This window comes from Mustelus asterias, chromosome 6 (genome assembly GCF_964213995.1).
Source record: "Mustelus asterias chromosome 6, sMusAst1.hap1.1, whole genome shotgun sequence".
In the NCBI taxonomy this organism is placed as follows: Eukaryota; Metazoa; Chordata; class Chondrichthyes; order Carcharhiniformes; family Triakidae; genus Mustelus; species Mustelus asterias.
The window spans coordinates 82,258,244-82,402,422 of record NC_135806.1 but is presented as its reverse complement, the minus strand read 5'-3'; the positions used below and the strand labels follow the sequence as shown (position 1 = coordinate 82,402,422).

At 42.3% G+C, this 144,179-nt stretch overlaps 1 protein-coding gene across 5 annotated transcripts; it reads right to left on the bottom strand.

Annotated features, from left to right (window-relative positions):
• Positions 1 to 25,294: 25,294 nt before the first annotated feature.
• sema6a (sema domain, transmembrane domain (TM), and cytoplasmic domain, (semaphorin) 6A) lies at positions 25,295 to 123,383 on the bottom strand. Of its 5 annotated transcripts, none has more exons than XM_078214622.1 (20): positions 122,842 to 122,944; positions 83,819 to 83,956; positions 83,366 to 83,483; positions 75,878 to 75,938; positions 74,475 to 74,537; positions 74,055 to 74,156; positions 64,880 to 64,973; positions 62,849 to 62,968; positions 61,851 to 61,939; positions 57,846 to 58,063; positions 56,836 to 56,967; positions 53,718 to 53,873; positions 50,669 to 50,842; positions 46,482 to 46,622; positions 46,203 to 46,280; positions 43,574 to 43,632; positions 42,516 to 42,536; positions 42,272 to 42,322; positions 40,167 to 40,328; positions 25,295 to 29,089 (listed from the first exon to the last, which is right to left on the bottom strand). In XM_078214622.1, exons 2-20 carry the CDS (start codon positions 83,916 to 83,918, stop codon positions 27,930 to 27,932), a joined length of 3,099 nt encoding a protein of 1,032 aa, XP_078070748.1. In that variant the 5' UTR covers positions 83,919 to 83,956; positions 122,842 to 122,944; the 3' UTR covers positions 25,295 to 27,929. The 5 variants fall into 5 exon arrangements, with proteins under 5 accessions (XP_078070748.1, XP_078070749.1, XP_078070750.1 ...); XM_078214623.1 differs by having other exon boundaries at positions 40,167 to 40,286; XM_078214624.1 differs by lacking the exon at positions 40,167 to 40,328.
• Between the last annotated feature and the right edge of the window lie 20,796 nt (positions 123,384 to 144,179).

The following is a 144,179-nucleotide window of genomic DNA, read 5'->3' as shown; positions in this document are numbered from 1 at the left end:
TGTTCTTACGGATTCCTGGCAGCTGTCATAATGTATTCACCCTGACGCAGTCACTGGCTTGTTTGTTTTGTGTATCTTCACACTCTTTTCTCCCTTGAAAAATGGTGTGGAGTGTTGGAAGACTTTTTACTGCAGCTGTTCATTCCGCCACACAAACCTTCATTGATGGTTCCTGGTGGGGCAACCGATAAAGAGGTGGCTGTTGACCTCAGCGTGACACCCCACAGGTGAGGCACAGATGCAATGTAACTGCTTCCATTTCAGCACACGAGCCACTAATGATGTGGTTCCAGTGCTTTGATCAATTGGGAGGCACCCTACAAGGCACCGTCTGACTGGATTCCCACATCGTTGTGGTCTGCTGTGCTCTGCACAACATGACAAGCAGAGAAGAGTGAAACTAGAGAAGGTTCCTGGAGAGGAACACATCACCTTTGTTGGGAGATGAGGATTTGGATGAGGTTCAATCTGGCAACCAGGCAATCTTTTAAAATTGCCTCAATTCTGGAAAGGTCCCAGCAGACTGGAAAACCGCGAATGTAATGCTTCGATTCAAGAAATGAGGGAGACAGAAAGCAGGAAACTATCAGCCAGTTGGTCTAACATCTGTCATTGAGAAATTGCTAGAATCCATTATTAAGGAAGCGATAGCAGAGCATTAAGAAGATTGTAAAACGATCTGGCAGTGTCAACATGGTTGATGAAAAGAAAATCATATTTGTCAAATTATTAAAATTCTTTGAGGGTGTAAAAAGTAGGGTAGATAAAGAGGAACCTAAAAAGCTAAAGTTTTCTAGCTGTTCCCTCTGGTGAAATCCTCCAGTCCCACCGATGGTGGTACCCCAGTAAAGGGCAAGAATAACCCATTGATAGTGGCAGCACAGGAAGATCCTGTCACCGGCCAATGGTGGGCTGCCACCGCAGTACACATTGCGGGGGATGGAAAATCCCACCCATATTGTATTTGCATCTCCAAAAGACATTTGATAAGGGTTCCACATAAATGGTTGCAAAATCAAATAAGAGCCCATGATGTTGGGAGTGTTCTTTCATGTGGACAGAGGATTGGTTAAATAACAGGAATAAATGGATCATTTTCAACTTGAAAAACTGTAACCAGTGGAGTGCCACAGGGATCAGTGCTGGGTCTCAACTATTCATGAACTATATTAATTGATGAAGGGACTGATTGTGATGTCCAAAAAAATTGCTGACAATACAGAAAGGAAAGCAAGTTATGAGGAGGATTCAGAGCCTGTTAAGGGATATAACTAGTTTAAGTGATTGGGCAAAAAATTGGCAGATGGATAATATTGTGGGAAAATATGAGATTGTCCACTTTGGCAGGAACAACAGAAAAGCTAAATACTATTTAACTGGACAGTTACTGCAGAATGCTGTGGTACAGAGTGTACATGGATCTCAAAAGCTTAGCATGAAGTTATAGCAAGTAATTAAGAAGGCAAATTGGAGGTAGGCTTTTATTACAAGGGGATGGAGTATAAAAGTAGGGAAGTCTTGCTTCCCTACTTGTGTACAGTTTTACTGAAGGAGGGACATGCTTGGATTGGAAGCAGTTCAGAGAAGGTTCACTTGGCTGATTCCTGTGATGAAATGATTGCCTTATGAGGAAAAGTTGATCATGTTGGGCTTATACTTATTGGAGTTTAGAAGAATGAGAAGTAAGCTTATTGAAACATACTAAGGTTCTGAGGGGACTTGTTAGGACGGCATGGTGGTTCAATGGCCAGCACTGCTGCCTCACAGCGCCAGGGACCCAGGTTCGATTCTTGGCTTGGGTCACTGTCTGTGTGGAGTTTGCAGCCCTTCCCGTGTTTGAGTGGGTTTGCTCCGTTTTCTTCCAATGGTCCGAATTATGTGCTAGTTAGGTGCATTGGCCATGCTAAGTTCTCCCTCAGTGTACCTGAACAGGCGCCCGAGTGTGACAATTAGGGGATTTTCACAGTAACTTCATTGCAGTGTGACTGTAAGCCTACTTATGACAAATAAATAAATATATATAGGATACATCCAAGAGGATCTAGGATTTTAAGGAATCTAGAATGAGGGGCACAATTTAAAAGTAAGCAGTCTCTCACTTAAGACTGAGATGAGGAGGAATTTCTTCTCTTAGACAGCAGTGGAATAGATTATTGAATATATTCAAGGCTGAGTTAGACACATTTTTGATTTACAAGGGGGTCAAGGATTATGGGGAACAGTAGGAAAGTGGAGTTCAGGCCACAATCAGATCAGCCATGCTTTTATTGAATGGGGCGAAGCAGGTTTGAGAGACCAAATGGCCTACTCTTGCTCTTATTTCTCATGAACTTATGAAGCCAGAGATCAAACTCATGTGACAACACATCGACAATGATAACAGGGAAGCTGGGAAATGAACTGAACCAGGAATGCTTCTCTTGAGCATGCATACCCTCCATTGGAATACAATTGTCAGTTTATCGATGGCTCTCCAGGATACAAAAGTGTAATGTCCGAACTATGTTAGGGGTTGTGGGTTTTAAACATAAAGAAAGGAATGTAGTTTGCACGTGTAGATTCAAACTAACAACAACTGATTTATTCTAGGAGCTCTTGTCTGTACAGAGAACAAACTGAAAGTGAAACAGTAGCCTCTGCAACACCCTAATAACATCATCATCAAAGCATGCAACTGGCTCTTAAAGCAATCCTTTTAAATATATAACAAAGGGTACAGTCACTTCTCATGGAATTTAGGGCTCATGATGGAATGAATGTTCATTAATGAAAGGACGCTTCCATTTTCATCACAAGGGACTGCATTGCCTCAGGAAACTCATACATGTCCCTTTTCTTCTCCACAGTATCTGCTTTGTACATTGCCCCAAGGCTCAGTGTCTGTAGCTGGATAAGGATGGCTGGAGCTATCCCCTGTTCTCTTTTGGGGAATGCCCAAAGCAGTTTCTGCCTCCAATATCTGTTCCTGTTCACAAATGTCATCATACTCACCATGATACTCACCATGATCTTCACCATGATACTCACTATGATACTCACTATGCCAAAAAGCCACCAGAGGCCTCATGCTATCCTCTGTTAGTGGCTAACTTAATTTTCTTGGTTAGTTTATTGGTTCTGATCTGAACTTAAGATGAGCAACTTTTCCCTCATTAAGCCATGCGTCCTTCCCAGAACTGTTGTAGTCGGTGTGTGTTTTTGCTTTGTTTTGTCGAGGAAGTGAGAGGGCTTGACTTTTCCCTTGTACAGATGTTGGCTATTGGAGCTGCTGATTTCATTGCCACCACCCTCCCTGCAGTGGACCTTTGCCAGATGGTGGAGAGTGCACTTGACTGCTGTGCTTGTTGTTCCTCAGGGTACAAGTCACCCTCTGAGATAGTCATGGCCCTTCACAGTTGGCTTCTGCTGATCCTCCGGCAGTGGCTCGATGTAAGAGAGAAAACATTAGTTACTTGGCCTTTTTTGTCTCAGCAGATGAGACATCTGTCAGCTTATCAGGTGGCATCTACTGAAAACAACTCCACAGAGTGGGAAGCCTCTCCCAGGAGCATCCATGGAGCATTCAATAAACTTTCACCCTCCCTCTGCTGCATGCAGATCTCACCTCACCGACTGCACTGTGCTGGCCTTCCAATGCTAATCCCCTCCTCCTCTGTGAGCATCAGTATTGATGTGGAGATGCCGGCATTGGGCTGGGGTAAACACAGTAAGAAGTCTCACAACACCAGGTTAAAGTCCAACAGGTTTATTTGGGAGCAAAAGCCACTAGCTTTCGGAGCGCTGCTCCTTCATCAGGTTAGTGGGAGTTCTGTTCACAAACAGGGCATATAAAGACCCAAACTCAATTTACAAAATAATGGTTGGAATGCCAATCTTTACAGGTAATCAAGTCTTAAAGGTACAGACAATGTGAGTGGAGAGAGGGTTAAGCACAGGTTAAAGAAATGTGTATTGTCTCCAGCCAGGACAGTTAGTGAGATTTTGCAAGCTCAGGCAAGTCATGGGGGTTACAGATAGTGTGACATGAACCCAAGATCCTGGTTTAGGCCGTCCTCATGTGTGCGGAACTTGGCTATCAGTCTCTGCTCGGCGACTCTGCGCTGTCGTGTGTCGTGAAGGCCACCTTCGAGACCGCTTACCCGAAGATCAGAGGCCGAGTGCCCGTGACCGCTGAAGTGCTCCCCCAACAGGAAGAGAACACTCTTGCCTGGTGATTGTCGAGCCGTTGTCGTAGCCTCATCCGTTGTCGTAGCTTCGGCATGGTCTCCCCAATGTACCATGCCTCGGGACATCCTTTCCTGCAGCGTAACAGGTAGACAACGTTGGCCGAGTTGCAAGTGTATGTACCGTGTACCTGGTGGATGGTGTTCTCACGTGAGATGATGGCATCTGTGTCGATGATCTGGCACGTCTTGCAGAGGTTGCTGTGGCAGGGTTGTGTGGTGTCGTGGTCACTGTTCCCCTGAAGGCTGGGTAGTTTGCTGCGGACAATGGTCTATTTGAGGTTGTGCAGTTGTTTGAAGGCAAGAAGTGGGGGTGTGGGGATGGCCTTGGCAAGATGTTTGTCTTCATCAATGACATGTTGAAGGCTCCGGAGAAGATGTCGTAGTTTCTCCATTCCGGGGAAGTACTGGACGACGAAGGGTACTCTGTCCGCCATGTCCTGTGTTTGTCTTCTGAGGAGGTCGGTGCAGTTTTTCGCTGTGGAGCATCGGAACTGTCGATCGATGAGTCGAGCGCCATATCCTGTTCTTATGCGGGCATCTTTCAGCATCTGGAGGTGTCTACAGATCAGAAGCGATGGTCCAGTCATAGCATTTGATTGACATTGTAGTGTTGATGAAATTGAGAAAATTCCAGATCTTTAGAGCAGGTGACCCCAAAAACTTCATCATAACAATAGGTTTTAAGGAGCACCTTAAAGGAAGGAAGCGAATTGGAGAAGATTAGGGAGGAAATTCCATGGCTTAGGGCTTCAACAATTCAGACCATGTTGTAAGATCAGAAAGTGATCACAAACTAATAATGCCACCTAGCCTTATCCAGTATGTACATCGGAAACTTGAAAGCACCTGTTCACCCTTCCCCAGCAATCTGCCAAGCACACTATTCCTAATATGTTCACTGCCGCACTAGCTAACATTAAGAGCAGAATTTTCCCAAAAAATGCAGAAGTGTCACCTTGGGCGAGAAACCCTGTCAGCTCAGGTGGTGCGACCCCAATTGCAATCTTCCAACATTTTGCCATTTATTTGCAGAGGGGCATGTGTGTGCCGTCATTGAGAGGGGCAGTGCCTAAGGAATCCTGCCACGTTCAGCCCCACAGGTAAATGGCACCCCAATATCAAATTAAAGTTAAAGACACCCCCGTTGCTGGCATCATCAATCACCCCACCCCCCACACACACTGTCAGTATCATTGCCCAGCCCAGAACTGAAGAATCAACTATTCGCCAGCAGAAGTCAACTATACTGAGGTCAAATAGTAATGGCCGCATGCTTCATCATCTACTTCTCACAGGTCAAGGACCATTCCATAACTTTTTATTTATATTTACTTCCAGTTGGACTCAATCCATATGAATGTAAATGCATGTATTTTACCATTTCCCCTTACCATTTTAGTTGTTAGTAAACTTAATAAACTCTATCTTAAGAAAACCTAGTTAAGCACTCTTTTCAGATGAAGCAATGCTTCACGTGCACCTCCTTTAATCTGGTCTATTGCATGTGCAGCTCCCAATGCGGTCTACTCTACCTTGGAAACATCAAACGCAGACTGAGTGACCGCTTTGCAGAACACCTCTGGTCTGTCCTCAAGCAGGACCCAGAACTTCCTGTCGCTTGCCATTTCAACACACCACCCCGTTCTCATGTCCATATGTCCATCCTTGGCTTGTTGCAATGTTCCAGTGAAGCCCAATGCAAACTAGTCCCTTTACAACCTTCCGGACTCAACATTGAAATCAACAACTTCAGAGCATGAACTCTCTCCTCCATCTTCACCCAATTTCAATTTATTTTATTTTATTTCATTTCATTTTATCTTATTTGTTTTCAATTTTTCATTTATTCCATCGTTTAAATTTTCCAGTTTTTAAAAAACCTTGCTTTCCATCTTTTTCCCCCACCATGCTCTCCCCTCGCCTAACCCCACTAGGGCTATGTTACATGTTTTCCTTTGACACTCCGCTTAACTTTGATTTGCTTTTTACACATTCTAATCTCTTAATGGCCGCTATCAGCACTCTTTTTAGCCATGATCACCACCATTTACATTCCCTTTGTCTTTTTGTCTATGACATCTTTGTCCATCTGCCCCCGCCACCTTCACCCACAGTATGAATCTCATCCTATTTCCTATTGTCTTCAGCTTTGATAAAGGTTCATCCTGACTTGAAACATTAGCTCTATTCTGTCTCCACAGATGCTGTCAGAGCAGCTGAGGTTTTCCATCATTTTCTGTTCTTGTGTGTTGTCTCCTTTTTAAATAGAACTATTGGGTCCGGAAAAGGTATCCAAGGGAAAGGGAACCTTGTTGTTACCAGTGGGTTGAATGAAGACTAAGAGCCAGTCATCCCTCCTCATTCAGGTTTGTAACAATTTGGGAGTATTCCCCACTGGAAAGTGACAAATCAAGAGGTATCGTCCAGATCAACAACTTTTGCGGAACCTCACCTGTGGCTGGTCATATGATGTGGACACGGTAAGAAGTCTCACAACACCAGGTTAAAGTCCAACAGGTTTATTTGGTAGCAAATACCATAAGTTTTCGAACAGGACTGTACAGTGACTTTATAAAATATATCTATGTATTCTCTTTTCTTAAAAATTGTCCTCAGTATCCTATGTTACAAATTTATAGTCTGTCTTATATCCTCTCCCTGGTCCAATGCCTCGGGTCATACCTTAGCCTCATGTTTACATGTATATCTAAACTCCCCAGTATCTAATTTTATGAACCCTTTTGCAATCTGAACTGGATGTCTTTTGCCCATAACTTTGCATGCACTTTTCCAATTGCTTATCAGGTTGATTGGAAGCAATCCTGTGAGATAATACCAGATATGAAATGAAAAGCGACTTTATTTTACAGACAGCATGTGACTTTTCAGAAGCAGATGTTCAGTTATAATCAACACTCAGTGCTTCATTTGATTTCAATTCCTTTCTAAGGAAAAGTAATAAGTCATGCCACCCTATCCTAATTTAGTGGCTGACTACATTTTCTTGATTAGTTTACTGGTTCTGATCAGCTCTGCGTTTAAGATGCACACCTTTTCCCTCATTAAGCCAAGCTTCCTTCCCAGATCTAATTGAACTGGTTTTGCCCGTCTGTGTTTTGATGGGAGGACTTCTGAATGTTCCCTTGTCTCTGGATGTTGGCGAGTGGAGCTGCTGATTACACCGTCACCACCTCCCCGCAGTGGAACTTTGCCAGACAACCCCTATCATGGTTGCAGCACAGCAAAGATTTTGATGTACCATGCATGGATACAGGCTAGAATCCTCTGAATATGTTAACAGCTAATCTATTTACCTCAATCTGATGGAGATAACTTTCTCAATAGCTAACCCTATTCTTTCCAACAGAACCCAGTCCGGGTCCACATTGTTTAAATGGCTCCAGTTATTTCCTCTTTCAAAAAAATGTAGCACTTTGAACAGTAAAATCTTGGAATATTGGATTTAACTTCTTATGGAGATTGGATCTCACCTTTAAATACCTCGTAGACAGAATATACTGTAATTCAATATACAAAACTTAAGAATCTGGTTTTATTTGAAAAAACATTACAAGTAATTGTTTGTTTTTGTAAAGGCTGACATTTGACATCAGCTGTGAATGTGTTAAGAAATTTCATTGCACCAGGAGCCTCTGTTCTCAAGAGGAACCAGAGTCACCAGACCTGTTTCCGTAATATCCTCACTGAAGCATAGATTTTACAAGCTTCTTCATCTCTGAAGCGTTTAATTTCCATCCATTCTGCTGGTCTGGATAATGTGACGACTGGAATATGATGCCACTGGAGGTAAACTCTGTTCTGTATTTGCTTCAGAAACCTATCAGAACAGAAAAGAGGCCTGTATAAATGGGAACATTCGCTTATGTTTTGGTGACAAAACCCTTGACCTAAGCCAAGTAAATAAGAACCTGGTTAGTAGTGTTCTGGCAGCTGCATTGATACATCAATATAAATTGACACACCTTCAAAAGTATCTTAATAATTGGGGCCACAACATTTGTTTGGGGAGCACCCGTGTTTCGGCGCTATGGATGTTGTTTCAGTATAGGCCATGCAGATGCCATTTTAAGTAGGTCTTCAGCATGGGTGCCAGGATTTTAAAAGTTCTTTCATGGGACTGGGCATCGCTGGCTAGACAGCTCTAATTGCCCGTGAGAAGGTGGTGGTGAGCTGCCTTCTTGAACCACTCCAGAATAGGTCCACCCACAGTGCTGTTCACTTTCCCCTCAGTCACCATTATACTGATGGTGAACTGAGAGATGTTAGAGATGCTGCCTGGGCCAGCTTGGCAGGATTCCAATGAAAAGAAGTTCATGGCTATGTTCACAATCACTTAGGAGAGGAGTTCCAGGATTTTGAATGGGTAACGGTGAAGGAACAGTGATATATTTAAAAGTCAGGAGGGTGTGTGACTTGGAGGAGAATCTCCATGTGATGGTGTTCCCATGCAACTGTTGCCCTTCTAGGTGGTAGATGGCATGGGTTTGGACGTTGCTGTCAAAGGAGCCTTGGTTTGCTGCAGTGCAAATTTTAGATGGTAAACCCTGCTGCTATTGTGTATCAGTGGTGGAGTGAGTGGATGTTGATTAGGTTGGTGGGTGGGTTGCCAATCAAGTCGGCTTCTTTTTCCTGGATGATATCGAGCTTCTTAGGTGCAATTGGAGCTGCACTCATCCAGGCAAGTGGAGAGTATTCCATCATGTTCCTGACTTGTGCCTCATGGATGGTGGACAGGCTTTGGGGAGTAAGGAGATGAGTTACTCTCCACATAGTTCCCAGGCTCTGACCTGCTCTTGTAGCCACAGGATTTATATGGCTGGTTCAGTTCAGTTTGTGGTCAGTGATAACCACCAGCATGATGGTAGAGGGTGATTCAGTGAAAGTAATACCATTTAATGTCAAGGGGAGATGGTTGGATTCTCTTATATTAGAGATGGTAGGGGCAGCACGGTGGCTCAGTGGTTAGCACTGCTGCCTCACAGCGCCAGGGACCCGGGTTCGATTCCCGGCTTGGGTCACTGTCTGTGCAGAATCTGCACAGTCTCCCCATGTCTGCGTGGATTTCCTCCAGGTGCTCTGGTTTCCTCCCATGGCCCAAAGATGTGCAGGTTAGGTTCATTGGCCATGCTAAATTGATCCTAGTTTCAGGAGGATTAACAGAGTAGAAATGTGGGGTTACAGGGATAGGACCTGGGTGGGATTGTTGTCGATGTAGGCTCGATGGGCCAAATGGCCTCCTTCTGTAGTGTAGGGATTCTATGATTCTATGATCAAAGAAGAACAAAGAACAAAGAACAGTACAGCACAGGAAACAGGCCCTTCGGCCCTCCAAGCCTGTGCCGCTCCTTGGTCCAACTAGACCAATTGTTTGTATCCCTCCATTCCCAGGCTGCTCATGTGACTATCCAGGTAAGTCTTAAACGATGTCAGTGTGCCTGCCTCCACCACCCTACTTGGCAGCGCATTCCAGGCCCCCACCACCCTCTGTGTAAAAAACGTCCCTCTGATATCTGAGTTATACTTCGCCCCTCTCACCTTGAGCCCGTGACCCCTTGTGATCGTCATCTCCGACCTGGGAAAAAGCTTCCCACTGTTCACCCTATCTATACCCTTCATAATCTTGTACACCTCTATTAGATCTCCCCTCATTCTCCGTCTTTCCAGGGATCCTATGGTCATTGCCTGGCACTTGTGTATCACAAACATTACTTGCTCTTTGTCAGCCCAAACCAGAATATTGTCCATGTTTTGCTTCATATAAGCATAGACTGCTTCAGAATCTGATGAGCTGCAAATGGTGCAATTATCAATGCACATCCCCACTTCTGATCTTATGATGAAATCAAGATGGATTATGTATGCTCATACTTTATCCTCCAACTCAGACCCCACTTTCCCCTCAGTCACCATTATACTGATGGTGAACTGAGAGATGTTAGAGATGCTGCCTGGGCCAGCTTGGCAGGATTCCAATGAAAAGAAGTTCATGGCTACGTTCACAATCACTGGCAACATTATCCTCACCCTGCCCTGTGATTCAGGCATGCCTGCAACATAGAATCATAGAATCTTGGATTGATGAAGCAGCTGAAGATGGTTGGGCCTAGGACACTACCCTGAGGATCTTCTGCAGTGATGACTTGGAACTGAGTTGATTAATCTTCAACAACAATAACCACCTTCCTTTCTGCCAGGAATGACTCCAACCAGCGAAGGGTTTTCCCCCTGATTCTCATTGACCCCAGTTTTGCTCGGGCTCCTTGATGCTATGCAACCTTAATGTCAAAGACAGTCACACTCACCTCACCTCTTGAGGTCATCTCTTTTGTCCATGTTTGCATCCGAAATAAGCACAGTGACCACATTGTGATGTCAGTCACTGAATTCAGCAACAGGAAGGATCGTCCATTCAGGCTATTGAAAGGAATCATCAATGAATTTTAGTTTAGTTGCTGATTAATTTCTAGTGACTGCTGCTGAGTTAATAGAAGTGTTTGGTGGTTTGTACTGTTACCTAAAGCTGCTGAAGTCTACAGGGTGGCAAGTGAAGGCCTTGGTCCTAATTTCAAGGGTTCTGCTCAGATCACTTGCTCCCTCTGTTGTGTGCAACAGTTTCTATCCTCCTTGGTTTGCAGCATGACAGGGAAAATGAGCAATACAAAGGAGGAGAAGCTGTGGGAAGAGGGGGAATGAGGAAAGGGAGGAAGGCTCTCAGCCAGAGGTCATGTCCCTTCAGGCCAATTCATCTTGGCTTCACTAAGGAGTTGCTCACTAAATCTGCTACCAGGCATAGACTCGATGGGCCGAATGACCTTCTTCTGTGCCATAATCATTCTATGATTCTATGTTGCAGGCATGCCTGAATCACAGGGCAGGGTGAGGATAATGCTGCCAGTGATTGTGAACGTAGCCATGAACTTTTCATTGGGATCCTGCCAAGCTGGCCCAGGGGGCATCTCTAACATCTCTCAGTTCACCATCAGTATAAGGGAGGTGACTGAGGGGAAAATGGAGTGTGAGTTGGAGGATAAAGTATGAGCACACATAATCCATCTTGATTTCAGCCTCAGGAATTGTCACAGCCTCAATCATGGTTGCTTCAATGATGGTGTGATAAGAGAGATTAGCAGAATAAATATGTGCGGTTACGGGGATAGGGCCTAGGTAGGGTTGTTGTCAGTGCAGGCTCGATGGGCCTTCTGCACTGTAGGGTTTTTATGGTGAGCATGATCTCCGTGGGTGAGGACATGCAACCCCGCCTGTCCCCTAGCCTGCTATTTTCTGTTACCTTGTCCTGCAGGAAAGAGAAGAATGTATGTTAGCGAGTGTGGTGAAATGTATTTGGGCAATGTGGCTACTTCGAGTATCTACTGCAGCTCAAACAGAACTTCCCTTTAAGAAGTGCAAGCTGGTTTTAAATGGTGCAAGCCTCACCCGGACTTTAGGGTTCTGCTGAGGTGTGCAAACCACCCAACTGCGTATACAGCACTGATTTCAAGCTACAATTATCTTAGTGAGCAGGCAACATGAAGTTTATATGTTGTCAGAGGAATGGGCACCAGTTAATCTGACAACACCATCTCTGTAAGCTGTTTTTGGGGACTATCTTAATTTTCCCCCCGCATTATTTATAAGAATCAGACATTACATCAATCTCCATGGAGTTAATGTTACTAGAATAGCTTTACCCGATGGCATTTCAGGATTTAGTGATGGCTAATAAATGCGAGTCCTAACAGGTCTGCCTGGCCTCTCATTAGCAACGTAAAATATTTTTACAGCAATGTCTGTGTAATTGTTTCACTGAGCTCCAGAAGCTGCTTTATCATGACGCCTATTGATTTATTTCAACAAACTCCCTGGGGAAGATGTGTGTAATGTTTATTTGTAGCAAATTACTGCACATTTAATTGGGTTTCACAAAAGCTATGCTTTTGAGGACCAGATGCAATCATTAGAGCGCACCGTGTTTCATATGGTTTTATGGTACAACTTTAAATCTGTCGAAAATGCTATGCAGCATGTGGGCCTTTAAAGTGTAACTATTGTATTGATATAAATCCTCTGCACAGCGGGTATTTATGGTTTTAACTCAGGCAGCATGTCCATATGTTTATTAAAATCACCAGGGGAAAGTATTGATGCTTTTAAAATGAAAGCTTAGTGAACAAAGTTCCTTAAGTTTGCTGAAACAGATAGGTTTCCATTCAATTCAGAGTGGGTTCCTATTGCACATTCATGATGTACAAACTCAGGCAGATGTTAAATAACATTTTATTGCATTTAGGAGTTTATGTATATCTGAATGTTATCTCTACCAGAGTAGACAGAGTTTAGCATCAGGTCCTGGAGCTTTGCCACTAGATGTGAATTTGTGCTCATCAGTGTGGAAGGATCAAAAAGAGACCAGTTGATGGCAACCTGTGGCAGCCCATTGATCTCCTCTTCACTGATGAGTGAAGGCTGATTGAGAATGTGGCTAAAGTGCTTCTGTCCATGTTTCTAGAACTTGGGCTTTATCTATGAGCACTGTTGCCCCATCGGCACTGAAGATTAGTGATGAACCAGAAGACTGTAGCCTGTAGACAGATTTCCGAGCATTGTAGAATCTCCTGCAATCTTTGTGGTCTATATATGACTGAAGTTTGTCTGTGTTCTTATTCAGCCAATGGTCATGCATCTCCCTGAGCTTGTTTTGGATAGTCCTGCGGATGTAGGCATCATGCTTGGACAATGATGACTTGTCATTGAGGTAAAGTCTGTAGAGGTGATTTTCCCCCAACAATAGTTTCTGGATCACCTCATTCTTTTCATCAAACCAATCTTGATGTTAATGAGAGGTAGAGCCAAAGGCCTCTGGAATTGTATTCCTGAAGGTCACCCAATCATCCTCAGTGTAGTGAGTGTCCATTTTCATTGTACACTGGCAACTCTTGAGTTTCTCCGAGAGAGATTCCTTCATGATTCTTTAATGACTGCCTGGATCTTTAAGCCCTGGGGCACCTAGGGGAGCAATCATGATGTTTAACTTTGAAATGATAAGATGATGGTCAATCGAGCAGTCAGTATTGACATGGCATTCTTTACAAGCACAGCCTGTTGCCCCGCTGCCTGGTCATGACAATTGATTGGATGCCAATGCACGGAATGGGTCCATCCAAAGCATCTTGTTGTGATTAGGGAGATAGAAAGCAGTGTTGGAGATTAAGAACTCATTCTCAGCACATATCTTCAGTAAGAGACCATTTCTGTTACAATTATAAAATCTCTTTTTTCTGATGACTGGTGATATCCATCAACTCTTGCATTGAAGTAACCAAGATTGATTAGCCTGCCTGATCTTGGTACAGCTGCAGTCAACAAGTGGAGGCCCATCATAGAATTTAGCCTTTAATTTATTTGGGTTGGTTATGATAGCAGTGTATACAACAATGAAAGTTGCCTGTGTGTTGCCCTGCAGAGGGAATTTAAGCAACATTGGATGATCATTAACACCCCTGGGAAGGCAAGTCAACTTACAAGTGAGATGGTTCACGACAGCAAAGCCTATGCCAGCTTCACGCGGTTCTTTTTTTCCACAGTCACTGTAAAAGAATGTTCAACTTGCACCAATTGCCCTATGTTGACTCTCCTCGGGTAGACAAGTCTCACTGAGGGCTGCAATCTGAACATTGTACCCAGATAGCTCTTTACCAACAAGAGCAGTCTTCTTAGGTCTACTGGCTGAGGCATTGCCGAGTGACACCTTTACCTTGTTTGAGATTGACTTACCACTGCATCAATGGGATCCTTGCCTGTGCACAGGTTCAGTGAATCCATACTTCTATAACTCTCAGTGAACCTATACTTCTATAGTTCTCAATGAATCCATACTTTTACAGTACCCAGTGAATTCATACCTCTATAGATGCCAATGAATCCATATTTCGACAGTTCCCACTGAATCTATACATCTGCAGTTCCCAGTGAATCCATACATCTACAGCACCTCATGAATCCATATGTCCACAGCTCCCGGTGAAGCTAAATTCTACAGTTCTCACTAAATCCACAGCTGCTGCCATGTCACTCGCCTGTTGCCATGGGACCTGTGACAATAAATGATGGATGACAGATGATAGAAAGATGGTGAACATGAGGTGCATGCGAATAGACTATAGTGAGGTAGAGCTGCATAGAGTCCATTATTAAAGAGGAAATAACAGAGCACCTGAATAAGAATGGTTCGATCAAGCAGACGCAGCATGGATTCATGAAGGGAAAGTCGTGTTTGACGAATCTACTGGACTTTTATGAAGATGTCACTAGTGCAGTTGACAGAGGGGAACCGGTGGATGTGGTGTTTTTGGATTTCCAGAAGGCGTTCGATAAGGTGCCTCACAAAAGGTTGCCGCAGAAGATTGGGGTACACGGAGTTAGGGGTAAGGTGTTGGTGTGGATTGGGGATTCGCTATCTAACAGGAAGCAGAGAGTTGGGATAAATGGGTGCTTTTCTGGTTGGCAGTTGGTGACCAGTGGCGTGCCGCAGGGATCGGTGCTGGGGCCTCAATTGTTTACCATTTACATAGATGATCTGGAGGAGGGGACTGAATGTAGGGTATTCAAGTTTGCTGATGACACGAAGGTGAGTGGGAAAGCGAATTGCGTGGAGGACGCGGGAAGTCTGCAGAGAGATTTGGATAGGCTGAGCGAGTGGGCGAGGATCTGGCAGATGGAATATAACGTTAGCAAATGTGAGGTTATCCACTTTGGAAGAAATAATAGTAAATTGGAATATTATTTAAATGGAGAAAAATTACATCGTGCGACTGTGCAGAGGGACCTGGGGGTCCTTGTGCACGAATCGCAAAAACTCAGTCTGCAGGTGCAGCAGGTGATCAAGAAGGCGAATGGAATGTTGGCCTTTATCGCGAGGGGGATAGAATATAAAAGCAGGGAGGTCTTGCTGCAACTGTACAAGGCACTGGTGAGGCCGCAACTGGAGTACTGTGTGCAGTTTTGGTCCCCTTATTTGCGAAAGGATATATTGGCCTTGGAGGGAGTGCAGAGAAGGTTCACCAGGTTGATACCGGAGATGAGGGGTGTAGCTTATGAGGAGAGATTAAACAGATTGGGTCTGTACTCGTTGGAGTTTAGGAGGATGAGGGGTGATCTTATAGAGACATATAAGATAATGAAGGGGCTGGATAGGGTAGAGGTGGAGAGATTCTTTCTACTTAGAAGGGAAACCAGAACTAGAGGGCACAGCCTCAAAATAAGGGGGGGCCGGTTCAGAACAGAGTTGAGGGGGAACTTCTTCTCTCAGAGGGTAGTGAATCTCTGGAATTCTCTGCCCATTGAAGTGGTGGAGGCTTCCTCGTTGAATATGTTTAAATCACGGGTAGATAGTTTTCTAATCGATAAGGGAATTAGGAGTTATGGGTAGCAGGCGGGTAAGTGGAACTGATTCGCTTCAGATCAGCCATGATCTTGTTGAATGGCGGGGCAGGCTCGAAGGGCCAGATGGCCTACTCCTGCTCCTATTTCTTATGTTCTTATATCGTCAGCCTCTGTCTCCAATCCTGACCTATCTTGGCAAGACGATTCTAGATGGCAGAGACAGATGGAGTTGCAGTGGGCGAGAAGGATGTCTTCTGTGTCTTCTTGAACAGGGTTCCACAACATGATGCTGACCCTCCTCTTGGATTAGTCTCATCCACCTGTTCCGCCGGAATCAGTTTTAACACATCAGGATAGATAAATCAATTGATCAGCAAGAGTAGGGAACCCAACCAGTGCCCTCACCCAGTTTGGCCAGCCTGTGTAAGCGGTTTACTGGAGTGTGGCCATTGTGGCATACTAAAAATTAAGTGGCGCTACAGGGGATAGCTGGTTAAAGGTGAGGACCAATGCAGGACGAGCTACTCGCAAGAGCCCACCTGTGAGTTTTGCTATACCCCTTATACCCCATCTGATTGCAATCTAAGATCAGAAACCCAATATGTAGAACTGCACACATAGTGCACATGACTACATAAGGAACAGGAAGCTTGCTAGTAGTCTCTGATGATAGGTTGCATGATTTTAAATTCTAGCAGTTTTCCTGAGGCCATTAGGCTAAGGCTGATAGCATCTAACCTGCCTGAAATCAGGTGAAGGGATGAGAATGTGCCCTCGATAGTGCTCAACAGAAAATTCAGTTTTGTGAGTTTCTCAGCAGCTATTGGCTCCATTAACATCTACTGTTTTATCCACTATTAAAGCCCAATACTTTTCCTGACTTTTTATATTATCCTTTGAAGTATAAGTCTACTATCATGCAGTTCTCAATATTGGATTCTAGTTACGAATTTTGGTAGAAAATTAAATGTTATCCCTTTCCTGTGCACACCCTGCAATTCCCAAAAAACCTATTAGAATTGAAAAGTCTACTTCTAATACATCCATCAATGCTACTTGTAAATACTATGAACCCAGGGGTCTTAGGACAGATCCCAAGTTTGCGGTTCAATTAGGTCCACTATCTTGATGACTATTGGTTCCTATTATTGCTTCCAATTTATTTCTTTATTGAGAACATTTGGTTTCCCATGGTTCATTAACAAATTACTTCTGAAAGTCAAAGATACACAACATCGACATTAGTACTAATTATGCTATAGCATCAAAGAATTCCAATTAATTAATTAAGAATGAGCTGCCATTCATAAATCTATATTGATTTAGAATTATTGGCATTGCTCTTGAACTGCTGTTTACTAGTTTACCTATTCCTTTGTAACAGACCAATATCTTTACAACTGCAGATGTTAGGCTAAAAGCCCTACAACTCCCAGGGCAACGCTTCAGATTTTGTAATTGGAATATTTCCAGTTACCTGGTAATGTACCTTTGCTTAACAAGCTTCAAATAGTTTCTCCCCTACATTATGGCTTCACTCAATTTACTCCTGTTACTCTTCATTCCTTTTAACTGACCTTTCACTTAGTAAGCTCAATTTTTCTTATGAATTCTGAGGAATCACCAGCCCTTCTTAATACAGCAAACACAATTCTGTCATTTTGAGATCTTTAAGATGCTTCGCATATTACATATTCTGTTTACCATAAAGACAGCAACAATTTTTTTATGTATTCCTTCATTCTCCATTCTGGATTACATATTTTTTAATAATCTCTTAATTTTATATTTAACATGCCACACAATTCCATTTCCTTTTTACACTTGTATTTTTTATTTGCAATATTTTAATTTCCCTTTTTGGAATATTATGTTTCATTGCTAACCTACTGGCTATTAAATAGGTCACGTAATGTTAACAGTACCCGTTTCAACAAATCTTCAAATATACACTGTAATATTGTACATGCACGCACATCCTGTCCGCAGCCTTCACTTGTTATCAAAATTTTGTCACATTTATGTCAACACTTAACACTGAAAGACTTCCATTAAAGATTTTACTTCAAGGCTGAAGCCTTGATCTAATTTTCTAGCATGCAATATGTACACCAGTGAGCTCGTAAGAAGTGAGAGGAGTAAATCCTGTCAGGATTTCAGAGTTTTCTTCAGACTTTCAAAGCTTGAAATGGCAAAGCTTTATCTCCAAACATTGCACATTCATTTAAATTCACTGGTCAACAGTGAACAGCAGTATATGTGATCATGGTTTCTTGATTGACAGAAAGGAAAGCAAAGAAATTAATTGTGGGGAGCAGATGGTTCTGCATCACATTTGAAAATTCAATTAATAAATCTCTTCTGAACTATTTTTGAGGTTTAAGGATTACAAAATCTATATAAATGTCAGCTTTTTGCGCATTTTATGAGGTCATGTTTCTTTCTGGAAACTTATGTTTATTGTGCATGCAGGCTTTTATATTCTAGCCAATAATTTTAAACAGGAAATGTACGCTGAAATGCTTGAAGGCAGTAACGTGAAAACAGGATTGGGGATACCTTGAGGGTGTAGAAGTGAACGTAGAAGAGCTCAGGGGCCTGGTGGGAAGTTGGAGGCTAACGTTTCAAAAAGGGGCAATGTTAGCTTGAGTCTCCTTCTCCTAAACCACCTCCCCATTCCCACAAGGCTGCTATATTCTGCGTGTTTCTAAAGACAAGCAGAACCCAATACTGCTAAACAGCCCACCTCATGTTCAAAACCCCTCTGTACTCCCGCTGGAACCTTTTGGCAACTCTCCAGAAATAATCCTGATCAGAAGACAGGACCTCAACTCCACACTCATTTCCAGAGCTCCAACAATAACATTAATATTCCGAGACATCAAGACCTCCTTTCTCAATGCCCCATTTATCCCAAATCCCAGGACTAACTCCAGAGTTCCTAGGACCTTCCACTTCAGTATTCTCTCCATGACCTCCTGCAGAACCCGTCAGCCGTGGTTCATCAGTTTTTAACATCAGTGAAAGCTTCCAGAATTATTTGGGACAGAATTAGTAGTCACATGGAAAATGTGGATTGGGAAATCAAAGAAGAACAAAGAAAATTACAGCACAGGAACAGGCCCTTTGGCCCTCCAAGCCTGCACAGGCTATGCTGCCCGACTTAACTAACACTCCCTACCCTTCCGGGGACCATATCCCCCTATTCCCATCCTATTCATGTACTTGTCAAGATGCCCCTTAAAAGTCACTACCGTATCCGCTTCCACGACCTCTCCCGGCAACGAGTTCCAGGCACCCACTACTCTCTGTGTAAAAAATCTGCATCGTACATCAACTTTAAACCTTGCCCCTCGCACCTTAAACCTATGCGCCCTAGTAACTGACTCTTCCATCCTGGGAAAAAGCTTCTGACTATCCACTCTGTCCATGCCTCTCATAATCTTGTAGACTTCTATCAGGTCTCCCCTCAACCTCCGTTGCTCCAGTGAGAACAAACCAAGTTTCTCCAACCTCTCCTCATAGCTAATGCCCTCCATACCAGGCAACATCCTGGTAAATCTTTTCTGTACCCTCTCCAAAGTCTCCACATCCTTTTGGTAGTGTGGCGACCAGAATTGAACACTATATTCCAAGTGCGGCCTAACTAAGATTCTATAAAGCTGCAACATGACTTGCCAAATTTTAAACTCAATACCCCGGCCGATGAAGGCAAGCATGCCGTATGCCTTCTTGACTATCTTCTCCACCTGCATTGCCACTTTCAGTGACCTGTGTACCTGTACACCCAGATCCTTTTGCCTATCTTAAGGTTCTGCCATTTACTGTATATTTCCTATCTGTATTAGACCTTCCAAAATGCATTACCTCACATTTGTCCGGATTAAACTCCATCTGCCATCTCTCCGCCCAAGTCCTCAACTGATCTATATCCTGCTGTATCCTCTGATGGTCCTCATTGCTATCCGCAAATCCACCAACCTTTGTCATCCGCAAACTTACTAATCAATCCAGTTACATTTTCCTCCAAATCATTTATATATATTACAAATAGCAAATATCCCAGCACTGATCCCTGAGGAACACCACCTGTCATTCAGAAACGCACCCTTCCACTGCTATCCTCTGTCTTCTTTGGCCGAGCCAGTTTTGTATCCACCTTGCCAGCTCACCTCTGATCCCATGCTACTTCACCTTCTGCACCAGTCTGCCATGAGGGACCTTGTCAAAGGCCTTACTGAAGTCATGTAGACAACATCCACTGCCCTACCCTCATCAATCATCTTCATCACTTCCTCGAAAAACTCAATCAAGTTCGTGAGACATGAGCTCCCCTTCACAATACCATGTTGCCTCTCACTAATGCATCCACTTATTTCCAAGTGGGAATAACTCGTGTCTCGAAGAATCCTCTCCAATAATTTCCCTACCACTGATATAAGGCTCACCGGCCTGTAATTACCTGGATTATTCTTGCTACCCTTTTTAAACAAAGGAACAACATTGGCTATTCTTCAATTCTCTGGGACCTCCCCTGTAGACAGTGAGGATACAAAGATTTCTCTCAAGGCCCTAGCAATTTCCTCCCTTGCCTCTCTCAGTATTCTGGGGTATATCCCATCAGGAAAGTTAATCGTATTAACTTTCTGGAGTTTTTGAGAAGGTAGCAGAAAGGGTTGATGAGATTAATGCTGTTGATGTGGTGTACATGGACTTTCAGAAGGTATTTGATACAGTGCTACACAGATTTGTGAGAAAAGTTATAGCTCATGGAATAAAATGGACAGTAGCAATATAGATACAAAATTGGCTGAATAATAAGAAGCAGAGAGTAATGGCCTGGAGGAAGGTTTGTAGTGCTGTTCCTTTGGGGTTTGTATTGGGGCCTTTGCTTGTCCTGATCTATTAATGATTTAGATCTTGGCGTTCAGGGACAATTTCAATTTCAAAGTTTGCAGATGATGAAAAGGACACTATAGAATTTCTAAAGGACATAGACAAGTTGGTGGAGTGGGCAGATAGGTGGCAGATGAAATTCAATGTGGAGAAGTGTGAGGTGATGCATTTTGGTAGGAAGAACACAGATAGGCAATACAAAATAAGGGGTAAAATTCTTAGGGATGCAGGAGCACAGGGACCTGCGTGTATATGTGCATAAATCATTGGCGGTGGGGAGAGCAGTTAAAAAGCATATAGTATTCTGGGCTTTATTGATAGGAGCATAGAGCACAAGTGCAAGGAGATCATGCTGAATTTATACGAGACACTAGTTCGACCGCGTTTGGAGTATTGTGTACAGTTTCAGGTGCCACACTATAGGAAGAATCTGAACGCATTGGAGACTGTCGAAGAGTTTTACAAGAACAGTTCCAGGGATGAGGAACTTCAGTTATGAGGACAGATTGGAGAGAGTGGGACTGTTTTCCTAAAAGGGAAGAATGCTGAAAGAAGATTTGATTAGAGTTGTTCAAAATCACGAGGGAGCTGGACACAGTAGATAGGGAGAAACCGTTCCCACTTGTAAAAGGATCAGGAATGACAGGATAGATTTAAAGTGATTTGCAAAAGAAGCTAATGTGATGTGAGAGTAAACTTTTTCACACAGCAAGTGGTTCGGGTCTGCAGTGCGCTGCCTGGAAGTGTGGTGGAGGCAGGTTCAACTAAAACATTCAAGAGAGCATTAGATGGTTATTGAGGAGAAAACAAAGTACAGGATTATGGAGAAAAGGCAGGGGATGGTTGTTTAGAGAGTCGGTGCAGACACGATGGGCCAAAGGGCCTCATTCGGTGCCATAGTAATTCTTTGTCACTCTTACACAAGTCCAACAAGTGTGTGTTATTGTAATTTCGAGAGCTGTGCAGTCATGCTTAACTGTAGATTCAATGGATACAAATTTTGACCCGTCATGAATAACATTGTGTATTTTATTGAATATCCCTCGTCAGTATTTACCGTGGAGAAAGACATGGAAGCTAGGAACTCAGGGAAATAAATAATGATGGCTTGAAAAGCGTCCACATTACAGAAGAGGAGGTGCTGGAGGTCTTAAAACGCATAAAGGTAGATAAATCCCCAGGACCTGATCAAATGAATCCCAGGGCATTGTGAGAAGCTAGGGAAGAAATTACGGGAGCCCCTAGCGGAGATATTTGTATCATCCACAGCCACGGGTGAGGTGTCGTACGATTGGAGGGAGGCAAATGTTGTGCCGTTATTTAAGAAAGGCGGCAGGGAAAAGCCAGGGAACTACAGACCAGTGAGCCTAATGTCAGTGGTGGGTAAATTGTTGGAGGGGATTCTGAGAGACAGGATCTAAATGCATTTGGAAAGGCAAGGGCAGTTTATGGATAGTCAGCACAGCTTTGCGTATGGCAAATCGTGTCTTACAAATTTGATTGAGTTTTTTGAAGGGGTGACCAAGAAAATATATGAGGACAGTGCGGTAGACGTTGCTTACATAGACTTTAGCATGGCCTTCTACAAGGTACCGCATGGTAGTCTGGTCAGTAAGGTTGGATCACATGGGATCCAAGGAGAACTAGCCAACTGGATACAAAATTGGCTTGGCAGTAGGAGATAGAGGAAGGTGGTAGAGGGTTGTTTTTCAGACTGGACCCCTGTGACCAGCAGTGCGTCATAGGGCTCAGTACTGGGTCCACAGTTTTTTGCCATTTATATAAATGATTTGGATGAGAATATAGGAGGCATGGTTAGTAAGTTTGCGGATGACACCAAAATTGGTGGTGTAGTGGACAGTGAAGAAGGTAATCTAAAACTACAACGTGATCTTGATCAACTGGGCCAGTGGGCCGAGGAATGGCAGATGGAGTTTTGCATTTTGATAAGACAAATCAGGGCAGGACTTACACAGTTAATGGTTGGGCCTTGGGGAGTGTTATCAAACAGAGAGATCTAAGGCTACATAGTTCTGGAAAAGTGGCATCACAGGTAGACAGGGTGGCGAAAAAGGCATTTGGCACATTTGCCTTAATCATTCAGAGCACTGAGTACAGGAGTTGGGACGTTATGTTACAACTGTATAAGACATTGTTAAGACCACATTTGGAGTACTGCGTACAATTCTGGTCACCCTGCCAAAGGAAGAATGTTATTAAACTGGAAAAAGTGCAAAAAAGATTTACAAGGATGTTACTGGGACTGGAAGGTTTGAATTATAAAGAGAGGCTAGATAAGCTTAGACATTTTTCCCTGAAGCGTAGGCAAATGAGGGGTGACCCTTATAGAAATTCATAAAATCATATGGGACATAGATAAAATGAATAGCCAAGGTCTTTTCCCTGGGGTAGGGGTGTCCAAAACTAGAGGGCATAGGTTTAAGGTGAAAGGAAAAAGATTTAAAAGGGACCTGAGGGGCAACATTTTCACACAGAAGATGGTGCGTGTAAGGAACGAGCTGCCAGAGAAGGTGGTAGAGGCGGGTACAATTACACATTTAAAAGACATTTGGACAGGTACATGGATAGGAAAGGTTTAGATGGACATGGGCCAAATGCAGGCAAATGGGACTAGTTCATTTTAGGAAACTTGGTCGGCATGGACGAGATGGGTTGAAGGTCCTGTTTCCGGGCTTTGTATTTCTATGACCCTATTCACATTTGTTAATGGAGACTATTCCAGTTCTTTTGGTGGACTAACAGACATGTATGTTTGGGCTGGCCTTGATGAGGTGTCTCTTTTTTCAGCAACATTCAGTTTAGAAACGTTGATAAAAGAAAGTTGTTCCAATTAGCTGATTGTAGAAGGACTAGAAGATACTGATTTAAGGTCTTGAATAAGAGATACGGGGAGAATGCAAAGAAGAACATTTTTATTTAGTGAATGGTAAAGACCTGGAACTGGTTGCCTAGGAAGATAATGGAACAGGAGATGATCAGTGATTTCAAAGGGAAATGTGATCGATGTTTGAGGGAAATAAACCTCAGGGCTACAGGAATGGGGGAGGAATGGGACTGACTGGATTGTAGTACTGAGAACAAGCATGGACTCAAATCGGCCAACTCTGTGCCATAATGACTGTATGGCATTTGACCTTTCAAGTATGTTGTTTATTTCTATGTTAAATTCTCCCCTCACTACCCGAACAGGTACTGGAGTGTGGTGACTAGGAGATTTTCACAGTAACTTCATTGCAATGTTAATGTAAGCCTACTTGTGACATTAATAAATAAACGTTGTCATTTTTTGTCCCCAATGTTGTTTCCTTTCCCTTTTGCAAGGACTGAGCTGCAGCTGTATTAGGTTGTCAGGAACAGTGTCTAAAAATGGACCATTAAACCAATTTAAGAAATAGCTGCTTGCTAGGAGTTGGCACTCTGGACAGTTGAGATCAAAAGGGCCTCCTTCATTCAAATCTTTTTGACCTGATGTGTATTCATACAAACCCTATATTGTATTTCAATGCTACTGCATAACTCACTGGAACTCCAGGACAAAGCAAGTGCTTGATTGGCACCCCATGCATAAACATTCACTCCCTCCACTACCGAAGTACAGTAGCAGCAGTGTGTACTGTCTCCAAATGCACTGCAGGAACTTACCACGGCTCCTGAGACAGCACCTTCTAAAGCCAGAACCACCTAGAGGGCAAGATCAGCAGTTACATGTGGATACCATCACCTGGAAGTTCCCCTCCAAGCCATCCTGACTTGGAAATATATTGCCGTTCCTTCACTGTTCCTGGGTCAAAATCCTGAAACTCCATCCCTACAACACATGAGGTGCAGCAGGTCAAGAAGGCAGCTCATCACCACCTTCACAAGGGCAATAAATGCTGGCCTAGCCAGCAATGCCCACTTCCCATGAATAAATTAAATAAAACTGCAGATAATCTGAAGTGACAAAGCCACAATGATCATGTATGTCACCCACAATGGTCTGGATACACAGGAGCAAGAACAAGTTACTACAGTCTCATCTGCACATCCACATAGTATCCATGTACTATTTGTGTTCTCTACTTTTGATGCCAGAATCACAATATTAATAATTCCACCTTCAACTGACACTTGCCACTCCTTAAGACAGTGCATTTTTCATCAAAGGAAACAAGATGAAATGCATTTTTGTAGACTGCAGTGAATATGTAGTCATGCTAACAATTATACAAACCTGGTATTGAGGTCTCTTGAATGAACCGTGATAATGTTAAAAAATATATTGTTGAAGGAAGAAGGAGCAAAGGACCTTCAGAGAGTGAACATTCTCTCTGTTTATCTTTGCTTGATTCCAGCTCAGGCTCACAGAATGAAAGGGACGTTGCCAGTCCACAATATAAAACTCTGCACATTTCAACAAAAAATTGGTAATTTTACTCAGAAGAAAAATAAAGGAGCAGTTGTAAGAAATTGAAAAAAATCACAGTGATGTGGTTACGTTTGATCTTTAGAAGTTATGTTTAAAATATACCGGCGTTCTTGTGTAAAGGATCTTATTCTGCACCTGGACCAGGGTAGTCAAAGTTGAGAGGCAAAATAGTGCAGAATGGAGCATTGTTCCATCACCCCACACAGTAATTCATAGTAAATGGGATACAGATGTGTTGTAACAGATTAAGTGCACTCTAAAGCATTAAATCGACCAGAAGTTAATGTAACATCCTATTAGGACTCTCGAAGAATCACGACGCTCAAACCAATAAACTACAGCAGAACAGTCTGTTTATTACATTATGTAATAATTAAAGTCTTTTTTTTACAACATACATTGAAGTTGTGAATTGGATGTTAGGGATGTGGAGCTGAGGGAAGGAGATTGTGTCAACATCACAATATTTTACATATTACACAACTGTTGTATCTAAGAGTGTATATCAAGGGTGAGCTTCAAAGGCACGCAAAGGGGCAAAGAGGGGTCCATAAAGAAACTGCCAGAAAAGAAAAGGGACCAAACAGTATACTACTATTCATTTACCTCAGGGCATTACATTTTGAATCAATTCAATTCTTGTGAATACTATATTGGCCTTTCAATGTGAACATATCAGGATTCTTTTTGCATAAAAAATATGGTGAATTTCTCAAGTTAAAATCCTAAAAACATATTAACATTGCACTCTGCGTTAACTTACAAACAATCACACAGCATGAACATAAAAAAAAGGCATGAAAACACCAAACATATCCTTTTCCTGAACCATACACAATTAACTTAAAAAAAACCGTTTTGAAGGAATGCATCAACGCGAGTCACCATAATGAAGTAATGAAATGGAAGACACCGAAGTAGAATGTGTATGCACCCTTGTTACAAACTTTGGTCTAGTTCCTTCTGGAATTATCCAGCTACCATTCTAAAGACTAGCCAACTTTGCAAGTAAGTGTCCAACTGAGGAAAAAGAAAACTGCAAAAACAAGTAAGTAAAAAAAAAATTTAAAAAGAAAATTCATACAGCTCAATAGATAAAAACCTTATTTCTACAATATGTTGACAATTATTTAACAGGTAAAAACATTCTATTCAGCGTGCATGATAAACTGAAAAATGTAAAAGAAAAACAATAATTAGAAACAATTGTGCCAAAAGGTTTTGACTATCCTTCTGGCTACACATATTATAGCAGTGTTACTCCAGCAGGAACCAGCCTGCTTTAAGACTGCCTTGCCAATTCACTAACATTTACAATGTAGGTTTTTTATTTTGGTGCCTTCAACTGAGGCACTAGCCAATTGGAGAACTTATCACGTCACAGCAATTGCCCACCGGTCACAAGTAAAAACATTATTAAAGCACATCTGTTTTTCGGAATTAGTCAATGGGAATACATCAAATTACAGTGCTGAAATAAAGTAAAAATGAAAGGAAACACTCTCAGAGAAATGCGGATGTGTTTCAAATTTTCCGCAATTACACGGTGCTGGGAGGACAAGATTGGCACGACTATGAGATGATTAATCAAATATAATTTCCCCGGGGATTGAGGAGTCAGAACTTGTATATCCTTTCAGGGAGCATTTATTCCAAATGGGAACAAAATATTGAGCAGGAATTAGATTTTTTTTTTGAAAATGGGGGGAAACATTTGCAGATTACTAGCTAGAATGTAACACAACTGATGTTGTAAGGCACAAATTTACACATGGAAGAAGAGACTTGTCACACAGATGTATTCCCAGTTAGAATCAACACGGTAGGAGTATGATTTATGCATGGTAACAGCTTGCCTATCAGCACACTCCATCCATTACTATCATTAGCTGTGCCATGTGCAAAATTGAGTTGGCTGGCACATGATGTGCCAGTGCCCGCATTGCAAATATCAATTACTGACAAAACTAACAGGACTGTTTAATCCTCATACATCCTCTTCAGAATAGATTGTGATTCCACCTGTGTGCATGATATCAGAGTTTCTTTCCCTCCCTCTCCTGGTCCTCAGGGGAACAAACCTGAACATTTTCATTGATGCACTCCCTCCTTTCAGCTCGTCGCGGAACATGAAATGAACCTTTCACAATAAAATAAATATTCCCCCCCTCCCCCACTCCTTTTCCTTTCTTCTCCCCTCCCCAAGCACTTTGATAACCCTGTCAGCAGCTGAGTCCAAACACTGAGCTCAGTTTTCCACCTCCATATTGTTAGTGGACAGTTACTTTAAAAAAAAGCATTGAATGTCTCCAGTTAATTGACTTGACTTAAATAATTACAAACATTACATTTTTAGACTTCTTTCTGATTCTTTTTAAAGAGATATCCATAAATTCATTTGAAGGAGTCAGTCATAATTTGAAATAGCACTTAAATAATAAATACCAGGAGCTATTAGTGTTAATAGTCACATTAATCATTACAAGAAGGACAATAGCAGAGATGTAGGCCAAAGCCTTGCCTAAACGGCAGATATCTGCTGCTTAAGCGGATGTAACACTGAGAGGCATTTCACAGTATCTGCAAACAGTAAACTTCAGCTAGTGTTAAGTCCGAGTCACCTTCTTCAGTGCTTTGTTTTTAAAACTCATCTCCCTAGAGATTAATAGGCTGCAGAAGTCAAGGAGACATTACACATTTGCCACAGTTTTGTGCTTTTGGCTCATCACTCCACCATCCTGTTCATGTGCATCAATCATTAACCCCCCCCTGATAGAAGTCCAAGAGCTGCTAACCCCGCCTTTCAAACGCTGAGTTCAGTAGTTGCAGCGGTCGTAAGAAAATATTCCACTTTTCCCAGGGAGAATATCCTCAGCTTAACAACAGCCTTTTTTCAAAAAAACACAAATCTAGTGTTGCAGTTGCAAAGCACTGACTCAGGAAGCAGGGTCCAGATCATTTTCTACCTTCCACTGTGATTATGTACATGTGTCATTTGGCTTGATGGAAGTTGAAAGGGGAACAAACGTGGGTTTTGGTGGAACATCTGGTTTTATGGAGGGTGTGCGTTTGACCCCAGATCTTGGCAGAGAGTTGTATGGTGCAGTGATGCTAGATCTCCTGGCCTGTGTCTGAGACTGACCTGCATTCACTAGCATAGAGTCTACTCTTTGTGGTGCAGGAGGGGGATTCTCCCCTCTGTTAAAACTCTGGTGCCTAGAAAGGTGAGAGGAATTGGAAGAGTTAGTATTATGGTTTCTTTTGAATGCAGATGATTGAGGATTTCTTTGCAATGAATTGCTGGGATAGTTTCTCTTATATTCCATTGCATATGAAGGAGAAGGAACTTCCAATCGCTTGCCCAGAGTATTCTGAGGCAGTCCAGAATTAGTGGATCCAAGTGAGGCTTCTCTCTGAGGAACTTTAGGTGGCACCTGATCAAGGTTTGCAACTAATCCGTGACAGGGACTTTTCATACTCCTGTATTCTAGTGTGGCATTCTGATCTTCAATAGTAATTTGATCCATTGGTCGGATTCCTTGATCTCCATATTCATGCTGGAAACTCTGTTGAGTGGTTGGGAGGACGACAACACTTGGAATGTGGTTGGGAGAAGCATGGAGAGGAAGATCCATGGGGATCACCGGCGATCCCATGGATGCTAGATCTTTTGTACAGGCATTGATTAAATTCTGGTTCCTTTCCCACTGGCTGCTCCCACGGCTGAGCTTACGTTTCTGCTGCAAGGTTGGTGTTGACTCCGGAGTGGGCAAAGCTGTCAAGTCCAAGTGATGCTGGTCAGCTTTTATCAGCATCTTAGTCGTGCCATTTGGCGTTACTATTTTACCGTTATGCATCAGAGGAGTCAGCAGCGCTTCTGGCTTCGGTTCCTTTGTCTGAGCATCAAACAAACCACCGAGTTTGGTGACACTGGCCATGGAACCCCTGCGAGAACGAGGCAAGTCTTTCTCTTTGCTTTGGCCTACATCAATGTCTCTGCGTCGGTGATCACATATGCAGTAAACGATTATTCCTGAGAAAACTGCCCCCATGACAAAGGCGAGAATAACTGCAATAGCCAAAAGGGTAACTGGAACAAGCTGATCGTGACCTTTGAGGTAACTTTCGCGGATAACTCCTGAAATATTAGATAGTAGACAGAATTTAGTTACCAGGAAAACTATTTCTATCGCCTTATAATCATAGAGGTCATCATTAACTTCAATATATACAGAATGATACTGTAACCTATAAAACAATACATTGTCTTCACCATCAGGATAACTCCTGGCTGGAAAATAACAGTTTTATTAATACAGATATACATACCATACTGAATGACCATCAGAGTTATATATCTGGGAAGGCAATCCGAAGCCTCCAGCGAAAAGCTGAAAAGCTTTTTATGCAATTGAGCAAAGTGCACAGAAGAAAATTCAAAGAATAAATTGTGAATATCTAGAAATCAGCTCCCTGCTGGTATAATGGGTAAATGCATAACCCAAAGTGCTCTGTAGTGTACTACTGATTTGTCCTACCGACCAGGAAGGCCAGGATCCAAGCACTGGTATGTGCTGAGTTAGCAGATCTCAAATGGGCAACCATCAAAATGTGACAATTGGCTTTGCTGCTTCTAGACTGGTGAAGCATTAGAAACATTATCGGTGAGGGTTTAACCACTGACAGATATTTAATGCCTTTTGCTGTATTGTGTACATTGACCTGAAGGGAATTGACTTGGCTCCTGCCACTTGCGTAGTGGCTCACAATTGAAGGCTAATCACTTGGGTAAGGTGTCGGATAACCATTTGTATCTGTCCAACTATTGTTTAATGTGAGCCATTATTCGGGGAAGGGAAAGACAGAAACACTTGTTTTGTTGTGGAGAGACTCAGCCTACATTGCTGCAATTTGACAGGCTGAAGGGAAAAGGTGATTCGATGGCAACCAGAAGTTCCAATCCCACAACTGCTTCCTTCCCATTCTGGGGAACTGCTACTCACCACTTTCACTAAAATAGCCATCCAAGCTTTGTTATTGCATAATTTCTCCAGCATCCTATTTGCTCGCCTCAAAGCTACACAAATTCCCAGCTCATTCAGACTGATGTGACCTATGCCCTGTGGCAAACATCTTCCCCATTAATCACTATTGACTCCCTTCTCTTCCATTTACTGACTTCAAAATCTCATCTCTGTGGCCTTGCCCCACCCTACACCTAAATCTTCCCTTGACTCATATGACTGAATGTAACTGCAACTCTTAACTGCTGTATATTCCCCTGTATCTATTAGTGACACATCCTTCAGAACCTATGTGCATTTCAAACATCTGTATCCTGGAGGTCTGACTGTGGGCTTGGTGACTGAGTTGGGGGGTTCGCTTCTCTTCAGACATCCTGTGCTCATGAGAAACCTCCAAGTAGCGAAGATGCCTTTCCGCTTGAAGAACCACCTCCTACCTGCCCTTTTGATCATGCCTGCCCGAACCGCACCCCCCCTAGGCCCCCAACACAACCCCCCCTCCTTCCCCAACCACACCGCCTCATGTTGGGTCTGCAATCCTGCTGCCTCACTGGTTTTAGTAAAACTGCCCACCTACCTCTACTCTGGGCCTACAATGCTGTTCCTGGTCTGGGGCCTGTTGCAGTCCCAGCCTTGGCCACTAGTTGTCTAAAATCTAGTCATGCATTTCAGGGCCAGTGGAAATGAGCTTGTCCCCGACTTTTTAGCCAGTGAGCAAGGCCACCATTACCATGTTAAATAATGGCCTCTTCTAGTAGTGGAGGGAACAATTTCAACCATTTAATCTGGCAGGGCCTAACAAGCAACTTGTCATCCAAATTCAGCCAAAACTTCTCAGATTAAGTACACAAAACTGGCTGCAACTAGAGTTGCTTCCATTGGAAACAGAAATTGGCTTGGCACACTCACGGAATCACAGAATTGTTACGGCGTAGGAGGCGGCTATTTGACCCATCATGTCTGCTCCGGCTCTCAAAATGAGCATCATGACTTGGTGCCATTTCGCTGCCTTTTCCCCATAACCTTGCACATTGACCTGAATTTTACCATCTCACCCAGCACAGGAATTGGAGCAGGCGAGGGGTGGACTATGGAAAGGTCCGTTGACCTTGGTTGGATTTTATGTTCTCGGGTTGAGCGAGGCCGTAAAAGCCCGCCCATTGTTTCTATTGAAGTAATCATCTAATGCTCTCTCGAATACTTTGATTGAACCTGCCCCCACCACACATCCAGGCAGTGCATTCCAAACCCGAACCACTCGATGTGTGAGAAAGCTTTTCCCCACACCACACTTGCTTCTTTTACAAATCATTGTAAACCTGTGCCCTCTTGTTTGTAATCCTTTTACAAGTGGGAATGGTTTCTCCCTATCTACTCTGTACAACCCACTCATGGTTTTGAACATCTCCATCAGATCTCCTCTCAGCCTTCTTCTCTCCAAGGAGAACAATCCCATCCTCTCCAATTTTTCCTCATAACATGAAGGTTCTCATCCCTGGAACCATCCCTGTAAACCTCTTCTGCACTGTGAGCTGCTGAGCAACAGGCTTTCAAAGATCGTGGGGCTGAAGGACGAGAAAAGGTTGTTCCTCAATTTGGGAAAAGTGCAGTCTTTTGCACCAATCAGTTCCCCAGGATGTTTATAGAGCTGAATCTTTGCTGTTTTCAAGTTTCAGCAAGGGGATGTATCAGAGGAAAGTGAGGCCTGGCTGGGTGGGGAAGGAGTGTAGGGAGGGGTCAAAGAGTGAGAAAACACTGGCATTAAGGAAAGAGAGATTGGGAGATGCTGCTGGCAAATGAAAGACATTCAAGCTCCTACTATTTATGTTGGTTGTTGTCTGGATTTTTGTGTGCATTGGACATCTTTTTCTGCTTTTCCTATGCATGGAGGTGCCTGGTTGCTTCCAAGTCTGGGAGCACTCAGCTTAGAGGAATTTGAAATTCTGTATTTGAAATGTTGCATGCACCAGGACTTCTGTTTTTGAGAAATCACCCCACTCATTCATTGGGAATGGCATGACCCCAAGGATCAAAAGGTTGGAGATCCCCAATCAAAGCTACAGAGGTTTGTCGCAGCAGGGCAACTGGTAGCAACAACACTACACTGACATTGTAAATTCATCTAAATGTATACGGTTTTCAATTCTTCCAATCGAATGTACTGTCAATGCAACTGCACTGTTTCTTGTTTAGGGCCTTTGTGCAAATTATCTGGTCAAATAATTTACGCGAACAGCAAAGTAATTTTTGCAATAAGGGTATAGTTTAAAGATTTCAAGCTGTTGATGGCTGCAGTTGAATAAAGGGGTGATAAAAATGTTAAAACAATGCTGTTAATTCAATAATTCTTTCTTCAAGCAACATCACAACTGGATCTGGGAAAACTCAATACCTTCAGGGTTTTCACAACAAGCATAGTTTATAATCAATGCTGACTGACACAAAAACATTATCTGAAAATCATCAAGTGTGGTTCCATTTCGATACGAGTAATTAACTGCTCCAAATATTTAAAACTGGAAAGAATATTCAGTGCAAGGTTGTCATCTTCTTTCCGCTGCCTGCAATTTATTTTGTTTTTACACAGTGTTAAATAATCTTCATAAGCTATCCTGTACATGAACAATAATACCAATTCTAATTGTATTGCAATAATTCTTTATTTAAACAAAAGGAAATAATTAAGAAAAGCAATTTTTCACTGCTAGAGTTCCGCACTGTAGGTGGGGATGTGCAGGTGACCTCTCAATTCCACTGGAGAAAAATTAAAATAGGAAATAAATCTTAATCATAGAATCATCAGAGAATCCCTACAGTGCAGAAGAGGCCATTCGGCCCATTGAGTCTGCACCGACTGTCTGACAAAGTATCTTACCCAGGCCCTCTCCCCCACCCTAGCCTCGCAACCCCACACATTTACCATGACTCATCCACCTAACCTACATATCTTGGGACATTAAGGGGCAATTTAGTGTAGCCAATCCACCTAACCTAGACATCTTTGGAGTATGGGAGGAAACCAGAGCACCCGGAGGAAATCCATGCAGACATAGGGAGAATGTGCAAACTCCACATAGTGACCCGAGGCTGGAATTGAACCCGGCTTTCTGGAGCTATGAGGCAGCAGTGCTAACCAAAGTTTTTAATATGTGTAAATATAATATATATATATACGCATACTTTTAAAGGAAATATGCATAATCCTTTAAATGGTTTGTATGGCTGCACAGATTGTATTTTCAAACTAATCTTTAAATAATATCCAATTCCAAGAACTTCACTGAAATGAGATGAATTCTGTCATTTGCTGTGTTCAGCTAACTCAGAACAAAAAGGAGTTTGAGTCGAGGGCTTTCCTGGTCTGTACCTCTCAGCTACTCACTGGCTTGGTCCAGTCAGCAAGAGTTACAGCTTTAATCTGCAAAGCTCCCAACTCTGTCTGCAGATGGTTGCAAATGCTTCAGCCTGGTTTCTTTCACTAACTTCCCCATCATTGGTGATGAGGTGAGGGTGACTGCCCTTAGACAAAATGTCATCTGAAACGCCATATCTAGCTCAAAGGAAGGTGGTTGTGGTTGTTAAAAGTTAATAATCTCAGTCAGGAGATACTCAGGATAGTGTCCTAGGCCCAACCATCTTCAGCTGCTTCATCAATAACCTTCCTTCCGTCATACGGTCAGAAATGGGGATGTTCGCTGATGATTGCACAATGTTCAGCGCCATTTGCAATTCCTCAGATACTGATGCAGTCCGTGTCCGCATGCAGCAAGACCTGGGCAATACCCAGGCTTGGGCTCAATTAGTGGGCCGTAACTTCAGAGCTCAACAGCTTTGGATTTGGGGGTATATCCCAAAGTTGCACTGGGGAATCTCTTTCAGACGTTCCCAGCTAAGGGTTTGCATAACAAACTTCTGGGTAGCTATTGTAAAGGCCCAGACAGAACTCTCACCCACATTCCATCCCCCTCATCCCCCACCCCAGGGAACACCCCTCCCACCACCACGGTATTTCCTACTCCCTCTAATACCCCATGGTATTCTCCATGACCAAAAGAGGAGACCCCACACAGGCCTGACCTGACTGGAACCCCCACCGATCCTCAGGCCTTACCCTTTCCGTCTCTCCCGACCAATGGGAACTCGCTATGCAAGTGCCACCCCCTCCCGCCCTGACCAGACACCCTCACCCCCGCAGTTACAGGAAGAGGCCTAAATGCCTGAGATTGGACCATGGGGAGGGGCAGTGCCAATCTTTGCAACCACTTACTAAATGGCCTTAGAAAAAAGGGTGGAAAATAACCGACAACAATAACCTACATTTAACTTTTATACAGCAAAAACTCGGTGGGGGAATGTCAAGGGAAATGGTGAAGAGAGGGGACAGTGGCTTGGGCCAGCAGCAGCCACACTATATCAAGAGGCATTTTATAGGTGGCCATCAGTGGTCCCTTTAAAGGCCCAGACTAACTGGGCACAGTGCAAGCTCAGCACAGATAATGACCAATTTTGCTTTGCGGATCCTACAATTGTGATTAAGACTTTAAGTCATATAAGCAATGTTTCCAAATGTTAAGAATGCTCAGTTCTGCAATTTTCAATTGAAACTCTAACTCAGTTTAAACATAGAAGATAGCAGCTGGAGGAGGCCATTTGGCCCTTCGAGCCTGCTCCACCATTAATTACGATCATGGCTGATCATCCAACTCAATAGACTACCCCTGCTTTCCCCCATAACCTTTGATCGCAGTCACCCCAAGTGCTATATCAGCCGCCTTTTCTCTCTCCACAGATGCTGCCAGGCCTGTTGAGAATTCCCAGCACTTTGTTTTCATTTCTCCATGCCTGTTTTAAGCAGCCACTGTTCACAGCATCCAATCTGGCAGCTGACATACTGCCCGGGAATATCGGATGGAATTTAATCCACCAGGAGCAAGGGGCAATATAATGAATGAAGTGGTAAAGCTGCGGGTGGAGAGTGTGTCGCCTTCCCCACTCCCACCAATTAAGTCCGAGGCAGGAAGATTTGAGGATGTTCTTCCCTCCTGAAGGTCAATTGAGATTCTTAAATGGCCAAATAAGGGCCACTTAAGTGCCTCAATCCACATGGTACCGATGCCATGTGTGCATGCTGCCAGGTATAGCCTGGAATTCCTGGCAGTGGTCGGGGTTGCAGTTCCACCTGCTTGGAGGGACCCTGGGTGTCAAGGGCCTCACCTGTGGGAAGACTCCACTCCACTCCCCCGTCCTTCAAACCGACCCTCATCTCCGATCTGGCCCTGATGGGGCCACCCTGCTTCTCTGTATTCTGGAGCTCTATGGCTGCTCCCTTCTTTGGATCTACTCCAGTATCGGCAGTGGCCGCCAGACGTTCAGCTCGCAGGACCCGGGGACCCTGATGGTGACCAAGGATGTGCCTGGTTGGCTTTTAATCGTATTGCAGCGTTTGGGAATGGCCATGTCGGAGTTGCCAATGGCTCTCTAGCTGGTGGTCATGACCACCATTGTGACCATTGAGTGGCAGTGACTGTAAACGGAAGCTCGGGTCGCCAGTGCTGATCTTTTGCCCAAAACATGCACCCAATGATTTTCAGTTTCTTCCCTGCCTTGAGTCAAAAGTCTTTTTCCCCTATCCCAGCAGCTAAAATTCCAGCACACGTGAGGAATTCTTCTCTAAATTACAGTTTGCTGAAGCACCGTCTAATTGTTGTTAAGACTTATTTAACAAAATCTGCAGTCCATTAAACACCAACTCATTGAATGATGAACAGGCTGATGTTGATTTTACTGAGGGTAGGTCAGAGAGATCTGAAGAAATGTGATCCCACTCCATCTTGGTGTCAGCCACTGAGCAGAGATTATTTGTCAGGCGTAAAGTCGCAACTTTTAAAGCCACAAGAGGACAAGAAAAGGCACTTAGTGGAATAAATTACTTCCCGTGGGGGAACAGGAAGGCAGGCTACCCCTGACATACAGTTAATATGGGCTTGCTGGCAGCCTATATACACTTGCATATTTTACATTTACTTTGTGTTTCAAATAAAATAAATCAAAGCGGGTAAGCAGAATTGTCACTTTTGTGTTTACTAGCAAATTACATTTGAATCATAGATCATAAACACATTGACTCATGAAGCACTGTTCTGGTGACAACCTGTAATGACTGTAATGAATAATCTAAGACGATAAAATAATAGTGCATTTTTGTTAAACTTCTTCATAATAATTGAGGCTGACAGCCTTGACTAATATTTGGCACCTGAGGTTGTGCACAAAATTGAGCTTGTGAATGCACAGATCCAGTGAACAGAAATTTATTAAATTTGAAAGTTGTAAAACACAAAAAAGGCCCAAATAGACTAATAATAAGACTAATAAGGCCTCTTAGTTTACAGTTTGCTGAATATAATATGAACGCATTTTGTCAAATGCTGCTGCAAAAGAACATTTTTGTCATAGAGCAATAGTGCAGACTACACAATGCATACAAGACCCTTATTGATGGGAACACAGCTCTCAACCTTGAGGCCAAAGAGGTTTCAAACTTTGCCCAGGCTTTCACCAGCCTCCTAATCAGTGTGGAACTATTAACATCAAGCACAAGATGAAGCAACGTCTGTGGCAAGAAGCAGTTTCCCGTGTCTGTCTGAATAATAAAGTACAGATGGCTCAGCAATGCAATTCAGAATGCAGATATGACAAGAGTTCAAGCTAAAATAAGATGAAAATATTATGCTACTTTTGCAGTTGAGGGAACTTTATCTGGAAACCTAAATAAAATACTGTCTAATTATGAAGGGACACATAGATAAAAACTGCAAGTGTAAAAGACATTTTCTCAAGTTAATCTGGTAAACCAGCGATTCGGAACCATTGCCTGTATGAACTATATTATTCATATCACCTAGACAGAGGCTGCACTGGCTCCAGACATCTGGTAGCTGAGATAAGGGGGAATAGAACAGAGGGGCTATCCTTGACTCAGGCAATTGAAAGATATCACAAACTACTAAACAAGGGTCGCAAGGACATGCAGACAGAAACCACAAGGAGGAAAGAGGAAAGGGTCAAGTCCTAAAGGGAAAAACAAGGAGAGTTTTTCTTTCTACGATACTGATGAGTGATTGTTTGCTCCTCTATTTCTGTTGTTAGTAATGAATCATACTACATACTGTAAGGCCTTGGAACATTCCATACAGGGAGATGAAATGTTCAGTGGGAGGGAGGTCGTCAATACAATGGCAGCAGAAGGGAAGGTAAGACTGGAGGGTTAAATTCATTTTCCGCAATGGTAAGTCACACAGTTAGTTTAGCACACAAAAATATGGCAGAAAGCAGCATACTCTGAAAGATTTAAACCAGAAATGGAAATTGTCCAGCCAATGTGGTTGCATTTGAAGAAATGAAAGTGATTGCTATTTTTGAAACTGATTTGAAAATATTCCAGAGTATATTTAATATCAGAAGCTGCTGCACACACATCATGCCTCGCCTACATGAAATCTGCCTGTCAGATCATTCCATTAATTCAGCAGCAAGAAGAATGCTTTTTTTTTGAATTTTAAAACAAAAGCACAACTCAAATGGAAGCTGATCCAAGGAGCCAGGGTGTAACGCAGAAAGCAGGCGATTAACAAGAGCGAGATGTAGCAAAGCAGCAGAGGCGCAGATTCAGCAGTGGAGATGGACTTGTTGCACGTGCTCGTTTCGTGATAAATAGTGACAGGAAGCAAGTTAGCAAAGTAAGAAACGTGAAGTTCTAACACCGAAGAACTTCATGCGGCGTTGTGCAAAAATAAAACTGAACAGAACTTTCAAGTGCCAACAGAAAAATCACACCACAATAATAATTTTTTAAAAACTAAGAAATAAACAAATGAACCAACCCATTTTCCAATAAAACCATTGAGTGCAGTCAATACCAAGCTTTACTGATCATTTAGTATATTAAAAGCACACACCCACACACCAGAATGTCAGATCCATGCAGTCACCTCTGCTACCATTGTTGTTCACCAAGAGGTAAACTGCTTCCAGCTCTGTCAGTGTGAATCATAATGATGCCCCACAGAGCACCAAAAATTAAATTGACCTTGTTAGGTGCGAATAAGGCTCTAGAGTCACTGCCATTCTCTGTAATAATCATAACTGAGCCTAAAGATAATTAAATCTAAGCGAACAGAAAACTTTGAAAGGAAATCAATTTGGACTAGGGCCAGTTACTAGTAAATCCTATCCGTGGGTCAACTTTCTCTTTATTCACAGCAGAATCACTTTTTAATGCAAGTTTTCCTTTGTTTCCACCCCGGTTGCTTGTAACCTTGCTGAGGAACAGCCTGACAAGTCACTCTCCTTTAGGCTTTTACTGTCAATTAGCTAATAATCTATGGAGGGCAAAACAGAGCAGCCCTTGGGTGTTCTCACCCAAGGTCCCACGTGAAGGGCCCCGATGAAAGGCCACTGACTTGAAACATCAGTTCTGTTTTTTTCTCCACAGAGACTGCCTGACCTGCTGGGTATTTCAAGCATTTTTGGTGTTTAGCCCACAAGCAGGTACTTTATAGCAGTGGGCACTGCATCAAGTGAGTGAAAACCCTGACTGGTTTTCAGCCTCTTTGTCCCAAAACATTGAGGGTAACTGAAGTGTCCCAACAGCTTTCCCAACTGATATCAATTATTGGAGTATAGATCAGGAATCAAAGCCGGGACTTCATTGTCAAAAGGGTGTTGTTTCCTTTAACTCCTCCTTTAACTCACCCTTTTTATAGGCATTAGTTTTACTTTTTCCTATGGCAGTCCCTGTGCCAAGTCACTAAAGCAGACTCTGTCTAGCTCCAACTGTACAAGCGATTTTTAAAACAGTTTTTAAACTTTATCTTTATTACTGTAAAGGAGTTAAAATGACTAACAGCTGTCTTAAATCAATACTAAACTCTGCTTTGTGTTGCCTACCCTGAGGTTAGTTTTCAAACTGACTAGTTTAGGCCTCGCTATAAATCTGAAGGGCATGTTTTATTTCATTATAATTTAAAGATACTTGGCTTAACTCACTTTTATCGCCATTCTGTTTATGCTCACTTGAACATTTTGATTAAACCACAAGTTTATTGCAGGCACATAGACTATTTCTATTTAATGTAATAAATCGAAGTAACACAAAAGAATGTGTTTTTTTAAAAAAGGTGCAGTTATCAATGTATTGAGCCCCATCTTTAAGGAAACTAGCACTTTCCTCACTTTGGTCACTTTGACAGGAGGTCAACACCGAGTGCCCCCAGGCTCAAATGTGGAGTGACTGAGGCATTATTAGGAACTTTTCGAGTTCCCAGGTAACCCACCACTGGGGAAGAATGGGAAGCAAAGAAGAAATTAACTTAACAAGTGCATATCACTCCAATTTGTGCACATTTTTGCATGGGACGTGATGGCCTAGTGATTTTATCACTAGACTATTAATCCAGAAACTCAGCTCATGTTCTGCGGACCTGGGTTTGAATCCCACTATGGCAGTTGGTGGAATATGAATTCAATAAAAAATATCTGGGATTAAGAATCTATTGATTACTATAAAACCATTGCCGATTGCCGGAAAAATCCACCTGGTTCACTAATGTCCTTTAGGGAAGGAAATCTGCTGTCCTTACCTGGTCTGGTCTACATGTGACTTCAGAGCCACAGCAATGTGGTTGACGCTTAACTGCCCTCTGAAATTGCCTAGCAAGCCACTCAGTTTCAAGAGCAACTAGGGATGGGCAATAAATGCTGACCAGCCAGCAATGCCCATGTCCCACGAATGAATAAAAAAAATACTAGAAACAAATATTATGCTCAGTTGTAAAATGCAATGTTTTGCAGAGGGGGGTGGGGAGGGAACTGGAACCTAATCTTAGAAAAAGTATTTTAAAAGAAGTTCAAGCAACCCTCATTTCCTTTTTAAAATAGATTAAATATTAATGATGCTAAATCTTTACTCATAAAAATTCTGGGATATATAAAATTTATGTATGAAATACTGCTCTTAAAAGAATCTATCTTATGCATGAGTTGCCTGGTTATGAATAGTTGGGAGTGACACCAAGAACCAATTCAACCCCTATATTTTTTAAATGAGGTATCAATTAGTTATATCTAGCTGGAAGCAGCTACCCTGTCATTTATCCCCATCACAGGAAATAAGTGCTTCCAAGGCCTTACCGTTGGTATCATGGTGATTGTGTGGAGGGTTGGCCATGTACGGGTCTATGCTTTCTGAGGACGCAACAACATTCTTCTGATCCAGCATCCGCCCATGGGCATCATAACCCTCCTTAATTGCTGTAGGAGGGGTGGTAGTGGAAAAGGCAGAACTGAAGTGGCCTGTCATTATTGTAAACACAGTCAAGGTCATTCTATTCTACTCAGACTAAGAATCTGAACTTTTCGGTTAAGTCAGGAAAAAAAAAGCAACATCTGCTCTAGTACAACTCAATTGTCTTTTTATTTTACATCAAATAAACTTAATCTACTTTTCTTCTTTCACATTGAATCTGCAGTGAGGAATGTAGGCAACAGTGACAACTTATACCCAGCCTGCGGCACATTGTATCAGTGTGACAGAAGCTCAGAGTAACAATGACAGCAATAGAAGTTCTCTTTGAAAGACGGAGAACTGCTTACTTTAAGGATTGTTAACTATGATTTTGCCACATAATTGTGCTCTAGTCCGCCAGGCCTAATCATTAAAAGGGATTTATTTTGCTTGATGCTACAGGCTGAAAGATCACTCTGACAGGAGCATTTCATTATGACCATCAACTGTGACAGGATATATTGCTTTAGCAGCCGACCTTATTAGTGTAACTCGAGGGTGCATTTATATTACAGGAAAAAGAATCGGGGGTGGGTGGAACAGCTTGCATTGTTAATGCCTCGTTTTACGAGGTAGACCATTCTTTGCGAAACAAATTGGAGGGAAAAATGCACATCCTGGTTAAAAGACAATTGCCTGAAGTGTTGTCTTCCTACAAACATGCTATAATGTTCACCTATGGTGGATTGTAACTTAAAATTTTCAGCGCGCATAAATTCTACTTTGTAACAGCACAGAACTATTACTTGAGGTCAAGGGCAATATGATTAACTATTAAAATTAATCTGACTTTAACACTGTTGCTCAGTGTTTCCCCTTTATTTCTCCCAATGTTATATGGGAATCTGTCCACCTCTTTATAGCCCTTCCATTAATATAATGTCAAAAATTCAGAAAAAAAGACTTAAGAAGTACAAAATGCTGATTTGTATAGACACAAAAACTCCAGTATACAATAAAAGGATGTTCCAATAAGAAGTCAACAGAATAGGTAAGAAAGCCATGATTTTTTTGAAACTGTTCAGCTCTTAACTTCCTTAGTCGGCAAGTGCCAACATGGGAGCCCTACAGATCAGGCAAACCATTGTCCTTTGCTGAGTTCATGTTTATCATTTGCAGTGCTACAATTCATCTTATTGCAATTGGGTTTGGAGGGCAGAAGATGAATCAAAAGGCAGATTTCTTGCTCCTGATAATTATTCAGCAGCCCCTCCTAAACAGTGCAATGTGTGTGAATGTCCCCGGAGACAGTATTGAATCGCCTTTGCTGTTCTCCATGAATGAATAGCCTGCCAACTGTCTGGACTCACACATGAAGTATGGGCACTTGAGCAAGAATCTGTGCTTGCAGGAGAGACAGGAGGGAAAAGGGAAGAAATCGATAGGACGGAGGAGGGATAATAAAGCTTAGTGGCTTAGTATATTATAATCTCAGCTGCTGACAGACAAAACTCATGGCTTCACTTCATATTCTTCCATTAATGTCCGGAACAATCCAAAGGTATGGTCTTTCCCAGGACTCTATTTGTAGCAAGTTTTGACTTAAATAAATCTCTTTTAGGGGTTCATGTATTTTCTAAAACTTTGAGAACAGCGTCACACACAAGGAAGGATCAAATATTGTAGAACTTAGGATAGCATATAATCAGCATGCCCATGTATGTATATGTGCAATGTATTAGACAAAATAGTGCTGTTTATCATCAATCAAGGACAGCCACTATGATAAAGCACTACAAATGCTCTAATCAGTAGAACCTTGGGTCTAATATCATGCAACTGTCTACAAAAAGCTAATTAGAAAAGTTGAACATTAAATACAAAAGACAGACAAAGAAACAAAGTAACGAACAGCTAAATGATCTACATCGGAGGAAGGATTGATTCAAGGTTAAAATAAGTGCATTCTAGAATAAAGTCAATAAAATTGGGTTACAAAAAAAACACTGACCATGTATTGTATCACGAGACATTTCATGGCCTTGTGGAGTGGTTGAAAAGTCTAAGAGGAAAACAATGGCGGAAATGAAAACAAAATGCCTCAAAAGAAGGAAGGGGAATAAAAGATAACAGCAATAAAGCATCTTGAACATAAATACCATGGATAAAGTATAATCAGGAATTGGGAAAGGCACAGCATGAACTAAATGCTCATGTCACCAATTAATCAAACAACAGAATCAAGGCAGACTTACCATTCAGTGCCACAAAGGAGTCTGCAAAAAACAAGAAGGAATAGGTGTCAAAATGGCAACCTCAACACAATCAGCTCATTCAGGATTACATAATATTTGTTAACAATTTGTAAGGTTTCTTTTTGCAAATGAAAAGCAATGGAATAATTAGATAGGATTTGCAAATCAATTTATAAATAGAACTGTGTTACATGAGGCATTTCAAAAGTAACAGAGAATATAACAATTCAGAACTAGTAAAAGGAAGAGGCAACAGCATTGTTTGGAACTCAGTGCCTGTACAGACTGCTTCATATATTTAAGATTTGCCTAAACCACACTAATGCCAATCTTTCACCAGGAGCTAGTTTGCTAAGTGAATAATACAAATATTTTTATACAGTCGAAGATTTTGTCGTCTATTTGTTGTAAATGTACATTCTTTATGTACCAGAAACCACCAAATAACAGAGTCTGAGAGGTACAGAATAAGGGATTCCACAGGCATCCTTTCTCTACCAAGGTATTTTGAAAAAAATGGTAAAAGAGAATCTCCCATTTACAATAATGTTTTAGATTACTTTTTTGAATACAGTAAGCTGGTAAAGAGTATTTATATTTAAGACCTTCTCAAACAATCTCCTTTAGTCAAGGCATAATATTTACAAAAATATGAAAGGTTACCATTTTGTCTGTAATTTTTTGGTCATCGTATAGTTTACTTTTACTCTTAAGACAATTATCTAATAAATTGCAGAAAAAGGGTTATTCTCTCGTGGGAGTGCTCTTAGTCAGAATTAACATTAAACTATCCTGTGTTGTCCACTGAACTGCAAAAACAACAGTTAAAATTGTACTTGGCACCTTATAATATTGTAGTAAGTGCCAAGTAATAGGCTTGTGTCAATGAGTGAGTAGTGATCTTCAAAGATTGCAATTTACACATTAAGATATTTCCCTTAATGTACTTTCACACCGTTAGAAATGATCTATAACACAAACACTATCCTTTTGAAATAATATTGCAGCAGGGACATCAAAAAAGTATATTAACCCAACAAAAATACAGGTGAGCTTACTTTGGCAATCTCCCAGACCATCTGTGTTGCCATGTTCAATGTCTTGCTCAAATGGTGACCTACATAATACAGGGAGGCACATCCAAAGGTTACAAACAGTAAAATAATACATATTAGCACACAAAACTGAAATGTGGTGTTCGGTTCATGCTTTGGTTGGAATTTTTCATTGTCCAGCATGAGGGACCCTCATATCAAAATAATCTGACCTCTGCAAGTGCTGGTTAGGTGATCTCAACTGAGGCCAAGGTAAGAGCAAAATTCTTCTTCCTGTCTCTAGGCTGGAGGGAGCGTTGTGGGGAAAGGGCAGAATGAACCAGGTAGGATCGTTGTTTGTGACTGGACCTTAATGATGTCCTGCCTCCAAGCTCTAAAGTGGGGTTAGTATGGGGATGCATTGAAACAACTCTGCATTATAGATCTCTAACATATTTCTGATTCATACAACTGTTAAATAAAGTGTGCAGCATCACTAGCAAGGCACAGTGTGCTCGGACATAAGTTTGTTGAGTACTGGCTTGTCTTCAGGGTAGAATATGCACAACAAATTCTACATCCTAAACACTGCAACTTGCCAGAACTCCTGCATCTAAATGGAAATACACTAATGTCACATACAACAGGACAGGTTTTAAAGAACTGGCTTATAGTCAAGGCCAGAACTAAGGCACTGATGTAATGTTTTCATGGGAAAAAGGATAGAATTGGCTAACATGCTAAAAGCACCAGAGAAATCCTGGAAATTAAATTTGGTGCATATGGTTTAAAATGTTGGCTGCACATCATTTGCTTTTAGGATGCTAAACAGCCTCTAAGCCTGCAATATTGCAGCAAGGAAATCCATGCTCACTCTGAACAGGGAGTGCATCACCAACCATATTGATAAAGGCTTGTATATCAGTGTGGAGTTAGGCCTTTATATGCTAACAGTCTGTTACTCTTGACAACTCATTGGTTCTATATAAGTGAATCTCAAAGCCCAATATCATGCCTCATCATTCAAGCACTAAGGAATGGTTCCTGCTCCACTTGTGTTCCCAAAAATAGACATGGTCAAACTTCTGGGCTTATATGTTGTACTTGTGCCCTTCTAATATGGGGGTTAATAAAAATGTTAATTTATAATAAAAGATTGAATAACAAGATAAGGAATGTTTGGTTACTGCTGTAAGTCACTGGTACAAGATACTGTGCCATTTAGAATGGTTACATATTAACGTACAGAAATTTGCCCTTCATTTGATTGTGTGTGCATTGTTGGAAAAACTCCTGTGGTTAGAGTTGGATCTGTGTCTGTGGGCTGTCAGTTTGCCAAGCTCCTGATTTCAACTGTGCTCTAAATAAAACCTGTGTGCTTACCTACTGGAGGGTGTAAAATCAGGTGGCAAAGTGCCACTATACTGTTTCAGCAGTGCTCTGACCTGGTACTGCAGGATATGTATTGCCTACCATGCTGTTACAGGTGGAGTATAGGCTGAATACATCTACAGAGACTGGGAGTATGACACTCACAATAAAAGCTTTTAAAAATGTTTTTAAAAATGCATTATTTCATGGGACGTGAGTATCACTGGCTAGACCAGCATTTATTTCCCACTCCTGATTGTCCTAAGTGGTGCTGAGCTTCCTTGAACCACTTCAGTCCATGTGATGTAGAAATAGTAGATACCTACAGTATCCTTAGGAAGGGAGATCTAGGATTTTGACCAGTGGCAACGAAGAAATGACAATATAGTCCCAAGTCAGGGTGGTGTTCGTCTTGGAGGGGAACTTGCAGGTGGTGGTGTTCCGATGAGTCTGCTGATCTTTCTCTTCTAGATGGTAGAAGTTGCAGGTTTGGAAGAGGTTATCAAAGGAGCCTTGGTGAATTGCTACAGTGCATCTTGTAGATTGTATACACTGCTGTCACTGTGCGTTGGTGGTGGAGGGACTGAATGTAGTTAAGGTGGTGGATGGGCTGCCAATCAAGCAAGTTGCTTTGTCCTGGACAATGTTGGGCTTCAGTATGGTTGAATGTTGGAGCTGCACTCAACCACACAAGTAGAGAGTATTTCATTACATTCCTGACTGTGCCTTGCAGATGGTGAACAGGCTTTAGGGAGTCAGGAGGTTGAGTTACTCGCCACAGGATTCCCAGGCTCTGACCTGCGCTTGCAGCCACAGTATTTATATGGCGAGTCCAGTTTAGTTTTTGTAATTCCAGGATGATGATGGGGGGAGGGGGGGCAGGATTCAGTGATGGTAATGTCATTGAATGTCATGGGAAGATGGTTTGATTCTCTCTTGCTGGAGATGTCATTTCCTGGCATTTGTGTGGTGCAAATGTTGCTTGCCACTTATCAGCCCATGCCTGAATATCGTTGTGGCTTGTTGCATATGGATACGGACTGCTTCAGTATCCTAGGAGAGCAACCAACTAATTTCCTGCTATTAGTGGGTGACATTCCATACTCCAAGAGAAGTCTGGGGACATACAACAAACACTTTTACACTATTCACTGCAAAAGGTGAACACTTGCTAAAAAGACCTTGAGCTTTTGTTTGGTCAGCCTCACTGTTACTTGCTTAACTTCTCTGGTCAAAGAGCTTCGCTCATTCACCTCTTTGTTCTTTAAAAGGGACCACTTACTTAGTTGCAGATGTTAGCTGTGCACACAATCCCTCCTTCAACCAACCACAGTAGGGGTCTCGAGAAGCAACACATGTCCTGGGGAAGAGACAAAAAAACTTCAAATGCATATTCTGGTCATCATTCATGAAAATCACAGAAGGAGAAAACCTGCCCCATCTCCCCCAAATAGCTTCACCCTGACATCTGGCCTTCATGTTGTTTCAAAACCCAATTGCCTGCAATTTGGAAAGCAAACTTTTAAAAACCACACGTACCAGTGGAACATCCTCAACTCACTTTTTGCATTTGCTGTGACGTTCACATCGAGCGAGAGGCACCCTCACAACACAAGTGGAGAATGCCACAAAGAGAGAGTTGCTGGGCTTATCAAGCTGCATACCGACAATTCTTCTATCTTCCACACCATCAACGCTGCACCTAGCACAGAAGGGCAAAATTGACATTAGCGGAATTACACCCTACACATAGAGATTGTGATTTAGTATGTCAGTCATCAATCTAACCTTTCACAAAATATCTCTGCCACCATTAAAGCATTGCTACTTCCAAGTGTTACAAGCATTCATGCAGCACTTGGCACACAGTTACATTTATCTGTAGAAGCATTCCAGGCTTTAAAACAAGGTTTGCCATAATTCTCACCTCTTCTCGCCTGTAAGCACTCAGTGGTTCCATTTCCCTGGGTGTTAGCTGCGCTCTTATGTTATATTGTTACATTATTCATAAAGAGCTAGGAACCAATTGTTATGTGATTATATATCCCGGGTGTCACATTCACTGTCACATTGCAGTCACGTGTCACATATCATTGCATCAGCTGATCAGTCCACCAGCAAGAACGGCAAGAAATACACTTGATTGAAGCTCCAACACTTTGAATCTGTTTGACTATTTCAAACTTTTGGGAACAACAAGTCGTAACACTCCAGTTCCTCAATCTTAGGGTCTATGCATTCAGTTGCCTGGTCAGGTTTCATAAATCATAGAACCATAAAGCGCAGAAGAGGCCCTTCAGTCCATTGAGTCTGCACCGACACATTAGAAACACCTGAACTCTAACATGCCCTTTCACTTCAGAGATCTGTGGACAAACACGCCAAGGTCTCTTTGTTCCACAGAACTTCCTAGTGTCCCACCAGTCATTGAATCCTTCCTTGCCAAATTATTCTTTCCAAAGTATATCACTTCACACTTTTCAAGGTTAAATTCCATCTGCCACCTATCCGCCCATTTGACCCATCTATATCTTCTTGTAGCCTAAGATACTCCGCCTCAATGTTAACCATCCAGCCAATCTTTGTGTCATCTGCAAACTTACTAATCCTACCCCCCACATAGTCATCTATGTTGTTTATATAAATGATGAATAATAGGGGACTCAACACAGATCCCTGTGGTACGTCACTGGACACTGGCTTCCAGTTTCTAAAGCAGCTTTCTGTCATCTCCCACTGCCTCCTACAACTGAGTAAGAAGTCTCACAACATCAGGTTAAAGTCCAACAGGTTTATTTGGTAGCAAAAGCCACTAGCTTTCGAAGCGCTGCTCCTTCATCAGGTGACTCACCTGATGAAGGAGCAGCACTTCAAAAGCTAGTGGCTTTTGCTACCAAAGAAACCTGTTGGACGTTAATCTGGTGTTGTGAGACTTCTTACTGTGTTTACCCCAGTCCAACGCCAGCATCTCCACATCATCCTACAACTGAGCCAATTTTGAATCCACTTTATCAAATTACCCTGTATCCCATGTGAATGTATCTTCTTTACAAGTCTCCCATGTGGGACCTTGTCAAAGGCTTTGCTGAAATCCATATAAACTACATTGACTCCACTACCCTCGCCTACACACCTGGTCACCTCCTCAAAAAATGCAATCAGATTTGTTAGGCATGACCTTCCTGTGACGAAGCCACGCTGACTATCCCTGATCAATCCTTGCCTCTCCAAGTGGAGATAGATGGTCTCCTTCAGAAGTTTCTCCAATAGTTTCCCTACCACTGACATGAGACTCACTGGTCTGTAGTTCCCTGGTTTATCTCTACAACCCTTCTTAAATAGTGGAATCACATTAGCTGTTCTCCAGTTGCCTGGCACCCCCCCCCCCCCCCCCCCCCCCCGTGGCCAGAGAGGAATTGAAAATTTTGGTCAGAGCCCCTGCAATCTCCTCCCTTGCCTCCCACAGCAGCCTAGGGCACAATTCATCTGGATCTGGAGATTTATCCACTTTTAAGGCTGCCAACACCTCTAAAACCTTGTCCTTCCCTGTGTTAATTTGCTCAAGAACCTCACAGTCTCTCTCCCTGAATTCTATACCATTGTCCTCATTCTATTGGGTGAAGATAGATGTGAAGTATTCATTCCAATACTGCCAATGTCCTCTGACTCCACCCACTAATTGCCTCCTTCATCCCTAATGGGCCCCACTCTTTCCCTGGTTATCCTCTTCCCATTGATACACCTATAGAATATCACTACTTTTATCAGCCAGAGCTTTCTCATATCTTCTCTTTGCATTCCTAATTGCTTTCTTAAGCTCTATCCTACACTTTCTGTATCTCACGAATGCCTCTAATGATTTGCTCCCCCTGTACTTTTTAAAAGTCTTTCTTTTCCTTCTAATTGTATCCTGAATACCCCTGGTTATCCATGGTTCCCTGGGCTTGTTATTCCTACCTATCACCCTGGAAGGAACATGCTGGACTTGCACCCTTTTTGAATGCCCCCCACTGCTCTTCTGTAGATTTTCCCATTAGTAGCTGTCCCCAGACTACCTTGGCCAGATCCTGTCTTATTTTGTTAAAATCCGCTCTCCCCCAATCCAAAACCTTTTTTGCAGCTCATCTATCTCCTTGTCTATAACAAGCTTAAATTGTACCATGTTGAGATCGCTATCACTAAAATGCTCCCCCACCACCACCTCAACCACCTATCTGACTTCATTCCCCAGAATTAGGTCCAGCACAGTTCCTTCCCTTGTTCGACCCTTCACATACTGATTTAATAAGTTCTCCTGTACACATTTCAAGAAATCTACTCCATCCAAGCCCTTAACACTATGTATATCCCAGTTAATGTTGGGAAAGTTGAAATCACCTAATAAAATAACCTATTGTGCTTCACTGTCTACTCAATCTTCAGGAGGTGAAATTGCAACTAAGCCTGATGCTACCATCGCCCAATTTCCATTTACTTAAGACATTCCAACAGAAGCAGGACTGTTGGCTCATTTGTCTTTGCCAAGTCTGAAGTTTACCGAGGTTAACAGTAGTAATCCCAACTGGGATCAGTTAGCTTAACATATATCGGAGATTGAACTTGGGATCTTACTAATGTATGTGAGTGAGTACATTACCAAGCTGTGTCATTACAGAAATTATTGATAAAACTACACAACATTTCACTCAATTTGAAGCAACAGTTGGGGTGGGATGAGGTGTGGTATACATAGTAATGTCACTGGATTTGTAATCCAGAGGCCCAGGCTAATACTTTGGGGGCATGGGTTCAAATCCCTCATGGCATTCCTCACGTGGAGTTTAAATTCATGAAGTTAAATCTGGGCTCAGTAATGGTGACCATGAAACAATCATCAATTGTTGTAAAAACCCATCTGGTTCACCAACATCTTTTAGGGAAGGAAATCTGCCATCCTCACCCAGTTTGGCATATGACATTTGACTCCAGATCCACACAATGTGGTTGACTCCAAAGTGCCTGGAGAAATGACTGAGCAATTGCCACTCAGTTCAAGGGCAATTAGGGATGGGCACAAATACTGGCCTTGCCAGCGGTGCCCACATCCAATGAAAGATTTTTCAAAAACAGCTGCAGTAAAGTAATGTTTGATGAGCTTTCCTATTTTGATTAAAAGAACAAAGCCTTGATTTTAACTCAGAGCACAAGTTCAGCAAGTGGGGGGCAGGGTGACTGCCAAGCTGGAGTGGGGCCCGAATCATTTTACCTCCCAGGCTCATCCCGATCTTGGCTGTAAATCCCCCAAGTAATGCTGACATAAATCCACCCTTGGCCATCGGGCTGGAATGAGATGACCGGACACTGCTGGCGATCAATGGAGAATGGTCCCTGGAATTCAGGCAGAAGCTGTGCGAGTTGGGGGAGCATTTGGTTATAATCAGAGTGGGGCGGCGGGGGCCCAGGCTCCTTCCAGCCCACAAGAAAAATAAACTTTAAATAAAATTAGCTTCCCAGCATGCTCCTGCTGCGTGAGGTTTTGCAGGCAAGGCATGACTGCTTGTTAAAATTGCTTTGGAGTGCTAATAACAAAATACTATAGGCCTAAAATAGGCCTCAACTGCACTCCCAAAGTGTGCGCATTAAAATAGTGTGGAACAGGAGTGCAGTACAAACAACATTGCCTGATTTTACCTGCCCTGTTCTTGTCAGGTGTGGGTTTTTAAAAATCTTTCTGCTTCAATCCCAACTGTGAGCTTGAGATGGACCTACTTCTCTACATTGTAGATGTTAATCTCCTCCAGGAAGATGCTGTCATTGATGGACCCCATGTTTGCTTTGGCCAGAAACTTCAAGATGATTCCTTTTTCTGACCCGAGAAAGACAACAGTGTAATTCTGGTAGGGACCCGCAGCAGTATCCACAGCAATTCTGGTCAATCGATACCTGTTGAAAAAAAACAAATCAGCTGGTTTCATTTACTTTATTATTACACTGGGCTGCATTGTGAACCTAACTGTACGGGACGTGAAGAGGGAACTAATTTTTAAAAAGTATATTGTAGTATCCTTTCAAATTTGGTCTTTTATCATTACACAGCAATGAAGTAAAAACATACTACGCCAAGAATGCAATGGAAAAAGGTTAAGCAACAGCAAGTTGAAGATGATGAGACCAAAATGAAGTGGATTTGTTAAGAATATAACAGAGAACTTTTGCTAATGTATAAACTATCAAGTTCATTCTTCTAACCAAGTTAGTTCCCATTTAACAGTAATGTGCAGACTTAAGAAACAGACAAGCTTTCTTTTGTTCACCTACACTGGCAGACCGACAGAACTTAAGAAGAAAGCTTCTCTTTAAAACATCTGAATACATCTATATCAAGGGCTGCATTGTTCAACCCATGAAATATGATTTTTATAGAACTGCTCTTTCTCTATATATGGGCATAACAGTGCACTCACTGTTAAACTCTTCCCAGCTGTGCTGCCTTCAACCAAACTGCACAGAAAGTCACGCACTAAACAAACATTTCCCTAGCACCCACACTGCTACCAATGAACAGTAGCTCACACAAATCAGCTGAAACCAGGATCTGTGCTCACAGCCAGAACAACAGAACCCCCTTAGAAAAAAATTAAAATGAAAACATCAGAAATGTATCGAAGGTCAAACAGACTCAAAAGGGAAACAGATTAATTGGTGGGAAATGTGGATCGGTAGAGCCTGTTGTTTGGGCACCATGATTGCTGATTGGGGTTCAAAATAGGGTCCGAGGCATGCAAGCAAGTTTCTGGGGTGAGTTGTACCAGACGCCAACTTGGTGAGGGTGTTGGTGTGAGTGCAGTCAAACAGCCACTGTAAGTGGGCAGGCAGAACAAGGAGCCGCAGAGCAGGCAGATCATGGGCAGGATTCTCCCACCTCCCAGCTGCATGTTTCCCAGCGGTGGAAGGCGGTGTGCTGTTCGCTAGCAGTGGGATTCTCTGGTCCCGCTGCTGTCAATGGGATTTCCCATTGATGTCACCCCAGGCGGCTGCGAAACCCACATATGGGGGCGTGCTGCTGGCGGGACCAGAGAAACCCGCTGGCATGAACAGCCGGAGAATTCTGGCCCAGATAGCAATCAGTGTGATTTGGTGCCAGCACAGATCATTTGGAGCTCATTCTTTCAACTAATGCTGAACAAACATTCAGCATCAAGAAGGTGTTCCTACCATGGCTTATGAAAGGGATCATCATTACTTAGTTGATTTCTTCTGGGTTTTGCTAGAATTCTACAAGTGTTTGGTGCTTTCTATCTTTGCTTCAAGTTGCAAAAATCTTCAGGGAGGGGTGCGGCAGGTGCTGAAGGACTTTTTGCTGACTTCGGATGTCTGTGCAAACCAGCTGTTCCCAGACATGGGTGCACTACCATGCACTTTCCTTAGAATCAGTATGACTTAATGAACAGAGGCCATGGAAAGCAGGTCAAACTACTGGAAGAGGGAGGATGAGGAGGAGGAGGAGGAATGGAAGGGCTCTCAGCAGGAGATCATATCCACCCAGGGTGTTCAGCGAGCAATTCTCCAACCTGGACTTTGGTGAGCGACACTGTGTGAGAAGCTTGTACTTCTATTAGGACACGTTCACTGAAATTGAAACCTGCTGTGTCCATAACTGCAACCACAGAGCTGGGCAAGGACAGCAATGCTCATGGTTGTGAAGGTGACACTGGGAAGGAATTCTTTATGTACCCAGCTCCTTTCAGTCTGGAGTTCTTGGCGATATCTTACAGTTTGTCATCTACAGTTGCATCAGTGACACTATTCATTGAGAGCTAACCAGGTTTTGTTCTTACCGAAACAGGCAAAGCAAGCAGGTGGCAGTAATCACAAACCCAATTCCCCATTCACCAACTGTCCCACATGTTACCTTCACTCTCTCACTGACCATTATAACATCCGCTTGGTCATAATGAAATAATAAAAATGACTACAATATAAACATTCCAAATCAAATTTATCAATCAAGCCATTCTCTTTTGCATATAAGCATCGACTAATCAGTGTTTAGCATTGCTGCCTCACAGCTCCAGGGACCGAGGTTCAATTCTGGTCTTGGGTGACTATGTGGAGTTTGCACATTCTCCCCATGTCTGCGTGGGTTTCCTCCAGCTGCTGCCGTTTCCTCCCACAGTCCAAAGATGTGCAGGTTAGGTGGATTGGCTATGTTAAATTGCCCCTCAGTGTCCAGTGATGTGTAGTTTAGGGGGATTAGTGGGGTAAATATGTGAGGTTACAGTGTCGGGGTCCAGGTGGGATGCTCTGTTGAAGCAGGGTCGAATGGTGTGCTTCTGAACTGTAGGCTATGATTCTATGAAGTGCCTGTTTTCCCTTTACCTGTTCTACTGCTCCTATGCAGTGCTATTCCAGTGGCTGCAAAATGACTGGTGCTGATTTTCAGCGGATGAGATTGCAGATGGCAATCTGTGGACTATACCAACATTGCATGGGCAGCATCAGTTTAGACTGGCTGGCTGATAGTCAACAGCATGGGGAGTGTTTGGAGGATGAATGCAGTCAACCTGAGAGAGGGCAGCAAGTTCATGCTCCAGGGAGCCACTGCCGCTGCCCAAAGCAAGCGCTTCAGCAATTCTCAGTGATTCCTGGCGTGCACTGCCTACTTAATAGAATAGATAAAAATAAAAATAATTAACTGCAGGCAGGATAAGCTCTTTTCAAGCACTGAAGCTAATTCTTAATTTGGGGAATAATGCCAGAACAAAAAAAAGAGATTGCAGTACATTTAAGTTAAGATTGAATATGAGCAACCACTGACCTGACCATTGTCCTCAAAAACCACGGCCTATTGTCAATTGAAGGTACCGCTTCATCCAGAAGAGGGTGGGTTTTAATGAAGTTTAGCGTATCATCTGGGAATCCGTTGGAGGTCCCAAATCGTTCCAGCAATACTGAACCTGCACAAGATCCAGGCCTGTGGAACAGAACAAAGATGAGGATTGTTAAAGAGGGAAAAGGCAGCCAGAAGCAACAGCTTTGCAAAATAGGTGCTTGGTAAACGTTTTGAGGATTATGGTGGCATTCTAAGATGAGGTGGTAAAGGAAATTAAACAGTGTGTCTTGCCCATTAAACTATTCATGCACTTCCTTTGGGTGTTTTAATTTTTCAATGGGGCTTGAAGACTGCTTTCTTCTGTTGCACTTGGAACCCTACCAACTGCTCAGCTAATTCACACTACGGCGGCTGTGCTCAAGAAAAAAGCGTACAACCCAAGGAATTTCTTGTGAACAATTACTAAACTTCCAACCACGATGTACACCGTGTTCTTTTAAAATATTTATCCAGGTCATCATTTATACTGTTAATTATTTATCAAATAAACTAGATGATTCCCATTGTGAACTATAATTGATGTCCCATTTTATATATGAAGCTGAAAGTAAAGAGACTAATTGCTTGTCAAATACTGTGGAACACCAGTTCTCATTAATGGAATTTTATCAATTCTTTGCTCTGTTATCCAACAGTAGGCAATGACCTTTATTAAGTTAAATAGGCTAACGTCACTGCAGGAAACAATCAGAGAAGAATTTTAAACATGCGCCGAGCATTTGTATATGCATTCGCCACAATATACTTTTGCAGCCTGATTTAGGGACGTAGTTGTTTATGGAGTGCTCTACATTTGTTATACAAGCTAATGGATTTTTTGTGTGGTCAAAATACTATTAAAACCCTGAAAATGTTGGTCTAATTCAGCCATTGCCTGGTCAACATTTTATCCTTCAACCAAGATTGTTAAAAAAGATATTACCTGGTCATTTATCTCAATATTATTTGTGGAATCTTGCTGTGCATAAATTGTCTGCTGCAGTCCCTATATTACAGCAGTGGCTTCATTGACTGAAAAGCATATAGGACATCCTGAGACCATGAAAGGCATGAGATGAATGGGCCGGGATTCTCCCAAAGACAAATAAGTGCCCAATGGGAGGGAAAACAGAAGACTTTCCCGCCCATATTTTGCACGTACTTACCTGAACTATTATTTGACAGAGTGCCTCAGGGGGATTTGTGCCAGTACGTGGGAGGTGGGGGAATGGGGCCTCATCCCACAAGCCCACACCCCCACCTCCATGGCCAGCCCTGACATCTCCCCTCCACTCCCCCGACCCCCATCCCCGATGGCCATCCCTGACACCCTCCCATGGCCAATCCCGATTGCCTCCTCACTCCCTCCCCCATCGATCCCATTGCAGAGTGGCAGCAGTTCCCACCCCACCACCCCCCACGAGGCTCTGCGCCCCCCCCCCCCAGTAGGCTCTGCCCCCCCCCCCCCCAGTAGGCCCCGTCCCCTCTGTCACCGTCCCCTTGATACTACTGTGGTGAACCATAGATGGTTACCACTATGGGTACTTGTACATATGTTACTCTTGTTACTGTTGGGGTGCATCAACTACCCAGTGCTCGGTGGGCAATGCCAGTGTGCCCATTGGGCAGTGCCAGGCTGGCACTTGCCAAGAGGCACCTCCCTTGCCCCCAAAATCCTGGGGGGGGGGGCTCACTGGCCTCTATCCCCACCAGTGGGGTGAGCATGTCTCTTTCCCATTGGTGGAGAGCAGTTGTAAACCCCGTTGGTGGGAACCTCTCCTGGCAGGAGGGGAGACGCTAGCAGGCCCAGAGACTACCGTCCTGGGCCCACTAATCATATAGAAATAACTATTTCCATCCGGTAATTAGCCCTGCACCCATTTTCAGTGCGGAGCTGATTTAGTGAAAAAAAGGGCTTGGGAGACTTGTGATCAGCCAGACGCCAGTCACGAATCCCGCTAAAGGCTACCCACTGATGTCTCCTGGCCTGCTGCGCTACTTGAGAAGTGCAGCGGGCCGGAGAATCCCAGCCACGTTCTTTCTTGTTGCATTAGAGGTTTCTTGTTTTCCCAGTGAGAGTGCAGAGAACACAGACTGAACTCTTGCTTTGACTATCATTCTCTTGTGTAGGCAGGGTTCTGTAGCTTTCAGTCATCAGACATATTGTGTTGCACAACAACCAAGAACCTTATTACAAGCAAGAAGACAAATTAGTAGAGCACAGTTCAGCCACAGAGGAATGCAATTCCCATCAATAATGCATGGTGTGGTATCACCAGTAGTCATTGAGCCTACACTCTGACCCACCTCATCTAAAAGAAAGCAGTTTAAGTGGAAGTAACCTAAAAAGATTTTATGCACAATTTGAATTCATGTTGTCTCAATGATCTGTGATATGTTATCTCTTTGCATGCTTGGTTTATTTTTATGCGGTATGGTGAAAAAAATCTTTGTTGTGTATATGCAACAATACGTTTATCAGACATAAATGAAAGAAGTGTTTTGTGCTGTGCAGTAATGCCCTCAAACCTAACTTTGAAGATCAAATCAATCTGGCCAATCTTTCATCAAATAAACAGAGTCACAAGGGCAGTTAACTCTACATTTAAACAAAGTCCATGAACGACAATGGAAGCAGATCATTTGTTTCCTGTGACTGGTGCAGGAATCTAAAAGGACCCAGATAAAATTAACCAACTGCAAAGCTTGGTTCAGGTGACAAAACAGTGAACAAATCTGCAGCCCCATTCCTTAATTTTTGTTCAGCATCTTTTGTGTGAGAAAATGTTGTCCTTTCAACTGTTGAAAGCTGAGGGTCGCGTTATGTCCATTGCAAATATGTATTGGAATGGAGAGAATTGTGATTGGCTGCTTACTGAATTATGGAAAAAATCTTGTATTCTCTCTTCAAACAAAATACTTGTGTTCATCTCATCTACTCATTCTACTGGAAAATGAGAAAACCTTAGGGTCACTGACAAGAGGTTTTTATACGGTTTGAATATTTCCAGCTGCTTTTAAAAAAAAATTATTTTAAAATATTTCTTAAAGACAGCCGGTGTACCTTGGCTTAGGAACTCGGTCTTCAGGGACTGGCGTCCATGTGGAATCAGAGGATTTCTGCTCTTTAAATCGACCAGTAAAAACTGTGGCAACGTCCTCCATATCATAAGCACAGACTGCCGAGCCAGGGATACTGCAATGAGACATTTACCAGAAAAACACCGTTCATTCAATAGCCACATAGTAAATCAATCCTTAAACACATTCTCTAAAGTTAGCTTCTTGTTCTGCTACTAAATAATTACTCCATAATGACCCCTCATGCAGCTTGAGTATTCTCTCCCCCTTCCCTTCCCCTACTCCTGTTAACACAGCCCCATGCAGAGGACCTCAGAGTACTGCAATGGTTCATATGTTGTGACAGGCTCTGCTTGTCCTGCAAACTTTCCCAGTCTTTTAGGCTTTTACTTCATCTGTCCCTTGGTCAGAAAATGATGGCCAATTAAGCAATGGAAAAAAAATTAACAAGATAAACTGCTGCAAGTTCTATAAACAAAACAGAACAAAGCAGCAATAAAAAGTCTAAACATTTTAGATTCTAGTCACGCTTGGAAACAGATGCATTGCTTTTGTTCATTGTAGCAGTTAATGCAGCCCAAGAAAAATCCTCAGAGATAGAATGCTACTGACACAACGCAACAAGTTATTTGTGAAGCACCTTTAATGTCAGAAAATGTCTCAAGGTACTTCACAGAGTCATTATAAAATTATGAGAATTATAAAACAGGGATGAGACTGAACAATGTGAATTCGGAAATATTAGTCGTTTTTCTGAAAATGCAAGTGCATACAATTATTTTTTTAAATTTAAAATAACAAGTACCTAGAAGGAGAAAGAAATGGCACGTGATTATCATGTGGTCCAGAAAATGTATTATGGGACCCCAGTAATATTACATTTGACCTGCACTTCAATTCATTGTACTTATTTAAACAAGCAACGTAATTCCAAGATATTCATTCCAACGAATCTTAGTCTGACATCTCAATGTCTCTCTAGAAGACACTTACCTGTTGTAAGGGGTAGAAAATGTTGCTAGAATAACATCACGGCCTTTGATACGGACAACGTCTGTCACTGACTGCAAGATGTTGAAATAAAAGTGAGAGTCCCCAGGTACAGAACAGTTGAGACGGGCCTTCACGAAGGATGTCCACTGCTTCTCCAATACTCTTTGAGAACCTCCCATGTCATTTTTACAGACCCGGGCAACTCTTGGGAAAAGCACCTGAAACAAAACGTAGGCAAGAATTTAAAAATTCCCTTCAGCTCTGAAACAGCCATTTCTGACCTTCAATACATGAGCCCACAATTAAAAATATTGCACAAATTGAATCAGGTCTCCAGTGGGACAGCATAAGAGTTCGCAGCTATGCTTAATCAAAGAGTGTTTTATGAATTCAGCTTCTGAGGATTGCTGCAAATTATTTTAACAATTAATATTATCTGAAAAGATGTGACCTAAAAGTTAGATACTTTTCCTGAGATTTTTATTTCAGTGAACATGCACTGCAGGCTCAATATAGTGGATCAATTACTTAAAAAAAAATATTGATTTTAAAATACCATTGTTAGAAATAATATTGTGCCTTTAAGAAATGAATTTATATCATGTTTCTTAGAAGGGGTATGTTTAGAATTCAACTCTGTTTACATTGTACTGATTTGTCTGCAACAGGCAGCTCACATGCTGAGAATGCAGGCTAATAATGGATCTTACCTAATGGGCTGGTTGTTTTAATCTGAGTTAATACATTTTTGTTTATTTCTGGTTTTTCCGTGGGGTTTCAGAGTAGGGTACGATTAGATTGATTGACGGAGGCAGAGTTATGTGAACGGAAGGAGCTGAGAGTACAGGGAAAAGCAGGCAGTTTTCTGCTTGGTCCTGAAAGAAATAAAAGGCATCGCTCGCTCTCTCTCTCCGCATCAGAATCTGTCAACGCTCAGTCACTTTTTTTGGAGAGTGGTGAGTTGTGCACCGGTTCTGAGGGGAGTGGGAGTAGTCAGCCGGCTGCAGAGAGCTTGGGCGCCGTTTTGCACGGATGCCCCGATCTCTCGGTGGACTGGGAAACCCCCTCCCACCCCAACACAGAAATTGCACCCCCCACCCCGACACAGACATCGCGCTCCCCACCCCGACATCGCACCCCCCACCCTGACACAGGTCACCTGCATTAGACCCTTCTGATGGGTTCCCCTGCTGGATGCTCAGCATGCCCCCCATCATGGTTTCCTCCAAGACCCACACCTGCATAACCCCCCTTCGCGCATCCCCCCCCCCCCACCCCGTCACAGCCCCCACCCATGCCCCATCCCCTGGCAGCGCTCCTGGTGTACTGCCCAGCCATGCCCTTGACCTCCCAGGAGGCATCACTGGCCCTCCAAGGCACCCAGGCAGTGTTGCTTGTATAAATTACTACACTTAACTGAAGGCTACTGTTAAGTGTAGGTTAAATATAATTTTACTGGAGTATGTCTGAGAGACCGGTGTGGTTAACCTCATTTCTCTTGCCATTAAAATTTTGGAGAAAATTTCTCCCTTTGTCATGCTATGCAGAGCTCATGGTTAATAGACAACAAAATATACAGATGTAGATATAACCATCAGACAGGAGCATGCTGTAAGGATGACATTATTTTAAGGCGTCTCTAATGAATTAGAAATTCTTATTACCAATTCTCAGGGCAAAAACAAATTAGGTATGAGTGCTTTGTAATGTCATCCATTGCGTTAATGAGCACAGAAATACTTCATCATCCTTTCATTTACCCGTTAATGATATTACAAATCTGTTCCTTCTGATTCATATTTACATACCAGGGAAACAAGTTAATTCAATTCACTGTTGTTTTTTGAACACTGACAAAAATGAGCTGTTTCAATTGTGGTCGGAGCCTTCTGCCTCTTCATTGCGGAGGTCCATGAGGATGCTGCAGCTCCTCAAGGTTGATATTTTAGTACAAACGGTAGTTGCATAGTTTCAAATGCTGGAATTATTTTCATGTGGATTGCTTCGTTTTCAGTATGCGTCCAGTTCAACTCAATCCCAGCCACCGCATAGGATTACCATTGACAACTAAATACACCAAGCAGCAAAAGCAATATCACATCTGCAATCTTAGTGACTCTACTTGTGACTAATAAATAAACTTTAACTTTACTACAAAGTAACTGATTTTGGAGCATTATGGGATGCCCAAACAGCATGAAAGGCAATATATAAATGTAAGTTATTTCTGTAATACTGTTTAAATGTAAGCAATATAGTTCTATGCAGTGAGAGGAATGTACATTTTCTATAAGAAATGTACAAAGTATCCCAACAAAGGTAAAGAAAGTGAAAGCAGGATACTTAAAATTGTGATGTCAGAGTTTTTTTATTCACTCATGGGATGTGGGTGTTGCTGGCTGAGCCTTCAAGAGCATTCAAGAGTCAACCAGATTGCTGTGGATCTGGAGTCACACGGAGCCACTTGGGATGGTGGGTCTGTCATATGCGGAGAGACTAAGTCAGTTAAGATTATATTCACTGGAATTTAGAAGAGTGAAAGGGGATCTCATAGAAACTTATAAAATTTTAACAGAGTTAGACAGGGTAGATTCAGAAAGAATGTTCACAATGGCGGGAGTGTCCAGACTTGGGAGTCATAGTTTGAGGATAAGGGGTAAACCTTTTAGAACTGAGGTGAGGAAAAATTTCTTCACTCAGTGGGTGGTGAATATGTGGAATTCACTGCCACACAATGTAGTTGAGGCCAAAACGTTGTCTGATTTTAAGAAGAAATTAGAAATTAGGGGTTAATGGGATCAAGGGATTTGGGGGGGGAAGGCGGGAATCAGGATAGTGAATTTGATGATTAGCATGAATGGCGGAGCAGGCTCGAAGGGCCGAATGGCCTACTCTCTACTTCTAGTTTCTATGTTGGCCAGACTGGGAAAGGGCAGCAGATTTCCTTCCCCAAAGCACATCAGTGAACCAGCTGGGTTTTTACAACAATGGTTTCATGGTCATCATTAAGACTGTTAATTCCAGATTTTTATTAAATTCAAATGTCATCATCTGCTGTGGTGGGATTAGAACCTGGGTCCCCAGAGCATTACCTCGGGTCTATGGATTACTAGTCCAATGACAATATCGCAACACCACTACCTCTCCTAGTAAGTGAAAAGCTCTAAAATTGGTAAATTTACAGAATTAATCCTCAGTGTGCTGAGTAAAACAGGAATCAGGGTGCTATAGCAAGCTTGGATTGAGTAAAAGGCAAAGAGCAAAAGTCATCACGGTTTCTGCTCCTGATCCTACTGGGCATTAGGTGTGATCAGGTTGGGTTCAGCTGTGATACCTGCCATGGCTGCATCATTAGAATCCAACAAACATTGCTCAATTACAGCAGAGAAAGAAGCTATTCAACCCACCTTGTCCATGAGCAACATGCCTAGTCCCACTTTGCTGCCCTTTCCCTGGAACCCTGAATTTGTTTATTCTTTGGGTTCTTATCCAATTCCCTTTTAAAAGCTATAGCTGAAGATGTCTCCACCACACTCTTATAGGTAGCATGTTCAGATCCAAACCACTCCCTCCATAAAAATGCTTTTCTTGATGCCACCACTGATTCTTTCGACATTCGCCTTCAACCTCTGCTCTCTGGTTCCCGCTGACACTATTCAAGTACACAGACCATGAGAGTCAGTTAGTCTTTGGAACTATATCTAACAAGAGTCAAAATATTCCGGAGAGATGGGGAAATGGGATGGAGGGCCAGACCGTCAGATTAATACACGTAGAGTAATCTTTCCTTTATGGATGAGTCGTTGTGATCTGTCCAGCTACCATGCCAGGGAGCCAGGTGGTTGATAAAAAGGTGATTTTGAATATTTCTCTGCTACTTCAAACATCCACAAATAAACAATAGTCATGATACATCAAGACAGCCTTACAATGGATGAGATTACTAAAGTCTACATCTCTTCCAGATCATAACCTCATGATATTCAAAAAAGCCATGATCCCTACCTTTCCCATGGTGTTGTATTCTACAGCTATTTCCCGAAAGAAGAAGTAGATATAATCATCGTAATCCACAGCCTTGACAAAATAAGGTTCTGTAATAGAATAAAGAAGCATATATTAAATACTTCATCTGTAAATATAGCTTAAACACCAAAGCCTTTTGATGTTTTAAATTAATTTAGCCAGTAAATAAAGTGCTCTTCTGCATTAAGGTTCAGATTTTACTCTTGTCAGTTGCACCTTGTACTTTGAACTTTCATTGACTGATAGGTCAGCCATTTGTTTAGCCTTTGAAGTAATGTGGCCATCTATTGTACTACATCAAGGACTTTAATATAACCAACAATGGAGGTTTTATTGACACAACTATGAAATGAAATCTCCTTATGAATGCTTGGCTGAAGTCCAAATCCCACTAATGGATTTAACTCAGCAGGGGTTAACGATATAGCTCTGAAGAAAATTATGAGCTGTGTTTAGATTGACAGTTTTATTTGCTCCTAATGGATTATGATTTTTAGTGGATTTTGAATGCCAGTTTGTTTTAGCTTATGTTTTGGCTTGCCCAACCTGCCTTTTAAAAATGAACCAAAGGTTGGAAGATGTTGGCAAATCATCATACCAGCTGGAGCTGAGAAATTCCAGGCACACCCGCCTTTGGTAGGCTTCTAAAATCCATCCCAGTGGGCGCAATATCATCCCTATCTCCTCCAAGGGCTTCTGTGCTAAAGAATGGATTTGTTAAAACCAAAAATGTAAAATGAGAATATGAAAACATTCACAAGGAGCCTGTGGAGTGTTTCCATACCTTATGATGACCCGAGGTGTGCATTACAGATATTCAATGACTTCACTTGGAGTTCACTCAAATTAAACCACAAAAGATAAAACGCTGTCTCATTCGAGGAAAATGTAAACCACAAGATCTTTAGAAGTTGAAGATAATGACATTTTGGAATCTTGACAACATAGTCATCAAAACACCATCTCTGTTTACTCACCTTTCAACCATTTTGAGTCATGTTTTACTGTCCGTAGTGTTGGACTTTCTCCAAGGCTCCGATAAATAACAGCATCAATTGCAAGGAAGTCTGTTACAGTTGCTGAATAAAGCTTGCCTTCTGAAAAAGGTACAATAAAAAAGAGGTGTTCAGCATTAAGCGGTTTAATTTTTATGAGAAATACATTGTAAGAACATTAGATTTCACTCATATCAAATAATGAAAGATAAAACCAGAAAATTGCACCAGTCACTACATTGATTCAGATTCAGATTCATCTCAAGTACGTCAGACAAGAATTAACTTTGGTCAACAGGTTTGAGATAAACTCTAAATTATTCATATAGGTTGGCAGTCAGACTACTAACCAATAATTACAAATCAATAGTGACGACTAACATATTCGTCTCACAACAATCAACAATACTATTAGTGTAGAGGTTTCCTACGAATCCCAAGATATGTATAAGGTATCTGTCATAACCTTGAAGTCTGATTGAAATATTTTCTCCGATATAGCTCCAATATGCAGCTTAATGTCTCCAATGTGTATGCCAGCAGAATCAAGGAGTTTGACGACTGGATCTCCTTGTGCTCTGAACTGGGTATTTTAAGAATAGCAAATCTAAACAAATTTCAAAGTTATTCAAAAAAACTAATTAAAAAACTACACATTATCACCATCAGCAGAATTGCCTAACATTGTGTGGTCAGTTTTCTGATTTTGACCAACTCAAAACTAAAAGAGCAAGTTTCCTCTCACTGGGGACGACTTCTTCCCGAGAACCTAGTTAGCTGGCCATGTACCTTTTCTCTGCACTCTTGAGTATTTACACAAAATGGAAGGTTAAGGCATCAGATTCCACCTGCATGGGCCTGTCAACCCTTTTCCCAACAGTGGAACTGTGGGCTGGAATTCTCTGGCCATTCACTCCAGTGGGATTCTCTGGTTCCACTGCAGGGAAAGGAGAGTTGGCTCAGCGCCAAATTCTCTATCCTCACTTGCAGCGGTGGTGGGGTATGAACGGCCGGGGAATTCCGGCCCTAGTTTTGGTCTCATAAATGAGAAGCGTCTCTACCCCATGCCTGACCTCTGGCCAATAAATGTAGATATTCACTGGTATTTCAAATTATCAATATCTGGTTCAAAAAGCTTGTCTGAATCTAAATCTATATTTTCCAGCTCTGCTGTATTTTACTGCAACCCGTTTTGAGCTATATTTAATGCAATAGTAGTATTTTAAACCTAAGTTACATTAACTGGTAGTAAACTCATAAATCCCAAATAGTTGACAGTTATAAAAGGTCACAATAAAATAATGTTAATCAGGCAATATAGTGTTTAAACAAACAGGGATTTGTCAGCAAGTTCCTTTCAACCACAGAGGTAAACAACTTGCTTTAATAGTGCACTCTGAATATAAATAATTTCTGAAGGCATTTCACAGATGGGTATATGGAAAATGGGCACTGAGCCAGAAAAAGACTCATTAGGAGGGATGACCAAATACTTGGCTGAAGAAATGGGATTTGAGAAGGTTTCAAAGAATAGACAGGTGGAGAGTTGGTGGGATTTAGGGAAGGAATTTTGGCAAACAGAACTCATGAAATTTTTAGCTCGGCTGTTATGCATAAAAGACAGAGGGATACACAAGGGGCTAGAGTCAGAGAAACAGAATCTTGGGATGAGGTGAAAGAGAAGACAGGGTTTGAAATAATTGCTGAAATAGAGTGAAGTGCGGCCTCTGACAGATTTCAAGTTGAGGATGAGGTCTTGGGACAGATAATCAATGATTGATCAGATGGACAATATTTAGTAGCCCCCATTTTCAATCTTCCAAATTATACACTGCTGTAGTGGTGACAAGGCTTTACTAGAGCACTGCACTGCTTCACATTCAGAAAATATGTCACTCTTTTGTGAGATGGTGGAGATAGGGGAATCAGAGGAATCAATTCTTCCTGACTGAATATTTAATGAAATCACGCTGTGCCCACTAGATGTAATACAAGGTCTAAACAAATGCTTACCAGCAAACAGTGCAACATTTGCGTGTTTTGGATCATAAGGACACCTTGCCATTCCACTGATGTTGTCATCTCCAAGCACATCCAGTGTGTCCAACTGAAACCGATGGGAAGAATTCATGTTCAAATTCTTGGATATTATTTAAGAACAATATTATAAACTTACACAATAATGTACATTGTACTCAGTAAGGCCACTGCCATGGCCTTATCACAGTTTAAAGGAATGGTTCCACAATCCAGTGATCTCAGTGGGATTGAGACACTACGAGGGAGGACACAGCCTATGATTTTCCCTTCATTAAAGTTAACAGAGAAGATTGGAAAATGTTCCTAAGGTCCATTCCCGACGAGCACTGTTCTCCCAATAGGAACATTGTGAACCTTCGAATTATCCCTATAGACTTCTCATATCGCTACCTTTGCACATTTGAAGAAAGGATTAATTGAACAAAGAAGCACTTTAGAGGAAAGACATCAGCAATGGAATAAAAGATGAAATTAAGATATCTGTAGTACGCATGAATGAACACATCAAAACTGTAAAATGTTGAAATAGCATAACAGTAATATGTGAACATTTAAGGAATTGCGATTTCCCAAATAATTCCACAAAGGAGGCCGTACTTCACAGCGCGATCCAACTACAAACACATAATAAAAGACTTGAGAAGAAGCTCGTCGACTGTTGTTTCTTGAAGGAAATTTGAAAACTGCAGGCAGAGCAAAGATTAATAATTTGTCCTGATATACTGCACAGATGTCTCTTTAAAGCAGCCTGCAAGTTTCTGCTTTTATTGCTTTAGCAATTGGGTAATGGTAGGAAAGAATGCTATCTGGAAGTGTGGCCAACATCCAACAATGCTTCTATTTCTACTGTCCTTCCCCCAGTAGCTGCAATATTCTAACCATTGCTCTCCTTGGAGCTTTTGAAACTTGCTTTCACTTCACTAACTTGAATGATGCTTGTAACTTCCTAAGTGGTATCAGAATAAATGTCCAGCTTATGTTGCAATAAGCTACACAAACCAAGAAGATTGCACATTTGCTGTCTGCATTGTGAGGTTGGTGACCTCAGCTGGTGCAAGAATATAACTCAATTGATCTCTGAACCTCTCTGCAGGGGGAAAAAAACAGCCCTGGCGTTAGCTTCTATTTATATCCAATGATCCCCTGTTGGACAGTGCATACATCTAAATATCAAAGTACACTGTGAGGCTTTGTCTGTCATGTTCCCTCTTGTCAAAATAACCTGCTGCCACTCGTTGGCCAGGTCCAATTATAAAAATTGTCACCTGGAGCGAGATACTACAGCGCAGTCAATGTCTGTAGAACTTTGTCACTGCAAGAAACAATTAATGAGTCTTCAGAGAAGAGAAAAAGAAATTAAAATTAAAAATAAAACTGTTGGAGCTGCATCAGCTAAAAAAAAATCTTTATTCGTGTTAGCCTTGGCTCAGACTGGCCAGCCAGATGGTAACACTCACCTCTGCTTTAGAAGGCTATGAGTTTGAGCCCATCTCCAGAGACTCAATCACATAATAAAGACTAATGTTTCAGTTCAGTACTCAGCAAGTGCTAGTTGTCAGTTGTCTTTTGGATACAACTTTGAGCAAGAGTCCGATTTGCCCTCTCAGATGGTATGAAAAGATTATTCACAGAACAGCAGGGTTTTTGATCCTAACCAATATTTATCCTTCAAACATTGTCCACAAAAACAGATCATCTAGTCATTGTTGTTAGTGGGAGCTTGCTGTAGACAGGTTGGCCAGGGTTTTCTGGCCTCGCTCACCCCAAAACTGGAAAATCCCACCCGAGATCAACAGACCTTTCCATGGTCTGTCCCTCGCCCGCTCCAATTCCCGTCGCGGGCAGGATGGTAAAATTTGCCCAGTCGTCTGCAACCTTTCACTAGATTGCCATGGTGATTATCCATGAAAAGTGAAATGCTTTGGATATGTAACGGGTGGAAAATTCTGTGTAAAATGCACGTCCATTCTTTTAATCTCATTTTGAAAATACAGAAATGTGGAAAGTTAATTATCATACCAAAATGTTTAAATAGTTCCATCACTGTATGGTTTCAAAGCATGGAAAAAGTATTTTTATTTCCATAATGTCCCTCCTGGTCGACTATAAACTTGGTTATGTATCTTGCTGCACTTATGTAAGTGAGAATACAGACGAGTTCCAAAAGAGCAGGCAGATACAATTACCGTCTAGCTAGCCAGTCTGAGACATTTCTGAGATATTAGTAATGGTGCAAAACAAAAATAAGTATTAGAACATTCATTACAGGTGCATTATTGACCAATGAACTTTTGCAGAGTCTACACGATTCCCATGTGTGGAAAAGGCAAATGAACAGGTGCAGTAATCAATACCCCTTACACAGTTAATACGAGGCAGATGCAGAAAGCATGAAAAAATATATATAATTGTCAGTAAAAAACCAGCCCCAATAAGTTGTGACATTGGAAATGTGCACTCTTGGCATCAGTTTTCTGACCTGTTTTCTGATATGTACAGTTGAACGTAAAGCAATGATAGAATAGTTAACGCTGGATTGAAATAAGGAACCAGGAACAGGGTAGTTAGTGTGGGAGGCCTTTTGGAGGAGCTTTTGTACTGACTTTCATTCCACCAGATCAGATAACTCTGATTAATGGGAAAGCTGCCTGTGTGTGAAACAGAAAACTCATCTGGGTATACCGAGTAGGAGTAGGAAAGCAAAATTCAAGCCAAGCTGAAGGAACCATGTGCTGGAGCTGCTCCTAGGTATTAAGACTCAACAGCTGGCAAACCAATGAGATTAAGAGGATTGTCTGCTGCTCTCTTGATATGAAGATGACATTGACTGCAGATGTCTCTTCTCCTGAGGTAATCTTGGAAAATTAAACCAGTAATGGTAAGTGAATTGCCATGGCTTCACTCCAGGTAATTCTGCAATTTGCTATCCTTCTGTATGGTTAGACTCTGCAGCTTGAATGCCACAAGAGTGTAGAACTGTCTGCATGCTGACATTTTCTGCTGCTTGGAGTGCTACAGATCAAAGGCTGAGCTAAGCATAATTCTTGGTCAGTAATGCACCAGAGGTTCTGAGACATAGCTCACCCCTGCCATCTATACCAGCCTCAAAATAAAGAGAATTGGGACACCAAGTGTTCACTAGCAATGCAGGAAGCAAAGGGGTACATTGAACAGTGTATTCTCCCATCCACCTGACCTGGGAGAATCTCCTCACTGGGAAATTTGAATCAATTATTATGTGAGATTTTAGATTGATCATAGGATTCCTTGCCTGGCGTCTACCACTCTAGCATCTTAGCTGTCTACGGGCTGGCTTCAGCTTTACAGCAGGCAGAGGTGGGATGGGGGCTCACGAATGGTTCCACTGCTTTCCACAAGCTATCCCCCACAATACATTGGGCAGTTAAGGTGTTAGTCAGCCTGCCCTGCCCCTAGGCCAATTGAGAGCCTGTTTCCGCCTCTGCTGCAATAATACATGTGGTTGGGGAAGGCAGAACTTAGGAGGCCAGCCCACTCCTGCGGGAGTTCAGGCTCTAAGATATGGCCTTCCCTTCAGCTGCTAGCCAATCATATTGGCAGGGGCAGCCTTTTTACAGTTGGTCAGCTCAAGGCTGACTTCTACTGTGTGGGGGAATAGCCCCCAGCCCTGTAAAATTAATTCCATATTATTAATTACGTACAAACTGGTCATTTAGCCCAACAAAACCATGCCACTATTTATCCTCCAGATAAGCCTCCTCCAACCCTTCTTCATCTACCCCCATAAACATATCCTATTATTTTTATTACTTTCTTTCTCATGTCCTTATCTAGCTTTTCCTATGTATCTCATAGAATCATAGAATCCTACAGTGCAGAAAGAGGCCATTCAGCCCATCAAATCTGCACCGACTACACTCCCACCCAGGCCCTATCCACATATCCCTACATATTTACCCACTAACCCCTCTAACCTATGCATCCCGGGACACTAAGGGGCAAGTTAGAATGGCCAATCAGCCTAGCCTGCACATCTTTGGACTGTGGGAGGAAACCGGAGCACCCGGAGGAAACCCACACAGACACAGGGAGAATATGCAAACTCCACACAGACATTGACCCGAGCCGGGATTTGAACCCAGGTCCCTGGAGCTGTGAAGCAGCAGTGCTAACCACTGTGCCGCCCCTAAGCTGGTTGTCTCAGTTACTCTGTGCACTGGCGAATTCCACATTCTGACAACACTCTCTGTATCGAAGGTTCTCCTGAATTTCCAATTAGATTTATTAGTGACTATCTCATGTTCATAGCCCCTTGTTCTGGTCTCCCCTGCTCCTGAAAAACATTTTCTCTACATATACCCTATGAATAATCTTAAAGAACACTCTCAGGCCGCTCCTCAGTTTTCCCACTTCCAGAGAAAAAAGCTCAGCCTGCTCAGTCTTTCCTGATGGGTATAACTCTCAGTTCTGGTATCATCAGCTTTGCACATTTGTTTGCACCTTCTCCAATGCCTCTACAGCATGGGGGTTGCTTTAGTTCAGTTGACTGAACAGTAATGCAGAACAACACCAACAGCGTGGGTTCAATTCCTGTACCGGCTAAGGTTATTCATGAAAGCCCACCTTCTCAACCTTGACCCTCGCCTGAGGTATGTTTCCCCTCAAGTTAAATCACAACCAGTCAGTTCTCCCTTTCGAATGGAGAGAGCAGCTGCTGGTCCTCTGAGACAGTGGCGACTTTACTTCATACAATCGAGAGACCAGAACTGTTCACAGTACAGCCTAAAACATCCAGTGCAGCCTAACCAACCTTCTAAACGCGTTTAACATAACTTATCTATTAAGTCCTATCCCTCCAAAAATGATTCCCAGTGCTTTGGTCTGCTTTTTTGAAATGGCTTTATTAACCTCCATCACTACCTTTTGTAACTTGTGATCTGTACACCCAGATTCCTCTGCTCCTTTCTGCCATTTAACCATTTTCCAAGGAATGTGTAGCTTCTTTAATCTTCCTACCAAAATGTACCATCTCACACTTACCTATGCTGAAGTTAATTTGCACACCCATTCTGCAGGTTTCTTAATGTCTTCCTCTATCCTGTCACAGTCCTCCTCTTTATTAACTACTGGCCCCCATTTGGTGTTGCCTGCAAATTTTGGAATTGCATTTCTGATTCCCAAATGCATTTACATAAATTGTGAACAACAATGGTTCCAGCATGAATTCCTATGGAACACCAATCCCGCTTTTTGCCAGCTGTTCATCTAAGCAGAAATATTGGTGGAAAATCTGCTGCATTTCCACTGACTGATTTTTGTTCATGATTCAACGTGTAGAATTTCTCTATTAATCTTATCATAAGCCAACTTCATAATTATTAATGTATGCAGGAATCCATGCACTGCTTCTGGCATAGAGAGAAATTAATGTATTTTGTCAAACAGCTATTGCGAAGGACAGTTCCTTTAAGATAACCAAGGAGTCTAATCACATGCTTAATTAGTTCAATTTTAACTTGTTTCAAAGAAACCTGAACAGGAATCTCATGTTACACTGGAATAAGTAAACAAGAAGCTTAACATTATCCACTGTCTTTATCAGGATCATTGATCAGCCAAAACCAAGTTAACGTGTTCCATTACCCATCACACACTAATTGAACACAAAAGACACAGTGCCTGTTGAACATTGAGTGAAGCAGCTTTTTAAGGAAAGCTTGCCATTACAATTATTCCTGCTCAATGGCCTTTTGATTAACAGCCAAATATCACTGTTTGCTCCCATTTTTCCTATCAGTTCCCTTTGTCCATGGTGATGGTATCCAGTTAGCAACACTTGTGGTTATACTTGTTGAACTATGCCTCAGACTCGTCCTATCCCTGGGATTCTCCCTGAAAATAATCCTTACATAAATTTCCAGAGCTTTGATATAGATCGACGTTCTTATTTGCACTCTCGTCGCATTAAGTTGAATATTCGAAGAAGAAAGCTCGATTTTCTGTTTTGAGAGTGTGTAGGGTAGCTTTGAACCCACACGCAAAAATCAGCTATTCAGAATGTGTCCTCTCCTCAGTTTCCATATTGTTAAATGGCAGCAGCTGCACACACACTTATGTAATCCGTGTCTCGAGATATCACGTCAAAGGACATCTTTCTGATTTCACCTGATGCTAGCCTTTTACTTTGCCCTTTGGAAAATCAATCAGGAAAATATATTACAGGAATATAAATTTGGTGAAGGTCAGTCATATGTACTCTAAAACTGGAGGTACTAACTGGAAAATGTTATCCAAGGCCACTTAATGCAAAATCTTGTTTCTAGCAAGGAAAGTTAAATACTCGGTGCAATCATTCCCTTTTCTACATCAGCTCAGTTTCTACATTGGGCAGACATTTTGGATTACTGCTAAACCTTATTGCCCTAGGTTATTCTTTATTTCCTTAGATCATTCTTGTGGGCAAGTATAAACTCATTAAAGCTTTGACAGCATCTTCACTTATCTTAAGATCTAGGTGAACTTTTAATATAGTGCCTGGCAGATCAAACAGTCAGCCTTTTTTGACAATTACTTTTCAGTACTGAATTATCTAATGTCCCTTTAAAGATCTTCATTTACAAGTACATACTCTGCAAATTATCTCAAGGATCCTCCTGATCAAGAGCCATAATTTTGATGAAAAGTTCAGATAATTGCATAAATAAGATTTTTAAAATTTGTTCTTAGGGTGAAAAAATAATGGGCAAGGGCAGCATTTATTGCCCATTCCAAACTGTCCTCGAGAAGGTGGTGGTAAGTTGCCATCCTGAACCGCTGCAGTCCAGGTGGTGTAAGTGCACCCACAGCACTATTATGAAGGGAATTCCATGTTTTTAACCCAGTGACAGTGAAGGAACAGCGATTTAGTTCCATGTTAGGATGGTAGGGTCTTTGAGGGGAGCTTGCAGGTGGTGGTACTCTCATGCGTCTGCTGCCTTTGCCTTTTTAGGCAGCAGAGACCACGAGTTTTGAAGGTGCTATCGAAGGAGGGTTGGCGAGTTGCTGCAGTGCATCAAGATGGTACATACTGTCACCGCTGTGCACTGGTAGTGGAATGATTAAATGGATTATGGTGGTGGATGGGGTGCCAATCTAATGGGCTGCTCTGTCTTGGATGATGTGGAGCATTTTGAGTGTTGTTCGAGCAGCACTCATCCAGGCAAGTGGATTATTCTGTCACACTCCTGACTCCTGTTGAAGATACAAAGGCCAGTTGGGGAAAAACATGTGGAAGTTCTCAGTGAGTGCTAGACTTCCTCTCTTGGCAAATAGAATTTTCATATATATACTGAATGTGTGACTAGTTCAGTTTGTATTGATCCATTCCTTTTTAAATTTGTGTGACTATTTCATCAAAAACTCCAGGAATTACCATGTAATTCTTTATCAGAGCAATCAAGAATATTACAGGCAGACAGTTGCCAACTGACCACCTTGCCCTATTGTAACTTGGATGAGAATTACAAACAGCAAACCATCTCCAGCACTTTAATACCTCCTCCATCTATTCAGGGCACTCTAATACTGTGCTTCTGCATACTCTCATTGTGTATAGCTCGCGGGTGCATTTAAATTAATGGCTTGGTTGCTAACATTCTCTTATCCTGTCACTCGAAGATCCAGGGTTTGGTTGGAATAGTTTAAATATTGTATCTTTTAGTTCGTACCCAGAAAGATCCGTATTAAAAACATGATCAACAGTATGTGACACTGCTGAAAATGGCAGCCAATATGTTTGGGGTAGGGTGTTAGCGTGGATTGGGGATTGGCTATCCGACAGGAAGCAGAGAGTCGGAATAAATGGGTGCTTTTCTGGTTGGCAGATGGTAACTAGTGGCGTGCCACAGAGATTGGTACTGGGGCCTCAACTATTTACCATTTATATAGACGATCTGGAGGAGGGGACTGAGTGTAGGGTAACAAAGTTTGCAGATGACACAAAGGTAAATGGAAGAGTGAATCGTGTGGAGGGCGTAGAAGGTCTGCAGAGAGATTTGGACAGGCTGAGTGAGTGGGCGAGGATCTGGCAGATGGAGCATAACATTGACAAATGCGAGGTTATTCACTTTGGAGGAAATAATAGCAAATTGGATTATTATCTAAATGGAAAAAAATTACAACATGCTACTGTGCAAAGGGACCTGGGGGTCCTTGTGCATGAGACGCAAAAACCCAGTCTGCAGGTGCAACAGGTGATCAAGAAGGCAAATGGGATGTTGGCCTATATCGCAAGGGGGATAGAATATAAAAGCAGAGATGTCTTGCTGCATCTGTACAGGGCATTGGTGAGGCCGCAGCTGGAATACTGTGTGCCCTTATTTGCGGAAGGATATATTGGCCTTGGAGGGAGTGCAGAGAAGGTTCACCAGGTTGATACCAGAGATGAGGGGTGTTGATTATGAGGAGAGACTGAGCAGATTGGGTTTGTACTCATTGGAATTTAGAAGGCTGAGGGGGGATCTTATAGAGACCTATAAGATAATGAAGGGGCTGGATAGGGTAGAGGTGGAGAGATTCTTTCCACTTAGAAAGGAAGCTAGAACTAGAGGGCACAGCCTCAAAATAAAGGGGGGTCAGTTTAGGACAGAGTTGAGGAGGAACTTCTTCTCTCAGAGGGTGGTGAATCTCTGGAATTCTCTGCCCACTAAAGTGGTGGAGGCTACCTCGTTGAATATGTTTAAATCACGGATAGATGGATTCCTGATCGGTAAGGGAATTAGGGGTTATAGGGATTAGGCGGGTAAGTGGAACTGATCCACTTCAGATCAGCCATGATCTTATTGAATGGCGGGGCAGGCTCGAGGGGCTAGATGGCCTACTCCTGCTCCTATTTCTTATGATGTTCTTATGTTCTTATGTTTCCCCAGTTAAGTACAAGATAAAGCAAGGGTGTAAATCTTGAATAGTATATGAGTTCAGCTTCAGTTGAATCCCTATCATTGTTGTGTTTCATATGATTAAGAGTTTTATGTACAGGATGTAGTTTTCTTTGAAAAACATTATTAAGGAAACAAACAGCTGACTTTCAAACAATGAGCCACATTAAGGTTATGATCACCCGATGTTGTCTCCCAGCATAGCACTGGGAGTGCTAATAATTCCACTTGGAAAAGCATTTCAAGGGACATACCTTATAGTTTCTGCATGATGGGTTGAAAGCATTTGTCCCACAGACAAATAAGGTGTTATCATTTCTTTTCAGAAGCAATTTAATAAAATTGTGACATTCATCCTAGGCCAGCAAAACAAAAATCGCATTGTTATTATCGGTTTACAGTACAAATATGTTTCATTACGCAAATACTATTGTGAACTGTGCTGCTAAAACGTCTTCATTGCTGAACAGCAGAATGGTATTTTCCCCTTTTAATCATTCACCAGTATAACAAATAAAGCTATCAACAGGGGAACTAATTAGCAGATAACTGATAAAGCCAATGAATCACATTAATGATACAATCAGAGGTCAATCAGAGATGGTGTCATATGATAACAGACACAGCGAATCTACATTAAGGTGACACCCATTAGGGAAATAATACCTGCTTACCTTATGCTTTCCCTTCATTCTGCATATGTCTATGTCAGCTTGTTTAGAACGCCATGTTAACTTCTGTGATGAGGAACAGAACCAGCTCATTAGAACCAGGTAGCATCTTACACATCTTATTGACTATCACTACAGAATACATAGCATCATATTAAGCTTTACAGCTGCTGTGTTAGAAAGGTAACATGCTATTTCGAACAAGCGACGATAGAAAACATTCATTTTGTTGAGTGCTAACTGATAGTCTTTCTTGAGTCATGGTTAACAATATGTCTAGACATTGCTGAAGGTAACTAAATTACTGCATAAGATTCTATTCTGAGAGGTTTCATTTTCATTGTTTCTATTTATTATGTCTTACAAGGCAAAACAAAATTAATTCTGTGCAAAGAGGGCTTCAAGTTTTTAGGTGTCCAGATCACCAACAACCTGTCCTGGTCCCCCCCATGCCGACACTATAGTTAAGAAAACCCACCAACGCCTCTACTTTCTCAGAAGACTAAGGAAATTTGACATGTCAGCTACGACTCTCACCAACTTTTACAGATGCACCATAGAAAGCATTCTTTCTGGTAGTATCACAGCTTGGTATGGCTTCTGCTCTGCCCAAGACCGCAAGGAACTACAAAAGGTCATGAATGTAGCCCAATCCATCACACAAACCAGCCTCCCATCCATTGACTCTGTCTGCACTTCCCACTGCCTCGGCAAAGCAGCCAGCATAATTAAGGACCCCACGCACCTTGGACATTCTCTCTTCCATCGGGAAAAAGATACAAAAGTCTGAGGTCACGTACCAACCGACTCAAGAACAGCTTCTTCCCTGCTGCTGCCAGACTTTTGAATGGAATTACCTTGCATTAAGTTGATCTTTCTCTACACCCTAGCTATGACTGTAACACTACATTCTGCACTCTCTCGTTTCCTTCTCTATGAACGGTATGTTTTGTCTGTATTGTGCGCAAGAATCAATACTTTTCACTCTATGTGAATACATGTGACAATAATAAATCAAATCAAAGGTTTACTTAACTGATTAAATAATCTTTGAAATATGTATACCTGTGCCTTATAAACAAACTATTTAGCACTATAATACAGCACTAGTCCATGTGACACATTTATTTGCAAATATATAGTTTGCTTGTTCCACAAAATGTGTTCCCTTGAATAAAATCTTCCCATAATGGCAGTTAATGGGAATGGTACTTTGAAATTTAATGTCAGGATTCATATAAGCCTTGCTTATACTAAAGCTTTTAGCTGTCTCCGTCTCGCACTTACTTTCCTGCCAGTTGTTTTAACTCACAGTAGTCAAGTCTTATCTGGGTTCTGCATATGGGGCCTCATGTTTAAACTGAGACAGCATAGTCACAGAAACAAAGAAAACACATGCTACTTACTTTGTTAAAATTAATCTGCTCGGTGAAGGATGTATCCATTTCAATCGTGTAAATATGGTCTCTATAAATAGAACACAGAATATACACGTTCATTTCAGGCTTCAACCACAGGCTTCAGAATCTTATCGCACAAAACAGACAGCAAACCAGGAGGTGCAAATCATTCAATTTGAAATGCTTCACCACATAATAATACAACTATTACAAATACATTGGAAAAGACTTTGGTCAATGGATTATTCATAAAGAGGAAGCAAATTGGTTTCCCAATTGCTACGTTTACTCAGGTGAGTAGCTGAGCCATACTAAACAGAAATGAGCCCAGATTTGATCCCTGATCTTTACTGGGGTTCCTGCTCCTGCTTGGGAGCCAACAATCCCTGTTAGGAGTCAACACACATGGATATCAGTATAATAAAGGCAAATTACTGCGGATGCTGGAATCAAACAAAAACAGAAAACACTGGAAAATCTCAGCAGGTCTGACAGGATCTGTGGAGAATCAGTTGGGGATAGGTTCAGTTTCTGCTGCACTCAAATCTCTCTCCTCTCCCCATTGTCAAAAGTGATTAGCAATGGTCACCATAATGAGCAATCGGGTCAGGACAGCATCCATAATGTGTAGACAGCTATCATAGCAAGGATCATCGGCTTCAGAAGAGGAGCATTGAACAGGAAACGTTCTTTGAAAACAATGGGCGGAATTTTCCCCAAAAATTTCAGAGCGTCATGACGGCGAGAAAAATGGGGTGAAATGCGCTGGTATCTCGGACGCGTTCCGCATCGCAATCTTTTGACACTCAAGTCATTTTTTGGGAGAGTGGTGAGCTGTGTGGCGGTACTGAGGGGGGCGGGGCCTAAACACGCTGGTGAGGTGGCTGCAGAGAGCCCGCGTGCTGTTTTGCAAGAGTGAAACTGATCTCACAGTGGAGTGGGTGACCACCAACCCGCCCCCTCCAAGACACAGATTGTCTGCATCAGGGCCCCCTCAACATGCCCTCCTGTAAGGATATCCTCTACAATCCACCCCTGCACTATCCCCTACACATAGCGAACTTCCCCCCAACCCCCCCCCCCCGCCACCATGGCCCCCAGCCTGGCCCCACACCCCTGACACTGCTCCTGGCACACAGGTAGTCCCACCCAACTGGCACATTGGTGGTGCCCAAATGTGGAGCAGAATCCTCAAGATCAAGGGGCAGCTGGACTTCCTCTGCACATAGTGGAAGATTCACAAAGGGCTGTCATTCATAGGCACCTTGCAAGATCCAGGCTATATAAGTGGCACTTGCTCGAACTGCGAGTGAATTGGTTACTCACATATGCCACCTCAGGGACTTGGGGGGCATCCACTACTCATGGCATTGAAAATGACTGCAATGCTCAATTTCTACATCAATGGTTCCTTCCAGAACTCCGTTGGTGATTTGTGCAGGATCTCTCAAACCTCCACCCATAAATGTATCCAGGTGGTCACGGACAATATCTTCACTGAGAAATACAACTTTTGTCAATTTTGATCGAGACCAGGTGAGCCTGTAGCAAGAAGACTGGGATTCATTGAGATTTTCCACAGGTGCAGGGTGCCATCAACTGCACTCACGTGGCTCTAGGATTTCTGTGATCAGTCAAGTATGTGAACCACATGGGCTTCCTCTCACAAAACGTTTAGCTGGTCTGCGACCGTAATAATGGGATCATCCAGGTCTGTGCACTATATTGCGGCAGCATCCATGACTCATACATCCTCAGCAGATCTCAGATCCCTGATATTTTCCAGGATCCACAGTGGTTTAAGCACTGGATCTTCAGGACAAAGGCTACCTATGGAGGATTGGCTGATGTTGCCTGTGCAGTGGCCTGAGACTCCAGCTGAGAAAAGGTACAAGAAAGTTCATACCGTAATCAGACTTTAGTGGAGCACACCATTTGGATCCTGAAAATGAGTTTTTAGTGCACTGACAGACCTGGTGAAGCTCTGCAGTACACTCCTCAGAGAGTGCCGTGCCTCACTGTGGCTGGCTTGTTGCGCGCTGTACAACCTGATGATGCAGAGGAGGGAGGTCTTGGATGATGAGGAGATGGTGGAGCTGCTCACTGTACGTCTCCTCCGATGAGGAGCAAGTGGAGGAGGGTGATGGGGTCCTGGAAGCCCTGTTAGTGATGTGGCCATTTATTCTGGCCAGAAGAGGCAGGCATTGTTGTGAAGCCCTAATAGCTACAAGTTCCCGCAAGGAGGATAACGAGATGCAGTGAGGATTCCCCTGAGAGGACAAGATAGCAACTGGGAGTGTCTAGCACAGTCGGGCAGAGGTCAGTGCACTCACATTCTGTGCAGAGTCTCATCTCATGCAGACTGTGCCGGAATACAGCAGGAACATTGACTTCTAAAGTGCATGATCCTTTCTCAGCATACCCACATCTGTCAATAATCACCTGTCCCGTTCATATCATACCCACATCTGTCAATAATCACCTGTCCCATTCATATCATACCCACATCTGTCAATAATCACCTTCCCCTTCATTTCACACCCACATCTGTCAATAGTCACCTGTCCCTTTAAGCATCACACCACATCTGTCCAGAATGCAGGGGGGAAGGATGGAGGCAGCCCCACCTCCAAGGTTCTCATACACCACATCATGTGACCCAACAATGTCAGGGCATGATATTCTTGCAGTGAACACAATCAGCATCATGGTGCAGACATCACTGATGTGAGCAGTGACTTTAGGATGGGACAATCACTGTGATCAGAAGGTTCTCCACTGCACAGAGGACAGTGGACTGCATCTTGTGACTTCATTTTGTGCAGGTACCTCAGTGATGAAGTGCAGTGCGTGACCAATGTCTTGATCACCATGGCAGTCACCAGCCGACTGATGTTGACCTTGGTGCGTTGGCATGTTGGCACGATTGCCTCAGTCTGAAGGTGGATAGACTTCTTCACTGTGTCTTACAATTCGAGAAATGCAGCAGACATCCCTCTCAATGTTATTCAGCTTGTCTTTGCAGCTCCAGCAACTGAGGCAGCACTGAGTGCAGAGACTCCTCATCTGACTCAGATTCAGCAGATTCCTGGCCTCCAGTAATCCTCCCAGTGCCAGCCCCATGGGAGGTCCCTGCCTCCATTTGTTGTGGATCAGTCATTGCGATGTGCTCACCAGACTGTACTCTACTCTAGAACTAGGTCTATTGAGTTGTGTGTCTCTGCACTGATGGAGGGTGTGGGTGAACACTGTGATGGGTCTTTAGTTAGCATGTCATCAGATTCATCTTCTGAGGTGTCTTTGGACCTTGAGTCAAGGGCTTGACTTGTGGACACCCTTGGCTGCTTCCCAGATGTGCCTGTGAAATAAAGGAGAGCTCACTAGTACATGACAGGAGGCTTCGGAACAGGAGACACCACTCACAGTGTGGCTGTCTGATGGATGTTTTAGTGCAGGATCCTCATTTAGTTGAATGCCACTGACCTCACCGTCAGCACAGGAACGGCCCACATCCTCGCTGGCCAGCTGGATGGCTTCATTCTAAAAGTCGGTGAGGATTTTCAGTTTGGGCATTTCACCGCCAGTCTAGGACCTCTCCCTCTGGTTATGAGTCAGAGAGAGTGAGTGGCGATGTCCCTTGAGCTGACAGTGGGTGAGATCCCTGTGCATGTGTGATGGATATGAGTGTGTGAGTTGAGAGTGATGAGAAGGGTGACTTACCCTGGTGGAACTGAGGAGAACATTCATCCTCTTCCTGCACTGTGAGGCTGTCCTCTTTTGTAGACCATTGATGCTGACCACCGCCTCCCATGCTGGATTTGTCACCTTGGATGAGGCTCTTCGCCCAGAGTGGGAGTGGAGAACTTCACATTGGGCCTCTATTCTGTCAAGCAGGTGCTTGAGAGAGACCTCACTGAAGTTGGGGCAGCATGTTTCCTCCCTTTGGAAGCCATGACTTTCTGATACCTTTCGATCCCTTAGAAAATGCTTGCTTCTGAGCAGAGCACCCTTTAATATGGCACCTGGACTACAAGGCTCAAAGTCACAGTGGGGCAGTTGAATCAGAGGCCACCCTGCCAGCGATCCAATATAAAACTCTTGCCTCTCAATTTTTTTCAACAAAGTGGTGCACGAAATTCTGGAAAAGTCCACCATTGCCACTGACAGATCAATTTCCGGATTGATTTCCCCGCTTGCTTTCTGATTTTGCTGATTTCATGGAAAACCCAGTCAAAGTATTCCCCATTTTTTTCCAGCCACCATTTCCAATCTATACTGATGGAATGAAGTGATCTATATGTCCTTATCAAGTAAATTAGAAACCTTAAATACTGCTGGAAGACTCCAGAAAGTTTTGGTGTTAAACTCTGAAGGTTGAACAGAGCCTCTGCTGATAAGATCATTTCTACCAATGTAATAGTAGAAAAGGAGAGTCAGTATACAGCTGTACATCATATACAGAATGGCCAGAGATACAATTTCTCACACCTAAAGCACACCAGGTCTTTCCATTACAGAACACTGACAAGTACAATTAGATCCCCTTAATGTAACTGTATATGGAGAGATAGACATAAGACACCAACCTGAAAGAAAGACAAACAGCAAATTTGAAACCCTTGGCTGTGCATTTTTAAAATTCACCCTTGCATATACCCTTAACTTGAAACCTTCCTAGAGGTGATATCATCGGACTTTAAGCAATAAACAAAACACTGTTTATACTTGACAAGGACATGCTCAAAGTGGCACGTTCCTTCATTGTAAATGTTAAAATGAAATTGCAATGTCGACAATTGCAAAGCATTAAATAGTGCTTTGAGCCTAATGCACTTCATTCACTCATTCAAAACCATACGCAGACAAGTAGTCCATTGTGTTTGCTAAGTTTTCCTTTGTGAAATGTCAAATTGCTTACATATTGCTGAGAACTGCACTTTCTTTACAAATATCCACCAATCTTCCTACGGGGGAAACCATTAGCACATCAGGTGCAGGGCTATTTTTAAATTCTCCTGCACACACTCCCTCTGTGAGAACAGAATAGGCAGAAAGGTTTGCCTGTGAGGGGAGAGAGTAGTTATCTTGAGCTGCTAAACCCGTTTCCTTATTTTCTATTTAGGTGCCATTAAATGGACAACTGTGCAAACTCTTGACTGATTTCAATGGAAACAATTTAGAAATGCAATTGATTTTGAGCAGACTAATTTGTTGTTCTCATGTCATCTACTGTGTTCTGGTAGATCTAATCAGTACAGCCAATTATTGAAATGGCCAGTTCTATGTGGCACAAGCAATTTATTAAATATGTTGTCTCAACAAAAGTACTATTATTTTTACATGGAACTGTGTAATGGAAAATACTTAAAGGACACCATCTTCTTGAGACAAAAGTTTTTTTTTCCCAAACATGTACACATGACGACATAAACAAGGTCAAAAAGTCCTGTTTCTGCTACTAGTCAGAGCAGTGGCAAAGTTGCTAAAATTGCTGTCCGCATCCTGGTGTGGGTTAGTGGTTGATGTGAAGGGAGATCGGGGAAAGAGAAGAGGAAATTGTTAGGATTCCTACCACTGCTCACAAATGATGAATTGCCACATGGATGAGATATTGGGCGGGGATTAGTATCCATGGAGGGTGCCTCAGCTAACTCTCCAGAGGAAGACGGAAGGGAAAATGGGCAGAGTGGATCATGCCTTTGGTTGAGAATAAAATAACACGGGATGCTCCTCTCCTCACAGCTACTGAACTAAACATCATTTTTATCCCCATCAAAACCTTTTGGATGAAACACAAGCCACTTCAAAAGGTAATTCCAGGTCACTCAAATTATTGAAGAGTAACCTGTTTCTTCATAATACAATCCAATACACAGTACATTGGAGATTAAGGTGAACTGGGTTTCCTTAATTTGCATTCTGCCAGTATTTAACTGCTACTAGTACTGCCAAGGCAGCTAAAACTATAGAACTTACGAAGACATCTTCACAAATATTTGTTTGATAAGCATGGTTTGTAAACAATGCTGCAAATTATGTTGAATAGCATCTACTTGCAGGTGACACCATTGCAATGAAAATGAAATAGCATGCTTCTCTCTGGAACAAAACGATACCATTCTATTCATAGATAGAAAACATACAACAGACTATCTCTGCCATAAAAAGGTTTCCCTTAAATCTTCTGCTTTGAAAGTTATGAAAGCCAAATGGGTACTAACTTTACTGTAAAAAGAAAGACCTTTTCAAACTGTCACAACGCAGACCAGTGCATAAACCTGGTTACTATCCTGCTGACAGAAAGATGAATTCTCTGTCTTCCTTTCCGCCATTTTCTTTTTGATATTCTTTTTAGCTGTCCAACACTAATTGAGTTATAGGAGCTCCCAGAGTCCAAATAACTTTCCTTCTGCAGTCTCCAGCTTCAAAATTGAATTTAGCTTCCATAATTTTATCTCAGGCAGTAAATTAATTCCATTGTGCAACAATGACCTTCTACTTCCTGTACATGATCCCTCTACATCAGGGTAAGTGTAAAAATAGTATTGTACCCTCCTCTAAATGGGCAGGATCGAAGTGGAACTCGAATTTACGTTTTGGGAGGATGGAGTGCAGAGTTATTTTTGGCATTCTAACATACAATACAAATGAAACAACATGTTTCCCACCATCATCTGTTGTGAACCAACAAGGAAAAATAATTTTTCAAATCACTGTCATGGAAACAGTGACTTCTAATTTCAGATTGCAATCTTATTGCAAAGTTTGTCTAGTTATGTTTGTCACGTTCAATTTGTAACGGTAGCAGGCTGCTGATTTATATAATTAATATTTTATATTGCAGACTATGGAATGAAAACAATCAAGACTCACAGGGTTAAAGTTTACATAATGTAATAGTGGGAAATGGGTGTTAGTGAATCAGCCACCTGTTTTATATCTCTTCCAATTTCTGCTAACTTCAATAGGAAGAAAAATGAAGACGGATATAAAACATGCTGCTAATTTGCCATCATCTGCTTTACACCAACACAGAAGGTCAAAATTATCCCCACTGTCCCTAATTACAAATGTAGGAATAGCAAGCATCAATTCAAAGCTACAATGCCCTGACAGCAAGACTCAACTTCAACATCATTTACAATCCAAGGAATGTCCAGGTGTCCTTGTGTCTAACTTCTGCCAGTGCTAATCTGTAAGGAGTTACGGTACAGATTAGCTCCGGTCTAACTGAATGGCAGAACATAGTCATGGGGGCTGAATGGCCTACTCTTATTCCATGTATTTTGTGCCTACACATGAAACAACACTGTAAAATGATTCAATGGACACAAAACCATCTCTTACATCTGCAAGCAAGTACAAGCCTGCTGCCGAAAACGACTCACTTAAATTAATCTCTTTATGTGACATGAGAAATTAGAGCAACTTTTGTTGGGACATTTCAGAACATTGGTCAATAAGGAGTTGACAAGTTAGTGAAACAATACTGACCTAGCAGCAATGTAGAGTGTACGATTCATTTTCACAATCAGCTGAATGTCCAGCTTGTGTCTTAGAGTGCTATTTCGACCTGGTTTGTGACCCAAAAATACCGGATATTGTTTCGTATCTGTTAGAGGAGAAAGAATGTAACTACATCAGCCTGAATTGCAATTCTCACACTTAGTCCTTCACTCCTTGTACCCCAAGGCAGTGAAGTAATATCACAGCAGATTTCACAAGCATTCATTCCTGTAATCCTTGTTACAAGCCAGCAGGGACACTAATTTCATCATAAAATGAAAAATGCTCGCTTGGAAGGAAATTGCATTTGTTTTTTCCAACATTCTGTGTTAAAGACATTTAACTAACTCCGTACAGATGCACCATTTCACAACATTCTCCCCTTTATTTTTGGAGTTTACACTTAAGTCAGCAAATAACAAATTTTACTTGAAAACTTACAGTTGCCATGTGCAATACTGATAGGCTCAGAGTCTTCGGGGAAACCAGCCCCAACAAAATGTAGTAGCGAAAAATATAGCAGCAAGGCCTCAGACTTCATAGTAGCGCAGCTAGCTCACGTCTTGTTTTCACTTAAGCCTGCGGAGAAAGGAAAAAAATGTCAGCTTTGTACCCAATCAAGGGTTTTAACTATGACTGTGAAAGATTGGTAACAAAAAATTGTATTATTTTGCATTTCACATATACATCCATTGTTCAGAAATCAAGAGAGAGGGGGATAGAGAGAAAGAATGAGAGAGACCAAGACTAAAGGAGAAAGTGAGGGAAAAAGAGATAACGCATTCAAAAATTCATCTGAGTATCTAGGTAAAGCGTTTCCAACTAATGTGTCAGGATAGAAATTGGAAAAATTCTTATCCCCACATTCCAAATGCTTTTCAAAATCACTCAGTTGTTTTTATTTCGGACAATTCATAAATTTCTGAATTGCAAAATAAATCAAACAGAAAAGAGTAGAACAAATAAGAATGGAGTTAAATGGACCAAAGATTTCAAACCTGGCATCACTGTCTTGCTGACACTAACTGGCCTGGAAGAAATCTTATTCAAATGTCCTTTTGTGCCAACTTTTAATTATCAATTCCAAAATAGAATTTCATTTACATTCTGCTGAACCCTGTGCAGTTGCATACCTAAAATCAACACTGCAATATATTCAACAATTAATCCATTACACATTCAAATCTTGTGCAGTGGTTGACAACTGTGCAGTCCAGAACGATGTCTGCACACAACTTACCTATCTGCCTTGGGATAAGTATTGAGCCAGCACCAGAGACTCCCCAATGCTACTCTGACAAGGATTATAACCTCCATGGTCTGATAATAAAATATGCTAACAAGGCAGTGTGTTCTGATGTTGCTGCAACGCAATTATCTTAAAGCAGTATAAGCAAGTACAGCTCAATCGCTGTCATATGACCTCCTGCATTTCAAGGACTATTGTAAAGAGGGCAGATCCGATACTTATTGCAAATGACACCCGGAATAGACCTCAGGTCAGCAGAGTCAGTGGTTAATAATGTAAACTAGGTCTTTTTGAATTCATTGAATAACCCGTTTAGTGTTGCAAAAAGACATCAGGATACGCACATTAATTTGCACACATCTGACCTTCACTTGGAATGTGACATATCCTAAACTTTGGGTGTTTTTTTCAGGCCGCGCTTGCCCCAAGATCGGAAAATCCCGCCTGGGGTCAATGGACCTTTGCATGGTCCTGTCCCGCCTGCTACGCTTCCCGTGGTGGGTGGGATAGAAAATTCCACCCCATGTCCCTAGAGGCTCCTAAATTGGCACATGCCCACCTCACCCCCGACTCTCACACCAAAACTACTCTAATTCTTGAACACTAAAAAGATATGTGAACTCTGTTCTCAAATCCCACAAATAGGAAAACATTGGCCTGGATGTTTGCTCCTGATTAAAGTCCAACAGGTTTATTTGATAGCAAAAGCCACTAGCTTTCGGAACAGGCTGTCCCTTCGTCAGGTGGGTGGGAGTTCTGATTACAAACAGGGCACAAAGACACAAACTCAATTTACATGAATAATGATTGGAATGTGAGTCTTTACAGCTAATCAAGTCTTAAAGGTACAGACAATGTGAGTGGAGGGAGCATTAAGCACAGGTTAAAGAGATGTGTATCGTCTCCAGACAGGACAGCTAGTGAGATTTTGCACAACCAGGCAGGTTGTGGGGGTTACAGATAGTGTGACATGAACCCAATATCCTGGTTGAGGCCATCCTCATGTGTGCGGAACCTGGCTATCAGTTTCTGCTCAGCGACTCTACGCTGTTGTGTGTTGTGAAGGCCGCCTTGGAGAACGCTTACCCAGAGATCAGAGGCTGAATGCCCGTGACCACTGAAATGCTCCCCAACAGGAAGAGAACAGTCTTGCCTGGTGATTGTTGAGCGGTGTTCATTCATCCGTTGTCGTAGCGTCTGCATGGTTTCCCCAATGTACCATGCCTCGGGACATCCTTTCCTGCAGCGTAACACTAAGTTGTTACACTGCAGGAAAGGATGTCCCGAGGCATGGTACATTGGGGAAACCATGCAGACGCTACGACAATGGATGAATGAACACCACTTGACAATTACCAGGCAAGACTGTTCTCTTCCTGTTGGGGAGCACTTCAGCGGTCACGGGCATTCAGCCTCTGATCTCCGGGTAAGCGTTCTCCAAGGCAGCCTTCACAACACACGACAGTGTAGAGTCGCTGAGCAGAGACTGATAGCCAGGTTCCGCACACATGAGGACGGCCTCAACCGGGATATTGGGTTCATGTCACACTATCTCTAACCACCACAACCTGCCTGGATGTGCAAAATCTCACTAGCTGTCCTGTCTGGAGACAATACACATCTCTTGGTAACCTGTGCTTAATGCTCCCTCCACTCACATTGTCTGTACCTTTAAGACTTGATTAGCTGTAAAGACTCACATTCCAATCATTATTCATGTAAATTGAGTTTGTGTCTTTGTGCCCTGTTTGTAATCAGAACTCCCACCCACCTGACGAAGGGACAGCCTGTTCCGAAAGCTAGTGGCTTTTGCTATCAAATAAACCTGTTGGACTTTAACCTGGTGTTGTTAGACTTCTTACTGTGTTTACCCCAGTCCAACGCCGGCATCTCCACATCATGTTGCTCCTGAGACAGGTATGTGGAGCTGGGGTCTTTGTTCCAGTGGAGGAGGTGGGAGTGGGGAAGTGGAATATAATACAGGCTGCACTTCGCCACAGGACTGCCATATTCTAAGGGGGGCTGCTTAAAAGGCCTATTTGATTCTCTGGGACATAATCCCAGTTGTATCCTTAAACATTAAGGTCTTTGGTCCACGCCCCTCACATTCACTCACCCACTACCCATGCCCATATATGTCAATTTGTGCCAAACAATGACCCTAACCAACCTCAATGGCTTCTTTCAGCCCCTATGCTGACTTAGTGTTAACTCATGATTCTTCATCCACCCCATTGCCCGTTATGGCTCCTATGGCAATTTTGTGCCAACTCATGGCATGGCTCTCTCCCTCCCTACACTCCCAGGCCCTTACAACATCTATGCCAACCTAACTAGTATGTACCTTGGGCAGATCTCAGGGGTTGTGCTGTGATGAACTAAAACAAAGTTGTAAATATCTTCACTATATAAAAAACTCTCATTCATGAAAGCCCATTTAATACATTTAAATCCCCTCAATCACTTAATCCTTTATGAAAACAAACATTTGTATTCATGGCTCCACAAAGACAGCTAATCCTTTAATAGCCTACTTGAAATGTCAATCAAGCTGCAAATTTACAGCACCCCCCACCAATTGTGATGATAGGTTGTCAAAAGCAGTCAACCATTAATAATGCTAGAATGATGGCACTTAGAGTTATGTCAACAAACTGCTATTGAAATTGCTAGAAGAAATTTTATTTAAACTCTCAGATGAAGGCAGGTGTTATTTTTAACTTTCAAGGGCCAGGGACTTAAATACCTTGAAAGCAAGGCAGTTCTGCATATCTTATGCATGCTTCAAGAGCATTTACATTTGCTCTAAAACTCTGTAATTCAAACACAGTGGGAAATGACATATGTTCCAGCAAAAAGGGTCCAACATTGGGTTCAAATAGTCCTGTTGAACTTGAGTTTCCCACATGTGGGAATGCCTTCCCACTACAATAGCAACCCCATCCTTCCCCCAAAGGAAAATGGTTTCTGCCACATGCAGCATCAGTACAACGTGATCTGGGTCCATCCTCCATTTGATATGTCATGAAGTTTCCATGACTCAGCCAAAGTCTTGGCCACTCTTTTTCCAAATCACTGCTCCTGGATTCCCAAAGAACCCTTGTTTTCTCTTTAGCAAGCTTATTCTTCCTACTGTGCACATGTACAGAAAACAAAAGGAGTGAAAAATTGTAGATGCATGCAGTTGACATTTGTATGTTTCTGTGTTTTTCCTATAATGTATTTTTAATTCTATACTTCATTTGCTGCAGGCAAATGATCACTGTAGAAGCTGATAGCAGAGGTAGTCAGGAAAATGATGGCCATTTATTACCAGCAGCTGGTTCTAACAACCCGGCCATTTAAGGGCAATGTCCCACAGCTGTTAAGTACACAAATATCAGATTGTTATGCAAATTCCTCTAAACCCACTATGGATTTGCATATTAATGGAGTTTCAATACTCCATTTTCATGTCAAGCCTGAATTACAATGAAATGTTATAATAATAGTGTGCTAAAATTCTGTGTTCTTCAACTCACCATCGTAAGGGAAGACAGAAAAAGAGAACTTGCATTTATATGGCACTTTCCACGATCTTACACATTTCACAATCAATTAAGTACTTGCTGTAATACAATATAGTTACAGTTGTAATGTTGGAAATGCAATAGCCAAGACGCACACAGCAAGGCCTGACAAAAAGAAATGCGATAATGACCAAATGATATGTTTTATTTATGTTGGTTATTAAATAAATATTGGCTTGGACAACAGGAGGATTCCCCTGTACTTAGAATAGAAAATAGGACTTCTTATATCCATCTCAGAGACAGATGATGCCATGGTTTAGCATCTCATTACCTCCAACAGTGGAGCACTCCCTCAATGCTGTACTGCATTGAGATTATCTGCTCTAATGGGTCCTTTTTTATTTGTCACTTGCATAAATTCATGATTCTCTGGAAGGTCTTGAACCCATGACCTGCTAACTCAAAGGTGAGAGTACTACCACTAAGACACAACTAAATACCCATCATATCACAAATTGCTCTTTGAAAATTCCTGAAAATTATATCAAAGCTAGTTTGTTGGCAAGCGACACTGACTAATCTCCTCCAGCCCTAAAACCCTCTGAGTTATCTGAGTTCTCCAATTTCAGCCTCATAAATAACCCCAATTTTAATTGCCACACAACTGGTGGCCATGGCTTCAGCTGCCATGGTCGTAAACATAATTTCTCTTCCTAAACTTCTCAGTCTCACTTTCTTCCTTTAAGACACACCTTAACATTTAGACCTTCGAACAAGTTTTTAAACATCTGCTATTTTGTATGACCTTATTTGTCCTAATATCTCCTTTTGTGGCTCAGTGTCACATTTTATTTGGTAATGCTCTTGGCAAGTGAATTGGGTCATTTTAGCTGCTCGATAAATACAAGCAGTGGTTGTGGAGGCACAAAGATATGGCCCCATCTCACCTCTAACAAAATCAGGTAGTTTTACTTCACTGTGGGAGGCCTTGGGTACAGGAACATGATGACTGAAGATCAATATGTGTGTCATGTGCAAGCACTGCACAGTGTATCGAGTTGGGTAAAAAGATATTCACATCCTCAGATCTGCCTTGCATGACAGGACATAATACAACTCAATTTAAAACAGTAATCAGGTATAAACATTCCATCACAGCTTATACTGGAACAGGAAAAAGGAATGAAAGCTGTTCAAGGTTTCTACGTTTGCCATTCACAGATTATTAAGATTCCAATTGTGAAGCATTTGCTGTCACTAGGTTTATTCAACATAATGATAGCAACAGATAATGGGAAATAAAAGGTTCTTTACTGCCATATCAATATACTTCTCAATGTTGTCACTAGGCCTGTGCTAGCAGATTGTTTACAATATAAGAACCACATAAGCCAATACTCCAACATTGTGTAATATTCTAAACCATCTCTTTACAAGGCTGTACTTTAAATCAAAAATTACTTTAGGTACTTCTTAGGCTGAAAGCTACTGGTTGAGTTTTAAAAGACTGAAACAGCATTGCAGTAACTTAAAACAACAGCTCCTAAACAGGCTGATCATTTGCATCATTGGACCTCTTTCCCTACACCCTAGCTATGACTATAACACTGCATTCTACACTCTCTCCTTTCCTTTTCTATATACGGTATGTTTTGTCTGTATAGCGCGCAAGAAACAATACTTTTCACTGTATACCAATACACGTGACAATAATAAATCAAATCAAAAAATTCCAAAGCTATTAAAATGGACTCAGCCTGTCTAGAAAACCCCAGAGACAATCATCTTGGTGGAGTTTGAATGGATCTTCTCCCGATCCATTCATAAAACATCCAATCACTTGTGTATTCAACTGGGTGATGACCAAGCATTAGATGTAATCACTTTGGACAATGGACTCTTGCTGCAAAAGAAATTTGTTCAGAACCCAATCCCGTAAACCGGGGACCTGGAATCAACTAGATATGACCATGTTTGGGTAACTGGTCAGGTGGTGAGAAGGGAGCATGTGATGAACACAAAAGAAAGTTATTTGCTTCCAGAAATTGTTTTTTCCAGGCCATAAGGAGAAGCAGATGAGACACTGAAGACGTAAGACCCTGAGTGTGGCACACTCTCTCTCTCTTTCTCTCCATCCATCCTGCACGCCAGACCCTGTCTGCTGTCCAACCAACAAAATGACACAGGCAGCATTTTACGAATTAACCCAGCAGCTGCTGTTTCCAGAAGCAATGATTGTCTAACAGCATCTTTAAACCACCTCGATGTCGAATCCTGAGGGACCTTTGAGCCCAATCTGAAACTATCCAAGTTATCAATCTACAAGATCTACATATCACTAATTAATATTAGACTTTAATCTGCCTCCCATGTGTGTGTGCGCATGTGTGAATCCATTAGTTAACATATGCGTTAAAGTTGGAGTATTTTTATTATTTTCTTTAGACTGGATGTTAAGTCCAATAACTATGATTCTTTTTTCCTTTTAAAATGTTACAAGGAAACCTGTCTCTGTGTGCTTTTTATTGTCATGGCACATAAACATTTAAACACTCAATGAATTGACATGTATATCCTTTAAAAGAAAATCCTGTTACAGTCAAGCAAAGAGTGGGAAAAGAGGGGAGGCATTCTACCCCAGCTCACCTGACCTGATGGTGAGGATCTGAAATCACTTGGTATCAGTGGTACTCCTGCAACACCAGTTATTCATCTTAATGTTTTAAGGGCAAATACCTTTTCAAACCCAAATTTTGACATGATGGAAATCAATCTATAAGATTATACTCTTTGAGTGTACTCTTATATCTTTCAGAGTATGCTGGATGGAGTTCCGAATTGGCAGACACAGCGTGTGTGCATATTATGGGGTGAATGGTGCCAGATGCTATTTTGGAGCAGGTGTTAGTTCCCATGCAGTGAATGGCCACCAGAGGTTGTGCAATGGTGATCTGATAACAGCGGTGCCACTTTGGAGCTTAGCACTCCAGCCAACGCCTTCTCTTAACCCCGCATAGCTGAATACACGTTCAGCAACAGGAAGGATTCACACCACACTATTTAAAGAAATCATCAACTATCTAGAGATTAGACGCAGTTCATTTCTCTGGCTCCTGCTATGATTTTATAAATGTTTAGTATTGTCCATAATTGTTTACAAGTTGCAAAATGTCTCCAGCAAGAGGTGTGGCAGATGGATCTTTTGCTGACTTTAAGGCTTTGGAATTAATCAGTTACTTTCAGACATGGCCGAACTTATAGGCATTCAGGAATAGAGTATAGAATGGAGAATGAACTGAAGCCATGGAAAGCAGGGCAAGATATTGGAAGCGGGGAGAGGGGAAGTGGGAGAAGGGGTCTTGGCAGGAGATGCTCATCGAGGATGTTCAGTGAGCAATTTTCCGACCTGAGCCTCAGTGAGGATCAATATGTGGGGCATCTGTACTTCTGTAATTCGGTCCTCAATGAAATCTGACCCGACAATGGCTACAACTGCAAATTCCGAATAGGACAGGACTCCTATACTAATTACTGTGACAGTGGCGATAAGCTTTCATGTGTGTGATTCCTGCCAGGTTGAATTTAGAGATAGCTGCAACATCTTACAATTTGCGTGCAGATCACTGAGGCCATCAGTCTATTCATCGAAAGCTAACCAAACTTCATTCTCTCTCCTATGAGAAAAGCAGGGGCAGTTGGCAGGCAGCTTGACTAATATTACAGGCTTTCCCCTGGCGCTGGATACCACAGACTGCACACACATTGCTTTGCCATCACCACATATCAACTCTGAGGGAAGGGGGTAGAAATGAGATTGGTTTAGATAACCTTATTGTAAAAGCAGCAGTGGTGTCATACAATGGGCTGAATTACTTCCTTCTGTGCTCAAATTTCTAAGTAGAGGTTGCCTCAGTTTGGATACATAAATGATAATCTTATCCAACTTTGTACCATAATCATTCTTCATTTAATGGAGCATTACATTAATTACAAATGAATTCTGTTCAAAAGTTATTAATCTTAATGTACTTTACTCTTTGCTTTGTTAGTATAATTAGCGAAAATTTAAGACTATCTTCCTGGTAACCATCAGTATTCAAGGGTTGCCATAGCATTTACTTTCCTCAGATGAATCTTGATTGATTCCCTAGGCCATTTTAATAAATCATCGCTCAAGCATATAATCATGATTTGAGAACCATAAAATAAATTTTAAACATTTAATTGGTAATATTTCCGATAGTAGATGAATTATAGGATCAAAGAAAGTTCACCACTCATTGCCCCAAATGTCCCACTGAAGGAGCCAGAATGCCCCACAAATTAGCGTCAAGAAAGTTGAACCCATCTTATTGGTTTCCTGCCACAAATTCTGTACCTTTGTCTGGTGATGTCCTTCCTTCCAATTGCTTGCTCAGGCTGGAGCAGATGGTTTAAAAAAAAACTGCTGTGTGCTACTCGTTTCAGAGCTGACTTTCAAATTTCATAGTCTATTCATCAATGCGGCTGTTTATTTCCAGTACCACCCTCATCCCACCTCCAGTATCATGAAGCCTTGTCCGCGTTTTGGTCTTTGATAGATTTGACTTTTCCAACGCTCTTTTTGCTTTCTGAGCTCTTTCTGAGTTTCTCCAGAAACAAACAGTAACTTATAATTTTATGCCCACATCCCATCCTGCACTAAATTCTGATTGCAAATCACTTCTAATCCCACCAGTAACCTGAAATATTGAATTCAGTCATATCATTAGTACTCTTGTTTTCTCTCTCATCCATGAAGCCTGCCTTGCCACTTTTTTCCACCATAATTTTTGTCAGCTCTGCTTCATTCTTCCACCATTCCCCCGTGTTTGTTTCCCCTCTGTGAAATACCTTACAACTTTATTCAAAGGTGTTTGACAATTGTGAATGAACGCACACAATGATAATATTATGATAACTAACAGAAGGGAATGTCAGAATCAGTTTCTTCCTAAGTTTACATCAGCAATCATCTTTCTTCTTTGGGTGTCTAAACCATGAATCATTAATCATTTTGGAAGATAAAAGGTTATAATTATTCTCTACTATCACACCTAACCCCATCCTCACACTGTCCAATTGTTTCAATAATCTTTTTTCATTACTTCAACTCCTATATTATTCCTCTCCTCATTCTATATCCATGGGGTGCATCTTCTTTCAACCTTTCACAACAAATAAAAACCATTGCTGCAATTCTACCGCCCCGCCCGCCACAGAATTAGAGTGGGCGAGGGGCGGACAATGGAAGCGTCCGTTGATCTTGGGCGGGATGTTCTGGTCTCGGGTCGACTGAGGCCGTACTTGTTGTATTTAAGCGGGAAGTGGGAGGGAAGGTTGTTGCTGGTCTTCCTCCTGTGTTAAAATTCCAACTTTAAATCACCAATAAACGAAACATGACTTTCAGGCAAGGACTGTAGGAATTACTTTTAGCAGAAGATTGGGGGCAGGGGGAATAAACTGCACTTGTGCGAGAGCAGCTGAAGCTAGTGGAGGGAATGGGCTGAGAAACAGGCCTCGAAGGAGATACCACAGAATATGTTACACAACAGAGGCAGAGGTCACTGTCTAGACTTCACAGTTAAGAATTATCCCCATTAAAATTCCACTGTCATATGTGTTTTTTAAAAATCATCACTCCACAGTGCGATTATGGTTTTAACAGTCCTTTAAAACTGTGACTAATTATATATTACTTCTCTCCCCTTCCCCCTTAATTTATTTTTCACTCGTGCAAAGCTTCGCCAGGTGCCACCTGACTTGCTTTACAAATGGTGATGGGCAACTGAACTATAGAGGCATCAATAAGACCAAACCTAATGTTGTTCTAATCCAATAGCCACACTCAGCAGGGGTTAATGAGTAATGATTGAGAGCAGAAACTCTGATCTACAGACAAAGACAAATGAAGTTTTGTTGTGGAGCATGAAATTTTAAGCCAAGAACAGAAGCTGGGACCTACCTGATCTGTTTGGTTGAGTTCTCATTTAACAAATGAGCATTCAATTATATAATTCTAAGCCAATGTTCCAGACAGTTCATACCAGTATTTATAGCTGTCTCACTTCAAGCTGCTGCAAGTCCCAGGCAGAATAACTTTCTGCTGCTTCCACTGATTCACTCCACTTTATACTTAAGATCCACTGGCAGTGAAATCAGTACAGAGCCCAAAGTGTTGGGCTGTTGCATTAGTTTGGCATTCTATGAGCCAATCTCTGTGTTTATATGTACGCGAGCCGATGAACACCTTTCTTTTCAACGTAAGTACTGTATCAATCCATCACTACACAAGCCATTCAAAAGCAGCAAGAAAAACAGAATCAATCACACGAGGGTTAATCTCACAAGAAGTAGAGTAAACAGACAATGCCGCCTTTGTTACCATCTTTTGGCAGCACCAGGCTTTCTATACATTTCGCTCTTATCTCAATCTTTTCAGAAAGTTCAAAGAATTTGAAACAAATTAAGTCAAAACAGATGACAGCTGCACTTTGGCATGTTTGGTCATTATAAAAATGTTTTTAAAAAGGATTTTTTAAAGAATTAAAAAGCAATCATTTATGGTTTGATCTTAGCACTTTTGAATGACACTATCAGTGGTGCAGAGATATTTTTCATCTTAACACATAGGTAATAGGAAGCTTCAGAGAGATCCTTTTCTACAAATCATAAGCTAGTGCAGCTGAGAGGGAAATCTGACAAGGTCTAATGCTGTATCTGGAGGGTAAAAGCATTACAATACAATACTGTAAACCTGTCAGACACATCAGCATTATCCACTGGGCCAACATTGCTCCAGGGGTTAGCACAACTTTGAAGCACAAATGAATGTTTAAATTGAACCAACCCTCTCCTGACCTACACAACACTTTTAATAACTACACTCTAAATAGGAAACTGTCTGTTACGGCATGGTCCGTTAGATTGAAGTCCAATATCCCTGCTCTAGCAGAGAAGCTCAGTGAGCCAATCAATTCTGTTTGTAACCTTTACTGCAAATGGTCCCCCTGGGATCTCACAGGACACCTGTTTAGTTCAATTTGTTGCATTAGTAAACAGGCTAAAGAAGACAGACAGCCACTAAGAATTTTACTGGAAGGGCAGAGGACATGCCACCAGGGTCGAAAGCCCAATCAACTGTAGGGAGAGGGTAGCACAATGAGCAGGGGCCTAAAGAGTGCTACGTGGAATTCTGAGATACCAGGGTCAGGCAGGCAGGCCCCAACAATTGGGGAGAGCTCCATAACTACCAGCAGTGCTGATGACATCTGGGGGCCCCTCCATGGGTAACGGACCTCCCAAAAAGTCATGCCCCGGCGATTGGCTAGTCTACCAATATTTTTGCAAAGTGGTGGCGGGGAGACTTCCCATGCCACTTTTCCAGCCTTCCTGCCCTTCAGCCCATCACAAAAGGGCTAGTAAAATTCTGGTCACAGTATCAAGATGCCTGCTGTATCCGTCTTTGCACATTCTTCCTACTTCTGCCATTCTCTTCTCTTTTTTTACAAATCACTGTCCATTCTCTAATTCAAGCACACAAATCGTCATTTCAAGCAATGCATACTTTGATTTGCAAAGTGTAAAGTCAACAGTGATGTTGGGAAGGGATCTTTTTATACCCACCAGTTCTCTCACGTCAATGATTTCTCTCAAAATCCCCCTCGACAAGTAGGATGAAATATCCCACCTCATCAACATTTTTACAACTTGTTATACCGCTTCCTTCAATTAATAATGGAATCTCTTTCCACAGACAACCAGGCTAAGTTCAGGAATCCAACTGAATTCTGCAATGCTGAAACTCAGAGAGATGTGTGTAAACAGCTCTTTAGTTTGTTTGCATTTCAACAAATTTTATTCTGAGCTTTACCTTGTGGTTTAAATGTACACAAAGCACTATTTACATGCAAACATGAGATCTGTTAAAAAAGCACATGACTGGGTTTTTTCAGGATGACTCCACGGGCCTTTAAAACGAACGGGGAGGGCCCAGATGCAGACATCCTGTCCCCATTTCCAACAGGTTCCACTTTTGCTGGGAGGAGGAAGAGGGAGGGGGGGTGATTTACAAGAGGAGGGAAACCTGAACTTAGCAACACCTTTTGAAATAACTGCTGACCCCATTTTTTCCAAGGGCCTACACCACAGAGTGGGAGTAAAAATTGATGTAGTATACATAAAAGCTCCTGGAGAGCGGTAAGGTCTGTTTGATGGTCTTTAACGATCTGAAGTTGTTTTTTAAATCCCCTGCTCTTTAAGCTGCAAAAAAGAGCTGGCTGCAACTATCATTGATTACTTCTTTAAAAGACGCTGGAATGTTTTGATTGACAGTCAAGTTTGTACAGCATCAATTCAAGCAGTTTCAAGAAGTTGTTTGCTGACATTTTCCTATGAGCTATCCAATCTGAATACTTGGCTGATTTTAAAATGTTACAATTATCTTAGCAGGGGGTTCTGAGTTCACTGTTTTATTGAGAGCTTAAAGATGCTATTAAAGCATAGCAGTATGAACGGAAGTATGTTTTTATAAGAAATTAAATCACTTGTGATTTTAAAGCTCTAATGCTTTCATTAATAGGATGTTTTTCATTAGCATGTCTATATGGTGAGAGCTGTTTTAGATTTTTGAAGTTTTCTTTTCATCTCCACATGGCTCCTGAGTTGGATACTGAGTGAGTTAAAATTGAGTTTGCTATGGGGATATGCGGGGCAAAGGGGGGGGGGGTGGGTTGGGGGTTGAGGTGGTGAGGACTAGAGGGCTGAAAAATCTTCCAGAACAACTGCAACTAAGTCTCAGAGAACAAAGGCAGACCTTCTGATCAGCCCACATCAACACTCAGTCATCATAGAAATCATAGGAACCCTACAGTGTAGAAAGAGGCCATTTGGCCCATCGAGTCTACACTGACCACAATCCCACCCAGGCCCTACCCCCATATCCCTACATATTTACCCGCTAATCCCTCTAACCTACCCATCTCAAGACACTAAGGGGCAATTTTAGCATGGCCAATCAACCTAACCTGCACATCTTTGGACTGTGGGAGGAAACCAGAGCACCCGGAGGAAACCCATGCAGACACGAGGAGAATGTGCAAACTCCACACAGACAGTGACCCAAGCTGGGAATCGAACCCAGGTCCCTGGAGCTGTGAAGAAGCAGTGCTAACCACTGTGCTACCGTGCCGCCCATTCCTGTGTCCTCTTAGCATCTGCTTCAAGGTTAGCCTGGCTCAATATCATCTCGTGTCCCTTAAGTCCATGGAGCGATTCTGGGCACGTGTTACTGAGGAAGGTCAAACGTGTCAAAAATTTCCTGACTCAAGTCACTTGCCAACCCAAAGTCCTCCTGCAGTGGAAGCTGTTCCTGATCCATTCAGTTTACGAATATAGGCTTCAATGGTCTCCTGAAAATATGAGCTGGACTTCTCTCATTTCCTGTTTATATATAAATGGTATTTACAGAGATATAATGAACAGTAATGTTGAGGCTTCTGATATTACCAAAAGTAAGAAGTCTCACAACACCAGGTTAAAGTCCAACAGGTTTATTTGGAATCACAAGCTTTCGGAGCACCGCTCCTTCACCAAGTGAGTGGAGGTCAGTTCACAAACACAGCATATATAGGCAAAGACACAATTGCAAGATAATTACAGATTGGAATGTGAAGAATGGTTGGAATGTGAGTCTTTACAGCATTACCAAATTAAGAGGTGTGGTCCACAGTAAGCAATAAGATAGAAGGTAGGTATGTATAAGATACACGTTGTTGAAGGACAAGAATCAATACAGCTTCAATGAATAACTTGGGAGTGAAATCACCTGATGAAGGAGCCTGTTTCTGTGCCATCCAACATGTAACCCTGTCGTCATGTAAAGCACTGTATAAACAAAAGTCCTTATATTTTCTTTCAATTCTGCAGTTGAACAATAAACACTATTACAGCCATTTAAGGGACAAATAGCCTCTTTCCTTGGTGCAATATTTTCTATGATTCTGCTCTTTAGGCGAGGGAAAATAATAAGTAATGTCACTGCCTTCAACAATTGGGCAATATTTGATTTGGGGGATGACAACATCGCATACATTTCAGTCTTATTCCATTCTATGTTTCGATGTAAAAATTGCTGAGAAGCATTCCTGAAGAGTGGCTCTTTAAAGCACAAACGCAATTTGTTCATACATTAGAATTTTTCATTTAATTCCTAAGTAAGCAAAACTTTAAGAGCAAGATTCCAATTTGAGTTGAAAGAGGCATCAATCCCTGTAACCAAAAATAAGGGGTGTGTGGAACACCTTTGTACAACTATTTCAATAAAACTCTGCTTCAGTCACAGAATCACAGAACCCTACAGTGCAGGAGGCCAGTCGGCCCATTGAGTCTGCACCAACTCTCCGAAAAGCATCTTACACAGACCCCCCCACCCTATCCCCGTAACCCCACGCATTTACCATGGCTAATCCACCTAACCTACTTTGGACATCAAGGGGCAACTTAGCATAGCCATCCACCTAACTTGCACATCTTTGGACTGTGGGAGGAAACCAGAACACAGAAAGAAACCCACGCAGACATGGAGTGAATGTGCAAATTCCACACAGACAAACACCCAAGGCTGGAAATGAACGGGAGTTCCTGGTGCTGTGAGGCAGCCGTGCTAACCACTGGGCCACCATGACGCCCTAAGCCTTCATGCTTACATGCTGCCATGTACGATTATGCTGTTTTTACAGATTTGAGTTCTTATACAAGCGACAAAGCTGCCAGAAGAATGACTTGGCATAAAGTCCTTTCTTGTTGCACCTAATTTTGAGAAAAAAAACTGCATATATCAGAGTTCAGCACTTTTATTTCAAGCAGGTACCAGCATCCTCCGGTACATTGGACTCTTCTATTAATACAAAAAGCCAAAGGGCAAATATGCAGGACCAGCTTCCCACAAAAGTTGGCAGCTGGCAGCTGAATGTTACCCAATTTCCAAGAACATCTGAAGTCACCGAGCGTTGTTTCGGGGGTGGGGGGGAGGGGTGCGGTGCACATAAAATAGGCCGAGTGCCCATCTGACTGCCCTTCTCATCCACTCCCATAACACAGTGGTTGGCAGATGCCACATTTGTCACCCGCTGGAGAGTAAGCTGGTGACCCCCCTTTCTTCCTACTCACCTGTTCAGCAAAACCCATCACCCCCCTCACCATCCCCACACTTGTTGAAGCCCCTCCAGACCTTACTCTGGGATCCATTGGGTATTCTTTTTGGGACTGCTTGTAATTCTGGCGGCACCCCCTACAGAACTCTTGGCGCTGTCATGGCTGCTGTATTGGCCAGCAGCTCTGGTGGGCAGGAATATCTCCCCTGCCCCCACTACCCAGTGAGGGCAGAGTCCCATTGTCAGGTAATGTAGCCTGCCCACAGCACATTATGGTTGAGGGGCAGTTTGGAGTGAGTCAGCTTCTCACCCATTTTGCTTCTGAGGAGCTGGGGAGGGGGAGCCATCCGCCTCCCCATAATATGCAGCTCGCCCATCCCCATATAATATATAGCCCCTGGTTTCTCCTCCACCATAATGTGCAGTCCCTGGTCTCATTTATACCAGTGACTGGATCAACCAGAAGGATCCTCTTACGTTGTAGACATGGCATAGTAGTAATCCCACTGAACTAATAATCCAGAGGCACAGGTTAATGTTCTGGGGACACAAGTTTAAATTCTACCATGGCAGCTGTTGGAATTTAAATTCAATTCAATTAATAAATCTGGAATTGGAAGCTTGTCTCAGTAATGGTGACCATGAAACTATCATTGATTGTTGTAAAAACTAATTGTTTACTGATCTCTTTTAGGGGAGGAAATCTGCCATCCTTACCCGGTCTGACCTACTTGTGACTCCAGACCCACAGCAACTTAACTTCCCTCTGAAATGGCCTTGCAAGCCACTCAGTTCAAGGGCAATTAGGGAAGGATTGCCAACATCTCACAAAATAATACATAAATTCATCTATGCAGTGTACTATGCACTGTGCAAAGACAGAATAACAAAATAGGCAACCTGGGCTAGCTGTAGTATAAGATTCAGATTGTAAAATAAACAATGCTAGCTTTACCAGAGTGCTGTCTAAAGTCAGGGACATTCTCTTAATCCACACTATATGCTTATTCCTAAAGTATGTCTTTTCAGATTGAATCAGGGATATGCCAACACACATCACTGTGTATCCACAATAAAAGCTTCAGCAGCCTGTAGGAAACAGTGCTGACATTATGTCCTCATTACTGAAACATGGCATTTCTGGACTGTCTGCAATTTATTAACATAATTGCAAATGACCTGGTTTCTACTGTACTGAGGAGTGGAGTAACACCACCCATGGAACGCAGGATTTTTCATCTGATTTTCTCCCTTGTATTCACTCAGCATTATCACCAATATCTCCGTGAAACTTCAATGTTAGCAAGCACGGTGAAAATACATCACAATAATTGCATATAGACATTCCTCTGATCCATGTGCAGAATCAAAAAACACCAAATCTCTTTCCAGTGCGTCTCATTGTGTAAAATTGCTGATCCATCCAAATGTTCCCATGAACAGAACTTACTTTTCACAATTAATTGCATTGTGATGTTTTACATTGAGTACTGTTAGTGCAGCAAGTTCAGCATCTTTCAGTATTAGATAATGAATTGTTTAAAGATCAGGTTTTGGAGACATCTATTTAATTCACATCCATTGCAGCAATTAACCAAATTGATGCACTAAGAAATTAGCTTTTATTTGGAAGGTGGGAATAGAAACTTGTCTTGGAAAATGACACAAAACAGGCAGTATTGGATCAGCTGGCTGTTAAACACAATGCTCGATATTCAATTCCATCGCTGTCAATGAAATTAAATATCAGGCACTGAGTAGGACGGGTGGCCAACCTGATACCACCCGAGATAAATTTCCATCTTCAATTCCTTAAAAATCTGCCCAATGTTGACTTGTTTGAAAAGTGTTTATGATTCATCCAAGTGCTAATATTTGCTGGTTTCCAACACATTAGACATTTTATAACAATTTCAAGGAGTTACCAAAGCAGGACAATTAGAGAGGTTTTTGGGATGTGCCATTTATGCTATCTTAGTCGACTTAAACATTTCCATGCACTCCAATTGTTTGAAGAGGTAAACATAAAACATTTTGAGGATTGTGGAGATCTTGTATTATATATCAGGTCAGTAAAAGAAGTTGATGCTGTTCCTGCTAACACTGCACTGCTATAAATTTCCATAACTGCCAAATACAAAGAAACCTTGACGTACATCTCTTACAGATCTGAATGTTAATGTCTTCTATTTGAGAACAAGCTGACTTTTGCAATTCAAAATCCTTGATAATCTATCATAGCTTTACAAAGAAAGCAAAGTAATCCATTTGCTGGAAATTCTAAATATAAATGTTTTTCATAGAATCATAGAAACCCTACAGTGCAGAGAGAGGCCATTCGGCCCATCGAGTCTGCACCGACCACAATCCCACCCAGGCCCTCCCCCCATATCCCTACATATTTTACCCGCTAATCCCTCTAACCTACTCATTTCAGGACACTAAGGGGCAATTTTAGCATGGCCAATCAATCAACCTAACCCGCACATCTTTGGACTGTGGGAGGAAACCGGAGCACCCGGAGGAAACCCACGCAGACACAGGGGCGAATGTGCAAACTCCAGTTTGGAGTTTTGTTAAAATATGCAGATATTTTAACAAAAAAGTTTTGTTAAAATATGCAGCATAACACAAAAAGAGAATCCAATAGTCTATATATAGTCAGGGATTTAGAATGCATCAGTGAGAAAACAGAAGTGAGTCCATCAAAATTCTATGTGCAAAAAGGCTTTAGACTGACTGACCTCGCTTTCTCCATAGATCCTGTTTGACCGCCAAGGTATTTTTCCTCTTTGCTTATAGTTTTACACTGTTCTGTCAAAATTGTTGCACTTAGTCCTGCTTCTGGTTGAGACCTGCTTCTGGTTGTTGCAGATTTCCTATTTTTATTGAAATGCAGAGAAATGCATAGTGTGGATTGGTTGGACACTGAGCCTTGAATAGACACTTCCCAGAAAAAAAGACAAGTTGTAAGAAGTTTGTTGGTGTTGGCAGCAAAATTCTCTTTCCTTCAAGCAGATGGCTGCGGGTCAAACAGGAGGGAGGCCAGTCGCTCCAATTTGCCTCCTGCAGTTGGGACAAGCATTGGCAGTTGTTGGCCACACCAGCAGGTGAAGGATACACAGTGACTGACTGGCCCCATCAAAGAATGTCGTTGTTTTCAAGAGGATGATAGAACCGAACCATTAGCAGCGGAGGTGCAGGGGGGGAGGAGGAAGAGTCCACTGCCTAGAGAAAACCTTCTCCCAAAAGACGCTGCATTGAAAGAGGAGCTTTGAACCCAAAGGGGGAGCAAGAAAAAAAAATCAACTTTGAAGATGTCAAATACAGATCAAGGGCTTTAATTCCAGAAAGTTTCTTCTTCTCTGAGCAATTTTATTTTAACAAATAGCATTGGACGTGAATCTTCAATGTCTCTAAAATAAGCCATACAAATCCATATGTTTCAAAAAGTGAATATCTATTTATTTTAAAAGTCTGTATTATAATGTTACACACATAATGTTATTTGCAAACCATTGCATATGCAATATTGACTGAAGAGTATCATTACATTGCAGTGTCTATCCAGATAAACTGTGACATTAAATGGGAATATCAGAGGGAGATAATCCAGGCTGAAACTGACAAGCCAGATGGTGCCATCAAATAAGCCAAGAGTGCTCTCAGCATGATTCAGCTGCTTCGATATGACCTGCTCCACATCAGACTGCCGAAATCACATAAAATTCAGTTTACTATAACAAGCCTCTAACATTAATGAGAATATATTCAAGCAAACACTGGCTGCAAAAAAAATTAAGCAGCAGTGAATCCAGCAAAAAGCAAGATAAGAGTCAACCAATAGTTCTCAACCATTAAAGCAATCTACTATACTTAGAACAGAATGCCAGTCATGTCTTATTCTGGCCGCTCAAATAAACTAATTGGAAAAAGAAAGCTTATTTCCTGGCTTCTCACTAGTTATTGGACTCAGGTGTCCAGTTGGTTAATAGCAATGCCTTATCAGCTGTTGAATATATTGTTGCAGATAGCATGACAGCAGCCGCTTGCACGGTTCTCTAGTTAGAAATGTGTCCCCCAAGCCATTACCAGAATAACAGGCAGACAGGCTTCCAACAGTCCTGTTACCAAACATCAGCAGCAGCTAACAGCTTTGGCCAGTCTACGAGCCCTAACATGGTTGTAAATTCTCCATCTACTTCCAGTCCTGAAGGCAGAAAGAACATAAGCCCTCTTGTCCCAGGTTTCAGAACACGCAAACCTCCGTGATGGGAATGACATTGTGCAACTTGCATGGATAGCACTCAATCAAAGTTCATCATGATCTCATTGAAGACAGTGGAGTGAGAGTGCTAATGTACTGCTGCTGAGATTGTAATGAAATCCTGAATAACTTTTTATTTCTCTGGCTGGCACATGGACAAGCATTATAACAGATCTGGTTTAAAGCCACAACACTACTCAATGAATCAAAAAGGCTCCCAAAACCAATTGCGTTCTCAAATGCTGCTGCAGAAACATTTTGTTAATGTTGACTGTGAGGTTATGTGATTCACACCTTTAAGGCCTTCTAGATAGTAAGTAAGCAGAAAATGTAAGAAATCATCCCGGTACACTTGAAAGAAATGAATACCTTTCCCCACATTGTCAGTGAAATTCCACAAAGGTTAAAAGACAGGTTTTCAGAATCCAAAGGGACCATTTCAAAATCAATGGGAAAAAGTAACACTAAAAGTGCTTGGCAAGTTTGGGCTTGAAGCAGACACAAAAGCCATGCATTGATTTGCACATGTCATGCAATGAGCTTCGAATTACATCCAATTGTGTGCACCCTAACCACTGTATGGGTCACACAGCTAGCGACTTTTAGAATCATAGAAACCCTACAGTGCAGAAAGAGGCCATTTGGCCCATCGAGTCTGCACCGACCACAATCCCACCCAGGCCCTACTCCCTTATCCCTACATATTTACTCGCTAATCCCTCTAAACTACGCATCTCAGGACACTAAGGGGCAATTTTAGCATGGCCAATCAACCTAACCCATCTTTGGAATGTGGGAGGAAACCGGAGCACCCGGAGGAAACCTACACAGACACGAGGAGAAAGTGCAAACTCCACACAGACAGTGACCCAAGCGGGAATCGAACCCCTGGAGCTGTGAAGCAGCAGCGCTAACCACTGTGCTACCGTGCCGCCCCTTCTGAGCCACGGGAGAAGCCCCACAATAACACATTTAATTACTTTTACATGAAGTGGCTCAGTTGGGCTGTGTGTTCAGGGCTCACTCCATATATCTAGGCTAGCATTAGCACAGTAGATGGAAGAGTGCTGGACAACTGAAGGCATCGTTCTTCAGGTGAAATGTTAAAACTCAAGTCCTGTCCGCCTATTCTAGTGGCCTTAAAAGATCCCACAGCACTGTCAAGACTTAACTCCCTTGCTCAACTACCTTTAAAAAGTGGTAAGTGGTTATCTACCTCATTTGCTATTTGAGAACTCTACTGCGTTTATCTATAACAGTGGCTGTGCTTCAGTCAATAATTCCTGGTTGGGAAGTACTTTTGTGATGTCCTGGGGGCAGTAAATGATGTTTTATTAGATCACATCATAATAAATGAATGGAAAAAGAACAGGAGCTCCAGTAATTAAAATTTCAATTCTAATCAATCAATCTTAGGGAGCGAGAAAGCAAAAGGAAAAACAAAAATGACTAGCATTTAATGTGTAATATTACTTTGTAAAATCAAACAGAAGTAATACTTGTACACACAGCACTCATCACCATCCAGTAACTACACTAAGTGCAGAGCTATAAATAAATCCAGGTACAACCTACACATGAATGAGTATCTAGGTCAGCAATACCTAACGCTTTGGAATTAAAGGCTCCACATTACTGTACTCTGTTGGCCGTCTCTCATAGGTGGGGGGAGGGGTTCCAATAAATGTATTTTCATATAAGATATAAGTACGTTTGTCAATGTTTTACTGTCCTGGTCTTCCACGTCATGTGACAAACTTGAACTTGCAAATTGCACTTAGCTGTCAGGCTAGAGTACTAATTATTAATGACAAAGTCAGGAAGAGCTCTACAAAGACGCATAATGAGTTACTGGTACTGACAGTGCTACTGCCTTGCAGATGTTTGGTGGTGTAGCCGCCGATCGAGGGAACTATACCTCGTCCAGTTGATCCTGCTTGTTCTAAACAAGTGATTGAGACTCAAAGGAAAAGAATGTACGTTTATTTAAAAAAAGCAGTCAGTTCTTGCCCACCCTCTTCTGAGGGTCTCTTCATGTTGGTACCCATTCATTAAAAAAGTACTGCATTCAAATCTCTTTCCAGATCTGGGAATCCGAGTGGAACCTTGAACCTGCGGAGATGAGGAGCTCTAAGGCACTGCTGTCTCTTATTGCACACTGCCTTTAATGATTTAACAGGAATCCAAATTAGTTACTAATGTGATTAGATGTTTGAAAAACATGTTGCATCAACTGAAAGCATATTAACCTCTAAACCTGTCCTTGCCACAAGTAACTATTGTACATGCCTCAGTCGATTTTAAATTATGTATTGGCAAAAATCAATCTGCCTTGATTCAGAAGGGTTGAATCCATTGATAGCCTGCTTTTCCGTGAAAGCAGGTGGAGTTGGCCTATGTTTAAGGTTTACAATTGGGTTTCCCCCAATTCGACTTGTTTGTTAACCAGTGCAGTGGTAAACGGTCAGGTAGAAGAATGCAACAGAATATTTGATTAAAACCTCTACCAGATTCAGTGGTGTCCAAACTCAATAACCATCGGTAGCAGTTTACCTTAGCCCAGAGTTAAACCAGTGATCCTCACATCTGCTGCCCAAAATGTTTGCCAATGTACTAACGTGGGATTCTCAGCGATAGTCTAGGGTGACAACTGGGGCTGCACAGTGGTTGGCACTGTGGCCTCACAGCACCAGGGACCCGGGTTCGATTCCCGGCTTGGGTCACTGTCTGTGTGGAGTTTGCACGTTCTCCCCGTGTCTGCATGGGTTTCCGCCGGGTGCTCCGATTTCCTCCCACAGTCCAAAAGACATGCTGGTTAGATGCGTTGGCCGTGCTAAATTCTCCGTTAGTGTACCTGAACAGGTGCCAGAGTGTGGCAACGAGGGGATTTTCACAGTAACTTCATTGCAGTGTTAATGTAAGCCTACTTGTGACTAATAAACAATAAATAAACTTTTGATAGATTGATTACAGTCTCTTCTCCCCCTCCCGCTGCCAACTGTCAATTTCAAATCAGTTAAATTCCAACAGGCCTCCTAAGCGGTGCTTTTTTTGGAACTGGAAACCTTTTAACAGTTAATTGGGAAGCACTTGGGGGGGAGGGTGGAGGAACTGGCTGGTGAAATGCATTCAGAAAGGACCATAAGGAACTCTAATAATTTCCCTTTAAATAAAGGGACAGTACGACTGAGGTTTTCTTCAATCCTCCTCCGCGTTGCAGCTTCGCCAGATCAAGTCGATTCAAATTAATATGAATAGTATTGGTACAAAGAAGGACCCAGCCAAGGTCACCCAGTCGGTTTCACTGTTGACACCATCTCTGTCACTGTGATTTTTAATCAGGCGATTCTGTAATGTGCTGACAGTGGAAGGGTGAGGGGGCTGAAAGGGGGGAGGGGGGAGGGGGGGGGTGGGGGCTGAAAGGGGGGAGGGGGGGGTGCGGGCTGAATTGTTTGGATTGCACTGATGAATGCAGAGAATCAAGGTTTAAGAAACACAAAATTTATTTCATTTACTTATTGTTGTTAAAATAAAATTGGGTAAAAAGGAATTATGGTGATGTGCCATCGTTCTTATTTCTGAAAACAAGCCAAAGACCGGGGTTATTACTTAATCCCCTCCGTTCTCAATAATTAATGAGTGAACCAGTCACAGCAGCTTTTCTTTTTGTTCTTGGTGCCGAACTGCGACCTTCCACCGCTGCTTTCAGTCCTGGCAGCTTTCAGACTTTGGTGCTATTCACGTTCCGAGAGAGGCTCTCAGCAAAGCCGCGAACAAAGGAAGCGGCAGCGCCCAGTGCTGCAAAAAGCCAGCACGTTTCCCCATCCCCAGCAAGTGCTGTCGTCCCAGGGAGACCCTCCCATTGCAAACCCTGTCACACTCTGCCTCCAGCACAGCCCTCCCAGAGTGACAACTTGGATCACACGAAGCACATTAGAAGATGCTGCTGGTTTGTAAATGATCAGGAATTACCATATGAAAAGGGAGCCTTCAGAAACATTTCCTCCTCAAATAAATTCTCCCCAGCACACAAGGCAGCTTGAGAAAACAACGACTGGACTTCATCCCGCCCCATAAGGTGGGATAAGACCTTCTTATTGTCCTGAGTGAAAGACTTACACCCGGTACAATTTGCAGCCCCACTATGAGCGCTCAGTAACCGCTCCCTCCCCCCCCACAGGAACAGTTCACAGAGTTGAAATACACACAGTGGCAGAGGAATCAACAGCCCAACTGGACCCAGCACCAGTTGTGGGATGTTCCCTTTGCAGGTCCTTTCCACATCTCCATTACCTTTTCCCCTCCCCTCCCCACTCTTATAACATGGAATGTGAGTGCTGTCAGCCTTTGGAGACACACAGGAGTTTGGGGTTCTCATTCAGTGCTTCCTCTTCACACCCCAGGAGCTGCTGACCCTGTTGTGCTGTGGAATTGCACTCGCTCATCTTCGTGAAATGAGGTGGGGGGAGGTGGAACTCTCTCATTTGGGGTGATTTGTCCATTCAGCTGCTAGTTTAAACTGCCAGGGTGGGTGTGGTTCAGTGCAGCAATGTGTGGCCATTTCGTATTCAATTCCTTTCACATCCTCAAACCTGCAACCACACACACAGCCCACACTCTTCCTCTCTCCTATTTCAGGTCTTACCTAGCTGAGTAGGCCCTAAATTATTCCCTGCCAAAACCTCTCTAACTCTCTCCTCTCCTTCAAAACGTTCCTTAAAATAAAATCCATCGCTTTGATTGAGATTTTAGTCACTCGTCCTAACATTCCCTTAAGTGGCTCCTTGTCAAAGTATGTTTGGTAACTCTCTTGTGAAGTGCCCTAGGTTCTTTTACTATGTTTATGGCACTATGTAAAGTTGCATTGAATTGGATCATTCGAGACTGGCACTGTTCCTGTACCTAGGCTGGCAAATTCAAACTTGTGATTAGGACCTAGATCATGCCAATTGCTAATAGCCAGTGCTGGTGAATGCAGGAACAAAAACAGAAAATACTAGAAAATCTCAGCAAGTCTGACAGCATCTATGGCGAGAGAATAGAGCTAACGTCTCGAATTGAGATGACCCTTCTTCAGCTCTCCTCACAAATGCTGTTAAACCTGCTGAGATTTTCCAGCATTTTCTGTTTTTGTTTCAGATTCCAGCATTCACAGTATTTTGCTTTTATCTTCGTGAATACAGGACTGGACAGACTCCTGAACAAGTGTGGGGTGGTGGCGGGGGAGGGGGGGGGGCTGCGTGGGAGGGTGCCTGTATGATTGGCCCCCATTGCAATAGTCAATTGGCAGCCAACACCCCAAAAAGAAGCCCACCCCACAGCCATAAGGCGCTGCCAGTGGGCTAAACAGGCTGAGTGTGGGACTTGTGCCCCTCAAGAGCTGCCAGCTAATCAGAGAGGTTGGTAGCTCTCACAGTCCCAGCAGCACCAGACCTCAATAGTAGACACCACAGGGACTTCAAGCATCTTCATTAAGGAGATGGACTCTTGAATCAGGAAATTCAGGCCTTTATGGGCAGGTGGAGCTCCGGCAGCCTAGGGAGGAGAGTATAGAGGGAATGGGGGGAGGGGGGATTTAGCCCCTTTGCTGAAAATCTGCTTGATTGGGGGCAGTACAATCCAGCCCTGAATTTTCAAAAGCTACTGTAGGTGAGTGCGGAGGACCCATAATTCCCTGCCACTGGTCTCCCCCTATGATCCCGCCTCTGAACTATTTAGTTCTGGAAGGATGGGTGGGGTGACAGCGGTTGATGACTACCCCCCAGATGACTACTTGCTGCTTGAAGCAGGAACCCCCTTAGGGCAACTAAAGGGTCTTTTAAGGCCACTTGCCCAAACTCTGACTGGAATTTTCCAGTCTTCATGTGGCTCCCCCACTGAGGGTGAAAAATGGTCCAGAGATGGAGGTGGCCTTCTGACAACTGGCACCTGCCATCGAGATGCAGCTGTGGCCATTGGCATCCAGTTGAGGGGTTTCTCTGCCAGATGTGGGATTTGATGTACAAACTTTTAAAAAAGTTTTTAACAGGGTGCCTCCATTTTGGCATGCTCTCTCACTCTCCTCTTTACGTTGGCAGCACCATCTCTGACAGTGAGGTTTCCGATCCGTCAGTGCTGGGGGCGGGGGGGGGGGGGGGGGGGGAGGGGGGTGGGTGGCGGTGGGGGGGCTCCTATTGCTCCCCCACCCTCGGGTGCCTGCTAGCTTCCATAATTGGGCTGTGGGCATGCACCATGGTCACTAATTGGCCTGCTTATCAAAAATCACATTTGGCATCAAGCACCAATGTAACAAGGGGTCAGGACCCCAAAATGCATCTGACATCACAGTCCCAAACAAAACATTTAGCCCCTTGAAAATGTCTTAACACAAGGCAAATATTAGAGCTTAAATCCTTCATAAAAAGACACACACCATGGCAATATTTTATTAGCCTGCAGTTACTTCCTGTCCCATGCACATGTGGCTTCCTTTAAACAGACTTTAACTTTTCCTCAAACATAATCACACCATGCTTTCATGCAAAGCACACTGTCTGATAAATAATTTCTCAAGCAATCAAAGTGCAAGTTTACACTTTGCTCAATATCGGTTTACATAACTGTAATATCCAATTAGGATGCAAAAGGCACCACAGAATGGAGCCATAGAAAGGACCTATGTACCCATGTGACATCAGGCCACAGACCAGAATATCCCATATTATTCTGGTCGGTGTGAAATGGTCACTTTAACCCACAATAACCAATTTAACCAGTGAGTAACCAAGCTGTCTCGGTCATGTGGGCCCCCAGGTTCACTTTAAAGTGATTCAGCATTCAGTCAGTCAAGTGATCAATAGATGAAGCAGTCAGCTAGCATTTCCACTCTAGTTAACTATCCAGCAACATCTATTAAAAGTTCACTTGAACAACAAATGGATGGATCAAGCTTGACTGTCCTGCCACTGTAGTTAATCAGCTTGCTGACAAGCACCATTCAATAGGAACAGGAATGTAGTAGTCAAGTTACTGGACTAGTAATCCAGTTCAAATCCCATCATGTTATCGAGGAAATTCAAATTCAGTTTATTGAATAATATCAAGAATAAATTGCTAATATCAGTAAAGACGACCATGTAATTGTTGGATTGCCATAAAAAAAACTGTCTGGTTCATGAGTGTCATTTAGGAAAGCAAATCTACCATTCTTACCCAAGCTGCCCTGATATGTGATTTCACATGTATAGCAATGTGGTTAACTCTTAACTGCCCTCTTAAAAAGGCAAGCTACTCAGTTCTACCAAATGGCTACAACAAAGTACACTCACGATAAAACCAGACAAATCACCTGACATTGGTTAAGGCATTGAATTCAGACATTGCAAAGGTACACCCATTCAATCAACCCTACAAAGTCCCCCTCACTAATATCTAGGGATTTGTACCAACATTGGGAGAGCTGCTCCAAGTGACAGCCTGACATAGTCATACACTAAATCATATTTCACAGCCAATGTCTCCATCACCATGCCTGGCATGTCCTGTTATATTGGCAGTGCAGCCCCACCAGCAGTGACAGCACACTGATATACAGTACGGAAATGACCCTGAGAGTCCTCAACATTGACTCTGGTCACTATGAAGTCAACTGGCATCAGGTCATACGCTGACAAGAAAAACACCTGCTGATTACCACCTCGCTCAGCTGATGAGTCAGTACCTCTTCATGTTGAAGACCACTTGAAAGTAGCACTGAGGACAGCAAGGAGTAAGTGGAGGTCATCGGGGGCGGGGATGGAGGTGGTAAGGAGAGGGTTTCGCCAAGACTGGCTCAGAATAACCATATCTGACTAGGTTGGCCAAGTTCTGAAGGGCATATCTGTCAGACTGGGTTTGCGGCACGCAGTCAGAGAACAAATCCAAACTAAAAGATTTGCATTTTTTTAAGATCTACTGGAATGAATAAAGGGGCGTCTACGTGGTACATTTGGATTTGCAAAAAAACACTATATAAAGTACTACACAAAAGGTTATTACACAAAACTATGTCTGATGGGATTGGAGGTAATATATCAGAGAATTGATAATGGACAAAATGCAGAGAGTAGAAATAAGCAAGACATTTGCAGATTGACAAGTTATAACTAGTGGTTTACTGCAAGGATCAGTACTTGGGCCTCAGCTATTGACAATCTATGTTGTCAATATAGGTTGGTTGTAATGTATCCCAGTTTGCTGGTAATGCAAAGTGAAGTTGGGAAGTAAGCAGTGAGGAGGACATAAGGTGGCTGCAGAGAGATATAGATAGGTTCGGTGAGTGGGTAAGAACAAAGCACAGCGTAGAGAAGTATAAAGTTATCCATTTTGGTAGGAAAATATTTTTTGAATGGTGAGAGACCGGGAAATACCTGCATTAAGGGAGATCTGGGTGTTCTTGTACATAAATCAGAGAAAGTTAACTTTCAGATGAAGCAAGCAATTAAGAAGACAACTTGTATATTATATTTTGTTACAAAAGTATTGGAGTATAAGAGTAAGGAACTATACAGGACACTGGTGAGTCCATATCTGGTGTGCTGTGTGCAGTTTTGGTCTCCCTACTTAAGGAAATTATACATAGCCTTAAAAGAGTGCAATGAAGGTTCATTAGACAGGTTCCTGGGATGAGGGAATTTTCCTATGAGGAGAGGTTTGTGTATACCAGGCCAAATTCCCTGGAACAAGAGGCCATCTAAACATATAAAATTCTTCAGGGACCAGGGTAGGTGCTAAGAAATGTTTCCCCAGCTGGGAAATCTAGAACAAGAGATCACAGTCACAGAATAAGAAGTTGGCCATTTAGCACTGGGATGAGGAAAAATGTCTTCACTTAAAGTGTTGCAAATCTTTAGAATTCTCTATCATAGAGAGCCATGGATAATCAGAGATTGAATACATTGAAGACAATTGTTGACAGATTTTTGGGTACAATGAGGAATAAGAGAAGGCGGAGCAAAGCTAGATCAGCCATGCCTTTTTGAATGGTAGAGCAGGTTTGAGCATCTGAGTGGCCTACTTCTGCACTTATTTCTTATGTTTATATAAAACCTACCTTATCCTGTCCTCACCAGTTTACCAGTCACAGATGGATCCATCTTTGACAGGATGGGTAGAAGTAGCCACTGCACAGTCCTATTGGCGACAAAGCTTTGTCTATACACTAATGATACCATCCATCGTATTGTGTGGTACCACCATTAAGTTAATTGGGACAGATTCAGAACAGACCTAGCAACTGAAACCTGGCCAATCATAAAAGATAATATGCCACTGGCAGTGGCAAAACTGTATATCACCACATTCTGCAACCTTGTGGCCTAGCACATCCCTCAATCTACCAGTACCATCAAACCAATGGATCAACTCTGATTCATTGAGTGTAGAATAACATGCCAAGTGCAGCACTATACATATCTAAAAATGAGGTGCCAACCTGGTTAAGCTACAGCACAGGACAACGTGCATGTTAAACAGCAGAAGCAGTATGCTATAAATAGAGATAATCAATCTCTTAATCAATGGATCGGATCAAAACTCTGTAGTCCCGGCACATCCAGTAATGAATGGTGATGGGCTGTTAAACAACTAAAAGAAGAAGGCACTTCATGAATATCACCATGCTTAGTGATGATGGAACTCAGCACACAAGTACAAAATACAAAGCTGAAGCAGCTGCAAACATCTGCAGCCAAATGAGTTGAGTGAATGATCCATCTTGGCCTACTCCAAGGGTCCCCACAATTGCAGAAGCCAATTTGAATCTTTACCCCATGTGACATCAAGAAACAGCTGAGCGCTCTGAACGTAGCAAATTCCTCAGATAATTAAGCAGTCCTTTCTTACAGCAGGATCTGGACAACGTTCAGGCTTAGGCTGATAAGTAGCAAGTAACATTTGTGATGCACATGTGCCAGTCATTGACCAAATCCAAAAATAGAGTCTAATTAGTTCCACTTGACATTCAATGGCATTTCCATCACTGAATTCCCCACCATCAATATCCTGGGGATCAACATGACCAGAAACTTACAGTCATAAAACTTCTGTGGCTACAAGAGCAGGTCAGAGGCTGACTATTCTGTGGCAAGTAACTCACTTCCTGACTCCCCAAAGTGTTTCTACCATCTACAAGGCACAAGTCAGGAGTAGAAAGGAATACTCTCCATTTATTTTGATGATTGCATCTCCAAAAACACTCAAGATCAAAACCATCCAGGACAATGCAGCCCATTTGATTGGCACTCCATCCATAATCTTGAACAACCACCACTGCACACTGTGGCTGCAGTGTGAGCCATCTACAAGACGCAATGCAGCAACTTGCTAAAGCTTCTTCAACAGCACCTCTCAAACTTGGGACCTCTGCCATCTAAGATAGGGACAGCAGGCACACGGAGAACACTAGCACCTGCAAGCTCTCTTCCAAGTCATGCACCATCATGACTGAGAAATAAACCACCACGTTCCTCCATTGTCACTGGGTCAAAATCCTGGAATCGCTCTATAAAGAGCACTAAAAGAGCACCTTCCCCACATGGATTGCAGTGATTCAAGAAGGCAGCTCACCATCACGTGAAATTAGGGATGGGGAATAATACTGACCTTGGCAGTGATATATCCCATGAATATATAAAGAAATAAATTTTTAAAAATCAGTGTTTACACACAAGTAATGGACACTTGAGCAAGGTATCAGAGGTCAACTGTTATAGTATACCAGCAAGGAGTTAACATCCACATGACAGAGGATGATAAGATACTTCAAAAATACTGCAGCAACTGTTTTGCGCAGTGTTTCTGGTACATGAACATAAAGCAAGTGTGCAAGCATTTCACCAGCTACAGAGGAGGAGGTTCCCTCTGCTCCGTAATTGTGGCAAAATCAAAAGCATCTACAAAGAACACATTATAATTTCACCGCAGCTTGCACACAAAAGGACATTTTTGCCCATATACACATTCAGATGGCTGCATCAGTAGAAAGTGAAATTTTACACAAGATATGAATAATATTTTGACAACCAATGCAGACCTTATCAATAAGCTGAATAGTGGATGCTGGAAATCTAAAATGAAAACATAAAATGCTGGAAATACTCAGCAGGTCAGGCAGCGTGTTCTTCTATAGAGGCTGCCTGACCAGCTGAGTATTCCTAGCAGACTTGATCAAGTTGAGTGAGTATAAAGTAAAACAGATTCAAGCAGCCACTTCATGTTTCATATTTCCTTAAATTGCTGACATTTGGACAATCTCTACACGTTTTCCAACTCATAAAATCCTGTGTTCAGCCCAGGCAATTACAGGACGATTTTTTGAGCTAGCTCTCGGGATGTCTTCAGATCCCAAGTGGTTGCTAGGGATGAAAGTTAGATTCATTTAAAATTCAAGTCATAATCAGGCTCCTTTCCTCATAAATTCCGATTAGCTGCAGTTCAAGCTCTGACACCCACCCAATAAAAACACAGCCAGTGAACAAATGGTTAGAGAGAAGAACCTTTCTAGAGAAAATCACTGGAAAGCAGCATCAGCTTCTAAACTACAAAGAATAAACTAGCGGATGAAGATTTCTCCCCCAGACACTGCACAACCACCAAAATTAAGTGCTCATTTGCAAGACAAATTTCCTCAAAAGAGAGACTTGCCAGCTGCCAGCATTAGAAATCTCAGAAATATGAAAGTACACGGGCAGTATACAGTCAATATGGTAGGTGCCATTTATGTGAGCAATAAATAAGGAAGTGTGCATGCATGAGGGACTGCAATCAATGGATTAAGAGGCACATTTATCTTAATCCAAATCCTCTAATGTTTGAATCTTTTTGAGCAAGGCCAATTCGGACTGATTACAAATCAAAATTCAGGTTAGCACTTAATGCCCAAACCCAATGCTCAAAACATCACCTCAGAAAACACAGATAGGGTGCAGATTGAATTAATTGCAGGTACTGTTCTTCCCTTCATTAACTTTGTGTCATTCAGTAATTGATGGATTTATGATGGAGCAGCAGTTCCAGCTCTGAGCAACCATAACAACCTTTTAACTCTATAGTTGCCACACTTCAGAGGGCAGACCAATTGGACAAAGAACAAAGAACAATACAGCACAGAAACAGGCCCTTCGGCCCTCCAAGCCTGCACCGATCATGTGTTCCTAACTAGACCATCCGTTTGTATCCCTCTGGATGAAAGTTACTTATATGTAATCAGTTTGAATCTGACACATATTCAGAGGTCAGGCAGAGAGAATTAGTCTCTTCAACAATAAACCAGAATGGTGTTAATGTATAAAGGGATACTTGTCTCTAGTATTAGATATTGACACTGAGGACTAGATTTTCAGCTTAGTGTTAACCAATCTATCTTAAACAGATTAGCGCCATGGTTGTAATAGCGATGATTAGAAAATCTAGGATCCAGTGCCTGAGTGAAGGAATCCAACCGCTTATCATAGAATTGCAAATTGGTAGTGAGCTGAAGCCTGGTTGAGTTAAATAAGCTAAATTTGAACTTCTAAAAGAATTAAAATAATTCAGACCAACTTGCAGGCTTATGTGCCAACAGAAACATATCCTGAAAGAATCACAATAAATCCTATATGATTTCAATGCTGGAACTTCTCAAACTGTCAAATGGTAACTTTTATTTTTCAGTTCCCTGCAAGCTCTTTATTTAAAACTCAGTGGGGTCAATTTCAATTTGTTTTGCCTGGTGTTAATGTGGCTGAGCTGTCAAAGCACTTGATTATTTCAGATGACAATGCTGGATCTGAGCACAATGACTTCCATTTTAGGTTGGAACTGTAGCATGAGCCATGCACGTTGATCAATTCCACAGGCCAAAGAGCGGCAGGGACAATTGAAAAGTTACATTTTAAATTATTTTTGTGGAAGCTAAAGAAGCAGGAGTGTTTCTCCAAGAACCACCAAATTAATCTGGGCTGTTGTTGCCCAGGAACCCCAATTGTAACCTACCCTACATTTACCTGGCTGGTACTTAACACTACTGCAGCAACCCCAGTGGGGATATAATTAGTTTTCATAGATAAGAATAAAGGAACTTCTCAGATGGTTTTAAGGATTATATTCACTGTTGGTGTGCTACTGAGCCTTAAAGAACAAGACTGCCCCATGTTCAGAACTGATATGTGTTCAATTTTCTGACCTGGTATTGGTATGTTACAGTTGACATCAGTCTGTTGGCTGTGGTGAAGAAGGGGCTTGGAGTGTGTTGTGCAGGGGGGTGGGGGGCAGTCAGCCAAGGTTCCACACAAAATCAACATCCAATGACTTCATAGAATGATAGAAACCCTACAGTGCAGAAGAAAGCCATTCGGCCCATTGAGTCTGCACCGACCACAATCCCACCCAGGCCCTACCCCCATATCCCTACACATTTACCCACTAATCCCTCTAACCTATGCATCTCAGGACTCTTAGGGGCAATTTTTAGCATGGCCAATCAACCTAACCCGCACATCTTTGGACTTCTGCTGGTAAGACTTCACGTGTAGCCATTGGGTGAAAGTCTGATTGGTTTCCCCACCCCCACAACACCCATTGCGTTTAATCCCGTAACAACAGCCCCTTGAGAAAAGTATTATAACTAGAAAGGACAGCCCAAGACTAACACCTTGCGGTCCCCCAAACCCCAACATCAAAATCAGGAAAAAATGGATTGCTGGGGCAAGAATGGGAATATTAGAAATCAAAGTGAATCAGTTTGTAGCATAACCATTTTCAGGAAGTATGCATTTTGGTAATTGCTGATTTTAAAAAAATTGCAACAAGTAATTTTCATGATTGGAATTGGGAATTCATGCCAGTCCTTTTAATGTAACAAGTGCTCACTCACAACACTGTATGACTTATAAAGCATCTTGCAGTGAGACATCTCAAAGCGTACCAACAAATCACTTTCCTGAATTGAGTGATTTATGTAGGTAAACAGGACAGCCATTCTGCAACTCATGCACAATGAATCCCTCGTTATTGTTGTAATGTAATTTATTTTATTGATTTAACAAGTTAGGATAGAATCAACGTGTACAACCTTTTATAACAGCTTCAGCGCCAAGTGTCCCTGCAATCAGCTGCAGTGCATGCATTCAAACATTAGAGGGCAGTGTGATCACTAGCAGAGTTTAAGCAGTATTACAAATCCCTTCCCATCTCTTTTCATTTACTGCTTCCAATTCTCAAGGTCTATACTTTTGATTAATAGCTACAAGTGTAACTAACATTTGTCTGACATCTTTATTGTGAACAGCACCAATTGAGAAATTTCCTGTTTCACTAGTAACCTGCAAACCAGACACACATCTTTGACATTTTATTCATTATATTCTTCACAACAAGCTAGGGAACTGTATTTTCGTAGAAAGATACACAACACTGCCTTCATAATTTACAAAGACTGTTCCAGCATTTATACCACATAGCATCCTATAAAGTCTGCAATTTTCATTCTGAAATGTACTGAATAGACAGACACATCAAACCTACAAATGATCATTTTCTGCCCTTTATACTACCTTTTTTTCCCTCTTTCCCGTATGTGAAGAGATTTGAATGGATATTTGCACTGGTACAAATTCACATGTGCCACTGCTTTGTAGCCATCAATCAAAATCATCTCCTGAGAGCAAGCATTGGCATGGTGTTTGGCCATGGGAGACATCACAACTGAACCCAATCCAGAACCAACCCCACGATCCTATACAATGCACCCTTTCAGAATTTTCTCTTCTCAGCTCAGAGACATTGAGGCCAATTGTAACAACTGTACTACCCCTCATCAGAGCTCAGTTAACTCAGTTTAAATTAGACAATTAACCTTCACATCTTCAAAGGACGTTTGGCTTAATTTATTAGGAAAGTTATTTGTGCTTTGCATTTTTTGAACTTCTGAACTGAATTGGTCTTTTGAGCCACTATACATTTTACATGAACATCTTACCTGACCCTAACTTCAAATACATAAATTTATGCTTTTCTTGGATTGTTACTTGGATGCTTGATTGCTATTTCCATTTTTAGTAGCTGAGACAATGCGGGCATCATCATGTTTCAATAAAATCTGAACAAAAACCTGTGTAATGCAGTTTTATTAATGGATGCACTTATTCAGCTGATTTTCAAGACAACACAATAAAACTGCTACTAATAACTGATCTTAGTGGCCTTCTATGTATGTGCTGTTTCCTTGTTAGTCTTGTCGATGGCTGCATTTAGTTACCTTCCTTCCTTGTAAAGCCTACAAGATTGACTATAAATTGTTGGAAAAGTTGTGACTTTTCTTTCTGTTCTACCATGTTTGTGCGACCTATATTTTATGCCTACTGTGCTAGATGGGAATTACATTAGTTACAGCATTTGCAACGTGTTTGCAATACCAACTCAAGTGCATAGCACTTAAAAAAATGTGTTTAAGATTTCTTGTGCAGTGACTTTGCAGCATCTCGCGCACAGATGGGGTGAATTCTTTCATCTTGCCAGTGAATTGGTTCGAGTTCATTATCTGATTAAAATTCTCACTCAGTGGGATGTTAAAAAGCTTTGCTCTGCTGCTAAGGATTCTGCCTGTTGATGTTTGGTAAATCTGATTTAGCAATGCTTGCATTTGATTAAAAGTTATTTGGTGCCAAAATTCAGCATTTAACAAATGAACAAAGTGCAGACAGAGTCACAGAAGCTTTGATTAAATCTGATCCTCCCAGTGTTGCTTGGAAGGGAAGCCAAAAGCTGATTTATACAAAGACAAGGTACACAATAAGGTAAACTAATCACACTGCTGTTTGTCAAAGAAACACAGTTCTAATATTAGACCATATGCTGCAATTTCATTATTACTAGTAAATAAAGCGTCAAAAAAACTCAACAAAACAGAACATATGTTGACATTAGCCATTCATTTTCACACGTTCAGTGCTTGTTTTCAGAGGCAGTGCCATAGACTTTCCTTCCATCTCTAGGCTAAAGGGGTTTCTGCAACCTTGCTTACAGATGGCAGTTTCCCCAGTCCTAACTCTCGGAGTGTATTGCTGACACTCAGCAGTACTCTTGCAGTGTTATATAACAAGCAAACAAAACTAACAAGTTTCCTATGACTAATCATGAAAAAAGAAATACACTTTTCACTGAAGATGATTATATGGGGTGCATGGAAGCAAAGGCAAATCCGCCAGGGCACCATCAAGTTAAGCTGTGAAATATCGGACTGGAAGACATGGAAGTACCCAGGAAACGTATCCAAATTTTAAAACTCTCTACTGTCTGTATTTCAATAAATCATCAGCAAATCAAGATATTTTGAAGGTAAAGCTAACATTTGCAGCTACCTCACTCATCACAGAAATTTGTTGTTGCACGGATCAGACCCAAATTACAGTCAAATGCAGGGAGCAAAATAAAGATGCATCCAACAATCGTTATGTTTGGCAAACAGTTGTAAGCTTCAAAGTGAAGAGCCATTCAATCCAAGTCACAGCTACACAAAAGCTCAACTTACTTTTTTTGATGAGACAAAACAGCGTTTTGTCTGCCCTGTTACATTCCAACGCCAGTCCAAGTCCTTATCCTGCAAACCCAGGAGCGGCAGACAATCAGGTTTGTGCAGCAAGTCCTGTGAGCATGACCAGCCTTTGATCCAGTAATGTTTCACTCATATCAGATCACAACATTACACTTTTCCTCCCAGCAAATCACAATGGAAGGATTACGAGGACACATTTTTATTGCGCCTCTGCAACCCGATACATTAGCACAATGCCAGGCTTGGGATAACACCTTTTCTCTCCGAAGGTAAGGCGATATCTCAAAAACAGCGCGATGCACGAATCCCACTCTCAGAGAGGGTCCCACCTTTGAATCCTCAACACGGCGGAGATTTGAACTCAGCTGGCCTTACTGGTTGCTCCAATTCTTGGTCGGGCCACCAGATGGAGCACAGAACAAAAAGCAGGCAAAGGAGGGAAAACTGAAGGAGCAGCAAGCCCCATCCCTTCCTGCGAAGTATGGGAAGGGGGTGAGGGGGGGACTGTGGATGCTGCTGGGACTGACTGGATGCTCCTAACCCCCCCACGTTGTCACTCAGCCCTTTCTGAAAGAGGAATCGCGATTCCTAGACCAGCATTGTGACAAGAACGTTAACGTGTAGAAAATATAAACACCCTCTCGTGTACACAAACATCAACATACTCATAGACACCTACGTTGCTCTGCTTAACAAAACGAGGCAGTCTGTCACTCGGTCGTGGCCTATGGGAAAGCCACAGAGCAGTTTGATATAAAAAAACTGGGTTAACACTTCCAAGTGTCAGACACATCCATATGGAATATTTGTTTCCGGCATAAGGTTGTAATGAGAAAACATAGCATCTGCTGATGAATAATCATGAAATCATGACTGGCATTTGCAAATACTCAATGCTGATTGGAGAGGCCATCATTTTACTCTACATGTGTCATTTGATAAATAGAAAGCTTCTACTGCCCAAACTAAACCAGCAGCAGCAACACTGAGCAAAGTCTCTGTACCCAAAGTTCACACCAGAGGCAGGAACAGAAGGAAGGAAGCTTTCGTCAAACACTGAAGCCTTTTTTCAATAAAAGGTCCATACTGCAGAAAGGCTGTGAGCATGTGGCCCTACTGTATTTCAAGCCCATTCCCAAGACACTAAAACACTATCAGAGGCTTTGAAACTATGGAAACTGAATAAATAAGTAGCTTCCATGATTAATAGATGAAGATCCCTAGCTGAGCCATAACTCAAGACTGTAGGATCCACACGCACACAAAGCCAATTTTGAAGTACAGATTTTTTTTCCCCATTCAGTGATTGCATTTTATTTCTGTGGTCCGACAGGCCTAACCACGATGTGCATTTATACTTTCTCTACGCGCACTGATAAGCATCTGCGCGACCACACGAACAACAAGCAGAAATATATACCGGCTCAGGCCAATTTAATTCTGACACCAGCTCTGTGATGCATGGGGAGCTGGATCTCTGGGGACTATTTCCACTGCAGTCAAGGTATCCCGCCAGCCACACAGACACACTTAAAATGTAGATTTGAGTAACCAACTACATATTGAGCAGTGAACGCGGTTCATCTCCCCTTTCACAACAGATAAACGGCCAAAGCCAAAAGAAGAGTCCCCTCCGCCAGCAACGCCACTGTATGAAATCTGCTGGGTGTCTGTGGTATTATTGCTACACAGCCTTCCTGCTAAAGCAGCTGTTGGACTCTAACCTCTGGCCTGACCCCCATGCTCCACGCTTCTAGTCACCCACCCCCCAACTCCGAGAGAGACACTCCCGCACCCTTGTCATGCAGAGCAAGCGGACCAGCTCCGATATGCTTCTTAGCAGCTGCATATCCAAACTTCTCTCCCTCCCACTCCCTGCCCCCTCACAGAGGCGACCCTCCTCTGCTTCCAGGTGTTTAATGTTCCAACTATACTGCTGTCAGATCAGGACACCTCCCACCCCCCCCCCAAAAAAAAAACAACACGTGGGGAATGTTCAGACTGTTTTTAATGTTGATCAGGGGAATATCTCGGTACACACACAACACAGCAATAGGGTCTGCTGCTGCAGCCTCTTATCCACCCCCTACCCTCATAGCAGAGAGTAAATACATACACACACGCACCACAAATCTGAGCGCCTGCTCCACCAAATCCTGGAGCCTCAGTAAGTACGTCCGTGCAAAGCCCTTTGTAAATACACTCGAGCCGCTTACTAGAGTTACCAAGCAAAACATCTTTGTACGCCCGGGCGGTAAAAACAGCTGATAAAAGGCAATATTTTCATTTAAAGCAGCAAACAAGATACAAGAATTTTGAAGGCAACTTCAATAAATAGCAAGAAACCGCCCGTCGGAACAGTTTAAAAAAAAAGATGTGGTTTGTGCATTGTCTACCGGATAGAAAACTGTGATTTATGCTTTGAGGATCTGATATTAAAGCCAGACTCAGCATTTAACGGGAGAAAACACGAATCCAGAAGCGATATTTAACACCAGCAGACAGTGAGCAGAAATCCACAGGAGCTGAGAATCAGACTCCAGGTTCCAGCCCCAGCTCCATACACTCGGGCTCCCTGTGGATCTGCTCACTGCCGAGGGTGAACAATTAGCAAGAACAAATCCCAAGGAAAGGGCACTCACAAATAACAAAGAACCGGTGCTCGCAGCCTGCAGAAACAAACAAAAAGATGCCAAGCCGCGTTCAGCACTCTTACCTTCTGGCTTTGCAAAGGCAAGCGAGGGGAACGAACCGGCTGTCTCATTAGTAATCCATTTAAGGCTATCTCTGGCCAATTTGATCCACACACACCGCGCTTGTCAGCCGCTCTGAAGGTACATGTGCCTGGTCTTGACAAGGAGCAGAGTAACTCGGCTGTTTCCCCAAGCAGCCCAACAAACATGTGGAACTTTTGCTGCTCCAAACAAAACAAAACCCTCTTTTCACAATGACCCAGAAATCCACTCAGGAAAGCATCGGCAATTCCACCCGATTGCCAAGGGGGGAGGCAGTGTATGTGTGTGTGTGGGGAGGGGAGGGGGGTGGGGGGGGTTACTTGGGTCAAGTCCCGGCTTCTCTCTTCTCCTCCAAGGCAGCTGGATAAGGTTATGAAGAAGCCTCCTGGTCCGGGGGGTCCCTGTCACAGCAGGCAACCGCGGGCTTGGCTGCACACACACCAGCTCCGACTCATCTTATGTGGAGCAGTGCGGGGCAAGCAGAGCCAGTAAGTGCCCCCTCTCCTACCCCCATCCCTGCCTCCCAACTCCAGCTGTCACTGCCTATCCGATTTGGAGGCAGGCAACACTCAAATCCTGGCCTGGACTGCTCCCCGGGATCGGGACTGCTGCTTCTTCCATGCTTTATTCAGGCACTCGGGAGTGGGTCCGCCGCTCCGGAGTCGCACCCACATCCCATTCGCCATCAGCTCAAACATTTATGGGGGGGAGTTTTTAAGAATTAAACGCTCACTCGGTGCCAAGAGAATAATCAGAGATCCTGGATAGTCCACTGGCATTTTAGAAACGACTCCCAACTTGGGCTTACTTCGAGAGCCAATCCGTTTTGAACGGTCAGGATCGATTCTATTAATAATAGACTCTTAATTTCAGGGTACAATCCCTCCTCAAATAATTATATACATTTCATTCAAAATAAAGTTTTATTTGTTTTTTCATTCATTCACTTCGAAGAACAAACAAAAACCATCAATTTCTTCCCCAAACCTCCCTTAATTTGATTTGTGTATTTTTACTAGCTGGGCTTTTTTTTTGGTTGAGTTAAAATCCGGACCTTCCTCTGATATCCGCCAGAAGTCTAATGTAAACTTGGGGCGGACCTTCAATGACTGGAAATCCGAAATGAAAACAGAGGGAAAACAAACAGAGGGTCAGTCAGCGACTGTAATTAGCAAACATCCCTCTAACTTTGTTCCTGTCTTGTTTTTTGTTTTAATTTACACTTTGGAAGCAGTACATTTCCTCAAACTGCAAACCTAAGCCAACCAGGCGTTTCAATTAGGTTTTAAAGAATGGAGAGACGGGGGGGATGGGTTAAACAGGGCGATAAATGAGTGAACGACTTGCGGACTGCTTCAGAAAAGATTGAGGCGAGAAACGGGAGATTGGGCAAATAATGATAGGTGGAAAGACAGGGGAGACAATGGGAGAAAGAGAGCGCAAATCAGCAAACTGCAAATTCAGCACATCCGGAATTGCATTCTTATGTAAACTTGTACTTTTTTGCAGCGGAGAGAACTCTTTGTAAATGTTGAACAGTTTCGCCTGTTCTCATTGTACTGGTACCTGCCCGCTGTCACTTCAAACTGCTGCAGGCACCCGCTTTCCCGGATCGTAGCACACAGCAAGGGTAGCTGGCCGAGTGCATGGCTGCAGAAAAACACCTCCACATTTGAACTGATTTGATTTATTATTTCACTGTATTGGTATACAGTGAAAAGCACACACGCTGCAGTAACACTGCGAATACAGCACCTATAATCACAAATGTTTGCGGTATCGGTGTCAACCTGGTGTTGTGAGACTTCTTACTATAATCACCAAAGCAGAATACTGCAGATGCTAAAAAACCGAAATAAAAACAGGAAACACTCCAAAGATGTGCAGGTTAGGTGGATTGGCCATGCTAAATTGCCCCTCAGTGTCTCAAAATGTGTAGGTTAGAGGGATTAGCGGGGTAAATACTTGGGATTAATGGAAACCGGTCTGGGTTGGATTGCCCTTTAGTGGTCAGGGGGATTATGCGGGGTTATAAGGATAGGGTTTGGGTGGGATTGTTTTCAGTGCAGATTCGATGGGCCGAATGGCCTCCTTCTGCACTCTCGTGTTTCTATGGAAATGCTCAGCAGGTCTGGCAACAACTGTGGAGAGAGGAACATTTAACCTTCAGATTGATAACTTTCCCTGAACCTCTTTAGCTGTTAAAACTTTAGGGTCACATTCTCATTGCCATGCGATATTTAATTTGGGGCAGTTTAAAATTTCAAATATGCATGTACAGATACCAAGCAATGCAATACTGGCATTCTTGAATAAACAGGAATTTCTATTATTTTCAATGCAAATCCACAGCCCTTTTGCTTTATTCGGTAGGAATGAAATATTCATTACACATATATGCAAAGATAATATGTATTTGCAAGGAAGGCATCATTCAATTATGCATACATGTGGGCAGCTTCATAACCCATGCATTCGATATGCATCAGTGCTTTGTGCCAAAGACCAACATAGATCAGAACCTCTAGCCCCAAGTTGCTGCTAACGATGCTGTCCATTGTGAACTGTAGGTAGAAGTTCCCACCCACCTCATGAATTAGGGAGCAAAAGAGTGCCTGGAATTAGGTCCAGGACTCAGGCTGGAGTGGCACAGAAAGGACAAGGAAATAAAAATGAATGGCCATGAGACAAGATGTGGAGATGCCGGCGTTGGACTGGGGTAAACACAGTAAGAAGTCTCACAACACGAGGTTAAAGTCCAACAGGTTTATTTGGTAGCACAAGCCACTAGCTTTCAGAGCGCTGCCCCTTCATCAGGTGAGACAAGGACAGAGGGAAAAGGAAAATGGATGAGAATAAATCAAGATGCCAACCCCCAGAGAAGTTTGAGTATCAGGAGTGACTCTGATTTTTCTTTTGTTAATTAAATAATTTCAGAAATGTTGAAAAACAATCGTCTTTAAAATGAACTAGAAAGTAAAAATACTAGTCGGAGGCGGTGGTGTAGTGGTATTAACACTGCATTAGCAATCCAGAGATCCAGGATAATGCTCTGGGCACTGGCTTCAAAACCGCAGCAGATAGTGAAATTTGAATTTTTAAAAAATCTTGAGGTGATATAAACAGGACCTAGTTTTAAGGCTGATAAAATTGGATATCCTAAATTAAAGAATTGGGCATATTAAAATCAAACACAGTCAAACCTCAGGCAGGCCAATTGTACAAATACACAAACGTGTCTGCACCTGACCCATCAACCACCCATCAAAGGTCGTTACACTCTACTTGAGACTTAGCAGGAGATCATTGAAATGCACCGGCCTATTGTTAGAAGCGCAGATCGAGCCAGACTTTCTGTCACCAAGAGTTCCTGTAGATACCTTATCTGACAACAAGTTCAACAACATGAAGATGGACACCTGGGGGGCAGACCCTGGTGTCCTGTCAGGCAGACATCAAGAAACCCACTGGGTATTGGAACTCCCTCCTGGGACCTCAGTGGCCGGAAGCCAGAGAAGTTTCTGGAAAGGCAAGCAGGCTGGGGGATAAAGGGACACACTTCGAGTCGCACAGGAGTGAAGACTCGACAGGGGAGACGGCCGTGACCATTCGGAAGACTGACCAGAGAAGGAAGGAAGGAAGAAGCGGCCATCGAGACTCACGTTCGTGACGACGGACCAGAGGGACTCAGAGAATCGGACCTGCAGTTCAACCAAACCATCTTTACGGGTAGTATACTTGAATCTGCTGGGGTATCCTCTTGTCTTATGTGGGTAATTTAAGGGTTAATAGTGTTACTATTAATAAACTTGTTGAACCTTTACTTGTGTTTGTCCTTTGTCCATCTTGCAAATAAGGACACCGGGTAAAACCTTGGAGTAAGTAAACCGGTTGAAAGTATCTGAGAATTAACAGGCACAACAATCTGGAATTAAAGCATAATGATAACCATGAAACCATTTCATAAAAATCCACCTGGTTCACTTACAGTTCAAAAGTATTTACAGTCAACCCAAATCCTTAACATAGGATTTGAAATATTAGGGCAGCACGATGGCACAGTGGTTACTACTGCTGCCTCACAGTGCCAGGGACCCGGGTTCAATTCCGGCCCCAGGTCACTGTCCGTGTGAAATTTGCACATTCTCCCTGTGTCTGTATGGGTTTCCTCCGGGTGCTCTGGTTTCCGGATGTGCGGGTTAGGTTGATTGGCCATGTTAAATTAACCCTAGTGTCAGGGGGATAGGCAAGGTAAATATGTGGGGTTACGGGAATAGGGCCTGGGTGGGATTGTGGTCAGTGCAGACTTGATGGGCCCAATGGCCTCCTTCTGCAATGTAGGGATTCTATGATTCTAGATGTGGGCAATAACTTCTGAGCTCCAGGGCAGTGTATCTGGGGTGGCCCTCAAAGGTGCTCTGGGAAACTACCATTCCCCCCTACCACCCCCCACTTCCACTTTACTTCAGCCCTCCAGACAGTCCCAGGTAAGGATTGCATTGTTAATTTCCTGGGAAATTCCAACTTCTTTTAGGCAATTGCCCTGCACTGGGAACCATTGAAAATGCAATTGAAATTGCAGACATTTGATGTTTCTGACTGTCATACAGACAATAGTTAGCCAGAGAAAGTTAAAAGAATTTAAACCACTCCTAGCTTCTCAGTAACGATTGTGCTGAACATCCCAAACACCGAGGGTGCACCCCACCCTCCCCACTACATCCCCGACCCCGATTGGACTTCACCCACTATCCCTCCCCTATTACCTCACCTCCCCCCCCACCCCGTAGGACCCTGTCTCACCCCCAGCTCCCACTATCCCCATCCTGAGTTAGAAGATTGAATGAGATAAGAGTAACTGGATTTCAAGGTAAATGATTGTAAGTGGAGTGCAATCTGACTCAATTACCATTCCAGTGGAATTTATGGACCATCATTTGCTGTTGGAGTGTTCCTATGGACTCCCTAAAAACAAAACATCACTGATCTTGTATCTTTAGCATTTGGGTTTCCCTTTCAAACTCTCATGGCCTCATATAAGACAAAACAAATGACTGCGGATGTTGGAATCTGAAACAAAAGGAGAAAATGATGGAAAATCTCAGCAGATCTGACAGCATCTGTGGAGAGAGAATAGAGCTGACGTTTAGAGTCTGGATGACTCTTTCTAGACTCCTGGTTGGGTGACTCTGGTAAATCTCCTGTGGCCAGAGCAGGGATAGAGGATGTTGCAGTGGCCTTCCACCGATATGTTTATTGTTAATGCATTATTAATGAACCAGCTAGTTCCTGGAAGCAGACGGACAATACAGCACAGAAACCCACCATTGGAACAACCAGGTTAACTGACTTTTGTCCCTCCCACTACCACACTTAGTGTGATTCTGGAATGGTTCTGCCAAGTAACTACAAGGGCAAGCGGGGAATTCTGCTGATCATAACTCACCTCCTAACTTCCCAGAGCCTGTCCACAATCTACAAGGCACAAGTCAGGAGTGTAATGGTAATAATCTCCACTTGCTTGGATGCGTGCAACTCTAGCAACACTCAAGAAGCTTGACACCATCCAAGACAAAGCAACCTGCTTGATTTCATTCCTTTCACAAACATATACTCCCTCCACCACTAACGTACAGTAGCAGCAATGGGTATCATCTACAAGATGCACTGCAGCAACTCACCAATGCTCCTTCGACCAATGGCTCCCAGTGGGGAGAAATAACTGGTGTGACTGCATCGCTGGTTGAAGGGTTGGAGTTTGTCAGATGGCTTGATGCAAAGGTGTGCATGTGGGCGTGCCAGTGGCTGCAACACACTTGCACCCTTCTCACAGCCACAGCACACCATTTGAAAACCATTCCTTTTGACAGCACTTTCCAAATCCATGACGTCCTCCATCTAGAAGCACAGGGCAGCAGATTTTTTTTCATTCGTGTGACATGAGCACAACTGGTTGGCCAGCGTTTATTGCCCATCCCTAGTTGCCTTTGAAACAGGGTGGCTTGTTAGGCCATTTCAGAAGACAGTTGAGAGTCAACTGCATTGCTGTGGCTCTGGAGTCACATGTGGGCCAGACCAGGTAAGGACGGCAGATTTCCTTCCCTAAAGGCCACTAGTGAACCAGATGGGTTTTTCTAACAATCAACAATGGTTGCATGGTCATCAGTAGATTCTTAATTCCAAATATTTTTTATTGACTTCAAATTCTACCAGCTGCCAGGGCGAGATTCAAACCTGGGTCCCCAGAACATTAGCTGAGTTTCTGGATTAATAGTCTAGCAATAATACCGCTAGGCTATCACCTCCACAATGCATATGAACACCACCATCAGAAAGCTCCCCTCCAAGCCACATACCATTCTGACTTGGAGTTCCTTCACTGTCTTTCCTTCACCATCATTGGGTTAAAAATCTGGGACTCACTTCCTAATAGCACCATGGGCATGCCTACACCACATCGAATGCAGTGGTTAAGAAGGCGGCTTATCACTGCCTTCTTATGCACAATAATGGATGAGCAATAAATGCTGATCTAGCCAGTGACACACATACCCTGTGAAAGGGGAAAAATATCCCCAAAACAGATTATCTGTTCATTGTCGCATTATTGTTTGTGGCAGTTTGCTGTGTACAAATTGGCTGCTGTCTTTTCCATGCTACAATAGTGACGACAGAACTTTCAAAACTGACTGTAAAGCGCTTTGAGACATACAGAGGTCATGAACAAGCCTATACAGATTCAAAACTTTCTATCAACGGTTTATTATCAGTATTATTGTTAAATTGTTAGCCTTTTGGAGGCTGTGTTAGTACCTTGAGGCTCTTGGTCAACTTTTGCCAGCTTTCTAGGTTGACCTGTATAGGAATGATGTTGAAGAAATACTGGTTTTAAACTAGCAGTGGACTAAGATCCTGGACTGGGCATATTTATATTTTAGCTACATCAGTGGCATGAACTAATTTCACTATAATCGATGTGGCCTTATAACATGCAGAGTTATTATTTTAGATATTTTCCCTCCAATATTCTAATTTTTTTCTCTTTTATTTCTTAAGGAATGATGAGAGTCAAATGGAGCTGTCTACAGATGCTACATTCCAGAGTCCAATTGTAGTGGAATTTTCACTGAATTCTGAATGACTGGTAGCTACAAGTTTACATTGTTAAATCAAGCTCTATTAACTCAGCTGCAGAATTACTGGCACAGAAGAAGCTGAACTTATGAGTATGCCTAGTTAGTTGGTAAGGGAGCTAGATTTAGTAATATAATGCTAAGAGATGTCCGAGGACCACTGCCTCCTGGAATTTGAACAAAAACAGCGACTGCATTAAAGTAGCTTTAATGTATGATCACAGATGGTGAGTAGCAGTTTGCTGGGCCAGTCAGATATGGGAAACCTGGCTGATTCAAAGCTAAGAATTCTGCAGTAATTGCAGTTTCCCTATTGCCAGCCTGGCTAATGGACCAAAGAGTAGGAATTTGTCTGATATAATGACATTGTTCAAATGTCTTCAACAATACAAGAATTAGCAAAATGGTGGTGTCCCAGTTAGGATAAAGTGGTCAATCCGCTGACTGTTTATTCAGTCGTTATCTTTGTAAAGGTGGAATTCAAGCAGGGCAACTCCCAAACTGCGTGGAGAACGCAATATCAGAAGAGGTAATAAAGGGGAAAAGATGGGGGGGGTGGGGAGGGAGATTTGATTGGTGATGTCATCTCTGCTCTCAGTATTTGTGCAAATCTGGCAAAAATCCACAGGTGGGGTTGATATAGTTTGCACTGGTACCTTTTGAATCCATAAATGAGATTGGATGTGCTGAATTTTGAAGGTCAGATTACATGCAACTTCTGAGCTGATTGAATGCTAAAACACAGAGTAACTATAGCATTTGATACAGTATTAGCATCAATACAATTTAGCAAAAACAATTTACATCAGAGGTTTTAAAAAATGTCATACTTAAAAAGGTCTTAGTGTAAAATACGACTTGCAATGTTTCACTGTGTCATTTAATTCTTCAAGAAATAAAATTGTTTTGACGCAGAAGGAGGTCATGTGGCCCATCGTATGTGCACCAAATGAGTATCATAACTTAATGCCATTCCTTGCCTCTTTCCCATATCTCTGCTCCTACTCAAGTAATCATCTAATTCCCTCTTGAATGTCATCATTGAACCTGCCTCTAGCACACATCATTCCAGACCTGAACCATTCGCTGTGTTAAAAAAAAATGTCTCATGTCATATTTGCATCTTTTGCAAATCACTTTAAGTCTATGCTCTCTCATTCTTGGGGCGGGACTTTACGGCCTCACTCGGGCGAGACCAGAAATTTCCACCCGAGTTCAACGGAGATTTCCGTTGTCGGACCCTGGCCGTGCCGATTCCATGGCGGGCAATGTGCTAGAGTTTCCGCCTTGATCTTTTTATGAGTGGGAACAGTTTCTCCCTATCTACTCTGTCCAACACTTCCATGATTTTGAACATCTCTATCAAATCTCTTCTCGGCCTTCTTCTCTCCAAGGAGAACAGTCCCAACCTCTCCAATTCACCCTTATGTCTGAAGTTCCTTAATCCCAAAACCACTCTTGTATATCTCTTCTGCACTCTCTCCAATGCATTTTCATCCTTTCCATAGTGTGATACCCAGAACTGCACACAATATTCCAGCTGAGGTCTAACCAGTGTTTTGTATAAGTGCAGCATAACCTCTTCGCTCTTGTGCTCTATGCCCCTATTAATAAAGCCAATAAGTCTATATTCTTTATTAACTATTCCATCCACCAGTTCTGCCAGTTTCAATGATTTATGCACATAAACACGCAGGCCCTGCTGCCCCTGCAACCCTTAATTTATATTATCACTCCATGTTCTTCTGAGCAAAATGCATTGCTTCACACTTCTTCACATTGAACTTCACCTGCCACCTATCTGCCCACTCCACGCTATGTTCTTTTGAAGCTTTACACTGTCCTCTTCATGGTTTATAATATTTTCAAGTTTTGCACCATCTGCAAACTTTGAAATTGTCCCCTGCACACAAAGATTTAGATCATTCATACATATCAGGAAAAGCACGGCTCTCATTATCAACCTCATGGGGAACACCACTACAGACTTTCCTCCAGCCCAAAAAAATTAAACTTAGAAGTCTGAAGAGTGATCTAATTGTGGTGTTCAAAATTGTAATATCAGAGAAGAATAATGGAATGGTTACAGACAGAAGAAAGCCACATGGTCCATCATATGTGTGCTGTCTCTCTGTGAGGACAAGAGCAACTTACCTGGTGCCACTATACTACCATTACCCCGTTGGGCGACAAATATTTTCTCTTATAATTATCCAATCTTCTTTTGAAAACCAAGAGTGAATCTGCCTCCACCACACACTCAGGCAGCGCTTTCCAGATCCTAAACACTCACTGCATTAAAAAAGATTTTCCTTATGTTGCCATTGCTTCCCTTGCCAATCACTTTAAATCAGTGTCCTTTGGTTCTCGATCCCTCTAAATAATAAAACAATTAGATAGAGCAGATGTGGATAAATTATTTCATTTGGTAAGGGAATTCAGAACAAATAAAATCAGAACTTGGCCCTTGAGAAGTAATGTATATAATAATCAATCTTATAATCTCTATGGTGCAGAAGGAGGCCATTCAGCCCATCAAGCCTGCACTAACAACAATCCCATCCAGGCAATATCCCCGTAACCCCATGCATTTACCCTGCTAGCCCCCCTGACACTAAGGGGCATTTTGTTTTGCTTGGCCAATCAACCTAACCAGCATAGCTTTGGACTGTGGAAGGAAACCAGCGCACCCGAGGAAACCCATGCAGACATGGGGAAAACGTGCAAACTCCACACAGACAGTCACCCAAGGCCAGAATCGAATTCGGGTCCCTGGCACTGTGAAGCAGCAGTGCTAAACACTGTGCCACCGTGCCACCCATAGATAGAAAGAGGGGTGCGTTAGTAAACAGCTCAGGCCTTCAGACAGAGTGGTGCCACAGACACAGAGTTCTGCAAGATATCAGTGAGCACATTTTCATACAAAGTGTAGGGGTAATATGGAACACCCTCTTAAAAGGCTGTGGTTACAGCACCAATTGAAATTTACGAGACTGATAGGATGATAGATATTTGTTAGGTAAGGGTACTATGGACATGGATCAATAGAGTTGAGACATAGATCAGCAAAGATCGAAATTGAGTGGCGGAGCAAGTTCGAGGGCTGAATGAACTACTCTTGTTCCCTTGTTCCTCTCAGTTCCAGTGCCATTTATGTTTGCGATTAGGAATGCTCTGCTTATGGCAGCCTGAGGAAAAAGCAAGTCTTGATGTGGTCACTTTGTGCTGCCAGAAACTAGTTCTACCTCATTTGTATTACAACATAACTGTTGGAGTCACCAGCAGTGTTAGATTATAAATGCACAATCAGGCTTTCAACCAGTACTAAATGGAACTGAGCATCTGATTCCTTCAAAAATATTTTGAAACATTGAAACCAATGTTTCTCTTTCACCCTGAATGTACATTACTCTTAGATCTAGATTGCTGTTTCTCCCTGACAAATATAAATCACAACATTTTGCAACAGCTGCTTTTAAGGCTGCTTAAATCTTGGAAAAAGCTATTTAATTGTATAAGCGCTCTGTGATATATATAACAAAGCTCTGCATGTTCTTAGTGCTTCAATCCTTTGAGAGATACAGCCTAAACTGAGGGTGGGATTCTCCCCCCAAAAATTCTAAGTGCCAAATTTGCGTAAAAACTGGAATAAAACGCGCTGGCTTTTTCAATGGGATTTTCAAAATGAATCTCCCACACTCTGTGCATCACAGAATGCCCTAGCATGAATCACGCTAAAAAGCAGTGGTCGGGGCCTATTCCAGCTGGAGAGCCCGGAAGCATAGTGTTCAGTGGGCCACTGCGCATACGCCGATCTGTCAGCGCCGAGATCGCCGGAGTCCTGTACTGCCAGCCTCCTGATCGCTGGGCAGCTCAATCCCTGGCCAGCCCTGCAACCCTACATTGCTGGCCATTTGACCGCCCCCCCTCCCCCCCCACCCTGACTCGTTTTCCCTCCCACACCCACCGGTAGTCCTGATCTCCCGATCCCACACCCCTACTGCACGCAGTCCCAACAACACCCTCCCCCCTCCCCCCCATGCACCCCACAGACCCAAACCTGTCCGGCCGGCCAACCGCCCCTCCCCAATCTGATGGCTAGCCTTGATCAGCCCTTCCCGCCCTCTGTCACAAATTCCAAGTGCAGTGTGGCAGCAGGACACCCCACCCCCACCGATCTCCCCCCAGAAGCCCCACTCCATTAGGCTCTGCCCCCTTGGCACTGCCCGATGCCTGGTGGGCAGTGCCAAAGTGCCCAAGCATTTCAACTTTGCCCCTTTGGCAGTGCCAGGGGGTCAGGCTGGCACTGCCAAAGTCCCCTTCCGCCTGGGGACCTACATAGCCCCTTCACTTCAGCGGGGTCAGGCCATCAGCCCTCCACTAGTGGGGAGCTGTTGTAAACCCCTCTGGAGTGAAACACTCTTGAAGGAGGGGAGATGCTAGCGGGCCCGGAGACTTCAGTCCCAGGCCTGCTAATGAGATATATGTCTCCATTTAAATAATTTATTTACTTCTGCACCGATTTATGGCGTGGACCTGACGACGCTGGAAATTCGGCGGCTGGAGACATGCGGAGGCCGTGGCGCCCAGCGGGGAGCCCGTCACACGACCTCCGCTGATGTCTCCCAGCCCATTGCACTGCTCTAGCAGCGCAGCGGGCTGGGAGAATTGCCCCCCTTAGTCTTTAACAGGACATTTTGCGAGGCTGTGCACTGATGGCTCATCTGATAAATTCTCATGATCTGCTCCCAGAGATGCTGTAGGGCATGGACTTATCCCTAAATAGTTCCATCACTGACCATGGCAATGGCCACTGAGGAGGTTAGCATTTTACAATAGTTCTGAAGAAGAGTCATATGGAACTCGAAACATTAACTTGGCTTCTCGCTCCACAGATGCTGCCAGACCGGCTGAGTTTTCCAGCGCTTTCTGTTCTTGTTACAGTATTGATGGCTGCTGGAACAAAAGCAGGAGTTGCACTAACAATTGGAGCAGTGTGCCTGCGATGTTTAGAAATTACGTTAAGGTAGTTTATGAGGAAGTCCTTGTGAGGGCACAGCTGCAGCATTTCAAACAGGAGTGCTATCAAAGCCAAACTAGCATACTGCAACATGAAGACATGGCTTTAACAGAAGCAAGAAGAGAATGTCAGAGAGATTCTTCTTATTGAAAGTTAACAAAGGGTTGGGGTGGAGATGCAATAGTGGGACTGAGTGCTAAGGGACTTGACAGTTTCATGTAAAGGAAGTGGTATAAGTAATGAGTGGCAATCTCCTAACTACTAGGATGAAGTTTAGTGACCTGCAAGGTCAGTAAAGATAAGTATAATAGATGCAAGCTGTTATTAATGTATATTTGGGTTGTTTCAGACAGTAAAGTTATATTTATCCTGAAAGCGCAGTCACTTCTCAAAGGGTATGGCCCTTAACACTAAACATCTGTGTATACAATGTCCAAAAATGCATATACTGTTGAAACAGATGGGAGATTTGTTTAAGAAAAATGATGAGATTCACTGATAATCGTCAAATTTAACTGTCTATTTCTGATAATAACAAACGTTTTGTCATGCAGGGAATATTGCATTTGATTTCTGAGAAGGACTAACCACCAGAAGTCGATGATGTCAGGCCTGGAGGTGGATTGTACTGATTAACTGATAATGGTTAAAGATCAGATATTATTTCTCTTTTTTTGATTCTCACACTCTGGATGAGACCCTTGTATCTAGCAGAAATGCAAAACCAGAAAACAATTGCTTGCAGTGCATCAAAACCATATCAAAGCATTGCAAATGTCCTCAGAGGATGTGCGGCAGATGGCAGGGGAGACATCCTTTCAGGCTTTATCTGAGATGGTTCCTCTAATTGCAACAGAAAGGAAAATCAGGGGAGCTGTTTAAAGGGTGGCCAAGATGATACTGCATGTTTTACATTATCCACAAATGTCAAAATTACACCCTTGGTCTCAAGAGTAAAAGCAAGGTACCTGAGAATAGTCACCATTCATGTAATTATACTCCTGTAAAGCAATCAGAATCTTCAGGGAATGAAGTGAATTGAAGAAAAGTTTAAACATTACAGCTGAGGTATTAACCTAGACAAGATACAATTCAGGTGGAAATTCTCATCAGTTGCTGGACCAGTAAATGCTTTGTTCATGGGCATGAAGAAAGCAAAGGTCAAATACACTATGGTAGCACAGTGGTTAGCACTACTGCTTCACAGCTCCAGGGACCTGGGTTCGATTCCCGGCTTGGGTCACTGTCTGTGTGGAGTTTGCACATTCTCCTCATGCCTGCGTGGGTTTCCTCCGGGTGCTCCGGTTTCCTCCCACAGTCCAAAGATGTGCGGGTTAGGTTGATTGGCCATGCTAAAATTGCCCCTTAGTGTCCTGAGATGCGTAGGTTAGAGGGATTAGCGGGTAAATATGTAGGGATATGGGGGTAGGGCCTGGGTGGGATTGCGGTCGGTGCAGACTCGATGGGCCAGATGGCCTCTTTCTGCACTGTAGGGTTTCTATGATTCTATGCTAAAATCGTCCCTTGTGAAATAAAACAAGAATAGCTTGTAGCACAGGTTGCAGCAAAAAAGGGGAACTTATAATGTCTCTTGGAACCAGCAGCTTTGATGGTTCCAAATGATAATGCATTGCCCATTGTGGAACCGAATTAGACCAAGAAGATTCCAGGTCTGATGTCTGGTTTCATTTAGCTGAATTCAGAAGGCATAGTGACAAAGGTGTTGCACCTCAATTCTAGAATGGAGAACAGTGAACCGGGATTCCTGTCTGATTGCTAATCAGTGACCCTGACTAAAAGCACGTTTGTGTGTTAATCTTGTGTGACAAGATTAGGCACAGCTATGACATTCCAATCCTTGTCACAGTCAACATTTACTGTTTACTTGCTGACATACAAGAGTATCCAAGGAAGGTGTACTCTCAGGATAGGACGAGAGACAATTTTTAAATTCTAAAATAATTTTGAAATACTTTCTTTTGCAGATTAAATTGAAATGATAATCAGAAAAATAGCAAGTGCTGGATCTTCTTTCAATTAAACATTTCATTAACTGTTCTAAACATCTTCTTTCACCTTTTTTTCAAAGAAAAACCTCCAATTGTACTTTTAGGAAACTTTGCATGTCAGTTTAAGTGTTAGTATGTAATTATATCCAAAATTGATTAGGAATAATGGCCCTTTGTTCACTGCTGTATAAGATTGCAGGGCATCATGACCCTGTGAAAATGATAAAACATTTAGTTAATAGTTAACAGTTTTCAACTAAGTCTGCAAATTACATTTCTCATCAGTTCCAGGAGTGACAGTGATTAAATTCAAACTGGCTAATCTAACTGGAAGATACCTTCATGAGAACTATTGATACAGTATTTCTGTAAACGAGGATAAACTTTCCACTGCTCACTTGAATTTGTTGTGATTCCCACGGTTGAGTTGAATACTATTGACAAAGCTTGAGATGGGATAAATCTCTACATCTGAACTAATGTTCTTCAAAGACCACTGAGTCAACCATTAAAAGCTTTAAAATGATTACATCACCAGCCCACATTGCACTATCTCAAATTTCCCATTTCTGGTGGTAAGGTTGATAATGAGTTAGCATTTGAAGTTTAAGACCACCAAAGAGTCCACCCACAAACCTCTGAAATTAAAACAGGAGATAGCATGTGTTTGCGCCATCAAGCATATGGCATTCCCTTTATTTTGTAGTCATGGTTTTGGCATGCCTTTCAGATTGGGGACATGTTTAACAGGTTCTGTTTAAAGTATGAATTCAAACAGGTCTGTGTCATTGTTACATGGAAGTCTAGACACATGGAGACATGGTTTGGTTACCATTTTACATTTGTGACTGTGCTTGATTGGGTTTTGATTCACATTGGTGGATTAACATGGCACATTCTGAAAATAACAATAACGACAGAATAAATAGTTTTTCCTTCAGCTCCAAGTTGAACATCACAGCCATCCATTAAAAATAATAATTTTTACTTGTGAAAATAATTCTCGGCTTTGTTAGGTAAACCTTTAAATTTTCAGCCCTCTTTAACTATATGCTGTAACATTAACCAGGCAAGCCTTGGGTCCCATGCATGGTCTTTACTGAGTCAGGTGAACATAAGTTAAGGCAGTAATGGAGGATGCTGGAATTGGGGGGAAAACACAACTTTGCTCCTGTAATAGTCACTATCCCATGATCCTTTCCAGAAAGTTGTGTATGGATGTCAAATGAAAGCCATGATTGATCTTTGTTGTGGTGGCTCCAACCTCACAGTCATAGACAAACTCAATACTAACATCCTGGACTTCCACCTTGAAGAATAATGATTTGGCTAAATGACCAAGAACTGCTGGTGTTTGTGTAACACTATCCTAAGATTGAGAGAAGTTGAGAAAGAAACAAACCTCCTCCAAATCCTGAGTGTGCTTATGACAAATTCATAGTAATTGTTATTTGCCCTTGCATTCCTATCCATTCTATTGCTAGAGAGATTCTAGTGTGCTATTGAGCAGACTAAAAGGGAACTTTACATCTGATCACACTACAGCTGATCTGAATGTGGTTGATGGTGACATTGTGTGACAGCACTGAAATCTCTCACCTGCTACAAAGTAACTCAATCTGATTTTCAACATTGTTGATAGAATATACATTAGGAGAAGGTGATGATTTAGTACTCCCGGTGCAGAGCTTCACAAGATGTGGCATAAATCAAGAACTTGAGCATTGGGGTCAGTGCACCTGATTCACAGCCGCATGATTTTCAGTCCATTAATGAAGAAAAAGTCATGCAGCTGCCCTTTGGCTGTACAAAAGTTCAGCTTCTGAATATCCTGCTGGAATAGTAAATCTTAAAATGGACCTATCAGTGATAGTTATGTTAGACAGAGAAAGAACATGTACAAAATCTCTTCACAATACACCTGGTGTTACCTGCGTAAGCAACAGAATTTTAAGTTCTGTTACTGAATAGTGCAATACAAATGTGCCAGATATGTGCCAGTAATGGTGAGTCTGTTCTTTGCTTAAATGTACAAGGATTTAATAAACATAAGTTTAACAAAACCCACAGAACTTTATACATGCTGGGAAATTAAAAGAGGTCCTTGAAAATTCTACACTGAAAGATTAAGCAGGACAGCAATTTGTCAAATTCTTCTCCCATAATCCATTAAACTGTCAACCTAAAGATATATTGGGCAAGCAGAAATAATGGTAATGCTCCACTCCTATGGTCTCCTAGGGCACTAGTGGACCTCAGATATCTTACTTAAATTTCTGTGACACATATACTGTTTGCAATATTTGTAAAAAAAATCCGTTTTTTTTCATATGCAAAACTGTATCTCATTTAGATATTTAGTAGGAGGCAAGGCTTAAGCAGGTTTTTTTTAGTACCTCCTTAGTACCTTCTTAGTACCTTTTTAGCTTCTACCCACAGGAACATTTTCACTGTTTCCATGTACTTACATGGAAGGATTACTGGCCTGTCTTGCTGTATGTAGAAAGATTAGGTATAGTTCTTTTTAGTTGAGGAACTATAATAATTAAAGCACCATGAAAGAGGAGAGTGAGAGCAAGCTTCCTGAAATGGCTCTCATCTGCACTTATTTACAAGGTTTGTTCATGAGGAAAGGAAATTATAGTTTGCCCCACCAGTGAAATAGTCTCCTTGATTGTTCTGTTCCTGTAACTACATGAAACGCTGAGACACAGCAAGCGCAATTTATAAACCTTCTGACTACACTGACAACTTCTGAATACTGCCATCCCCATTACACCCCACCCCTGCTGCATCACCCCCATACAGATACATGCATTCACATACACACATAAACAAAAACACACACGCACACACACACATATAAACAAATACACACACACATAAACAAGTACACACACGCACATACACAAATATATACACACACACACATATAAACAAATACATATACACAAATATACACACACAAATACACACACACATAAACAAGTACACACACAAATACATGCATGCACATACACCAATACACACAAAGACAAATGCACACATCTACCGACATGAGTACTCAAAAATAATTGTTGGTTTTTAATTAATCCTTCTTTAATCTCGGAATCATTCCCAAGTCCAATGCCCTTCTCACCCCATGTTATTATTTATTAATTAGTCTCACAAGTAGGCTTACATTAACACTGCAATGAAGTTACTGTGAGAATCCCCTAGTCACCACACTCCAGCACCTGTTCGGGTACACTGAGGGAGAATTTAGCATGGCCAATGCACCAAACCAGCACATCTTTCAGACTGTGGGACAAAACCGGGGCACCCGGAGGAAAGCCATGTGGACATGGGGAGAACATACAGACTCCGCACAGACAGTTACCCAAGCCGAGAATCAAATCCGGTTCCTGGCACTATGAGGCAGCAGTGCTAACCACTGTGCCACCCACATCCATACCTGTGCACTTTCCAGCAGGAATCCCTGTGGAGAAATTACGATCATTATTCCTGATTGCTTACCAAATCCCACCCTCACCCCACCTCACCAACACCACTGTCCCTCTTTAGCTTAGGTCTGGGAAGTGAGGCCAATTGCAAGGTCCTGATGTTACCCTAGCTGACAACAGCTAACTGAACAATGACTGCCCGCTTTGCAGGTCTGTATATTCACTATTTCTAAACTCAGTCATTGGGGGAAATATTATTCATTTTGAATAAACACATTAGATGCCTGCCACTGTATATCCTCAGAAAGCTGGTCATCGAATGGCTGGTGCAAATGGTATTCAGATTCTTATTTTATTTGGCAAGGTAGGAGTTAACTATTAATTATTTCTGAAATATTACCTTCCTCTTCATTCCATATGAGAATTAAAGTCAACCCTTCATGGTCATGCAGGAAATCACATGGTCACTAATGCTAGAGATAAGAATAGTAAACCAAAGCCAAAGGTAAAGTTGGATAAATAGTATGTTGCAGACTCTTCAGAATAACTGAAAAAATATTCGGCAAAAACTATGTTCGCACTGTTATTCATTGGGAAAAGGAAATAAAGTTAATCTTTAACTCAAGTGTGGTTTATGTGTGCTGAAACCTTGCCGCCATTGACACCGGTGGTATCTTACGGTCCCGCTGATGGTGCACCCCCACCACGGGTTTCCCGGCAGTGAGGGGAGTATTCAATAGGAAACCCCGTTGATAATGGTGGAAGAATAAGATCCCATCGCCAGTGAGCAGTGTACCATCTCCCGCCGCTGCGAAACACACTGTGGAGAGGGAGGAGAATCCCACCCATGTTCATAAATCATTGAAGCTGACTTTACCAATAGTGACATAAAGTGCAAAAGCAAGGAAGTTATGTTGAACCTGTATAAAACACTGATTCAATTTCAAATGGAGTATTTGCAACCAGTTCTGAGCACAACACTTTAGGAAGGACGTGTAGATATTAGCGAGTGTGCAGAAAAGATTCACGAGAATAGTTCCAAGGATGAGAAACATTGGAGAATTTAGGCTGTTCTACTTGAAGAAGACGAGGTTGAGAGGAGATTTGATAGAAGTATTCAAAATCATGAGGGGTCTGGGCAAAGCAGATAGGGTGTAACTGTTCCCATTGGTGGGGAAAACAAGAAACAGAGGGTACAGATTTAATGTAATTGGCAAACGAAACAACAATGACATGAGGAAAAACCTTTTCACATGAGATCTGGAGTGCACGGAGTATAGATTGAGGCTTTCAAAAGAGAATTGGATCATTGTCTGAAAAGGAAAAATCTGCAGGGCCACTGGGAAAAGGCAGGAGAATGGCAACACGGTGAATTGCTCTTTCAGAGTAGACAACTGGCCAGCTGAATGGCCTCTTTCTGTGCTGTAAACATTCTATGATTCTATGAAGTAGCAGAATAGTATTCGGAGTTGTTTGACTCAGTAGTAACACTCTCACCTCTCAAATACTTGGATGTGGGTTCAAGTCCCTGACCTGAAACCTGAACTTTATAAGCTAGGCTAATATTTCAATGCAGTATGGAGGAAGTGCTGCACTCATGCAAGTTCCATTTTCAGATGAGACATTAAACTGAGGCCCTGCCCGTCCTCTTGAGCGGATGCGAAATATCCGATGGCACTATTTGAAGAAGGGCACAGGAGATGTCCAGGCATTCTATCCAACACTAATCTTTCAACCAGCGCTTAATAAGAACAAGTGATTTATTCATTTATTTCATTGTTGTTTGTGGGAGTTCGTTCTGAGCAAATTGGCTGCTGCATTTCCCACATTAAAGCAGTGACCGCACTTCAAAAGTAATAATTGGCAGAGTTCTAAGGTTGGGAAAGGCATTATATAAATGCAAATTTTTTTTCTATCATGTGTTGTAAGCAGATGTGGAAGGAGCTGCCAAACACTGTTTCAAGTTAACATGTACTGAACAAACAATGTCATAAAAATGCTTCCAACTCTGGTCTGGCTTCCCATCGATCAGCCAATATTGTTCTGACATCGATTTAATTATCGTTGCAGGTAAGGAATAATGAATTGGCTAAGATTCAGCAAGTTACTTCAACAAAAAATTCTATTGTGTTCAGCTCCACAAATGTATTGCTAAATGCCTATCCACCACTCCCTCCCCATCTCCCCCACAACCCCACACTACTGCTATTATTTTTTTTAAATATTAATTGTATTATTGTAAAACATTTTGAGATGCTTAACCTACATCCTAGACTTTAATAGTGTGTCCTTCCTCTGTCTCACACCAGGCCAAATAGGATTTTGTGTCCATACTTAGATGTTGAAATTAAAGGGTTACATGTTACATTCAACAAATCTAGTGCTTTCTTAATTTTGAACTGAGGTATGAAAAGAATGAGGCAGAATTCTCAAATTGTTTGACCAATGGGTTATCAACATTAAGGGAGATATTGAGTCTGAAACATCAATGATGGTGCTGTGTTTTGCAATGTAATATTTAATGATGAGCCATTTCAAACTTATTACTGGGTTAATTCTGAAACCAGTTATTAAGGCCGAGCAACATACCATCAATACTACATCATTCAGCCTCTGATGCATGTTCTGCTATTCAGTTTAGCTCAGTTGGCTGGACAACTGGTTAATGATACACAGTGACGCCAACAGTGTGGGTTCAATTCTGGGAGCAGCTGAAGTTATTCATGAAGGCCTGCCTTCTCAACCTTGCCTCTTGCCTAAGATGTAATGATCTTCAGGTTAACTCACCATCAGTCAGCTCTCCCCTTCAAAGGAGAGAGCAACCTAGGTCATCTGGTAATATGGCTACTTTACCCAATCTATACTCACCTCCATTTATTTGTCTCTTCCCTATATTCCTTGATATCCTTACTGAACAAATTGTGATTGACACAGGATTTACAGCCATTTAGGGGAGTGCATTCCAGATTTGCACAACCTAAATTTAGATAAAGATTCTTCCTGATTTTTGTCCTAATTGGTCTAGCTCCAATATTCGAAATATATCCCCTTGTTTTGGTTTTTCTCACCAGAGAAAACAGTTTCTCAATATCTACTCTTTTTAGTCCTTTAAAATATCTTAATTGAATTACACTTCAACTGTCTAAACGCAATGGAATACAAATCAGATTTTATAACCTGTTCTCATAATTCAATCTTTTATGTTGTATATGCTTCTGGTCAAACTGTGCTGCCCCCCTTCCAAGGCCAAGATATCTTTTCTGGGTTTAGAGACTAACACAGTAAGAAGTCTCACAATACCAGGTTAAAGTCCAACAGGTTTATTTGGTAGTAAAAGGCACTAGCTTTCGGAGCGCTGCTCCTTCGTCAGATAAGTGGGAGTTCTGTTCACAAACAGGGCATATAAAGACACAAACTCAATTTACAAAATAATGGTTGGAATGCAAGTCTTCACAAGGAATCAAGTCTCAAAGATACAGACAATGTGAGTGGAGAGAGCGTTAAGCACAGGTTAAAGAGATGTGTATTGTCTCCAGACAAGACAGTTAGTGAGATTTTGCAAGCCCAGCAAGTTGTGGGGGTTACAGATAGTGTGACATGAACCCAAGATCCCGGTTGAGGCCGTCCTCATGTGTGCGGAACTTGGCTATCAGTCTCTGTTCAGTGACTCTGCGTTGTCATGTGTCGTGAAGGCCGCCTTGGAGAACGCTTACA

Bases quoted from the DNA above. Each gene is read 5' to 3' on its own strand.
- sema6a (XM_078214622.1), bottom strand. From the start codon at position 83,918: ATGAAGTCTGAGGCCTTGCTGCTATATTTTTCGCTACTACATTTTGTT. The intron at 42,537-43,573 runs GTAAGCTCACCT...TGTTTTTTGCAG, and splicing joins TGGTCTGGGAGATTGCCAAA to ACTCCTTTGTGGCACTGAAT. The intron at 42,323-42,515 runs GTAAGTCTGCCT...TTTTCCTCTTAG, and splicing joins CTCCTTTGTGGCACTGAATG to ACTTTTCAACCACTCCACAA.